This window comes from Hetaerina americana, unplaced genomic scaffold (assembly GCF_022747635.1).
Source record: "Hetaerina americana unplaced genomic scaffold, ioHetAmer1.1.p SCAF_11, whole genome shotgun sequence".
Classification (NCBI taxonomy): Eukaryota; Metazoa; Arthropoda; class Insecta; order Odonata; family Calopterygidae; genus Hetaerina; species Hetaerina americana.
This window is the reverse complement of record NW_027286181.1, coordinates 10,769,531-10,905,787: the sequence shown is the minus strand read 5'-3', so window position 1 is coordinate 10,905,787 and position 136,257 is coordinate 10,769,531. Positions and strand designations below refer to the sequence as shown.

General features: G+C 40.4%; 2 protein-coding genes across 2 annotated transcripts; both read right to left on the bottom strand.

Moving 5' to 3' along the window:
• Window positions 1-12,125: 12,125 nt before the first annotated feature.
• Window positions 12,126-16,539, bottom strand: LOC139700797 (carbonic anhydrase 7-like). The gene is made up of 4 exons (XM_071599220.1): window positions 16,400-16,539; window positions 15,130-15,235; window positions 14,578-14,799; window positions 12,126-12,305 (listed from the first exon to the last, which is right to left on the bottom strand). Exons 1-4 carry the CDS (start codon window positions 16,471-16,473, stop codon window positions 12,201-12,203), a joined length of 507 nt encoding a protein of 168 aa, XP_071455321.1. The 5' UTR covers window positions 16,474-16,539; the 3' UTR covers window positions 12,126-12,200.
• Window positions 16,540-24,930: 8,391 nt separating this feature from the next.
• On the bottom strand, window positions 24,931-122,067 carry lin-28 (protein lin-28 homolog). The gene is made up of 4 exons (XM_071599658.1): window positions 121,869-122,067; window positions 29,603-29,709; window positions 28,664-28,836; window positions 24,931-25,355 (listed from the first exon to the last, which is right to left on the bottom strand). The coding sequence occupies exons 1-4, from the start codon at window positions 122,065-122,067 to the stop codon at window positions 24,983-24,985; spliced, it is 852 nt and encodes a 283-aa protein (XP_071455759.1). The 3' UTR covers window positions 24,931-24,982.
• Between the last annotated feature and the right edge of the window lie 14,190 nt (window positions 122,068-136,257).

Genomic DNA, 136,257 nt, shown 5'->3' with positions numbered 1-136,257 from the left:
TTAGTGCCTTTCAGACTTCGTACAGGCGGATAATAATCCTAGTGCAACCTGACCTAACATTAGCAGTTTTGATCACTACACATTCATCTATAATGAGTGTAGATAATCTAAGAGACAATTTAAGGTCTTCAAAGGATATTAATGGTGCAATAAAACCTTCATCTCTGTACACTTCCTTCCTTCATTGCGCCCAATATACCTATCCAATTCCTACCCCTCCCTCAATTACCTGAAATTCTTCTGTCTATCACAGTCTTTATTGTCCCACAGCCAATCAAAATACTCTGCATTCCTCTTTTCTGTCTCCTTTTGGTCACCCTCAACAATTCGTTCTCTTCCCCGCATAGTACTTCCTCGTTTGTTTTCATTTCTTAATCCGCACCTTACAAAACCACTCTTCATTTAAAAGTTTTAGCTCTACATCCATCTTTCCTGCATCCTTTATGTATCTCCAAACAATCCTCTTTCCTCCCCGTACATGCCTAGCACTTCTTCTTTGTTTTTATTTCTATCTACTTCACTTTTTCCATTGTTTTCCACACCCGTATATCAAAAGACTCCAATCCATGCCCATCTTCCTGCTTCAATGACCATTTTTCTATGCCATACAAAACCAGGCTCCATATAAAAGATTAAACGAACTGTTTCTTAACATCCTTGTTCAAAGTCTCTGTCATCAACTCCCTCCTAATTTTGAAAGGTTGTTTGCCTAATGAATTTATTATCCCCATATCTCTACTAAGATTGGGACTGTGTAAGAGGAGTCAAATTTTGAAATCCTCTAATTTATATTTTGATTTAACTGAATCATTGCATCAATATGTGTTACATCATACAACTGCATATTTAGTTGATAGGTTAAATTAAGAAATGCAATGTTTGTATCTGCATTAAGATGATGGCCATTATTCATACCTTGCCAAATTGTTTTTTTTATCAATGGTAAGATATACAGTTGCTGGAAAACATTTAAGATGGGCCCAAAAAATAACCTACAAAGAGTGTATTTGTCCACACCACTTTTTGTACATTTGAACGTCAGATTCCATTTTCTGATTTCACGGAATAATTTAGTTATAATTAATCATATCTTAAATAAATTATTGTATATCAGCCAAGGGTTACCCACAAATAATGGCCTCTTTATTTTCAAGGAGCTATTTATGAATTAACTAACATAACTTAAAGATATCATTCCCTTTGCGAATGAAGCTATTGATAGATTGTTAAGGAAATTGATAATTATGTAATCAATTTGTTTTCATTCCTCAACTCCATGAAAAATATAAAATATTTAAACCATCTTTCCAAAATATTCGATGTATTTTTCATAGCTTCCAGTACAAATAATCGGGCGTAGTTTTGTAGTGGGAAGGAAGACAACTGTTACATTCAAGGTAATTTTCATAGTTTAATGGTAATCTATGAATGGAATTGGCTAACTTAAAACTAATTTTTAAAAGAGGACTCAGCAAGTAATGGAGTAAAAGCAGATATTTTTTTTATTTTTATGCATTTAACAATTACAGTTTTTGGTTGCGGGCACAATCCTCATAGAAATATTATGCAGCATATCCACTTTGTTCTACACCACATCCTTTTCACCTCACTTACCTTATTCCAATAATGTAAATTCTGTGTTTATCCATATTTCCCTTTGTTTATCGAGCTTTTTATTACTCTGGAGGGTCCAAAGATTTATGATTTACTCATATGAATATATTGTCTATAACACTCCCTTTTCTTTCTTCTTAAATATTATTCTCATATACAATTCTTCCTTGAAAACCCAAAGATTACCTATTTTACTTCCCAAAAATTGCAAACATGAAGATTTCATGTTATCACCTGTATTGGTCTAGTTGAGGCTACTATTGTCTGATGAATCTCCAGTAGTCTGTAATGTGGTAGTTTCCCATTGCTTTCTGACTCTACTTCCTGAATTTGTTGACTGTAGTCTAATTCATATCTCTTATGGAGGGATATAAGCTGCTCACAGAAAGAGTTCTCCTTTGAACACCATGAACACCAGCCTCGGTGGCAGTGGGGTAACGTCCTCGCCTACCAACCCAAAGGTCGTGGGTTCCATTCCCGCCTAGGTGGATTTCCCTCCATCTAGGGGTTGGTTGTATGTGATTGTCTTCAATATAATGTCTGTAATGTAGGGTTAGGTTGAAGAAGGGACTATTAGTCTCAACCCTGCCCAATTAAGTCGATAAATAAATAAATAAAACGTTTAACCACCTCGCAAAAACACTGTGGAAACTCTGTGGGGTGTCTGCATGAGTAAAATACATGCCCTTACAACGCAAAATCATTTTTGACAAATTCTCGTGGCAAAAATATTTACAGGGCAATCGAAAATCAGGTAATTAATCATTGAATTTGATTCTCTGAGTCTTCAAAAAAATTAGTTTCAGTTTGTGTTGCTTTCAACATGTCATTTAATCACAACAGCAATTAGAAGAGGCTATATAGTCATGCTTGATGCATGTGTTAACCAATGAAATAAGAGCTATTATATGTTTCCACCATTGTTAAATATTATTGTTTAAATGGAAAGTTCCCAATGCATGCCATTTGTTTTAACAACGAAAAGTTCAGAGCAAGGGTAGTCCTGAATGCTGAGGATAGTCTCATTGGGCTTTCCATAATGATAACTCTTTGTTTTCAATTACTAAAAAATTAAAGCATTGAGCTGATAGAAATTCTTGCTTTTGTTGTCTCATTGCTGTATGTATACAGATGAATCAATATGAACTTGAATGTTGGAAGACAGGAGATGATAATGGTGCACATTGGTTGAATGAAAGGAGTAACTCAGTTAGACATCAACCTCTGGTGCTGAATTAATTTTCTTGTAAGTTGCAGGCCTCTTGATGGCCCCTCAACCTATGGCAATTAGTGTAAGATTGTTTTATTCGGGAAGTCATCATAATGAGTGGAATTTTCAAATACATGATTCATCATATTTTGTCAATAAGGGGTGTAGTATTTAGAATTAATTGGTGGAATTATTATATCAAGTGCTGAGACAAAGTACTTCTTTATTAATCGACAGCATGGCTACTAAGATTTTCCAAGTGGGTTCATTTTCAACCTAAAGGGACATCGAGTTTTCATTGCTGGAATTATTTTGAGATGATTAATAAGAGAATTCACATATAGTTAGTACTATGGAATACTCAGTTTCCCTTTGTGCTATAGTTTGAGGAAATATTTTATCAAGTATAAGTTTCCATATGAATTCATAAATCTAAAGGTTGACTGTCTTAAACAAAATTGGTGCAAAATATTGTTATTTGATTCCATTACATGCTAAAGGTGATTTTTTAACACGAGAAGAAACTGTCATTATTGGCAGCTTTATTTAGATTATTTTAAACATTGTTTTTGCTGCTTTCAAGAGAACTCTATGAAAATATATTTTAATGTTTTTCTTTATATCTGGCGGAGTTTCAAGGGATATGGGAAAATAAATAATTTCATTCATATTTTAATAATAATATTGTATATATTTGGAGGATCCTTCTTTAGTCTAAAACACCAAAAGAAATCATTCCCTTATTTCAGATCCATTGACTGCAACACTTTGAAGCCTTCAATCTATTTTGTGTCTTTCCTTAGGTTCAAATAAGGAGCTGAGAATATGCAAAACTAGGGTCATGAATTTGTCTGTGTGCTTCACAAATACAGCAGTGTATAGCTTTCAAGAGGCATCTATACACTGAGGTAATTCCTCATATAGTTGTTCTGCAGGGGTACAAATGGGAGAACTTTGTCAATGATGTACAGTTTCTTTTTCAAATAAGGGAACATATAATCATTCTCTCTACCATGCTGGCATCTTGGTGCAAGTAGGAAATCACACAGTCTGAGGTGATGATTGATGAATGCATCACATCAGGCCATTCGTAAGTTTTATGGTGGTGTTGGTGATGGAAGAGTAACTGGCTTGGTAGTATGTTTCTTAATCATTGGGGCAATAATGTCAAGATGAACAACATGAATAACTTTGTTTACCCATTAAATTCTGCACAAAGTGAGACATGTTAGGCTAATATCTGGATTGTAAACCACTCACCCACTTAATCATTTAGTGAGCAATGAGATCTTGCTTCTTTTCACCATGTCGGATAATAGATTCAAGTAGGATATTCCATCTATCACCATACACAAATCACTTAATACCTGTAATTAGATTGAACCCATGATTAATATCTTAGGGAGTGTTGGCAAGGGTAAAACATGGAGAATCCAGATAGATGTTGATTGTGAACAGCTTTGGTGGTGAAAAGGCAGGTATGAGAGAAATTTAGCATTTTTGGAATTTTGTTTATTCTTGATTTTTAGAATTATGGAGTGGAGGTTTTCTAGACAAGTTTTCTGTATTATATCTTTTGACAGTATTTTTAATTTCCTCCCCTCCTTCCTGCAGGCTTTGATCCTACCTCTTCCTACCAGTTTTGTGAAGTAATGCTCCAAAATTGCATTTCCATTAATGTTTTACAGACTGAAAACATTGTCATTCAATGATATCTTATGGCCAAACACAATTAAATTTTGAGCGTTCTAGTTTTCATGGTAGTCCCAGGACTGATATAACATATCACCACAATTATTACTTCAAAGTGATATTATAGTGTCACACTATTGCTAGGGTTTCCACAAAGTTACTATTGGCTGGCATTCAAATAATTGCCATAGGCATTGTTTACGCTGGTTAGCCTTTTATGTATCATGAAAAAATCCAGAATTTCTAATAGCAGTTTGTTTTATTGAAGCAATTTGTGATGGGTTACAGTGCCATATATTGGTAAAATATTCAAACTATGTGCAAACATTTATTTAGCTGTATTACATGGGAAGGTCCAGAAGCACCCGGCCTGACCTAGAGATGGCTGTAGTTGTTTGAAAAATATCACTGCGTTAGAAAGTATGCAATCTATAAAGCATATGTTTCAAGTTTGAAGATGCCATGTTGTTTAGTATATGTTTGGCAGCCATCGATAGTAGATCCTGCAAAATATCATTGTGTGTATGGATTGCATTATCACCAATATTCTGCCATCTTAAGCAAAGAATTCACCGGCCATGAAGTCTATCTTGGTGTGGTAGTGTTGTGCACCACATCATCTTTGTGATGGAGTAATTAGCTTTGTGTATAAATGCTAACATCCCTCTTTCAATCACAATCAGAGTTGCTCATTAAGTGAATGAAATGAAAAGAGGGATAAACCTTCTAATCAAAGATACATCAATCAACCCCATCAAGCACTGGGTGAGGAGCATAAAACCTTCAAAGGATTTGGCCAAAAATGTATCAACTATAATGAAAGATAATATTTTTACAATTAATTTACAAACATATATTTAAGGCAAGGAATGAGAAATGTTAAAATAGCACATACCAGATGTAGAAACACAAATATAATACTAAGAAATTAATATTTCGAAATGACCATACTTTTAAATTTTTAAATAAAACAAAAACGTTTTCCTTGTCGGGCAGAATACCTCTGGCATTACCCTCGTATACATATGGTCATTGCACTCCATTCCATTAGCAACCAAAGATGCATTCTCAATCCAGACGTCGCGGAAGTGCCGCCGGGCAAAACCCAAAACCAGCGACATGATATGAGGTAGGCGCCAGCCAGCGCTATCAAACATTAGTCACCCGGCCTTCCCAATCAACTCCTGCCGCCCTGGCCTACTCCGTCGTTCGGGCGATGACCGAGGCTGCCCTTTGAACCCGGGCCAGACCTAATAAGCTCGCGGGTCTTAGTGTCGGTACCTTGTCCTTCCCCCGTCTTGCCCGTGCTCTCTCCGGTCTCCCTCGTAGGAGACCAGAAGCGCCCCCCAGTCCTTACCCTTGCCTTCCCCGCGCTCTCTCCGGTCTTTTCCGCAGGAGACCAGAAGCGCTAAACATCCTGGTTCTCCCCTTATCTTCCCTGCGTCCTCGCCGGTCTCTCTGGAATGAATCCAGGTTGCGTGCCTATCCTACCTGCGCTCTGACCTCACCGGCACAGACCCGCTCGATTTGTAAGTTACCCTTGTGAAGCCATAGATAGTAATAAATGATTGACCACTCAACCACTGGTTTATTCACTCAGGTGCACTGAACTGTGTGTCGCCCACCCCCACGACAGAAGCCATCACATCTAATTTTAATATTAGTTTGTAGTTGTCTTGTATTTGTATTGGAGCTGTTTTGAGCCCTAAGCAATGGCGCCTTCGATGCATACCAGCTCTGCGTCAGAGTTCGGACCCGAGATTTAGTATTTCAGCTATTTTTCGCAGAAATGGCGAAACCTTCAACATGTGACGACCGCGCACAAAGTTCGACTCAAGTTTTAAAATGGGAGACCGAATCACCTGAAGAGGCTGAGCGGAGCTCCCTCTCGTGGAAGTCATACGTCTAAGAACCTTCAGCTGCCCTCCACCTGTCAACGTTACCAAAGGCACCGAGGGCACCCAGGGTGGCGTAGGACACCGCTAAGGCGACCGCCCTCGGCAGGAGGATCATGTCGGCGCTCGCCATAGCGTCGGCGGCGTTCGCTCGTGTCGACTTCTTTGGGTGTGCATGCATGCCTACGTGGTCCCTTCCTCTTTAAAGTCACCAGCGCTAAGGAAGACTCCAGGGTGGTTTGGTGTCGGATATGATTCCGGGCTTATTTTTATGCCCTCTGATTGATAGCCAGGAGCAGTTGAACAATATGAACTGATAAAAAGGTATAAAAGCTTTTAGGGACCGGTCACGTCACATCACCAATCAAGAGATTACCTGCATTAGGACCGGAAAAAATTTGCAAACCTATCTCTCCATTCCTCCACGCCTAATTGCTCTCGGGCTGGCCACGTTAGGCTGCTCTAAATGTCAAAAAGTTAAATATATTCCTGTTATCATGAAGTGCTCGTGCCGAACCACCCCTCCTCAATGAGTTTACGTCACTGCTGAGATTGTGTGCTGAACCGAACTATTTCCAGTTCAACAATGAATACTACAGACAAGTGAAAGGATTAGCAATGGGGACTCCTTAATCACCACTCCTAGTTGACCTTTACATGAACAACTTTGAAGGAAAACTATTCAGCAGTCCATCATTTTTTACAAAGAAACTTCACTGTTAGTTTCGTTACGCAGACGATATCTTTGCAATATGGACAGGCACTGAAAGACAATTAGACAGTTTTGTGAACACCTTAAATTCCCAATGCAAAGAAATCAATTTCACATGTGAGAAAGAACACAATGGAAAACTTAATTTTCTAGATATCACAGTGTCGAAAAAGGGACGGGGTTTTAAATTTGCAATTTTCATAAAAGTACCGCCACATACCACATCATCCCCTTCAACTCCCGCCTCAAAAGTTTTCCACTTTTCATTTCCTGCTAAATAGACTAACAGGCATGCCTCTCTCTAAAAGTAATTTTTTTCAAGAACTAAAGAATATAAAAGAGATTGCAATGAAAAATGGGCACAAAGAAGGTTGAATAGACAAAATATTGCATAGACAGATTATACCCAACTTTTCAACAAGAATGCATTGATTTTCCCTTGACTTTTCACTTCACTTGCACAAAAATCCAGCTCATGCCAAGAGTCATTAGAACGAAGGATATTTTACTGAAACAAACGGCTCTGAAATTATGCAATAAGTTAAATGTAGCGTTCACAGGTCTCGTCAATTAATCTTAACCACTCACATTTGTAATTGACGAGACGTATCAGTGTATTGTAAAATTTGAGAAATAAATTCCAGAATTAACAGACTCAAGGACACATTACAGCGCTTAATATAGGATACATATTGTACGTAGGTTTGCGAGCGACAAGAATGCCCCTTGCGTCCCGCAACGTCTAAGGAATAAATATTTTCACTGGTTATGCATATATTATCAAATGATATCATTTGCTTTGCATGCATATGCCTTCCTACATGACCGAGCAGTACTCAAACAATATCTAAATTTGTGCATGTTAAATTACTTTCCGACCGTTTTCCGTCGTACCGTCAAGCTCCTCCCTTTCACCCTTCGTCCCTCTCCGCGGTGTGACGCCTCATACTCACTCTATGACCGTAACTTGTGTGCACTTGAGGACTATTGTGGAGTGAGCTCTCCCTGTGATTACCACCTTTCACGTCCTTTTCTAGGATTTAAAGTGGATTTTTTTATTTTAGATTTCACTGTAGAACACCCTGATCCGATGGGGCAAGGGGTCGCCGACTCCCAGGGGAGACAGACTCATAACATGGCTCTGGAGGTTCACCTGTGCTGTTATGTTTTCTGCTCTCCTCTTCAATTTGGATTTGATTGGGAAAGTAGTGACAGCAAACATTCTACTTTCTGTCAGTACGGGTCTTATTGCCCAGATGACGTCTTTAACTATCTCCTCCATTTCCGCATGTGCGCACCTTCCTTGTGGCGACAATCGCAAAAAACGAGATAAACCGGAAATTCCGGAATTTGCGCAGCGTTGATCACTTGTATTAATCTTAATATCAGGTATATGTACAACAGCGAATTCTTTAACGATAACTGAAAATCGTTTTGCGGTTTTCCAAAAGAAAGTCTAAGCTAAAAGTCAAAATATGAGGGCAAAAACTAGAGCAGGGGGAACAGTTTACGTATCCCGGAAGTGTTTCGGAACCAAATGGCCAAAGTAGTAGGGAAACAAGGATAAGAATTGCCATGAGCAAAGAAGCTTTCCGAGAAATAGGAAGTTTACGTTAAATATTATAATCATCATCATCAGTACTTCAATCCTACGATTGGTTACTGCAACCACCCATTCTTCCCTATTTAGTGTCAATTCCCTGATTTGGCTCTCTGTTTTACGTCCTTCTTAATTTGCTCTATATACTTGTCTATTGGCCTTCCTCGCGGAATCTTTCCTTCAGTTTTTCCTTCTATTATGTTACTAACTAAATCCATTGTGCCTCATTGTGTGCCCAATCCATCTATTTCTTCTTCGTCATAGAGTTCTCCATATGGTCCTTTCCTCTTCTACTCTTCTATATAATTCCTCGTTCCTTACTTTGTCCGTCCATATAATCTTCAGCATTCTCATCCAGCACCATGTTTAAAATTCTTATAGTATATTCTTCGTTGGTCCACTTTTCCAATATTGAATGTCTCCGATCCGTGACCATGACCACCAGGTTGTGATCGCTATTTAGTATATCTGCGCCGGGGTAGCTCTTGCATTGCTTAACTTAGTTTCTGTATCTCGTTCTCACGAGGATGTTGTCAATTTGGTATCTTGCCCTGTCCCTTGGCATCTTCCAGGTGTATCTTCTTCTCCGATGTCGGTCGAAGAGGGTGTTTGCCATTACCATGTTCTCCTCGTTGCAGAAATCTATCAGTCTTTCTCCCGCGGGGTTCGGTTTTCCCAATCCGAGCTGTCCCGCGCTCCTTTCATCTCGGCCCTCTCCAAACACAGCGTTCCTGTCCCCCATCTAGATTAGGTTCTTCTTCCCTTTTGCTGCTCCTATAACTTCTTCCAGTTGTTCGTATACTTCTTCTATTTCCTCTTCTGCATGGCTGGATGTTGGAATCACCTGCCTTATCACTGTGCCTGTAGACTCTCCCTCTAACCTTATAATCAGAGTCCTCTCACTGTATTGCCAGCACGATTTGAACCTTCTTACCCACTCCTTCTTGAATACGATGCCCACTCCTGCAATTCTCTGTTCGTCTCCTGATTACATCACTCTGTATCGCTCCGGAAGTCGTCGGCCCCGGCCCACTTAGTCTCGCCCACTCCTAGGATGTCGATTGACATTCTGTTCATCTCCATCTTAGCTTTTTCCAACTTCTCGCACACTCCCAATGATAACACGTTCCATATACCTATCCTGCATTTGTCTACCTTGACTGATGTTCCCCTCCCAGTAGTCCCCACGCGGATATCCGATCAGGGGACTCTTTTATCTCTGTAAGATTTTACTCTATTTTTTCTATTCTTTTTTTATTTCTATCTATTTTTCTCGTTGCCTCATTCCGAAATACCATTATTGTATTTTTTCTGTTAATGTGTAGTTGCCTCGTTCCGAAAAATCACCCACAAATATTTTTCTATCCTGATAAATAAATAGTAAAATATGAGAGCGAAAAAAGCAGGTGAAGCAATTTGCGCATATTTGGAATTTAATTGGAATAATTTTGGACGAGGATAATGAAAATACGATGCTTGTTGAAGGAAGCCTTTAGGGTTTTGTTAGGCCAGGCTTAGGCTGAACACCGCTACAATTTCTTTGTCCAAGCAAAACATACCTTAAACGATAGACTACCAATTAGTAATAAAAATGAACTTTTAATATTTTGGTCCGATCTCTTCACCCTAATATCAATCAAGGTGAGCTGTTGCAAAAGTGTGTACTAGTACAAAATCCATCATTCTCAAAATGTATGATATTGTCTCAGAGTACTCACTGAATAAATACACCTAGAAGTTAATGTTATTAGTTCCAAGCTGTAATCATCTGATAAACTGATTGTATAATTTTAACGCCCAAGAAATTGTCATCCGTTGAACGTCATTCAAAACGAGACTCGGACGCAACTATCGCCTTCTTCGTAGACTCAATCTGAAATAGGCTTGCTATCGGGCGAACGCAATGTGTAAACATGGAACTTCTTCCTACTGGATACTTGTTTACTAAGGTTATGCGAAGCGTTGAGAGATATTTTTAAGTACAGCAATGAAACTGGTTAAATGGGGGTAATTCAGTCATGACTTAAATGTATGTCATAGATTTACCATAAGGTTTCCGATACTGAAAAAATGGAATGTTTCTTCAGTATTTTTTAGAGCTGTGATTATTTCCGGAGGTGGGCTAACTTTACGAATTGCAAAAACCATGGGGATCGAGATGGTGCGGGGGCTAACGTACTGGCTTCCCACCCTGAGGGCACGGGTTCAAATCCCGGCGGATATTTTTCAGAGGTATCTCGATCCCTACTTGAGGTGCTTTGTGGAGGGCACTTTGAGTGAGTACGCCGTCCGTCGGATGGGACGTTAAGCCGCGGACCCCTTGGCGCCTTTCGTAAAGAGTAGGCTAATGCCGACGCCGGGTTTCTCTCCACCCTTCATCCTTTCCTGTCCTTCCCCTATGGCGCAAATGACCTTAGCTGTCGGTCGCCTCCCCTCAAAACTACTACTACTGCAAAAACCATGCGCGCTTTTCTATGGGATTTCTGTGGCGTGGCCTTTTTTGAATTATCACATCTAGTGAAATTTCTCATTTGGCCACCTTAAAAAGCACCTAAGTTTTAATATTTTTTCAATCATAATAATATATAAATCTGAAAATTAATTTGTTTGTTTGTTGACGTATTCGTTTTTATTTGTTAAACTAATCACGACAAGAGGGTATGGAGTAAGGGATTCTAATTTTTTTGCATAATTAGAATGAAAATTAACAAAGAAGCATAGGCTAGGTCCAATTTGGATTTACTTTTCTGGAAAGTTTTGAGACTGACATAACCAGTTTTATATTTTCTTCTTTTCACACTTCATTAGGAGCACAAATTTCACTCAGAGTTAAGATTTCAATACATTCACTTCAATGAGGAGCGACAATAAAATATGTTTCATTTATCTAGCTATTATGTCTTTTACAAACGTGTGTTACGATTTACACCGACAGCTGGGAAGACGCTTCGCACATTATAAACACCTGCCGAAAAATTCGATAGTCTTGGATTATTTCTTTAAAAGTTAACTTTAAAGGCATCCCGGTATCAACAAGACGAGCCGAAATCTATCAATAAGGCAAACCAAGAGCTTTGATAGATTTCCCACCAACTTTATTCCTACTTCCAGGTTTTTCCATGCATTTTCACTATTTCCTCCACATAAAAGTGAACATCACAGGTGATAATGGGCACCCATCTTCCTATCACTGCTCATCCCGACTCTATCCGCTTCGCGCATGTGACCAGTCTGAGTTGTGGAAACCACCGATAAGTCATATATGTAAAGCTAATTTATTTCATAAGATATCATCATTATAAAAGTGTATATTGACATGCTTTATCATAACAATGACGAATATAAACTTCATTTACGATGGTAGAACAAAGAGGTCAACAGAAATAAATTAACACAGTGAAATATTTTACAATAACTTCCTTTATTATCGTCATTACAAAAGTTTCTGATGTAATTTCATCGACTTCCATTCCTCAATCAATCCTTGTAGGATACGATTCTGCCATGAAGAGGCTGTGTTGGGCGGAAATTCATGGTAATGGGTTTTCCGTCTTCATATTCTAAAAGTCGGAATTGCTTAAGCTAGAAAGGAAACACATGAATGAATGTTGCATGAACGCGGGATCAGAGGAGAAAAGGCTGAGGATACATTAATAATAATAAAAAAATAATAACACTTTTTTATTGGGGCAAGATTATGAGAGATAGTCCCTTCTTTCACCCATCCCTAGTGTCGATGAGATTTTTTTGTGCGTATCGGTACCAAATATCGGAAACATTTGAATCTCCGCCATTTTAATTTAATACTCGCCCATTTTTATCGGATCATCGTGTTTTTAAAAATTATGGCTTTTAATCATAACATATATTAGTCATTCTTTCATAGAAAAGCATTATGTAGGAATCAATCAACACTGCCGTGTAGAATACTGAACACAAACTAAATCTCTACCGAAGTCCATCGGATATAGCATTCGACATATACGCTAGCAGTTATAATACTACGTAATGCTTCTTAAGAGTTCAATTTCACCCGGAATAAAGTTATATCCAACATTAATTTGGCATTAGGGCAATACGAACTAATTACATTGTGTTATTGATATTCCAATAGGTTCTGTGTTTTTGAAGCAAAGCACTCACCACGCGCGCTGGTATTTTTCAGGGATGGCAATATATTACGAGTAAAAATTACTTACTGGAGTAAAAAGTACCAGATGTCAATCGAATTTAAAGGATTTCAAAAGTCTCAAATTTATATACTCCGAACGGACGCCAAGGTCCAACTTCCGGTAGTACTTTTAATGTTTGTAAGGTGTCCAGTGATTGACATCTCGTGAACGAGCACTTTGCAATCTTCATATGTCAGTAATGTGGCCCTTTTAAAACGTATAAAACCGTAAACGTCCTTATATTAGATGAAAACCTTCTTAAAAAAGTTTAAGGAAGTGAGATCAAACAAGGGTCATCGAAATGGAAGAGTAAGAGAAATCTACATGGAACATTTTTACATAATTTGCTACAATCTCTACTCATACGCACGCCTTGGCAACATGCCGTGAGAAATAAAATTAGACTTGTAATTCTGAAATATTTAACACTTTATTAATTGAGAATAAAGATACGGAAAAATGTGACGAACGGCGATCTATTTGTGATTTTAATGGAGTTATATATTTTGGCTGTATATATGTTACGCATGTGCCATTATAATACCGGCAGGACTCTTTGAAATCTGTATTTATATCTGGAAAACTAAAGAATACAAATATACCTCGAATGTCTCACTGTTTGCGATTGTGATGGCTGTAAAATTACTGTGTCTAGTTAAAGATGAGGCGCTTAAATGTTAATACTTATCCACTTTTCAACAAAAACAATGCATTATCTTACAGGCCCACCGAAAATACAATTATCTAAATGTGACATAACTCTAGCCATTGGATAACTATTGCTATTGCAAGGAGGATGACGAGTGCCTTAAATTTCTATACATGTTAGTAGTCTACACTGAAAAATCAAGAAATATCTTAGCCAAGCGCCGATAATGCAGTGGCATGCATGCACGGCATGTATGTTGGTGGGGTCAAGCCATTGTACAGTTTTGAACATTAAAGTTGGTTTTTCCACATTTTTACTGTACCTTATTCTTTACTACTTCTGTACTAAAGTACAGAAGTAGTAAAGAATAAAGTAGTAGTAAGGTATATATCTTCTAATATGTAGTAGTATAAAGTTGGAAAAAGGCTGGGAAAAGACTAAGGACTTAATCAACGACCTCGTTATATTTCTATTCAATTCCATTAAATCCAATAAGTTGCTTTTAAGAGTGAAGAGGCGTATAACCCACCTTTTGTCTTACCCTGCAATTATTCTTCTTTCATTAAAAGAAGAGTAGTTTCAAGCTCACTCAGATTAGAGCACTCAATTGCCAGTAGCTTGCAGGAAGAAAGGTTTCAATGCTCAGGCGTGCAGTGCAATTAGAGTTGAAGTTTTAATTTACGTAGTTCTCGGAATGAGTGTCTTTTCACAATGAGGTTTTTTTTACATATGTACTTATATGTGATATGTAAAGAGTAAAAAATTAACATTTGCATTTGAGTTAGCTTCGTTAATTGCTGCCCAAAGGTAAGAGCAAAAATGGTTTAGCGGACATGAGGGAAGAATCGCCCAGCGCGTAGAGTTAAAGGTGAACGTTTATATTTTGAACTGATACTTTTCATTTCTGAATATCCTTAATTTCGGTCAAGTACCAATGGTAAACGCGAAACACAAAAATGCTTTCAGAGGTGAGCTATTTCTCAAATATATCTTAAGTTATAATTATTCGCGAATAAAATCCAAATGTTGTTACCTGTTCCAAGGAGATATGTAGAGGCTTCAGTCGTACGAACCATGTGACGACCTGTAGGCAGGGGGGTATCGACATAGAGCCTTCGTATGTCACGTATTTCCTCCGAAAGGGAGGAGTTAATTTTTCGAGCATGAATGGCGATATCTGCACTGGATTATTGGGTACAATCACGTCCTCGATTTTATCAAGCAGCCTCTGCAGAGCAGGGTTCTCATCTTTCACCTGAAAAATATTGCAAGAAATTTGTGCTTTCCAAAGTTCACCTCGATTGCAAAAGAATAAAAATATGGGCAGTCTTAAAATGGGCGGATTCGACGTCCTGCCGCACTTATACGTTTGGAGGGATTTTGAGTTACCTTGGATTACCAAAATTTAAAAGCTTTTCTCAGAATTCAATGTATCTCATTGTTATACCTTTTGTAAGGAATCATCCATGGTTATCTTGATTAAAGATTTAATGTTAGGAGCTCTATATTTTTACCAAAATTTCAAGCAGTATAATGGAATTTTTAAAATTAATATTACTTTTTTTGCCAATTTTTAATACTTCACCTCGAGGAAATAAGCCACAAGGGCCAACCCGTCTCTATACTTTAGAGCTTCTTTTTTGGACCCATATTCCTTCTTCCAGAAAACCGCATGCATCTCGGCCGAATAGCTGTAAGAGAATTTTTATTTTGGAATAAGTTAAATACTCTTGAGCTATGTATCATCAAATTTTTATTTATTGTTTCGCTAAATAAACTGTTATTTGTTTTACAGTGATAATTATTTTCCATTTTAAATTATAATGAATCAATAATGATCCATAAACGCACTTTTTTAATTATCACAACAGGCCTCACCCGTTTTTTTCAAATTATATGAAATATAATCAAGTATGTTTTTAAATAGCATGAAAATCGACGAATTATATACGTTCTGTTAATCGATTGTGGAGTTTTTCGCTGGCATGACTGTCACCCACCGCCGTGAATAATGACAATTAAGAAACGATATAAGTGGCATTTCACAAGCATCAGAAAGATTACAGCAAATATTCGACATTTCTTTGTTCTATCTTCGACTTGACTGGACTTGTTAGAGCATTGTAAGATTTTAGTCAAATTACCTTAAAACTAGTGTGTGAGTGATTCCCCATTCTTACAAGGGAGCCAGAAAGTTTCTTACTCCGACATTTTTTGACGAGTTTTTTTCGATTGAAAGTTGTGTCTATCCAACCGATCTAGATCATTCTCTAATTGAAACCTTCTTAAAAGTACTTAGCCTCCTTTTCTACCCCGCCCCCATCCTCTGGGTCTGATGCTCTTGAAACGCCCACGGCTATGTGACATTTAACCCGGTGGCTATACGGAGAAGTATTCTCGTGTGAAGTATTTAGTAAGATGGATTTGAAGTATTTACGGTAAAGTATAAAGTGAAGTTTGCAACTTTGAAAGAAATATATTAGGTACGGGCCCTCACTAACCCATGTTGACAAGGATATGGATCCCGTACTGGCTAGGTGTGCTATTCACTGTGTATGGCTACAGAAAGGAGATGAGGAGACATACTCTTACATCATGTTGTCTCATGTCATGCTCAGCTGAATTTGACAACAAGTGATATTTTGTAATGTTATTCACTTTTGTAATGGTTAAACTATTAATATTGCTAAGAGAGCATGAATCAAGATCATGGCACAGAATTTTATTTTTTGGCCAATCTAATGTTGTATGTTCTTTACTCCCCGAAAATGTTAAAGCATAGGATTTTCCGAAAAATGTACTATTTTCGGTAAGAACACGTTGTAAGTGTCAACTATATTTAGCAAGGTGCTTACCTGCATCCATCCACCAAACTTTCGCTGCCCTCTCCAGTTTTTTTACCCCAGTGGAAATGAACCTCGGAAAACATGTAGTCGCCTTTCAAACCAGACCCTGTAATCCTGGGCGTTCCCTTTCTGCTCCAGTTTCCATTCAGGACAACTAAAAACAAAATCGTAGAAATTGAATTAAATGTAGCAGGGATATATTTGTGAAGTTGAAAGATCTCATACTTTTTCGTGCTCAAGTGCTCAATTTGATTTCGGGTGGAGATCACGAGTTCACCAGATGTGCATTTTGTCAGAGTATTGTAAGTTTGCAGCCAGATTATCGTAAAACGAGTGTTTTAGAAAGTCTCCGTTCTTTTAAGCGCGTCAGAAAGTTGGTATTTCCGAGAATGGACCATCTTCAGCTAGACTCCGCGCATGGTGGGAAACCCTGAACCGCGCCCTCAGATCCTTGTCTTGCTCGGATGCCACACGGGGGAAAGAAAATGAAAAAGGCACTGCAGAAAAAGCGGGTTTACTCACAAGCCTGTATACACCTATCTTTTACAAGAAAATATCTATCTATATATTTACATGGAACCCTTCAAGTCACCGATAGGGTGTGTCGCAGGAGGTGATTTCACACCAGCTATGGAGCATCAAAAATGAGGTTTTCTTAATTTGTATTTTAAAGTAGAGATGGGAGGATTTTTAGATGTGATTGTGCATGCATGGATTATTATATGCATGTGATTTTGTTGATTATGACCTGTATTCTAACGTTTTAGGTTGGCTTTGGATACGGATACAGATTAGACAACGGTGTACGAAAATATTTCTTTGACTCTTTTCACAAAACAAATTATTAATACGTACGTACGTAATGCCCCCGAGTTACCGCTAGGGTGTGTGGCAAAGAGTGACTACAAACCAGACTACTTTTGACACAAACACCTTTCCCCCCGCCAAGCGGGGTGGTAGAACGTTATTCTAAGCCCTTACCGTCCTTGCGAAAAATTACGCCTTAAAATTAGAGAGGTTCTGTGCGGAAGAGATAGATGCTTCACGACTTTCGTCGCTGAGCGAACGGAGACCATGATGGAATTCGTTATACCAGCGTTTCACCGTGACGAAGGATGGGGTTTCACCACCAAAAGTGGAAGTAAGTTAATCGATGCACTCCTGTCTTGATAATCCACGTCGAAAGTCGTAAAAAATCAACGCACGAAAGTGTTCACGAGTGAACTCCTCTTTTTCGCTTAGACAAAATTTTCAAGGCACTGTAAACAGCAATAGTTATAATCAAACGACAAAATGATCAAGGAAATTTAGCGTTAAAAGGGTCAAGATTTCAGATGGAAATGTCAAATGGTGCCAAAAGCACTTAGTGTTGTCAAGGCTCAAAATATAAATAGGAACCTTCTATCGTTTCTCTTTGTATTCCTTCACTCCCTTTTGAGTCGTTTTTATGGTACAATTAATAATTTTCCTGATACATATTCAATAGTTTTTCAAAAATTTTGCAGTCTTACTTCGTGATAATGCTTTCGCCTTGCTGTGCAGAGCACCCATTTCACGCCTTCTTTCTTAACTTTCCATATCCTCGCACTGCGCCTTCAATCATGCTTCTTTCGCTCTATTTCTTTCTCAATTCAGTTCATTATTCAAATCTTTACACTTCCTTTTACAGACCTCTCTGTTTCTTTATCTCATTTCCTTCTCTCACCTATCTTGGACTGGTATAGATCAACAAAAGGTATGGGGGATGAAAAGAAAATTTGGTAATATACCCGGGCAGATAGGGAAGGGTTGGATAAGCAACACTTTGTGAGATCAATATTGTTACCAATCCCAAAATAGGGAAAAGCAGCAGTATGCTAGGGCAATAGGACTTCGATAATACTATGGGTCTAAGTTTGATTTCACACTCAACAAAGGTAATACTTAGGATAAGCAACACAAATATGGAGAAGAGAGCAACTGAATACTTAGGTGTAGATCAGTTTGAGCTAAGAATGGGGTACCCTTAATGCCATAGCAATAATGAGATGACTGGTAAAAGGTTTCACATAGTACATCGAGGATGCCTTTGTATGCTTTGGGAATTTTAAAAGCCAATTGGCCGAGTAAACTGGATAGAGTAAATGAACACTTGGCAGAAGATGGGAATAGACTGGAGGGATAGAAAACTTATCTGGAACCTGTCCATGTATCCGATTACACATGTGAGGATTGCAAATGTTATTCACATGGGCTGTGCTAGGTAGGAGAGCCAAAGGGATCTCCATTATTGCCTTTTATTTGCAATAAAAATGAATAGGAAACACTAAGAATTTCATGGGAAAGGCTGTAGGTTGGGGTGAAAGTGGGTATTAACTCTAAATTAGTTAGATTTGCAGATAATCAAGTGTTAGCCATTCAGTCTAAGGATTACATTTAATACTTAGCACACTGCAGGAACATCATGATAGGTGTGGGAGTAGCATTAATCATAAGAATACAAAGGTAATGAGATTCCAAAGAAGTCGGAAGAGTAAGATATACATTAAAGTTGGGGGACATGTAACTAGAACAGATGGAACAGTCTAGCAATGTAGGAAGTGTTTTGAAGGAGAGTGGGCAGCGGGCATTATTAGGGGAAAAAAAGAATTATTTTAGATAACAAAGCATTTAAGGAAAGTTGGGAGTTGATGACAGGTACCTTAAGTAGAGACACAAAGAACACTTTAAAATGGACTGTAGTTTTCTATGAATTCGAAAATTGGTCTGGGAAAAAATAATGCAAAACTGAAGAATGAGTTCTTGCAATATGCAAGAGTATGTGCACTTGAACAAGTAGAATATTTTTACAACATAAGCCATAGAATAACTAACATTGACAAAAGAAATAGTAAAATAATGATACTCATAAAGGTTTGTGAGTTTATATTTATATGCCTGTGAGCCACTGACGATAAAAGCAAGAGGGCTAAGAAAAGTGGAAGCAATTTATAATGTGGTGTAATATAAGCATAATAGAATAAACCCTCTGGTTGAGTAATCAGTTAAGAACCTCTTAGAAGGTCAGAAAAGAGAGAAGTTGAGAAGAGAAAGCTTGTACTGACAAATTCCAAGAAACTGCAGGAGATACCGCAAGAGTAACTTGACAGAGCCATCCAGGTCAAGGCGAATGATTTTTACACTCTGAAATTGTTGCATTATGTTGTACTGACAATATGAGTTACAGCAATTAGATGCATCATGAACATTATTACCTAAATGATTTTTTTTACCAGAGGGCTAAATGGAGAGAACTATAGAAGCATTCTGAAAGTACATAGAATTATGGAACGCAAGGATTTTAAGACATCTTTGCAAAAATACTATGAATTAACAAAGGGTCAGCCCCTCCCATGGATTACAACCTTGTGGTGGAAGGGCTTATGCATTCCAACCCCTAGAGCTGGCAGTAGCAATAATAATTCCTCCTGCTAGGATCACCCAGGCCAGATAGGCCAAAGGTTAGGAGCCATACTAAATCCAGTTCGTACAGCATCTTTTCCTCAGTGACGTGGCTGAAAAGGTGCCAGAAGGGCGGAAATCGAATGATGGTGCCACGTTAAAAAAACCATTGTGGAAGGCAATGGGAAACCACCTCAATTATTACTCCCAAGATTTATATAATGGACAGTATGGAGAAAATAAGTAGCCGCAACTATGGGGCTAGGCCGAAACAGCTGTTGTTGAGCCTCGCAGCAGAATAGAAAAGGCTTCTGCGATCATCATATCACAAAACCCTTACAAAGCAAAGCCAACAGCAGCAGCACAGACCAATCAGAAGAATAATACCAAATTAGTTAAAATAGGAACTAGGAATGTTACGACAATATTGAGGACGGAAATTAGAGAATAGAGAGCAAGAGATGGAAAGCTGATTAAAGGGTACTTTATATGAAAATATCATATAAAGATCTGTTATCATGGAATATAGCAATAATTCATACCTAACCAAAGTCACAGAGACACTCACCAACCTTTCCTCCTAGCCCCTAGTCTTTGAAAACAAATCAATCAACTTAAACTAGACTAATTGAAATTTCTTTACTATTTTCACCTCATCATTAAAAAGCCAAATATCAATTGCACTATTCCCTTCCATGACTTGACATCTAGCCAGCCAATGCTCTCATACTGTCCTCAGCATTTGATCACATCCATTGTTTCTATGATAATGTGTTACTACTTCACAAACTTTGCAACTATTGTTTGACAAATGTTTACCCTATTGCATCTTCTGTTACAGAAAAAGTATCAACTTAGAAGTGACTCAGAAGGTGGTATCACATTTGTTAAGACTATTCCAAAAACAGTCACTGGGAAAATATTACGATGAGAGCTCAAGACTTTGATAAAAAATATAGTTTAAGGCATGGAATTTCCTGATACCCATTGGTGATTGTCCTCAGTATTTCAGTCATAAAACTGGTGTACAGCAGTCCTCAATTCTTCTCTATTCTCTCTCACCCCCTAATACCTATGCTTATGTAATTATGTGGTTATGTTATTTGTAATCACATTTTATTCATGAGCATATGTACGTAGATTCTCAGGCTACCATGTCATAGTGTTGCAGACCCAATAATTTTAAAGCATCATCATATTGGATGCGTGGGAAAAAGAAGCATGTTTACATGTTAAAAAACCATAAACACAGTAAACAACCAGAAGGTTGGTTTGTTAAGTGATGGTAGAGTTCACCCAGGACTAAGCCCAACGGCACGTGAAATTCACACATCAGGGTAGGGGGGCCAGTTCCATTCCCTGTGCCGGTTATGGTTGTTGGTACCTGAAAAATCACATTGCTTGGGTGGAGCTGCAGGTGCCCAGAGAGGCTTGCCCGGGAATCAAAGTCGAGCCCTCCAGTCAGTAGTCCAACACTCTACCCCCTCGACTACCACAACCTACATGTTTACATGTATCATTACATTTTCCACTGGCTTGGTCCACAAAGTAATTAATAATATTTAATCAAACGAATTTTTAAGGATTTTGATTACATTCAGAAGGAAATTACTACTTACAAAGTGAGTTTTATATTTGATTGAGAAAGTTAACTCATGAGATATTTCTTGTTTTCCTTTATCTTTAAAATATTAAGAGAACAAATAAAGTTAACACATGGCAAATATTCTGCTTTATGCGTAACCCTACTGGATCATAAAGATGATAAGTTCAGAAATCATTATCAAGGTTACCACAGGGCTCAAAAATTTTGAAATGCAGGGATACAAGTGTATATTCACAACAGCTATAACATCATACACTATACAGCATTCATTATATCCAACGGTGATTTCATAATCACTCAGGGGCTTCTTTCCAAAGCTTCAAGGATAATATTACCCACTGTGGGTATTGTGTGATATGTCAGTGAGTATCAACCTGCAAAAAAGAGTGCCTCGTATTCATCTTTTCTGGCCTGCAATCATTTTCATGAAATGAAGAGTGGAATTGCCATTTTAAGGTGAGGGAAATAAGACTAATCTCCATCTTGATTTTGGGGAAACTCATTGAAGACCATTGTATCAATCTATAAAATACTCATTATAATTAGCTTGTGTTAAATAACAAAGTAGGGCAAACATATAATACTAGTTACTTTACTCACATACATTCGAAGTTGGAAATGAATACTCACTTTCAGACTTAGGTACCTATTAATCTCACCAGCCCTGCATCTGGGTACTCACTACTAAACTCAAGGAAGTACTCATTGATGCAAAATGCTATCATTGTTTAGGCATATGTTTTCTATGGCTATTGTTGAGACCACAATTAAATTTTTTCATGTCAAAATTATACACCGGTTCCAAGAAATTTTGTCTTATGCCAATAATTAATTCTATTCCATTTACTTAGAGGCACTTGGTAAAATACGACTCAATATCACACCCAATATTCATTTAACATATCACCTTTTGGCATAACAATAACTCACAAGTAAGCTAAACCCCCAAATTATGCAAAGACACATACCTTCCGACTGATTATAATATCACAAATGTTGTTTTTATATAATATTGCATATTACAATATTGCATTACTTGTTATCATAATTTGCACCTCAACAATTTTCTTCACTAGACAAAAGAAACATGTAAATTTAATGAGTAGGTAGGCATATTATTTTAACTAATATAACATATTATGTATGTGCTTCAACAAAGGCCAACATTTAAGTGGCCTGCATACATACCTTTAAATGAACACCAGTATCAGCATATTTTTTTAAATGTTTAGATGCTTCAATATGTTGTTTTATTTTTTCATGCTTCAAGGTGACCAAGTTCATAATGATGAGCTTAATTAATTCCTCAAATGTTTTCATAATTGATTGAAAAAGCTGGCATTATGTAGTAGATAGGTATCTGTGCATGCGCACTTCAGTAGATTATACAATATTTGTCTACAAATTTTGTAAAAAAAAACAAATATTTTTTGCAAAGAGCAAATTCAACATGAAAATGTGGAATAAAGTTGTCATTTAAACACTACATAAAATGATAATTGAAAAAAGTGCTTAGCAAAACTCTGACCATATAAGTGAGAAATGTTGAACTGGTCAAAATTCAATTGTAATTTCAGTTGTAAAGGATTGCAAACTAATTTTCATCAATAAGTTGAATTTGCCACTGCCAGGTAAAAATTATTATTATGTAGTCCAGTGTTTAAAGTAAGTTTTGGATGAACCCAGTTTGACCAAAGATACATTTCTTAGGTAAAAAATAGCATCATAAAACTATTAAGGGAGAACGAAAAATAGAGATAATTATTGAAAATTTAAATGACCTTAGATTTATTTATAAATGTGCCATTAAGAGCACAAGTGTTTCACTAGGTCCCTCCAAAAACAGAAAACCATCCATTGAACGCAGGAGCAACATTTGTTTCCAATTCCAAAGAGTCTCCTCCATCATTCATAGTTTTGGGATAAATAATCCAGATGTAGTATAATTTTTAAAGTAAGCTTTACTAAATATACATGTCTGCATGAAAAATGCCTTGTAATCAGTCTCATCAAAATAGACACAAAGATCTAATTGGCATCATTATTAGTGAAAACATTGTTTATCAAAATAAACTCTGGAGTTTCACACTGAGAAAATACTTGTAGTGACTTGTAATACTGTTATCACAATTTCATTCATGAATAATGAATTTTAGTATTGAGTAAGTAACTGAAATGCATTACAAATAGGAGTTATTCCTTACAGCCTCTCCTGTGAACTCAGGTACAACTCAAATGATCTGCAAGTATGCTATATAACCTATGTCTTATCGATACAAAATTTGGCAGTTAACCCTGTTTTGGTATGCACAACAATTTGTTGCTTTATAATTATGTCAATTTGCCAAAGCTCATGACTTGACAATGTAATTTTCTTGATTCTAGTGGTATACAATTTATCATGTTAACATTTTATCTTACAGTGGATGAAATAATTTAACAAGATAAAATTATTGAATCATAAAGGAACAGAAACAATTAATTATGCTTGCAATTATACTGACAAATAGGGTTGACTGCCCAAAATATGAACATTGGTAACCAAATGAGGTAATTAATGCAATGAATGACTGCACGTATTAATGCAAGAAAAACTGCTTTAACGATATTGAATGCTCAAAAATATTAAATTTGACAACATAGAAGGACCCAAAAAAAAAAATTACCATACATATTTCCCTCAAACTTACGTGCCAGAAGGTATCACTGAACTGAAATTTAAGTCTCAATCTGGGGTGAAGAAATATGCACTTTCTTACTAACTAACCATACACAGCCGATGATGCTGGCCTGCCCGCCATAAGCATTGATATGTTCCTGCTTAAATTACTTGCCAATACTCTTGGCAGAGATGTAATTTTATTGCCTCTTTATTTAATTTCTCATTTTATGTTTTCCACTTCAGAAGGAAAAAATTTATTTTTTAATTAATTTATGATATCAAGAATAAAATAATTTTAGTATAAATTAAAAAATAATTTGGCAAAATATATGATAATTTAGTTTTAATTTTACCAAACTTTTCTCTCGCGCTGACGTTTCCTGAAGTTTTAAGTGAAAATGACTGCTGCTCATACCAGCTGATTTAAATGAATTGGAAAAGCATAATCCGCTCATCAAAGAGCTTTGCCGAACTAAATATTTCCCTTAACTTGGCAAAGGCTTAGGACTAGAGGTTTTGTCTCTTGCAACGAGAGATGCTACCTCATCATAATGTAATTTGATCCCATACAATTTGGCTGCATCACGGCATACAGGCTCATCAATGGAGCATCCCTCGTACCTACATATCAACCACACATTAACTGTCAACAAAGTAAATAATTATACACACACAGTATCTTTTACATTGCAATCATCACCTCCTTCTCACAAGAAAGGAAAAAAAAACATCCAATTGGCATTCATGAGGAAACAACCCGTTTCTGAAGACATGTACAAAGGAATCATTGGCAGGTGGTCCATTGAGTGCTCAAGAACACACGTGCGACTCATTTATTTTCATATTCAGTCAGTGGGAGGTCCAGAATAATTTATTCCTGATGAATATCCCCAATTGGGGACCCCTAGGACTCTCCCTCTGCCATCGGAACGCTCTCACTCGTGGGGGAAGGGTCTAAGGCAGGCTCAGGAGCTGAAGGGGACATCTCACTGTCTGAGTCTTTGACTGTTTTTGGTTCATCTGAGTTCTTTGGCACTTGATGGTTTCCCTCCGTGAGCTCCCCATTGCCCTCGGAGGCCACACCATTTCCTTCCATAGGGATGTCATTGCCATCATCATCCTCACCACCTTCAGAGTTCCTCTTTGTCCTCTCCCTCCTGAGTGTGCACTCGGCTATCAGGTGATTCTCAGACTTACAGTGATGGCACCTCTTTGGTTGTGGTCCCATGGTACACTTGGCAGCGACATGATTTGCAAATTCACCACAGTTATAACACCTATTCATGTGATGGAGATAAAATATTCAGTTTGAAAATGCTTCTTTAGGCTTTTTAATGGAAAGTTTGGTAGTGACTTATGCTAATAGAAAAGGACAACTAACTAGTCAACTGCAAACTAGTCAAAGCGAAAAATAGTGGAAGGATATTGCAGTGTTTTGAGTTGGCTAATCAAGTGCCATGTAACATTTTTAATTTAGATTTTAGCATCAAAACTATAGTTTGAACTTTTTATAACATATAAAATATAGCTCCAATTTAATAGCAAAATTGAATACAAGAGCAACAGGAATTAATGAACACCAAATTGTCATTCTCAAGTAGGGAAAAATGTATTCATGGAATCATGCATTGAAAAGTAAATTTTTGGCTGAACATTTAAATAATAGTTAGAAAATGGAATCAAACATACAAGAATAGACAAAATAATTCTATACGAGAATAAATATTTGGGGAACCAATCAAGTAATACACATACAAATACATAATTCTAGGAGTTATGAATTAAGAAAAGAATGAATGTGGAATGAGAAAGAACGATTCGAAAAAATGACAGGGCAAATCCTCATTAAAATAAATCAATTAGCACACTTCAAAACTCAAATTAAAAATGTTCTCAATTTCACAATAAATCTCCACCCATCTCCTTTACAATTGAACGTGAAAGAAACAATTATCTTACTTTTTATACATTCTGATCAAAAGAATGCCAGAAATATGCTTGAATCTGAAATGTTCACACATATACTGAATGCCTAACATCCTTCAGGTCTGTTGTGCCTCAATTTTTCTAAGGAGTCCTGATATTTAATAGTTTACAGTTTCCTTATTAATGCATTGACAACGTCTTCCGGCCAGCTTCCTTTCTCATAGATGCTATGAATCAGTCCACATAGCCTCTTTCTCCCACAATTTCCTAAACCTTTGAGCAGTAGGAGGAGTAGTCGGTAGGAGTGTTATCTACCACCACGGCCTTGTTTGATTTCATCTCCCTTAATGCCCTTTGTATCTCATTGTCAAGTATGCCTGTCTTCCTCTATGTTCATTTCCTTTTCTACAGAATGTCCAATCATGTTGACCAAAGTTCTTTTCCATACAGTTCTATATATTCCTTTCAACTCTCTAGGATCTTTTCTGCATCAACTATTATCTTACCTGACTTATCCCCAAATGCTAGTTCAGATCTTTCCTTATTACTTCCCGATAAATATTTAACTTTGCTTTACAGCGTGCCAATTTCACCCATCCTCTGCAAACTTTCCATATCCTTGCACTGCGTCTTCCACCATGCTTCTTCTGCTTTATATGTTGCCCATCTTGATTTATTATTTAACTCTTTCTACTTGCTTCTGCCGAGCTCTGTGTTTACATATTTCCATTTTCTTCTCTCATTTATCTTTGTAATCATCTCAACCATGATCATGGTTTTCTTGTCCTTTTCCCATTAACGGATCCTATAGTGTCTTTTGTGGCTTTTGATATCCCTTTCTTGACACATTCTCATTTTCCTTCGATAGTACTCAGATCTTTACCGCCATCCATGATTTTCTCTACAGCCTGCTGATACTCCTTCCTTGTCAATCCATTTAATGCTTCTACATTCCATTTCCTAACCCACCACCCCTTCTTTATCTTTTTGAAACACCTCATCACCATCTCTTCGTTCGACAACCATCGCACTCCAATCCCTTATCTCTATCAATGTTTCCCTGCAGGAAAACTTGCGATTATGCCCTCCAACTGATCGTATATCCTATCAACATCTTCCTCCTTATGATTGCTTGGTGGCATTTATTCCTGAAGAAGGACCAAGTTCGTTGTTTCTGCTTTTATCTCAACTAGTAATATTCTATCTGCTGCTGGTAATATGTTGACTAAACTACTTCCTACCTCTTTATTCAATATTATAGCAACCCCTTGGTGGCTCTCGCCCCTGCCGCTTTATAATATTCTGTAACTATCACTTTAGTAACCCCCGCTATCATTCCATCTCACCTCGCATAACCTACAATATCTCTATCTCTCGCTTAATATTCTCTAATTTCCTTTTCCTCAAAATATTCCTATCATTCCACGTTCCGATTCTAACTAATTTTGTCATCTTCTTCTGCGTCTTCTGTCCTGTTGCTGTCAGTTTCCCTTTGCAAGGGTTTCATGAGATGATGACCACGGAAGCCTTGCCTCTAATGCTTCCAGGCACAACACACAACTGATAGGGCTGAGCCCAGTAGTTTCCAGGACTCATATTCTCTATTTTGTCAATCATTATAGTTTCCGTTGCCTTCCTCAATAGTGTTTTCAATGTGACACTATCACTCAATGGCCACCCAACTGGGGTCAGACACCTTTGCAGCAGCCTCACTGAGGAAGATGCTGCGTGGACTACCTCTTGCCTGGCTCCTAAAATTCGACCAAATTGGCATGGGTGACCCTACCAGGAGCAATTATCAATGCTTCCGCCAGCACAGCTATAGGGGTCAACAGAACACACGATCCCTTTCACTACGTCAAGGTTGTAGTCCATGGGAGGGGGTAAAGGAAATATATCCTAAAGCTGTGACGATGATAAGAAACACAATCACAATGTTTCTTGCGAGATGATCACACTTTCATGGACCAGTACAAACATGAATGCTGGTCCATGGAATGGTAAGAAATATGAAATTTTTCTGTGACTGACACCCAATGAAATTAGAAATATTCTGTTAGTTCTCTATTGTTTGTTCGACTATCTTCTCTCACAATGTCAGCAGCAACCTTAATGTTTATTTCCATTATAACAGTAGCTGGTGCTTGGTGTCCACCTTCCTTTGAAATTGATTGTCTCCTCTTTAAACATTTTTAACTACCTTCTATCAGTTCTCTGGGGAAGAACTGACTTTTCATAGGTTTCTGTAGCAATATATAGGACTAAGCTGAAGATTTGTTTAGACGAAATTAAAATTTCAATGCAGCATTGCATGCTACCTCGATCATTTCCATAGGCAAACTGAACAAGTTTCAACTTGCAATGGCTGCTCCTGATGCAATACTGGAGTCAAATTAATGAAACTTGTACCACATATACATTATACACTGAGCAAACAAAATAACTGAAATGAAATTTTTCCACAGTTAAAGTATGCAGATAACAAAAAATATGATCACTCTTAATTGAAAATTCCTTGTTCCTTTTGCCAAAGTGGTTACTTTTTGGCCTTAATTTGATTTAAATCCAAAAAAATACCACATATTCACCTGTTTTTATGACACAAACACAGCCATAATTGTTCCTCTAATCTATACTTCCTTTGTGTTATTGTACAAACCTTATTTTCCTGAATCTTTTCTTAGTCATTGGTCTCCTGTGAGAACCATGACAGTCCGCTCCCCCTGGACCAGTCACGACGGTTGCCTCCAGTCCTTTCTCGGAAGTCTTGCAAGCAAACTCCACCTCCTCCTCATCACCTAAACTTCTAAAGCCACTCATCTGGATTACACTCTGAAATTCAATTTTTTAAAATTACAATATGTTTAAAAACTGATAAAATTTAAAAAAAATGCATTTGACATGAATGACACATACTGATCAAATATTTTTCATGAAATACTTAAACTTTACTGGCCAAGACTGAAAATTATGAAAGTTATTCTTAGTGGCCTTCATGTCTAACAAGACATATTCATTACTGTTGATCCTTATGGGGTGTTCTGGATCCCCAATACATCTATACCATAATTAAAATGGACAATGCCAGATGTATTTTTTTCCAGTCTCCAGGCTCTGTAAACCATTTGGTAATTCATTTATTTTCAGATGGAGATCTTACAGAACCCAAAATAAGGCACCAAAGCATTATTAGATTGGCATATAAAAGGATAGTTGCCCACCAATCCAAAAATATATTACCTATAATGATGATGAATTATGAGAAATATCAATACTAATATTTGATAAAATATATAATTAATAGTTTTATAGGTTCCATACTAAAAATTACATTATATACTGTAATGCACCTTAAACTCCTTGATTTTTTATTTTATGCGGAATATAAACTTATAAAAAATTCTAATTTAACAAAAGATCTGCTAGAAGGCATACAAGTAATACTTAAAATTGTCGCAATACAATAGTATACATGACCAATACTTATATTAAAACATTCAATGCAATTTTTCGATACATTTACTATGAGAAGATTTAAGCATGTAACTTGATAGCATTAAGTAAACTAAGTTAGAAATAAAAATTTCAGAATGCTCACTTGATGCACAAAAACGTCTTGACCACCGTCGTCTGGAGTGATAAATCCCCAGCCCTTGGCAACGTTGAACCACTTGCACTTGCCTCTGCGCCTCCCACTACTCACACCTAGAACAGCAAAGAAGGCAAATGGAAAAAATAAGTTGGAGTAAGGTGTCATGCAATCAACTCAATTATCAATTTGAATCATTAAAAAAATGTCAATTTCAACCCAAGCAGGGGAACGGCTACTTCAGCATGGAAACCCTGCAACTTAAATATAGGTGGAGAAATATAGGAGGGACAGCATTAAGGGTCCAAGGTCACCTTTAGGGGGAAGGGAGACCATAATGTTGAGCAGAGGTGAGAGATGGCTGGATTTGGTATGAATTCAAATACATTTTTCGTTAAAATCAAGTGTATCCGGTTTTCAAATGCTTTAAATGGTAATTACAACAATTAATTGAAGTAATGGCTGGGTCCCCCTCACCACCCTGAATCTACCCCTGGATAGGATTAAAAAGGGTCCCTCTCAGTAAAATTAACTTGGGTTTCAATAAATCAAATTGTAGCAATTGAAAAAAATCCATATTTCTGAGCAAACACTTAAATGTTTAATTAGGTACAAGGAAAAGAGGAGCACCCAAAGTCAATCAATTCACATGTTCTAAACAACTGCTTTTAAATTGGTCACATTTTCTTACCTGCAGAACAGTATTACTTCTGCCACCAACATTATTTATTTTATAGGAATAAAATAACAGCAAACAGATAGAGATTTGGGGGGCTACTTTGGAGCAGTACTAAGATTTTTACTTGTTGGGCCAATAAAACCACAACCTTTGGACTGAAGCTATATAGTCCAGTAGTAATATATTTACAATCAAGGAGTACCAACATTTTCATTTAGTCGAAAAAATTTTTCATCGTGTATTTTGAATGAAGTTATAACAATTTCCAATAAGTTAGGCATTCCAACTACGCAAGAAAAGGGACTACGCAAAGAAAAGCATTAATGAGAAGGGAATTACAGTGCTAGTCAGGAATAATTGGGAAGTAGAGGGGTAGTTAAAACATTCAGCGACCGCAAAGGAAAATCTGAAGGAGAAGACGAGGTATTGGGTTGCAAATATTCGAATTTATTGAAGGTAAAAAGTGCTCATGTCAAAGAGGGTTGGCATCACGTTGATGGATTTTTTAACTTTGTCTTTTACGTATTTCAACCAAATTATGAGTTTGTTAGTATACATGTATCATGCTTATTGCATTGGTGGTATCTCCTACACCAATGATACTTCCCTTATCTAAAAACTTTCTGAACAATAGTATCCCTTGATTATAATACAAAGGCCGCTACTATTCAACCTTTCCACCGAGCTACTTTAGCGATCCTGCCCATGTGGGACACAGGGCTAATGGCATATGCAATAGGCAATGCAATACGTTGAAACCTGTCAATGGCGAATTTTGCGTTGGGTGGTTATTTGACAAAGCTGAAAATATTGGAAATGGTATCATTACGCCTCAGAGAGAGACGGAACACGAGAATGGTGGACGGAAAGCATTCTCTGCGACATTTCTTGAATGAATGCCATCACATTTAGGTCTGCGAGAGGCGAAGATAGAAAATTTCATTAAATTTATCATTGGGCAGTCTGGTGGAGACAGATAAATATTTAACTGCCTTCCATTGAAAATGTTATGCAGTTCCAAGCTCTATGTCATTGACATTCTTTCCATTTTTGGATTTAAGTTATGTCAGGAAAACGGCTTCATAAATGAAATATGACTTAATAAATTAAATTTTATCTATATGTGTATCCTTATTATCAGCATAAAATACTCATGTCTATTGCCTTAATCTACGTCAAAAAAACTGACAATAAGAAATATCCTGTGGTTCCTTGCGATCCCACTTCTAGCACGTTTTACTTCCCCAAGAATTAAGGGAAACGTAAATGTACTATTCTTGCGTGAATAAAAGTCTGACCTAGTCTCGGATGGAAGAGGTAACAGAAACAACCTGTAACGTGTAAAATATATTCCAAGAATTCTTCCTTCAGGGCAAACTTCGACTTGCACATATTTCTTTTCTTGATTATATGTTCTAATCTATTCGAAAAATCTCTCTTGGCCCATAGGTATGAAAGTAATAGTATCAAATCTATCGGGGATGACCTACTTAGTCTAGGCGACACGATATCGGCCGATTACCAACGAAAATACTAGTTATGAGAAAAACAAAATTTGCACTTTTCCACAGATTTACATCTGCATTTACACTCTACAAATTTTAATCTGTGGAAAAGTGCAATTTTGCTTTCCTCATAATGATAAACTTCCACAACATCTCGCCTGAATCTATTGAATATATTCGAAAATACTCGTGTTCACCGAAAAGAATCCAGGTGGAGTTGAACTGCAAATGATATGTATAGGTACACCACGAACGGGATTTTAACAGGAGGTATTTTAGTGGAAAATCAGTTATCTACTACTACATTTATACAATCTCCTTACCCACCCAGATCGAAGAAACGACAGGTCTAGGTCAGCATTTGGCCAACCGAGCGTTGAATTTCGGGATACGCAACAGCAAAAGTCGTCTGCTCATGAAATGACTGAATAATAAGGTAGTTGTGGATTTTCCCCAAATATGCCGATATACTAAGCTCTAAACAGAACTTGCAAGATTATGCGCAAAACGTAGGCCTTATGCAAAGTTCTTTCGTAAAACATACTTGCATGGCACTTAGCTCATATGATAATAAAAGTAGACCCAGATGATACCTGTGCCATATATTTTCCGCTCTAACGCTCTGCCTTAGTCGATATATATGCGTTAATTTGTATTCCAAGATACAAGTGATGGGCGTGCTCCGACGACAATTTTTATTACATGTTGTGACGCGCCCATTGTCGAGGGCGTGGGGCAGTGTGGGAATCAATGTTTCCGGCTGCCGCACCTGACGGCATCCCTGGATGGTGGATCTCGCTTTGACTTCAGAGACGCGGGTGAAAAGGGAAAGAAAAACCAGTCGAGAAATGCAGTCGTGGCGCCTGGAATGGAATGAATGGATTCCTGCTCTCTTTTCATCTCCGACCGCGAACGTTATAAACATCCATTCATCCACTTCATCTCGACAACCGGTTTCTGCTTTCGACACCTCAGCCTAAAGACTCCGAGAACGAGATGCAAAAGAGCTAACGGGATCTGGATACGCACGGCATTGCGCAACAGGTACTGGCGTGACCCTGCGACCACTAAAGTGAACACATAATGGTCCTCGCCTCCTCCCGACAAAATCTGCGCCCATGCGAGTCAGGTGCGCTCTATATTTTCCTTTATCAATGGGAGGGGGGGTCCAAATGGGCCATTTAACCAAACTGCAAACCACACTGCAACAGATCTCTAATGTGAAGTAGTGACCATGAATTGATGGTATCGAAGCACATTTGATGCATGTACGGATTTGGTTTTCCGTGATCTGACGATCATAGTATGCAATTCAAATCCGAAAACTAAATTCTAGGGTATGACTAATGAGATTGGCACGATGATTGCTACAATTAGTGATAATAAGGTGAGAATCCTACTTTCTACGCTAAAAGCTGTGATCCTACATTTGTCTCACGTACCTTATCACCACGCTACTGCGTGTAAATGTCTACCAATTGCGTTAAGTTCATCTATTAAAGAAGCGTAATACATAGCCTAAATAATAGTTAACTCATGAAATTTACGTATAAGAACAATGAGAAGAGACCAGCATTGGATGGAGACGAAGTGAACATGCTGGCCTACACTCACAAGCGAGATCCTCATTGTATACATAGAATGCTTGAACGCAAGTTTTTATGGTACCCCACCCCGTTAACAAAATGTTCAACCGGAAAATATTAAAGCTGTCAAACCTTAAGAAAATTGATGTAAATATCTATCCATCTAGGTCTGTCAGAGGAATTAGGCTGGCCGCCACTTGAGAAGCGAAGCGAGCAAGCGAGACTTTAGGCATGGTTCAGAACACACGAGTTTAACAATGACACAAAGAGATTCATTATGGCCCCACACTATATAGTATACCTGTGGGTAGGCTAAACCAAAAAAGATAAGACAAGAGAGATACTCAGGTAAAGATACATACAAATATTCGTTCTTTCCTCGGACAACCAGGAATTATAACAGTTAGAAATCAGAGTCATTATAGAAATATTAAAGACATTCGATTTACATGTGAGGACAAGATTAAACGCTACGTAGAAATGCGGTTTATTCGTGGGTGCATGCGAACTCGTATGTTAGTTGCTAGCATATGTACAGGGTGAAGCAAACTGGACTTCCTATTTTCAAAAGATTACTGAAGAGCGTGCAGGAAAATTAGTGGAGGGAGACTAGTGGCGTTAGCTGGGGTAAACGACGCTATTTTTAGTAATTCCCATGCAGTGGTCTGGTGAGCATCGAGGCTTTGTCGCAGAAACGTTCTTTAAGAACAATCATAGTGAGGTGGCGACGCAGAGGGCGTTGAGGTCTAGCGATGAAGCGCACTTTCATCTCTCCGTCTCAGTAAATAAGAAAAATTTTCGTTGCTGGACGACGGACAAACCTCGCAAACTTCACCCAAGACCTCTTCATAGCCCCAAAGAGAGTTCGGTGCGCTGTGTCCTCCATAGGCATTACTGGGCCTTACTTATTTAATCTCGAGGTTCAACTGTTACAGTGGACTCGGAGCACTATTGGGAGATGCTGGAAAACTTCCAAGATGGAAGTGTATGGTGAGGAATATGGCACAAAGCCTTTTAATTTCAATAGGATGGTGATGGCTCATGCCGCCCGTCCTTAACGCCAAATCCTGCAAGAGAAATTTCCCAGCCGCCTGGTCTCCTTACGTTCATTGGCTCCCCGAATTTGAGCCCATGTGATTTTTTTCTTTGGGAATATCTCAAAGCTGAGGTTTACTAAGTTCGACCACGGACCTACCCATTGCCTAAGGAGGCAATTACACATGTCATCGCTGGAATAACGCAAGATATGCTGAGAAGAGTTTTGGAAAACTTTTTTGAATGACTCAACACGTGCATCGCTCACCAAGGTCGTCACCTGGATGAAATAACATTTAAAACCAAATGAAAATAAAAAGACATTAAGTGTAGTTTTCAGAAATAGAAACCTATTTTAATTATCCTGGTTGGATTTATACAATTCACCCGTCAAATCAGGAGGCCCATTCTTATCCACCCTGTATTTGCAAGTGTGCAAGTAAAAATGGGTTTTGCATGAAATATGACTCTGTGGGTAAAACTTGACATGACTTTTTTAGTTTGGCATGGTGTTATAGTTTTTTACGGATGGTGACCTAGCACCCCCGTCACACGCCCTTGCCGCGGTTTGCGGGATATTGTGTAGATGTAGATCTCATCGACAGGTGTGCTAGGGAGATAAAGCTCCGTAAACCTACCCTATTAAGTAAATAATGTTTTTTAATTACTCATTACTATGAATACTCATTTATTTATTGCATAATAATTCATTTCATGTGGCACAAAGGAACACTTAATCCTCTTCTCGCTCCAATAGAGAATAATGACTTTTGTCACAATATAATATCAATTTAAAAAGACTCACAATTAAGCCACCCAATATCCGGAGGGTCATACCAAAAACGCGGACTCTTTTTACTCAAATGTTTCGTCTAAAATTGTTTATGTTCATCTCATCTCCAAATTTTTACCCTAAGCGAACGAAAATTATAGGTGGCTGAAGTTAACCGTGAGCATTCTCAAAACGCGTTCCCACTTCAGATTTTTCATGAATTCATTGTCCATCTATGTTATGAATACTCTCAAGTAATAGCAATCTATTCGTCCAGTTGTCTTTCACAGTTCAGAAATTAAACTAATTCATTCAGCTTCCTCCTTGATTCTTGAAGGCCTACATGAATATATAATGCCACGTTATATGGAACTGTGTTTTCACCTTATGGGAGATATTTACTAAACTGAATTAAATGCCAGCTGGTCTGTGAGACGTCGCGTCCACCTGCTAACTTAAATTAAAAGTTTCCCGAGGATGGCTGTCGTAAAATCGTGGTAGTTCAATCCCTGGGAAACCAGACGACAAGGCAAAAGGGATTTCGAATTCGGAATCTCTGAAGCAAACAGGTTTAGCCCAAGCGCCACCAATTGGAGTATATTATAGTTTTGGGTATAGTTTTGCAAGTGGTTTTGTTCCTTTTTACAGGTGGTGACCTAACACCTCCCGCCACACGTCCATGTGGCGGCTTGCGGGGTATTATGTAGATGTAGATTGGAGCGCCCGGAAATAAAAAAATCCTGCAAAAATTCGAAGAGGATCTTATCTGTTACGAAAAGTGATAATAATTAATGCTGACATAATGGCCACTCTTATTTTACTGCATGGTAGCAAAAAATAAACGCTAAATGGAATCTTTTAAAATCCAAAAATATTTCAATCAAGAAAAAAATGTTAAAAAATTATGCATTAGTGTTAGGTGATTACAAAGAGGTAAGACGAACGACGAAGTTTTAAATGCGATGAGATACAACAGGAAGTTGCCAGGGAAAACCCGAAGAAGGTAGAAAATAGTGGGTGTGGATATGTTGAGAGTCAGTGAGGTGTTTGAGGCCACGATAGAAGGGAGAATGCAGTTGGGCAATTGGGGAAGAGGAGAAAATTAGTTTATTTGACAGCGTGGAGGTAGATGGAACGTAAGAACACCCGAAGAAAGAAATAACGTAGGACGAAGAAGAGGAATCTCGCACGATTTGTAAAAGATAATAGTTATTAATAGAAGGACAATCCAAAACCTACCTCAAATAGGTGGAATCTTGAATGAATGTAACACGATATTTTTTCATTCAAAATTTCTTCACATGGCATAGTAAATTTATAAATTGTTGAAATATGCAAGATATTTGCAATAACTGAGATGAAAAATGAAAAAAATAAAACTAAAAATAAAACAGGGCCAAAAATCCTTAGCCTAGTTAAGCGCAAAGGATGAACTGGCTACACCAATCGCTAATGAATAATCCCAACCTTCTGCAACCCTAGTGAGTGGGTTTTCCATTATGATCTCTTGACTACATCTTTAGTTTCCGACGAGCACGTGTGAATGACGGCACAGCACTAATGTTCAGCCATTCATTGTGTCTAGGGAATCAAGTTCACACGTGCAAAACTAAATTTGATTAACTGTCTCCAAAATTTACACCACTGATATATACAATCTAGAACTAATTATGAGTTAGAATTAATCGTTAATTTTGTTAACTAGAACTACGATAACTTAGGCATGGTCAACTTCTTTCACCATATGGCTCAACGCAGACATATATGTACTAATAATTTCAGCCTCAGCAGTATTAGCAAATAGAGTGATTTATAAAGTGCCGCTCTTAACATTTTCAGCCGAGGAGTCCTATTGCACAATCATGAGCGGAACGTTAAATGCAACTTAATAAAAACTTGCTGAGAGGTAAAATCGAATTCATTGAATCGTTCAGCTTCTTTTTCTAAAAATATGGTCCACGATAAGCGATTATCAGCGAAAACCGACCTGTTTCTTGCTATAGATTGACACCTGGACTAATCAACCACTGCGTTCCATGAATTCGCGACGCAATTTTACAATGAGGTGCAGTAAGAGTGTTGGGGGCGGGTTTGGAGAGAGAGGGAGAGTCATAGGAACCCTTTTCGCTGGAAATGAGTCATGACCTGCTTTAGGAGCGTGAGTATCTCCATCCGATGAATCCTATGCTTCCCTAAATAAGCGTCCTTCCGTCACCATACCGATTACAAAACCTCCATACTCCCATACGCCGATTAATGAAACGGGGGAGCTTCCTGGAGACGCACGCGTCTCCCGAACACGCCCACTGCCCATCTACATGTACATGCTGCGATCAGCTGCGGTTTGACACTTCCACGGACACTTTCGATCTACGAAATGTTAAGGCCACCCGGGTTTTAGCTTTCGGGAGCAAACGACTTCAAGGCGATGCCGAGAGGGGTGGGAACGGCCATGAGGAAGATGGTCACGGAAAATGCACCCACCGCAAACACAAAATCACACACAGCCTTCTCTCTCCCCTGGCCGCGTGAACGCCCCGCATTCTGTCTTCCTCGAGGTGGAGGAGTGAGGGGCAAACTTAGCTCCCTCGCCTCCGCCCTTCTTACCGTCTTCCTGTACTCTGATCAATCCAATGCTCATCGGAGACACGAGAAGGGAGTCTGGAGGAAGGCATGCCCACGCGAGCGGGAGAGGTCACTGAGCGGCGACAGGAGTCGTACAAGCCCCGAGGAATATTTGACGGCCCGCATGATTCCGCGTTCTTCACCGACAACACACGCGAAAAGTACACACAGGAACACAGCCACACACCCCCCACTAACCAACCGAAAGCCACCGTCCGCGGGAGAATGAGCGAGTGGCGAATTCCGTGAGGCGTAGTAAAGGAAGGACGGGGGCGGGTGAAGGTCCTACTCGGGTTTTACGAGGGAGGCGCATTGATATTTCCTTTCACCACCGATTCTCGGGTCCCGTCGCCGGGTTGGGGGAGGAAAGACGACGGATAGGGACGGGGCGGGGAACCTACTCTCCCGCGTCGCGAAATAGCGCCCCGGGTAGAACGTCAAGGTAATCCCACCGTGAGTCGAGCATAAACAACCAAAACAATTGTTTCCTGTATGGCGGAATAACTTTGTTCGTTTTCCCTCGGCCTTTCTTCAGTCACTATTTCTTTTTCTGGTAAAAATGCGTGCGCACTCGATTTTCGCGTGGTTCGCCGGCGCGATAGAGACGCGACGGTCTCGTCGGCACAAAAAGAGCTATCGATTCCCAAACTTATAAGAGAAGCCTTCCTCCAACATCAATATATACGATATATTAAGACGTTCCCAAACTCCTAGCCAGCCCCTACTTTCACATGCCCTACCCCAACACATTCTCTCCCTGATCAAAGACAAAAACAGACTCAGAAAGTTATATCAGAAGACCAGATCACCTCACCTAAAAACACAATTCAACGCAATATCCAACATTGTTAAACTAGAACTTCAAAACCACAGATCCCAGGAGTGGAATGAGAAAATAGCCAACCTTTCCAGAAACGACAACTCGTTGTGGAAAATGGCCCGGACACTCAGAAATCCAACAAAAACCGTACCTCCTTTAAAAATAAATGGTTGTATATTAAACTCAGACAAGGAACGTGGAAAAGCCTTCCTCAATAGAATGACCAATACATTTGCACCTCATACTATGCCAACCAAAAACACTGACATCATCACCTTTTCTTCCTCCATTCTCTATTCCCCTACACCAGAACCCATAACTTGCTCCCCTAGGGAGGTTGCCAATGCTATTGCATCATTTCCCAATAAATGCTCCTCTGGTCCTGACTGTATACCAACAAAAGCTGTTAAATTACTCCCATCACCATACATAGACTTCCTCACTGACATTATAAACTCCTGTTTTGCAACCTCGTACTTCCCAAAAGCTTGGAAGGCCTCAGACATTATCCTTCTCCCCAAACCAGGCAAGGACCTATCCGACGTGGACAGCTACAGACCTATCTCTCTCACCTGCACCCTTGGTAAGCTCTTAGAGAAACTCATTCTGAACCGCCTCAAACAACTTTCTCATCCACTATACAGAAACGAACAATTTGGGTTCACAGCCAAAACATCCACTGTTCACCAAATTAACCGACTTACGGAATTGATTACCTCCGGTTTTAATACTAAACTTGTAACCTCTGCAGTATTCCTTGACATTAGCCAAGCATTTGACAAAGTGTGGCATGAAGGTTTGCTTTACAAGCTGAGCCAAAAGAACATCCCGTTATACCTCCTAAAATTGATTCAATCCTTCTTATCTAACCGCACCTTTTCCATTTCCCACCATTCCTACAAATCGAGATACCATAATATCTACACAGGTGTACCCCAAGGTGCCGTCCTAAGTCCATTACTGTCCAACATTTATATAGATGACATTCCCATCCACCCTGATACTCACCTATTCCTCTACGCCGATGACACAGCCATTGCAGCTCAGAGCTGGTGGCCTTACAAAACCACTGACGCTCTGCAAGCACACCTTGATCTAATCGAGTCCTGGCTTGCTGAGTGGAGATTATCTGTAAATCCCTCTAAATGCACCAAAGTATGCTTCACTCGACACCCGACAAAATATAACAATACCTATCTTACCTTAAATCAACAAATTCTCCCACAGAAACCAACCCACACATTTTTAGGTGTAGTAATGGACTCTAAATTATCCTTCGTTCCTCATATCAACCATAAAATTTCCAAAATCCGCTCCACCGCATTTTCCTTACATCCTCTTCTTACTCAAACCTCAAAAACCTCTCTTTCGAATAAATTGAATATCCTAAAGTCAGTATTACTTCCTCAAATTCTGTATGCATCTCCAATATGGGCCACAGCCCCTGCATTTGCGTTAAAGAAAGTACAGACTTGGCAAAACAAGATTGCTCGCCGGCTTGGAGGAGCACGCTGGTTTATTCCAACAGTGAATGTTTTCAGAGAACTTAACCTTCCAACAATAAATGAAGCCATTTATGCCGCCCTAATAAGTTACAGGAAGTCGCTTGAACAGTCAAAAAATCCTCTCATCGCAAACCTTTGGTCCTCGTCACTACCTTCTGGAATTTACCCCTACCCACACCAACTGGTAAAATCTAAAACGTGCATCCCTAAAAAGAAGAGACGCCTAAACCTGCCGGCAAATATAACCTTTCATCCTACCCTTAACCAACCTCATCGTAATTTCCCCCCACCGAAGGAAACTCCTCAGCAGAAAAAGACTAAAACGAGACAAGGGCCTGGCTCTCCTGATATCCCTAACCTACTCCCACCTGATCCTACCTGAGAAATGTATCCCTCACTTCACCCTTACTACCAAATAAATGAGCTTTCACCAAAGTTAAAAAAAAAAAAAAAATTGATAAATAAATAAAAAAAAATTATAACAATGAACTCTACGAAAAAAAAATAAAAAAAACCATTAAAAACAATAATAATAATAATAAAAAAAATAAAAAAAAAGAAAGAAAAAAAAAGTAATTGAAATACAACAAGACAACTGAACTATCCTGTCACCCTACCAACCTTATTAAAAATTACCACAGCACAAATACCAACTGCCTCTAAAGGATGTGAATCCGAAGGAGTAGTTATAGGTTTACTTCAAATGGTCTGGTCTGGTAAATCAGAAATTGCTTTAATCCATCCTCAGATCAAGTGGCACAGGTAAATTATTACGGGGATGATTTTCAGTTTAACGTTTTAATTCATCTAGATGCCAAATTTAGTATGAAAGGGCTAGGTACCTTTTTAATAAAATTCTTGTTTCTATTCCCAGGGGATAAAAAGTTCTCAACTTCATCTCCTCCAACCGGAATTTGTTTGGGTATCTGAAAAACGCAAACACATTTTCGTTTTGCAAACCATGGTTCGCACATGACCTAAGGTGACAATTTTAACATCTATGCCCCAGAAACATCTCTTAGGTGCATCAATTACTGATGTTTTGGTTTAAGTTTCACTTTAAATTCTTTTTAATAACCCAAGTTTATGACCAATGATATTTTATACGATGAAAAAAATGAAAAAAATACGTTGAAATAATTGCGATGAGTTTCGTACGGCCTATTCTAAAATAATTGATAATTATAATTTTTGCAGAGCTAATATCTCTAAATGTGCAAAATATTATTTGACAGGGATAGTACTTTGCTTCATAAAAAAGGAAGTTATGTTGCTGCACCCTGAACATACGACGGCGTCTTGGCGTGCAATTCGTCATATGGGTGTGTACGGCACAGCAATCGTATCTACATAGTATTTTACCTACCTTCTTACGTAAGACGCGCTTCTTCACTGCGTAATAGTGTCGAAAAACAAGATATTGATCGCATTTCTTATCCAAATACGAATAAAAAGGCTATCCCATTCTTTAAATCAATAGGGCAATAAAAATCAATGTCTTGTGAGTATAAAAATCGCGTAGTCATCGCAAAAATTCATCAAAAAATCAAACTATATTTCGTTTTACTATCGTGCCTTCAAAGCAAAGAATCGATTACAATTGATATACATTGCTTCCCTAAAGATTGTGAAACATTTGAAATTCTATTATTAGTTTTATAATAGTTTTTCCCGTTGATTATCTTAATGAACATTCTCCTTCAAATCATCCACCATCATTTCTCACGTGTCACAAGCAGACAAATTTGACGATAAATAATGCTTGAGAATCATGTTTATTTAGGATCGTGGATCCGTGTTCAGAGGAATTCCGGGGAATCAATATTGGATTTGTTGACTCTCCCATTTGAAAACCTCGAAATTAAATCGGACAAAAATCTATAACCCCGGCAGGACGCTTTGGGGCCACTCTTCCCCTTTGAAATAACGAATGCTGCGTTGCTCTCTAACGGACAGAGGGGGAACTACGAAGCCGTGAGAAATTTCCCGCCTAAAGACACCCACATGTCCATTCTCTAGTCAGTTACAGAAAGTGGTCCATGAGCTAGCTGCCATTCTCAGATAGCATGTCTACCCGGGATGAAAATGTAGTCAGGTAGCCATGGAGAGTAGCACTAATTATGAAAGATAGAACGCCAATTTCAGTTTTCTTGAACTCGGATATAAAAATGACTTTTTCACAATCAGCGAAATAGAGCGCCGTCACAAAGGAATAGCATAACAGTTTGGCTATAATCAAACTGTAAATGAAATTGCATTCATTTTATAAATTAGAGGGATTATAAAACTGGATAAACAGCGGTGATTAAAAAATTTGTCAGTGACCAATTGGAAGCGGGACAAAGTTCATCAGAAAAGCTATGGGTCCACTTTAACCATTTACAAGTAGGCGAATGTTATTATCGAAGTGGGAAAATCTCAAATGCTTTTCCCGCTATCTTTCCATCTTGCGCATCATTCACTATTCCCCACTTGGCATTTCTAGTCTCTGTATAGATGCTAGCAATAGAGGGAGGAAATGATACCACATATCAACTTCCATTAGTTAGATACATTTTCCTAGTTATTATATTTCCTAGCCAACTATATAAATTAGGTTAAATATGAAACAACAAATATTTATCGAGATATTCACTTCAAATTATTATTATTATTAATCTTAATCATAATTCCCCGTAACTTATGCTTTGAAGGTATATCAATTGAGTTTCGAGCCTGATTTCCTCAACACAGACACTGATACTGTAGCAGAATAATTCCATTTTCACTTGAAAGGAAAAGCTAAATCATACAAGGCTCTCAAAATTTCTGTCAATAACTCTCGAAGAAAAACCTTTTCACCAATTAGTCGACACTGAGAAAGGAATACTTATCGTTGAAATTTCTACATCAATTCATCACCCTCAATAAATGTGTTAATTAAATTCGGCTCGGTGCACTGAAATAACATAGCATATAATTTATAATCGACTGAGCCTCAAATTCACTGTCACGAGTCTTTATTCAAATGATGAATACAAACAATTTTACAAGCAGGCTTTCGAGTTACAAAATGTGTTAATAATACTTAAATCGAAACAAAAGATTTTAAAAAAAATTGCTTCCCCCACAGCATGGAAGCTCATCCCATCCTTTTGGAGACTGATGGAATTGCCGTTGGTGGAATGATAAAAGAGAAGACAACATTTACCCAAGGTTTGGGGGAGAGAGAGAGAAATGTGTATAGGGGAAGGAAAAGGGTGGGCTTTGTTGAATTTCATGGGTTGGGCAATGCACGTGGAAGTAGGGTTGAAAGAAATGGTAGAGGAGGTGGCTATGGAGAATGCAGGGAGGGAGCGAGAAGAAGAGTCAGGTCGGCAGAGTGCATTCCACTGGTCGCACGGATTGGGAGAGTGACGGAGTCGAGTGGAGCGAGAGAGGGAGAGAGAGAGAGAGAAAGAGAGGGGGAGGGGCCGCAGGAATTCGGGCGATCGTTCGCGGCGGGGGAGGGAGGAGAGGGGGGAGGTTGACTCCCCGGGTGCGGCCACGTTTCCGACAGCCACCCCGCTGCTGATTGGGTTCGAATCTGTTTGCGGGGGAAGGAGGTGATTAACCTGCGGGACCGCTCTCCCCCCTCCCGAGGGGAGTGGTACATACCTAGTGGCCGAGCGAAGAATTTGGATCGTTCCCGCACGATAACCTCGGCCTGATTAACACTGTTAAGTGGGAATCTCAGGCGGAGACGTGATAATCGTTGTCTCCTCCTTGTGAGACCCAGCCCAGGAGTAGACGCTTACTCTCTCTGCAGACATAAAAACTGTACCTGTTGGCAATTTAACGACCCATCGAGAAGTAAACCTGGATTTCTAGGTGACAGGGAGGAAATCAATTCATTAAAATTGAAAATAGCAAGTATCACCTAATCTTTTTATCCGAATAAACGCCGTAGTAGCAGAAAGTGGGAGTGAACGACAACTGGGTGGCAGGTTCTGGGTTTAAACTCAGGTGATGCCACTGGACACATCTCCTAAAAACAAGGGCGCCTGAATCAACTAATTTGAGGCAAAATGTGAACTGTCGCCAATTAATACGAAGTTGATCAACGAAGGTTTGGTGGAAAAGATTTTGATGGCTTTAAATTAAAGTAACTAAGTAACTTAATCTAATAAATAAATAAATGATTAACGGTAGAAGAATGAGCATCAAAAGTAATTATTAAATGTATACTCCATAACCCCAAAATTGGTACATGCTACAATTCAGCATCTTTAAGGAATTTATTTGACTAACATTTACGATTTAATACTATAATCACATAGTTTTTTCAAATTAAATCATAGAGCATCTTAGTACTTCTACAGATACCTTCGAAACACCTCCACATGAATGAAGACAAACACAGCAAACCATGCCGGAAAACCGTGAATCTCTAAAGCAACGTTACAAAACCGTCGATGGGAGGTTCCTTAATCAAAGATTATCTACCAATAGCACGATTTACGCATCGAAATAATTGAATAGCTATAGAATATTCATGAGAAGAGTTAATGTCGGTGCGGTCAAGGTAGGTCCTGTTTCGGTACAAGTCTCATGCCAGTTTACGTCATAGCACCCAGATATTTAAATGTAAAATCGGGCGCGTAGAGCGATTGGTCTGATGCTTTAACGACCAATCCGCTAACTGTTACGGCTGACGCGCCTTGGAATGCTGCTAGCATCCGACTTTATTCCACGTTACGTAAATTTTCCGTCGGGCAGCCGTAGGTATACCTACTGTGACTAACGCCTAATTTTAAATGTCCAATCATGGCGTAACTTCCAATCATTATCGTGGGCTGAATTCAGATTCCACAAATCACGTCAAATTTTACCAATGCCACTTAATGACGATTTAATTGTGAAATATCAACGAGGACCGACACGCGCCCCGTTTCTCAAGGCCCACAGTCAACGTTCTCTAGGCCCTCTATCAATCCCTTTCATTCACAATCAATAGAATTTAGACATGTAAAACATACTGCAGCAGATTTACTGCATTAAAGGACTCCTTATGATTATTTTTCCCGGGTTTGTAAACAGGCTTGGAGCTTTGAGAACAGAGACGTTGCCAAGATATGTTAACAGAGTTGAGGAAAATAGCGGATGCTGCAATGAATTCGGGGACGAGGTCCAGAGGCAAATAGAGCATAATGACTTCTGTATTCCTCTCTTGTAAATATATTATTACATAAGCATTTGTATTACTAAATAGAGCGATGCTTTTCTACTTATCTTTGAGGGAATTAAGTATTAAACAAGTTTAAACGGCTACCCCAACCCCTGTCCTCGACGGACTCCATTTCAGCACATTCCTCTACTTGTCAAAACATTGACCATCGTTGAGGTCACCTTTCTCTCTTTTGAGGCGCTTAGGAGATGCGTATATCACAACGCATGCATCACTTTGTTTCCACAACGCAATGTAGCGTGAATTGGTGGCTATTATGAATTGTCTAAAACATGTTCGAAAACATTGAGTCATTGGGCTTTCGCTCAACTAAACTTTCTAGGTTGGTATAATAAAACCAACATTATATCAGAAGTGAGGTTAATATCATATCAACTGGATTAATAAGCTGATCCTGTTACCAGAACGCATTGCTACTCAGAGAGGCGAGAGACAGAGGAGATTTTCCTCCCCGTGACGGCATGAGCCTCTGAAGTTGCTCAGGGTAGAACAGTTGATATCAACTAACATGGGTTAACGGTTCATGTGGATATATTACCCCTTATCTTCTTTCCTTATTCGAAAGTAGAAATGTTTAGCAAGTGCTAAACGGGTGCTGTGCTGCTTTTAATGGTAAAGTACACGTAGTGTGTTGTCAATCAAACACACCTCATTTTTTTCATATTTCTGAAGTGTATGTTAAATTTTCACATAGCTCATGACGACATGTCCATACTATCCACCGTACGATTGCATGAAAGTGCTTCCGGCTTTTCTTGGTGAAATTCTTCCGCCTTGACGAATATAACACATAAAAATGTAGTTTTATTGTGCACTATTCGACCTTATAATTGGTTTACCATTTACTTGCCACAAGGCCGTCAGTTAACCAGAAATAACCTCTGAATGAACAAGTTGGACCATTATTGAGACCTATGACCCCCTCCCCTCCAAAGCGACCCCTGCTACATATGGTACAGCAGGTCGTGTAGCCAGCAGCAAGTCACAGAATCGGTTTCGGTGAACGCCAGGCTTTGGGATGAGGGAACATGAGATTGGGGAGGGGGGGCGATTTTTATGCGAGTAGGGGTGAATAAACGGAGTGGAATGGGATGCGGATGAATGGGAAGGGACACGGGGTCCTCAGAGGTGGGCCAAGTCCCCCGTGGAGGGCGGGAGAAGGGCACGGAGGCGGCGGGGGAGTGGGAGAAGGGGTGCAATTCCGAGAACGGAGGGATCCTGAGCATCCCAGGTGGACCTCGAGGAAGAAGAACCGGTGGTGTGATGAACCTTCCGTCGGCACTTTAGTTGCCCGTAAGGGAAAACAAAGAAACAAACAACAGAAGATTCTTACAATGCCCCGACACGAGATGAGGTCGTTTAGCCTGCATCACAAATTTGTCCGAACCAGTACTTCGTAACGTATTATCTGCGGATATCTACTTGATTTACCACATTTGCATGAAGAATATGCGAATCCGTCGTATTATAGAATTCAAGGAAGATAGAAAATAGAATTCTAGGAAGTGAAATAAGTTTGGAAAGAAGGGAAGAAGAGGAGGGCTTTTATTTCACACTAGTTATGCATTGCCACGCACTGAATAAGTTCAAATTCATGAGAGGCATCAGCGAGATATGCTCGATACTCTCCCAAAACTTATGACAAGGACTTATAAAAATACAGGATAAAATTACTCCAAAAGCCTCATAACATATGGAACAGTGAAGCTCATCTCTAAAACAGAGGGAATAGTTAGAACTTCGCAACGTGAGGCAACATAATTAGGTACTATATTGATGATATTAAGTTTAATTAAAAACATATATGTTTAGGTATGCGTGTACTAGTAGGACTCCTTGGAATATTATCAGGGGATTATTACGTCACACAAGTGTTTTGCAGGCCGTTAGTTCTTCCGAAGAAAGAATATTTCTTAAACATCTTAATTATTATCGATATACAGATGTCCGTATCAAATAATTTACCGCCACCAAAAATCACCATCCCAGGGTGAGAGACTATCTTAACTAACTGTAGCTACTTAAGTTCCAGTTTTTTTACCGCAAGTCAGGCTCACCACATTTTCCACGCTTAATGAGATAAAAATGGGATCTAATTAAGAAATTAGAGCTGGAATCTGATAACACTAGGGAACTGATGATGGAATTAGTTTAAGTCTCTAACAAAGTGTTTATTATAGAATATAAAATTATGCGCACCATGGACCCGATCCTACTTATGCCATAGTTGGCACTCTCAAACCAGACAGGAAATGAAATCCAAAAACGCCAATTTTTCTTAATCCAGCCACGCGAACCTCTTTTAATGATGAAAAAACAGCTAACCGACAAACGCTCACGTAGGGAGAAACATTCAATCTAACCACTGTCTGTTTCGTGGAAACCTCAGCCTTTTCATCCATCGCTTCCAAAGTTCCACTGCCAACATCATCAGAAGCAAACTACCTGGGAACATGGCTCGTGCGATTACTTTAAAAGCTCCGATTCACGAGATGCCAACCCGAAGGGGCGGAATCTTGGAGATTAAAAAAGAAATGGGAAAGAAAAAAAACAAGGCAAGGTCGCTGGAAGGAGGAACGAGGAGAAGGGAGAAGGAAGAGGAAGGGGAGGAAATGCGGGGCTTCAGAAATTTTCTTTTATTCTAGGAAGCTCCGAGGATATATCTGAAATGTCAGAGTCCTCCCGTTTGCCTCCGACCCATCTCACTCCCTCCCCCACCATCCCTCTCCAGGTCAGCCTTATACGGCTCCCACACCCCCAAAGGGACTTCAGAAAGCCTCCTCCCCCTCTTCGAGACCCCCACCCACTCCTTCAGCGATCGCCCCAACTCCCATACTTTTCGCCCGCCCCCGCTTTGCCCCTTTCCTTTCGGAACGGTCTCCGGCCCCATCCTCATCCTCCCACCTTTCCCCTCTGAAACCCAGGGGAATCCTTTCCGCTTTTTCGGTGGCTCAGCACCTGGGAGGGGGGGGAGGTAGGCAGGGAGGGAGGGACGCGGCCCTTCTCCTTCCCTCTTGCCGCCTCATAACGTCTTTCCCCATGCTGGCGTTGAAATCTTCGGCGGCCAGAGCCGATGGAGGCAGCCAGGCTCATTGATTTGACGACCTTTGGACCTTTGCTGTTGTGGTCTGCCTAATAATGTATAAAATATATGCTATCTGTGCGAATTAAGCGACATCCCTAATGCCAACCCTGGAAAAATTAAGTCTCGTCACACCCTTAATGCCGTTTTAAACAAGTAGAGAAGCTGGCACAATTATTGGCTACACGAAAAACATTGAAATAGTTTCTGTCGAATAGTGGTAAATGTAAAATTAAGTACCCAAAGAGTTTTCTCTTTTTAATTGTAAGATTAGAAAGGTATTTTCTTCTTCCACTAATAACTACACGTTCTAATGCGCTAACCATATGCATCCTAATAAAATGTGTTAATACTTAATTAGCTTACGCCCTATTATGATAACCTAAACCTAGCCCACGCCAAAACAGATCGGTTAGGATATAGTATAATTTCACCTTTAAGTAAATGCATGACTACTCTTTAATATTATTTCCTGAAAATTAGCAATACTAATTAAAACTTCACGCTCTCGGTAGAGCACACTCAATTAAGGATCTAATTTTGATTCGGAGATAGAAATGATACGTAGATCTACAATTGAGCTTTATATCACTGGAATCACTTAAACTAAAATACTTCGTTTGAAAACTACACATCTCTAGTGAAACTAACTTACACAAAATACGATTATTCAAAGTATTGAATAATTATTTTTCCAGGACTAAAATAAAATGCATATTCCAAAGCATTATTTTCTACGGATTCAAAAGGCTTCACCTGGGGTATTAAATAAAGTCGGTAGTTATTTTAGGTATTTGATCCCATGCGAGCTCTCTTGAAGAGCCGGATTTATCTCACGCCTCTTGCCCCTTGATACCGTAGGAGGGAATGAGTGAGGAAACTCTCTGGCTCTAAGATCGCATTGTATACGCATTGTACAAGCCATGGTTGCCTAGCGAACTACCTGTAGAAGCATATATCTGTAAGGAGGGTTCTAAAAATGTATCGTTAATCAAATGGGAAATCCTATGATACCTTCGTTGGCCGAAACAAAGTTATGGGTGGTCCCCAACTTCACCATAATATCCAGTGCCACCAAGCATGACTCCGCTTCTTTCTGTCTCATTTCTGATTGCCCTCCATGAAATCCTATATTGAGTCCTACAATTGGGCACAATCAATGAACCTCCATACACACATGGGGCCACAGAAATCACGCAACTACCACTATAATTTTGCTATTTTCCTCTAGTTAGACCTCATTTGGAATATACCGCAAGTATTTGGGATCCGTGGGAGAAAATTTGGCAAAAAGAATTAGATAAGGTCCAGAGAAAATCCGCTTGATTCTTTAAAAATTGTTATGATAAGTACACAAGTGTGACAGATCTCTTAGGGGATTTAGGCTGGGAACCACTTGAAGTGCGGAGAGAACAAGCGAGGCTTAGACTTTTAGAAAGGTTCAGAACAAACGAGTTTAACTATGACACTGAAGGAATTATAATGGCCCCACACTACTTAGGTAGATCAGACCACAAAGATAAACTAAGGGAGATAGATTCCAGGACAGATAGGTACAAATACTCATTCTTTCCCCGAACAATCAGAAATCATAATAGTAAGAAACCGAAGTCACTTTAGAAATATTGAAAACCTTGAATTTGCAAGCCGGAGCAAAGTTCAACACTGCAAAGCTGTTAGGTATACTTTCAGGTGCATGTGTATGTAAGATGTAGATTGAGTGTTAGCATGTGTGTGGGGTGTAAGTGTTCATGCATGAATGTATGCCATGTTTTTTTTGTGTGGATATATGATTTTGTGGTTATTGCATGCGGTTTTTTTTTCTTTTTCTTTTCTAAATTACGGGTGGTGACCTAACAGCCCCCGCCACACGCCCTTGCGGCGGCTTGGGGGGTGTTATGTAGATGTAGATAATTACCACTAACATTTGAAAGTACTAATGACAATATGTAATAATATTAATTATGAGTCATTGATAGCATCTTTGAAAGCTCTTCCTATTCTTTAGGTTACGTATTGTTTATTATACGTATACGCTTCCGAGGATTCTTGCTATGCTATCAGTTGACTTAATTTCTGGTTGAGAGCCTTATTTACCTGGGGTATTTCACAAATTAACTTCTTCTAACCCCCTTCAGGATTGACAACGTGGAGCTACAGAAATCCATCACTTTGAGACATCAAATGAACGATTACAATAACTAAAGAAGAGGTTATAGGCAGAGAAGGAACGGAGAGAATTCTAAGGAAATTGGAGTTAGAGGTGGAACATCTTTTGAGACAGAATGGTCTAATGAAAATAGTTACCGAGAGAAAAACGACATTGACGAACTACAGGTATAAAGGGAAACTCGAAATGAGATATAAGAAGCAAGCCTACTACTATGTAGAAGACTACTACATTGTAGTGAAACTTTCGATGCTCAGAAAATTTGAGGAATTATTACAAAGTTCATTTTGATTTGTAAATGAATAACTTGAACGAGGTCACGCACAGTCTGGAAGTCTGACACCTTTACGGTTACGTTACTTAGTTTATGCAGTCAACAGTTCACCTCTATTCCAGAAGGGGTCTTCAGGTCAGAGTGAAGACTCTCCCTCGAACGATGTCAACCTAAGCCTTGAATGGAATGTTACCAGTTGTGCTGATGATTGAAATACACGCAATAATAGCTTTTCTTCAGTAATCATATGGACAGGCTTCATTGCCCTACGCCCGGCAGGTTTATAATACATCCTCGTTAATATTATTCATTATCTTCAGGATCCCTGTTGGAAAACCTCCGCCAGGCAGCTTACGCGCTAACGGCCGCCGCCGCGTACGCTTGCCGATCGAAGGTGGCGCATCTCCGGTCAGGCTTCTCCGGAGATGGCCTGAATCAAAACCAGAGATTTCACACTGTGGTGGCGAAGGATGCGACGACGAGGACTGTGACGACCCGGGACGACCCATGGACCGCCATCCGGTACCCTCCTCCCCTTGGGAGTCCTTTGACCCCGCGCCAGTCCGGCAGCCTCGGGAACACCCACAGCCACATATCGGAGGACGGGGATGGATGGGAGGCGGGCGGCGCGCGAGGCGCAGGGGCGGTTGGTCAAAAGATGGGTGGTCCCCTGTCACCTTTCTCTCCTCAAAACATTCAGGCCCGCCGCCCTAGTCTGCCATTCGCTTGGATTCGGACTCCCTTGGGAGAAATTTTCGGGAGCAGGAAAACGTATTTTTTTACCCTGAATAAATTCCGGGCGTGGATGGAGAAAGGGAGTTAGATAGCTAGGAAGGGGAATTTTAGATTTACAGATAGGAAAAGTAAAGAAAATTTTTGGAGGAAAAGGGAGAAATTTAAAGGCGGAATAACATTTGGTGAAAATAACCTATATTATAATAAGTTAACGGTATAATTAGGATAGAATGAGAATGACGGAGGAGGATATTAAAAATATCAAGCACAGTTCACGTAATTATTAGGAGCTGGAGAAGGTAATCTAAGGAGGAGTATTTATTTGTATGGTTTATTTGACGACTTTTATTGAAGCGAGAATGTGACTTGATAGCCCCTCTTTCCATCCAACCCATATTCATACAAAGACAATCACTGACACCTTGGATAAGGAAGAAAACCCACCTATTCGAGAATCGAACCCGAGACCTCTGAGTTGGCAGGCGAGGGCGTTCCCCGCCGCCACTGGGGCCGGCAGAGTAATGATTGAAGAAACGAGGAGGGCAAGGAGAAGTACAAACTCTGGATTTACATTTTGGGCTTGTTGAATATGCTTGGCCATTATCAGTTTTGGCGGCGTGGCAGCCTAGCCAACAGAACCCGCTGGGCTAGTGATCGGAGGGCCTGGATTCAAGTCACTTTAAACACGCATCTGGACATTCAGATCCCTCCCAAGCTGTGTGATTTTTTTTCAGTTACAGATTTTCCTGGGAAACCACAGGAGGCACAATGGCCCGGCCTCCTTACACTGATATGTGATTTTCACACGTCGTATAGAGTTTTAAATCAGATGAGATTTTCAGTTTGTGGGGCTAATCAATATTCAACCTAATTCGTACCCTTAATAAAAAGTTATGTGGGCGAAATTGCAAAGTATTTATTTTCATACGGAAGAAATTCTGATCACTTTAGGATTATATTCGAGGAAAGTATCTTGTTGTGATTACAAGTAAAACAATAATATCTATTTTCATGAGGGCGAATTTCTCGGGATGGAACCATAATTGAAGGAAATGTAGATTCAATGAACAACTCAGGCGTCAAGAGAAATTAAAATGCGCACATAAGATCGATAAGACGCTTGGACGCATGGAAAGATAGAAGGTCAGGGGCTTAGCCTGGCCATGTATACACACTCAATCTGGAAAACTAAGCAAGGATATATAAATGTTCTTTAAAACTTCATTCTCGTTATCAGGGTGAATGAAAGCGTTTCATTTCACCCGGACCAGACCAGACCAGATCCCCTAATGACTGGGCATTTGCCCTCAGTTTAAGCGCTGCTTCGGTGTGACAACGTCCACCCCTTCAGCGGTAGTGTTTGTGCAGTTTGCACAGGGAAATAAATGGCGATCGAATGTGTAAATGACGAACGTGTACCTTTCCAGTGTTAGTGAAGGAGAAATTGAAAGAAAGACCTCTAGTGGGTTGGCAATTGGCCTTATCTTAAATGAAGGACTAAAATTAGCTTAATTCTAAGGGCCGAGACATTTTGCCCAAAAACACGTCAACAGGACGGAAAAACATTTATCAATCTAAAAACTAAAATTAACATTAGATTCTGGTCTAATTATTGTCTATATAAGATATTTATTTTATTTTTTTCTCTTTTGTTCTGTTTTTTTATATATATATATATATATATTTTTTTTTTCATTGGATATATATATAATTTTCTTTTTGTCCTTTTTTTTTTTAATATAATTTTTTTTTTATAAATTTCTTAACTTTTCTTTTCAAAGTCCTTTTTTTTACATACAATGAAAACAAATTGGCAGTTACACAATGCCTTGAACATAAAACCTTAACTCTAGCTGAAATACATTTATAATTTTTGACACATCTATAGAAAAAGAAAGTCATAGAAAAGAATTCGGTAATGTTACCGAAATAGAATTTCTTTTGGCAGTCTGTAGCTCGGATGGCGTTTTCTATGAAGGGAGTAATCCCATATGTTCTTTGTAAGCGTGTTTTGTGGAAGGGACCTCTCGAGTCGTTCAGCTTGCGCTCGAATGAAGTCGTGTATTTTAGGTATTTTGTGTGCGTTTCTGATCTCATGTATTGGGACGAGTTTACTCTGGTTTGTGAGGTAGCGAAGTATTCTATTCTGGAGTGTTTCTAAGCGTATTCTGTCTGTTTTTGTCGCGTTCCCGAAAATTTCGCAGCCGTACAGCATCCTGGGACGGATATATGAAAGGTACAGTCTTATTTTGGTTTGGTGCGTGAGGCGCGATTTGGAGCACAAGAGTGGAGACAGAAGTGCTCTTGTGCCCTGAGCGATATGTAAGGCATGCTGTACGTGCGTGGCCCATGTCAGTCTGTAGTCGAAGTGTATCCCTAAGAATTTGTGTGAAGATTTCGTCGGAATACGCACGGATTGAAAGGTTAGAGGTTTTTTTGGGAAATAGCTTCGTCTCCTACGAAAGTCGACAACAACACCTTTCTCAGCGTTAATTGTTACTTTCGAGTCGACGGTCCACTTTTCAAGTAAAGAGAGGTGGTTTTGTATCTTTCGGAAGGCACATGTGCCGCTCCAAGATCTTGCCGCGATAGCAGTATCGTCGGCGAACATGAAAGTTTGAGTTTGTGGACATTTCACCCGGAGTTACTTTAATACGAATAAATACTTATACGTAAATGCTACTTATATTTATCATTACGTAGATAGAAAGGTTTACTGTTTCCATCTGAAATGAAAGACCTAACTCGGCGTCAGCTATTCACCACTCTGATTGTTGCCCTTGAATGAGCGCACATTTATATGCAATTGAAAAACATCAGCCACTTCTGTAAAATCGAAAGATATTATTTTTTCCCAAATCCTTATTTAGACCAAAATAATAAACCAGAGCAGAAACAATTTTGAACTCAATTCTGAAACGTGACATCCTGCGAAGTCATTGGCCCCTTACGAGAGAACAATCATGATGGTTTTATCGCCAATATCGAAATGGTGCCGAGAGATCATCTGGGCACGGAGCCATATTATTCCTGGCCCATTCTTCAACAAGCATTCGAGTTACACCTTTCTCGGAGTGACTCGTCTAAATGTATCATCATCCTCACGGATAATTCTTAAAGTGACAGTATTAAGCGGCGTATTCTTCCCGTTTGCCTCACCGTCGGTGCCAAAGAAAGAGCAAACACACCATTTGTTCGTCAGATCCATTTTGGCGGAATTTCCGGTCGCGCATGGGCTGACCGTCGAACTGAAGGCACCAGAGGAAGAAAGGCCGTCCGTCTATTAAAGGAGCAGAGTTTCCGAGTAGTGGCGCGCGAAATTCACGCTAACACTTAAAATCGACGCCCAACTGTTGCGAATAATAATATGCGGAGGTCATCGATCATCACGCAACTGCTATCATGAGCGGGAGCCATGTATATTCCAGGAAGGTTGAAAAGAGTATCCGGAGTGTATTTAATTGAGGAACTTGCGGACTTAAAAGCCCCAAAAGGAAATGATTCGCAAAAGAACGCTCGTTCCCAAAATATTAGCGTGTGTAAGAAGATTTTCGTATTCGTAATTTCACAGCTTATCGAGGATCATCATTAATTTTCATCATCGGTCACTCATTTTAAAAAGCATCGAAAATTAAGTGTATCTTTCATTAAACTCGTACAGGTATTGCAAGCATATATAGGAGCTTTAAAACATTCCCCAATTGGAAACAGTTTTGTTGAACCTAAAATAAATATTAATTTAATTAAAGCGGGAAAAGCTGTTGCGTACAATGAATAATAAAAAAACAACAGTCATTAGAGTAACAAGTCAAGTGATTATTAATTTCCTATGCCTATTTCCTATGTTGTGGACATAAAGTTACATACCTAATTATTGATTTACCCCAACTGATAATGCGGCTCTTATATTTACATATAACTAAATGCATTCACTGGATTTACGTTACTATAATATGCGTGTATTTGATTCGAAATCTATATTGTTCCTTTTTACGGGTGGCGGTGACCCCCCGCCACACGCCCTTGCATCGGCCTGCGGGGTATTATGTAGATGTAATGCATTAACAGTGGTACTATCAGTTTTAATTACAGCGCCTGTCGTCCTATACACGCGTCATGGACGAAAATAAGTCGCCGTTTACGCCATTTAGATACGGATCGACATTAGGGAAAATTGGATCATTTAGGCAAAGAAACTTGTGCAAGGTAAGTTTTATGTTGATCTTGGATATTTTTGAAAAACTGGAAATTATCTCAATCACAGTTGCTGATGGATTCAGTATGCCAAGCATCAAATACGACGGGCCGCATTCGGTTCTCAGACCCATTACTTTAACAACAGAAGGTTAAAGGTCTATGATTCAGCCACGTGGCGATGTATATACTAGTGCTCGACCGTATCCTTTAATATTCAAACAAGAAAATTACTGTTTGCTTTTAATCGTGTTTCACACATTGGAGTATCGACAAACTCAAATGGTCAACAGTGACTTGCACGAAGTCCTTCCTTGTCACATCACCTTTGAAAAAACAATTGAGACAAAAAATATTAATCGTGGAAGATATGTAGTATTGATGAGTATTGTGCACATTTCTATACTGCATAATTTCCATTGCTTGCACGCGCAATTTGAACCGTTCGGTCAAATTAACCATACAGTCATATCCTCTTAAATCTGATGTCGAACACGCAGATTGCTAAGATTTGGGACCCGTGTCTCAAAACTAAATCGACTTACAAACCCTTATAATTTCGCCATACAGTATTTCGCCAGAGTATTCTTTTAGGAATATGGTTTACAACTCATCTACATCTACATAATACCCCGCAAGCCGCCGCAAGGGCGTGTGGCGGGGGGTGTTAGGTCACCAACCGTAAAAAGGAAAAATACCACATGCAAAAAAACAACACGGAAAATTACACCCACAGCAGCGCGCACACTCATGCAAAAATCCTTTCATCCAATACTCATGCAAACACATATACCGCAAAACAACTTAAAAAACTGCACCCCGTGATGCAGCACGAAAGCCATCCTACAACACGGAAGCCAGGACACAACAAGCAAGAAATTGAAACATCACTACCACATGAAAATGCACCACGAAACACTCTGCCCCCAAAGAGTCTGTAAAAGGCGACCCACACCCAACTCACATCTGCATGGTAGCGACTGGGTTTGAAAATGCCTTACGCTACACATACGATTATTCCATAGGATTGGAAATTGAACTGTAGCTTTGAAAAACGGATCACCGGCACGCCCTCACCAGCGGCAAGAGACGAAATTCTCTCCGAACCCAACAGGACGACGCTCATCTCCAGGAGTCGTCGCGGACAGCGAAGATGCCCAGCCACAAGCTCCGGCAACAAGGGCGACTCGGCTCCTGTAAGCCCTTCTTCACTTTAACCCACCTCCAGTTTTTTGCAAGCCCTTTCCCTAGCGAGGGAGGGTGGAAAGAAACCCTTTTTCTACCTGACGAGGGGCATAAAGTTCCAATGGCCACCGGGAAAAGAAGTTGGGGTAGGGTATGGCGCGAAGGGTGAGGGCATTCGCCCCTTTTTTAAAGCTATCCGAGGATAGCGGGGTCGCGGTGCAGCCAGGTAGTCACTCTACTCATCAGCCCGTTTCCAATATGCCCCGCACTGTTCCCCACCCATTCACCCGTCCTCTGTCAAAGGATTAGGAAGGGACTGGGAAAAAGGAAAGGCTTTTCACTGGAAAAGGGGCTCATGCTGCCACCTCCACCTCTCTTAAATCTCTCTGCTGTTGTCTCCAAGAGAGTGAGAGGGGCAGGAGACGTAGTTGCCAACCGAATGGTTGTATGCACCTTTTGGCCGCGGGAGGCTTCCCCATCGTGGAGCAATGCGAGATAATGTTATATCAACACTATCGGCATTTATCTCACATCAAACGGACCGGTAGATGGAATAGGAAGAAATCAATATTTATGAGTACTGAGGCTCTTAGTAACAGAAAAATCATGGATTAAAATATAGCGGTACCCTCGCTATAGTCGGTATATGTTGTAGGTATTTTCCAGAAACATTTGTTCGTACATTTTACTCTCCAAATCCTTTTACGTACTCGCAATAAATCGGAATGAAGATGTGTATGTTATCATGAACACGTTATTTTATTTAAAGGAGGATAGATATTAGAGCTTTAATACCGCATATCTCCTCATTCCGCTTTGGGGTTTACATACGCCATCTTTGAAGGCTTCCAATTCGTCCTTCGCGGTATTGCCAACCACCAGAAAAATTTTATTGGGTGGACTTTTATGCCATTAATGAAACAAAAAATTAATAGACAACCAATTCATACCAGGGTATGCCAATGTATCCACCTTAATACGAGTTACGCAACTAACAAATGCCTAATTTTCCAAACGGCTGCCTACGAATCGCGAAGGAATTTTTGTCAAGGAAAGGAGAGCCAGACGAGAAATATTAAGCATAGATTATTTTAATTGGCTTTAATGTATTAATAAAAGGTTATCTATGGATTTTTTTGTATTGAACGTTATATTATTATAATTAAAAGTCGAAAATAGGAAGTAATTAGCAATTTGCCATATTATTAAATGTCCACCACACGGTTTCAAAAACAGACATATCTACCACAAACATAAACTCAAAAAACTCCAAACGATAAACAAACCCAACATTAGTATACAGAGCTGCCTTTTACCACACCTTATATATAATTGAAGACGAAGTGATGCAATAATTTTTAGTTAATTTTCATCGAGCGAAATACAATAAAATTCTTCACCGAAAGGATCTCTTTTTAAGACACCACATGACAACTTCCGTTGTTAAATTCGTTTGGCATGTTGTTATATGTCCAAGACGCATGATTTGGGGCATAATTATATTACCAAATCCATAAAATGTTTCGATTTGGAAAAAATATTTCGTTGAACTAATGGGCATGTTAGTCGAAATATTCAAAATTAATGGTACATGTTCTAATTTCCGTGAATGGTGGTAAAACACATCCTACCGGAAGAATTTTACAAACGGCTGACGGAAATAATTCCGAAACTCTTAGAAACGAATATACGCACGTGAAGATGACATATCATCAAAAATGCCATTGACATCGGAGAATACCCTTACAGTTTTGCGTGACATCATAGTTATAAGGATGAAATTTTTCCATTAGAAAGTACGATATCACTTCCGGTGGATGGAATGAAAGTAATAGCGCAGAGTAATTAAGAGGATTTTCGTTGACCATTCAGTGTCGAGACCACACAAATAGAATTCAAAGATAAGCCTCAGTATAAAGAGTTTATTGATTCTAATACTAATATTGATCAAACTTGTTTAGCTGGCAATTGCTACCACAAGGGTGAGTGGATTTAAAGGCGATACGAAGAACAAATATCCGTTACGTCAAGGCTTCCTCGCGACGGAGGGCAAATAGGAAATGGAGAAATCTACCGAATTTTCAACTACGGTGATCATTTATAAGAACTGGCAACGCCGCCGCCGGGTACACTATGAGCGGGGCCCATCTTTGAGAGAGAGTGTCGGGAGTCCCAGGCGACCGATCGACCCTTTTCCCCTTCATCCCCTTCTGGTTCGGGAGTTCTTCCCCGGGCCAACCACCCTCCTCTTCCCGACCCCCACAATAAAGCGCGCAATCCTTTTCGCCGCCTTCTCCATTTCCCTCCCCCCGCCTCAAAGAGGGCTCCCCCGTCTGTACCTAACTCAACGCATTGCCTCGTACGATCTCGAGATCGGAAAATTATGTCTTCTTAGGATGTCTCAGCATTGTGTAGTTAACACCGAGGAAATATACCCCGGCGTGGGCGGGATCGCCCGCAGTGGGTGCATCCATTTATTCATTAGGATGGGAAAACGAGGGTCAATCGAGACGATCGAAGTTCCGAGGCCGTCGTATGCCATAGGAGCATCAAGATCAGTGAAACCGAATAAAAACGTGATACAAAGCGTGTCTTTGGATATGTGATGAAAATAATGCATTAGCAAATGTCCTGGTGTATTTCCTGCGTTCTACTAATTTTAAAAAAATCAGTTAATATTCACATCGAAGAAGTGGGCACAAAAATCACAGCAGAGAAATATTTCCTTTTGAAGACATGGGTTTAATTTGACAAATGCCAACGAAGATTTGGCATTTCGTCAAGAGTACTGCTCATCAATGGAATATTACTACAGGCGATAGAAAACCTTCCCTTTCTAACTTAATGAATTTTTTTAACTAAGGTTTCTATTGCGGATGTGATACTCTGGGTCATAGGACCAGAAGAATGAGGGTAATTCCATTTAAATTGTAGTATTTTCAGCTTATTCGAAATTCACCCAAAAACTTTCTATACTCTTCATTCGTTATCACTTTTTGTCTTGTTTCTTCTGAAACTCATATATATTTAGAAAAATATAAGAAGATACGCGGAGCTCCAGGTTTCACTGGAGTCAGTATGGTAGAAAAGTTTCGCTTCTGTGATCTTTTGATCCTGTGATTCTATAATGATATTTTCTTTCGCCGGTAAGAGACAATTTGATTTCTCTAGGGTTCCAACGCTACACTTGGGCGACTGGTGCTGCAGACACTTCTGTGGGATGCTGATTTGGAAGTTTGTTTAACTTGGACTCCACCATTCAAGATAAAACTAGCGACCCCGTCGGATTAGAATGGGTAAATCGTCTCAGTGATGAGGATCGGTGAAAAAAATGTTAATATGGAGATTTTAATAAGTGCTAATGAAGAGCTACTCTTAGATTACGTATTAATGAATGAAAGAATTACTATTAGTCATCTACATCTACATGTGTCATGAACTACAAATTTCTAATTTAAATTCAAGATTAGTAGGAGTCAAGATTTTTTTTGTCTACCTTACAAGAGCCACAACAACTTCGCGGTGTAAATATATGACGGCATCGTTAATAATTACGACTTAATAGTTTCGGCTCTTTTCATTCATCGCACTTATAATGCCGTGGCCTCTGAATCATGGACTAAGTGGTTTACCTCTCCCATCAGTCAATGCAACATACCTCGGGTTCAAATCCTTCAATTAGATTCTATCACTCATTCGGATATGACTGTGTTTACTAGCTTTGTGAACAAGTCCCATTCCTTTCGAAAAGTGCTGGCGATCCTGTTTTTGGGTGTTATTGAGATAACTACTGTATAAGCCAAAAGAATAATCACGCCTTTGAAAAGGTGTTCAGGCCTCAAATGAAAATTCACTTCAAAAACAGGAATTAGTCAGACCACGACATCAAAGCATCAAGTGTACGTATTACAGGATTTTGTAATTTCACGGTCAATTTCCATACCCCTTTATGTCCCGAAACGCTTCTTTACCGTCCGATATCTTTTAAAATCCTCCCTTTTGTACCTTCCCTAGCGTAATAATGCCTTCGGAATCAGCTCTCGACCAAGATGAGTAGTTCCTCCGCCGACCCGCAGAGGCGCTACACATGGCGGTGCAATTTATATCATTAACGCTGCCCTTAGAAACACATCATTGTGCTGAAATCCTCTTGCTCTCACCTCGATGAGAGACGGAAATCGATCAAAGAAAATACACTTCATCTAAAAACAGATTAATTCCTTAGATTACATCAACAACCAACTCGGAGATATAATGTGACGCAAGGGAATGAAGGACTCCATTAATTAAAATTATGGCAATTAGAAAAAAATAATTTTTATGAACTCATGGACGTTAGTCCACACTTTTCATTATAACGCCGGGCCAATTTCCGATTGGATCAACTATTTTCTAAGCGAAAGGTCCTAATCTCATGAATTGATGTTGATGAGGATGGTACGGGTGGAGAAATTAGGTGGCGGTGGAGTTGGGGTTTGGGGGGGGGAGAAATAAGCGGGCAGTTTACAGAGGCAGACGTCTTGCAGGGAAGTCAGGGAGAAGTTATGAATAGTATGCCACAAAATCAACTGTGAGATCATCTTTCGAGAGGTGTGAGCGAAGAGGAATGAGAAAAAAAGAAGCATGATAGGGGAGAATATGTTAGTACGACAGAGATAATTTAACAATTCATTTTCCGGAATAAAATTCCCATTATTGATTTGGCACTGTTCCAGCAATTTTTTAAACTTTCCCTCGGCTAGAACAGGAAATGATTTATACACAAAATTAATTAAAATACAACAAATATAAAAATAACGAATATTGCAAAAAGATCACAGTATGCGTTGATATAGTATTGTTTTTTGAGTTGAAAATCTCGTTTTCTTAAGTAATATCATAAGATATAAATGAACGATACATTTTTGCCTTTATTTTAATCCAGGGAACGCCACAGTTACGCTAGAGCAGGCAAATAGGAGATGGATGGATGCTTTTGTAATTATCCCAAAAACATGAAATAGAAAAGTTGAGTTCCATCATGGTTCGTATAAAATATCTTCTCGTCACTGAATGACGTCGCATTCACACCAAACTGCCTATTTATAGATAATTTCCATCATTTAACCCATAAAATGTTAAGCAATGTAGTTGGAAAAAATATTTTTGGCCCAACAAATGTCCCTCGAAAGGAAAAAAAATACCTACAGGGTGTCAAATCGGCAGAGGTGGCTGCCCTACAAGGCAGGTAGGTACTCCTTTTCAGAACAAGGGTCGGTTTGAAAGATGCGAGGTCAGAGTAAAAGGCGGGAGGGGGCCTGGGAGTGCAGGGGGAGGGGAGGATGGAAGAAGAGGATTAGGGGAAACAGTCACCACTTCCAGGGGCATTTCGGATTCCGATCCCATCCGGAGGTGTCGATCCATCCCCTAAGGGATCGCGTGTCGCCGAACTACTTTCCGTACCCTCTTGGACATAAAAAAATGGGGAGGATGGATTAACCTAACTTTTTCATGCAAGTGAAGACGTCTTTCCGATATTTTAATGAAGGTACATCACCAAATACTTTAGCCCTTTCGCTACCACTCCGATTGGCGGTACGTTGGTGACGATTTCATATGCGTTCGAAGAAGCGGACATCGTTATCCTATCGTTCGTCAAGTGGCCACGTTATTTTCCATCGAACGGTGCGTTTTCTTACACCTAACTACTATATGGCGTTGAGAAGTTTGAAAACTGAATCTCATCGGCATTAAAATAATTTATTGCAGGTGGCTTTTACTTGGAGATATATTTAGAGCAAAATAAAATTCAGCAAAATTGATCTCGTGAACTTTCATTTGGGACACGACAGATTGACCGTGCAGAATAACGAATTTTAGGACCCAGAAAGGTGGATAAATCTACTGACATTAATACAGTAGAATAACACCTAAAGGTTGTTAAGTACATGATCTGATCGAGCTTAATGCCGATAAAGAATTGAAAAAAAGTATTTCGGATTCCTTGAGCAAAGATTCAAGCCAATTTTTGCGTCATATTATCAATAGGAAAATATGATGACGAGATACCTATTCTGTTCTTACAGAACATTTATGAACTACGTTTATTTCATGAAACAGTATTAAGGTGCAAGAAATATAAATGTAATTGCGAAATCGGTGCCATTTTTTGTTAAATTTAATTATTCTGCTACAATGGCAACACTGGACCGCCACATGTCCTGTTAATCTGACATCCTAAATATCGAAAGACCGCCAGGTTCTCACAATGTGTATTCTACATACACTCTTCACTCTAGATTATGTTGGCAGCTGACTGCTCTTCCTTTGAGACTCGCGAAATTATTTCGCTTCATAAAATATTCAAGAACTTCCCCTTTTAGACGTCGAAGATTTTAGATTGAAGAAGGGCTAATTTTCATCGCGCCTACTTTACATAATCTGTGTGGATATCTATTATATTCGAGGGAAAGATGCCAAATTTCGCCGAAGAGCTCGTGGTCCGCAAAAGGCCGGACGGACATGTGGTCTTCCACACAGCTACGTCGGCCATCTTGCTTCCGCTGTCGCCTCCTCCCAGCCGGCGGCGTGAGGGACGCGGCATTCTCCTCCCCACCCTCTCCCTCGGGCGGCCAGGGTTGCTGCGAGCAATGAAGTGCACTCGGCCAGGGGGAGGGAAAGGGAACGAAAGAGAGAGATAGATTCCGCTAGAGAGAGATAGATGCTCGCAATTCCAACCACTTACGTAAATAATAATTCTCTTGACTATATTCGTAGGTATTCGCAACACGAGGCCACTTTGCATTTAATATGCGACACTTGGCCATATATTCAAGATGGTGGAACGTGCGTACCGAAAATTCATCATATACTATTGATTACAAAGCAAAAAACATGTTCGTGATCATTGTCCACCAATCCGCGATTTACTTGCCACGTATTCATTTTAAATAGTTAGCCACCCTCACGTTATTTTAACTCGGGAGTGTTCAACGACGTGTTGTGTGGGGCTCAAGTCTCCATATCTATGAGAAAACCTACTCTGAACCGCAACTAATACATAATAATAATTATACTTTTGAGGAATTATTTTTAATTTTTAATCGTTACCATACTCTGAGCGAAATGTACAACTGTACCTCGGGAAGCAAAGTAACTCACCCGTGGTGGAAACTTCAGCCGTAGTCAGCGCAAACCACAGTTCGAATTACTAAATTTGACGAATACAACGGATAACACGCCGCAAGCCAGTAGTGCGAACAAGGTAGCAGAGGGTAGTTTAAGTTAAGAGCAAGAGAGGGGGGATAGGAACGGCTGCCATCGCTTTATCGAGAGAAATATAGAGAAAGGGAGAGAGAGAGAGGAAGTGAAGAAGAAAAAAACCTATCTTCTCCCATCACCGCTCGAAAACCTTTAACCCCTCCTCGCTCCGGGTAGGTATATTTTTTCTCCTGTCTTCCGAACGAAGACACCCTCGGAGGAGAGTGCATAGGCAGGCGGGCACAGGAAGCGACGGAACCCACCCCCTTCCCATCCCTCTCTCTTCGCCCCGGGTCTCACTCCCTTTTTTCAACCCCCTAACCCAAAATACGGCTGGCTCCCTTCTTCACGAGGGGGAGGTGGATGAGAAGAGGGGTGGCAGGCGGCCTAAAATCACCCCTCCTCCAACGCGGAGGCAAAACCTTCCCTCCCGGCACTTTCCCGCCCTCGGCTCCGTCTCTGGAAATGCCGAAGGTGGGCAACGTGGAAAACGCCGCCGCGAAACTATACCGACCGATTCCCAGCGCGCCGTCGGCTTAAAAATGGACCCACGAACCTCCCTCCTCCTCCTTTTCACTCACTTAAAACTTTCCACCCCGTTGTCTGAGGGTGAGGGGGGGAGGAGGGTAAGGGAGGGGAGAGGAAAGGAACGACCCTCATCCACACCGAACGTGAGTGCCGGCCCATGCCGCCGCTGGTGCTGTTACTACGACCGCCGTCTACTACGGATTGGCACACTCGTTCCTCACTCAGCGTTTCCGTTGAGGCTGGGGTCGTAATAGAGAACTCAACATCACATTGACTCAATTTGATTGATTATTCCAGTGGTTTGGCACCAATAGAGATTCATATTAACTTTAACACCGAGCAAAGTAATGTTAAAATATTGAGCGGATTGAATTTGTGTTAATTGGAAGTTAAATGAAAAGTAACATAAACAAAGCAAGCAATAATGCATTTCGCACTTCATTGAATGTCGCATGTTCGATTGTGTTTTCGCGTACATATTGAGCATGAAGTTTAGATTAAAAAGGCGAAAGAGGAAACACTGATTTCATTTCAACTTATATTTCCAGTGACCCCAAGATTCATCTACATTTTAGAGAAACGAATTGTACGGTTGCACCGATATACGTTTAACTGAAGAAGAACATGAACTCGCAAGACTTATAAACGTGAGCATCATTTTTGCTTTTTTTTCATGCAGTTTGGTTTTTTACTTCAAGTTGATTTCTAGTACTGCCATACACCGAGTATACAGGTCGACAGCCGCAATTTTAATTAAAATTTCATTTTTTTTCATTTCTCGGGTTTAAGACGACCTTAGTTTTTCTCTTACCTAATGAATGCTCCTAATTTAATTCCAGGAAATAAATCATAATTATAGATTGTGAACTTCGTTAAAAAGCATGTTTTCAGGTAATAAGGACTAAGAAAAATATAATTTTACTATTTTAACGGTAGTTACAATGTCGATATTTAATTAGATTATTTCATAGCATTGACAGTATGGGCCACAATATTATTATCGATAGGGAGATTTGGAGTATAGATGTACTGTAACAAGCAGGCAGCATTAGGCTGTGTTTTTTGCAGCTAGAAATGACATAAATGTGACGCTGTTATTAAATGGTGTTAATGGCAGTGAATTCTAGAATGTGACGAGAAGTTTAACTCACATCTAAAATAAAATCTTCCAGTTAAATTACTATGAATACCTTGTGTTCACGCCAACCTTTGATTTTTTTAATTGAAATGTTGTTTGTAAAGGTGTCGACCTATGCACAAACATATGCGGAGATGTTTTTCACAAGCCGAGCTTTATAGCTATCTTTTAATATTCGAATATGCGAATCACACAACAGTATCTATTTCGCATCGTGTTCAGAAAGCATCAAGTATGCACATTGTGAGGGGTTGATCAAATGCATTTCCTGTTTGTTCTGTATCGCACATTTGAGGCGACACGCCGTAATATCGCACCTCCCCCCTCCGGATCGTCCCCCATGGCGATAGGGACGTCCAACGGATCATGCATGCGTGGTTTCGTGATTCCAGGGATTTCGCACCTTAAAAAAATAAAATTCCGTCGACTTGGATCTGCAAAAGTGGAACTTTTGGAAGTAAATAGATTCCAGGACAGGTGCTTTACTTTCGGGTGCAGGTGTATGTAAGATGTAGATTGAGTGTTTGCATGTGTGTGGGGTGTAAGTGTTCATGCATGAATGCATGCCATGTTTTTTTTTGTGGATGTATGATTTTGCGGTTATTGCATGCGGTTTTTTTTCTTCTCTAAATTACGGGTGGTGTCCTAACACCCCCCGCCACACGCCCCTGCGGCGGCTTGCGGGGTATGATGTAGATGTAGAAGGCATGCCTGCTTTGCGTGCCTATGATGAATAGAAGGTGGGTTGGTGGACCAGAAAAAAGACGAGGAAAAAACAATTTGGTTTATCAAAACTACCCCAATGGAATGTCGTAGGAAGCAATGCATTTCCTCCTATTTAATCAGAGTACATCTGCAGTGGGTATAATAAATAGGTGTTTAAAAACTAAGTTGCCCGCTAGCACAACTACACATGCCCCGCAAGCCGCAGCAAGGGCGTGTGGCGGGGGGCACATATGTACATGTGCACCATCATGCACATCTATTCTAGTATTTTGATCGGGTGCTTTTTCCCTTTTTCTATCCCTTCGAACAGACTTTCTCTCCCTTATCCCTTACCTCTTTCACCACCTTCCACACACCTTTTTGATGGATCGCGAGGTATTTGGGTACATGTAATTCACCTTCATTTAGTGATAAGTAACAATTACGAAAGTGGCAGGTGCCCACTGTTATAACTATTAATCAATATTTGTTGACACCAACGTGCACGTATCGTGCTGCGAAGGAAACTAGGGATAGCAACCTGAAGGATGTTTTGATAGGTGAGGCTAGGGCTCACCTATTGCTAAACCCCATCAAGAGTGTGGAATTCACCCATTAGGGCAAAGTCGGTCAGTTCCTTTCCTTGTGCCCCATGAAAGATCCTCTCAAATATCTTCACACGAAAAATCACACAGCTCTTGAGTGTTCAGTACTGTCATTCAGAATCAAACCCGAGCCGTTACACTCACGTTTCCCAGCGCTCTACTAACTGGAATGGACCTCCCTCATGAGATGTAAGCTACTGGAATGGTTTATTAACAAACATACAATGATAAACAAGATACATAAAATACACCAAGGCCCTAGTTTCTACTAAGAGTATCATGAGCTAATGAATTACATTTATACTCGACTCACCACGGCTATACAAAACAAAGAGGATTAGAAAAATCTGGAACCCTTAATTCGGTCGACATATTTCTTCGCAGCATGTGAATTTATCCAAAAAAAAGTTTCATAGGTTTATTATTTAAGTGATTTAGATACCTTTAGGTTTTACCTGTATATGGGTTACGACGGAATATTGATTAGGGTGTAAAATAAAAATAAAGGTTTTACCTACGACCTCCGAACGTGGAACAATTTGATCAATCATTAAATAATGTGATATTGTTATTTCTGCATCGAATTCTTCCTGCGGCCATCGAGTATTCATCTACATGTATAAAGAATGGACCACGGGTAGAAATATAATTCAAATTACGCTACTTAACTATATTTTAAATACAAGCCTGAACGTTTCAGTTACCCTAAAGCCAAAAAAATACTAGCATGACAGCATGATAAAATGAAACCCAATCTAAGGCGAGACGAAATTAATGAAAACGCAAATTTAAAATATAAGAAAATGAAATTACATGGCATTGCTTTCTTTTTCTGACACAGTAAGGAGCTACACATTTTGGCGCCTATTCCTCCGAATACGCTCGAGTGTAATCAAAACGATTAAAATGGTATATTTCAATTTGAAGCGAGGAAATGCTAATGCTTAGGTAGCAGTAAGTCTTGTTCACACCCTGTTTCTTTTTACCAGGGGTTTGTCTCTAAAAAACGATCACTAATTTGATTACCCTTAAGAATGACAGTTTGTTTTATTGCTTGCTATCATAATACCATGGTTACTTAAATTAGATTACGTCCGTCGCTTTTTCCGGCCCATTTTCATATCCCGTCCGCCTGAAAAACTTCCTCCATGAACGGAAATAGCCCTTCATCCATATGAGACCGAAATTCCCGGAAACAAAAACTGCGCGGCGACCATGGTGGCTTACGATCGGCGGTGGGGGGACGCGATTGTGTTTTTTTTCATCATCCACACGCAATTATCCGCTTTTAATGAAAAGAAGCCACAACCCTCACTTTTCTAATCATCTCGTTCACACTATCCCAGTCAAGTGGAGGGAGGGAAGGAAGAAAAAAATATGTATACAAGCACACGGGTATTTTGCGCCTTTCTTCACGCTTGGATGCACCCTGGGGCAATGGGCGCGAGGCATGGGTGCTGGCAGACACCGCTGTGATCATTCCACTCATTAGTTTTTATATGGATGACAATATATGACTCCAATCTGCATTCCCGGGCCCAAGTGATCTAAACGAACCGTTGGCTCATTCGTTCTGAAAGGGTGCCCTCCCCTCAGCTCGGCGAAATAAAAATCACCGAAGGAGTAATTTGCAGCAATATCGTGATAAACCATAAGCAATAAACATCGTCGCGATAATAAGTCATATCCAAATCAAGTGAAATACTTGTACGATTATTTTTCATCGTATGCCATTCAGCGGGTCGACCCGAGGCTATGAGTCACGATCCTATGACCAGAACTATGCTATGGGGTATCGAAACTCATTGAGACCTTAAAATGAAATATTGTTGCAAACAAACAACGACGACTGTTTAATCCGATCAAGACTTCCGCGAACTCACGGTGACACACTCATTTTGTAATGGATGTAAGTGAAATTAATAACTATTTTCAATCATAAACCACTCGATTCTGAAATAAACAAAAATATCTGATCGTCATATTATCCAAAATAGTCATTAGCCAATCACCCACCAAGGAAATTTTAATTGTCAGGGAGAAAATTGGATGCAATAAGAACAGTTTTTGATAAGAGCACGTTTCTTTTTAAGAAAACTAATTGTATGACAGTTAATGATAGTTACCGTGTTTGTTTTCTTATGCTCCTGATCAGTGGATCTGATTCAGTTTCGGAAATAAATGCGATTTTATTTTCATGGTTTATTCGTTGTGCATTCGATTATATTCGCATAAAACTCTCCCGGAAAATGAAGAAAATAGCTCGCAGCCGATGTAATTACCGTAGTTTCTGCACATGCTCTTCTACGAATTAACGCGTAATGGGAGATTTGTGAATGTACTGCAATTTATCTCAAAGAATAGTAGACCGTATTATTTTGTCCCGTAGCGCGTAATTTCGTTGTATTTCCTCTCATGCCTGCCAACTTGCAGGTACAAACTTCTGAGAAAGCGATCGACCATATGCTTCGTGTTGACGGAAATTTCATACCACCCAGGTTTCCACCTTCACTTCACGGCCCAATTCATGCCTGCTGTCTTCAATCGATCACGCGAAAAGTTGTGAAGAGCGATGGGACAGGACGGCCGCATACTTTTTCTTTCACTCAATCGCCTACGAATTAGCCATGTGAGAGGAAATGATAGAGAACGAGATACGCTGGATAGATGAGGTAGATACGCTATATACCAGATACGCTATGACGTCAAGAACTTTGGGGGGGCTAAGTATTGGGAATTCGTGTGGCAATTATTTTAAGTTGATTCTTTCTAGTAATACCGTAAAAAGAAAGGGTTGAGTTGATACGTTTTCATTATTTTCGTTTAAACGACGAATAAGCAGGAACATATTTCATTATAACTAGGGAAAATGAATTGGCTCCAGCTGTATTGATAAACGCGGTAAATACAAACTCGTATTTCTCGTCTCGTACTCGTTTTTCTAACCTTTATAACTATATATTTTCTAAAGTTTCACGACAACTTGGCAAGTATCCTAGTTTACACCGTATTGTACCTGAAAGTGTAAACGGCTATGGTCTGGGGCAATCTCCCCGCGTCAAAAGTCCGTATTTCTTTGATTGAAAAGTCACATGATCAGAGGACAAACGGAAATCAAGGTGGGCCGTTAACTTAACGAATTCGTACGTGATGACCGCGGCGTTCGAAGTGTCCCTTTCCTGGAAGATGGCCCTCCGCCGCCACCCTTTGAATGCATTTTGGAATTGCGGAACAGGAAGCGACGGCAGTCGACCCAGATGCTCCCGCTGGGCCTCCCGCTCAAAGACCGTCTGCATCGCTCCCACCGATCGCGAAAGGTGCGCGATGGCGAGATGATTCACCGCGGGCGCGTTTTCCCTTCAAGGTGTTCGCGGCTGCTGCCTCACCGGCTACCCGGAGACCGGAAACAAATGACTCCAGTTCCGCGGAAATGACTCATTTCCAAAAGTCATCTTACAATGCCACTGCCGATTCATTAGGGCCAAGTGGTACCAAGATCCTAATTCATCCTAAACATTGTTTAAGCCGCTCGCTTCTTTCCATTTTCTCCTAACAGGAATGGGATTGTGCATGCATGACTGGTGGCCTAACAGCCCCCGCCATAAACCCTTATGGCGGCTAGCGGGGTAGTGTGTAGATGAAGATAAAATGTGCTGTGCGGGATATTCGAAGATGATTCCCAAGGTTAGTCCAAATAATCCATCAACATTAGCTCATCGAGCTGGTTCAAAATGAACGATTTCCTACATAGCGATCCGCGCGCATTTTATTTCACTAATAAAATAATAAACCTGTAAAATAATAACAATTGAATGCTAAATATCTTTAGTTTATTCAACTGTTTATCCCAAAGTTGCTGCAATTGAGCGTGGATGGAGAAAAGAGGTGAAGCTATCCTCATGGCTCATGCCTTGTCAAATTATTATTCTTGGTATCCTCCCAGTTAAGTTAGGTTTTCGATGGAAACAGTACACAACGATTCATTTACTTGCCTCTCCTAACAAAGCAACATGATATCCGCCACTGAAATTCACGCCAATGAGAATGCCCTGCATCCATCTTCACTACTTCCTTTAGATTGCTTCCAACAGCCTTCTCTCCTCCTCCAGCATGCCAACACTTCGTTTGATTCCGCTTCATATCATTCTCCATATTAAAGTTTTGACGATTCGTTTATTTACGCCCTTTTAACTCTTCTAGTTAAATGCATACTTTCATTTTATTTCCATCTTCCTTATATTTCTTTGTGAACTGAACGATCACTCTGACAAAATGAGATTGCCAAGACGTTACAGACATCTTTAGGTTACACTGCATCGCATAATCAGAAAATTTTGATTTTTACGAAGCATATTCAGTCGTTGGTAACTGATCGTTCATTAGTAACAGGTACCAGCCAAATAGGTTTCAATTTCCAATCCAATACCTTTCAGTGAAAAACAACGCAGTTAGGGTGCAAAATATCACAGTCCTATATTTTTCGCGACCAAAGGCGAGAAAAGAGGGACCGGTGGAATCTACATCAGCTACAACTACACAAATACCCCGCGATCCACCAAAAATGTGTGTGGCAGAGGGTGCACACACCAGGCGGAGTGGGGTTGAGAGAGAACAAGGATAGGAAGGGAAAAAATATTCAAATAACAAAATAAAAAAGTACACAGTTATATACATGTTGACGGAAAACCAAAATAAAGTTTGTTCAAAACAAGTGCTAATGTCACCCACTAAAATGGGTGGTGAAGGAGGGTAGGTGGGATTTTGGGATTGAATCTAGATGAAGTTTCGGAATGCATTTAAGGAGAGCTGGACATTTTTTAATTAAACCAACAACAATGAGAATAAAGAGGGATACGGCGGTTGGAACTCTTCATGGGACAAAGGAAGTTGGTTGGAAGGAAAAAGAAAAGAGACCGGAGCTATGCAATGCTGAGAAGAGAGGGTTTCGGAATCAATTTTTTTCGCAAATAGGAACATTAAATTAAATCAATACTTATCAAAGAATAATATTAATGAACTACAAGTAGATATAGGAACCCAGACTTACGGAACGTCCTTTAGTCTCTCTCTTCTTGAGAGCAGTGAAAGAAATGTATGTAGATAATGTTATAACCATTTTTCATATTTGTACAATAATAAGCGCATACTTGAATTCGCACAGCCAAAGGAAAAAAAGTTCAATAGTTCAGAGCCAGGTGAACTGAAATTCAATTAACGGTTCCGTATTGTGAGCAGTTATTTCCATCGCTGGCTCGCAGTTCAATGCCGTCTTCTATGGACGAAGGAATTTTTCACTCGTGGTGAAATGCACAAAAGACGTATTAACGCCTAGTGAAATAAATTAACCTTTTGAATGCTCCGAACATGTACGAGGGTCATCCGGAAAGTAGTACCCGTTCGTGAAATAAAGACACAAAAGTAAATATTAACAAACATAAAAAATTTTATTTGAAAGAGGATACTTTAAACTACTTCTCAACATAATCTCCAAGCAAATTAAGGCATTTGTCATAACGTGTGACAAGTTTCTGTATTCCTGCTGCATAGTCCTTCGCCGCCAGCTCATTGAGATACGCGAGGGACCCATCTTGCACAAATTTTTGCATAATGCAGATGGTGTTTAACAATTTCATGAACAATTGTTCGAGAAACATTGGGAAAATGCTCACAGATGTCATCAATTGTGACGCGCCGATCGTTCCTCACGAATTCGTCAACTGAGCTCACCAGTTGGTCTGTAATGACAGACGGTCTCCCCGAACGCTCATCGTCGTGTGTGTTCCCCCTCCCCATGTTGAAGTTGCGACACCACCGCCGAACAGACGACTCGTCCATTACATTGTCTCCATACACCTCCTTTAATTGGCGATGAATATCACATGGGCGAACGTTTCTTGCATTGAGGAATTTAATCACTGCCCTCACTTCACAACTGGCGGCGTTCTCAATTTTTTTAAACATTGTAAGCAATCACAGAAACAACACAGGCAATGCTAGCGTCACGCAACTTGGCTCAGAGAAGGCAGACAAGCCACTGAAGCTATCTGACCTCGTCCAGCGGCTACTCGCGTCGTCAGCACTTCATGCGGCACGAACGGGTACTACTTTCCGGATGACCCTCGTAATTGAAGTTACTCCAGCTATACAATGGAAAACACCCTTCCAAGAATTGAACCTGGTCTCTTGGTGAGGGAATACAAGAAAGAGGCTTCACATCAATCCATTCCCGTGAGACAATTCTTAAGCTTAAACTTTTGAAAATAATTCACATAATACTATTTACCGTCAGTGCTACTTTATTCAAGCACCAACCGTCGCCAGCAAAATATATCCCTTCTATCCACGTCTTTAACATTTAGCTAAATATTTTCTCCCTCGTATCGTAATTTTCCAGCTTTATTTAAACATGTGTTGTCTTTCTTTTTTTAACTGAGTTTTCACATAAGAAAAAATGGGCATCGAATTATCGCAGGAGTTTTTAAGAAATAAATCTCTCAAAAAAAGCAAAAATATATTCATCGGTTACTGGAAAAGCAATTAACTTCAACTGAAAAAAAGACGCTCAATCATTCGAGGAACAATTTTAGAGTTAACAGAATTGAAATGGATCCTCATATGCCGTTGCACTCTAGCGACGGAAGATGCCCTTGTGAGCTTTCTTGGAACGCACTTACCTCGTAAAAACCCGGGAAGGGGAATGAAAATGATGCAAAACACATAAGCCTATAAAATTCGTTCCGTACCACCGCAAAGGCTAACGCCCCTAACGGTTGGGGAAATGTTTTGGCCAAATGTGAAATCAATGCAAACTTACACCTTATTAAACGTATTAAATTTAAACTTATCGATTCAGATCTTTGTCGCAGAAGTTGCTTTCTAATAGGGACAAATGAATGAAGGACAGTGTCAGGTTGTAAAATATTCGCAAAAAAAGTCTTTGAAAAGCAATATGATATAGGGAAACTAAAAGCAATATGATATAGGGAAACTGGACAAAATTGCCCCGATGGCCAAACAAGGATTTAGTTACGTGTCTGAGCACACGTGCTATAGGAGCTGGTGGGCTTCTTTAGGACGGGGTAGTTTTGTTTTTAGTATTTCGACGGTATCTTTTCTGAAGAATAAGGCCAAGAAATAGAACCGCTCTGAATACTCTGTGAAAAGAGTTCAAGCCTCTTTCATTCGTGGCATTGGAGTAACGATGACAAATTAATTATTAAAAGAGCCAATCTCAAGTTTTCAACGTATTTTTCAAATGACATTGAAAGTCAGATACAATCATATAGAGTGAGAACTTCGAAATATTTAATATACGAAAACACATTCGAAAATATATTGTCAGGAACTGATCAGTAAGCTATTTTAATAATAGTCTGGCTCGACTCCCTCTTCTTCGAACAAGGTCAAACAATGCTTTAGACAGCGGGAATTACAGAAAATGACAAATTTCATTCTGGTTTCTGGAAAGATTTAACAGAGATTTTCTTTCAGCTAGATTCTAGTCTTGGCAGCTCATTGGGAATATTTAAAAATTTATAACACAGCTACATTGAACTGACTGCATAAATTTGACCACAGATTAAATCCAAACTTACTACGATATTTTATCAAACAATGGTAGATATTATTATCATGGCGATACTTCTTATGCTGTGATTTAAGCTGATTATCAACGAGTTCCATTATAAATAGATGATATTTCATTACTAAGATTATCATCACCCTTTCTCCGCCGACAAACCAATTAGCAACCACTGTTCCAAAAATGAAATTTTCTGTGCTAAAGAGTTTTAATTAGCGAAATGGGTTTTAACAATTCATAAACCCATCTGAAGCACGAGGAAACAATTTTGGGAGTACTTTTGGTGAGAACACGATGTTTTTCATGATAGGAAAATTGAAAAAAACGCAATAATTTTATTGTTTTTCCCTTTCCATTTTCAAATCACTGTGTGTATCCCGTCATGTAAAAATATTTTCATCCCCCAAATGATGTTGTTGATGATGCCTAAGACCACAACCTCACTGACGCTCTGGGAGGGAACCTAATACGCTGACGTAGATACTTGGAAAAGCAGGAATTCGCCAACTCTGAATAGGAAATACTGCGCCCAAGTATTTATGACATGGGTGGGGAAAGCAATCCATCAAAAAAACTTCCGAATCCATGTAATAAAAACTCGGGAGGGAAAACAGGAGGCGGCAAACACATTTAAGCAACCCTTTACACTCAGCAGACCAACATACACACATACATACGCAATTGCGTGAACGCGGATAGTCATAGTAGCCCGCCGGCTGGGGGTACCTACAATGTAAGACATCGTCACATTCCGAGAAGTGGTGCGGGGTGGTAAGCCGGCCGAACTCCCTCTTTTTGAAAGCTCAACACCCAACCCGTCCCCGCCATTCCGATCGGAAATACCTCCTCCCCTCCCCCCAAATGCGGGAAACTCGGCCCTTACCTTTCCAGGAAGGAGGCCGGCGCTCTCTTCTGTGGGCAACCCATCCTCCTCCGCCCCCGTCCACCGCGACCTCATCCGGGCGGACGGCCGACCACGGAGGGCTGTTCCCTTCTCGAGGGAAATGAGGAGACGACTGATACTGCTGCTGCTACTCTGTATCTCTCTCTTTCTCCTCCCGTAACAATTAGAAACTAAGTAGAGGATGAAGGGGGCGAACACCACGAAGGGCGCCCACCGCTTTCTTTCTCCCCCGCCTTGGACTTTTATTTACCGCTCCCGCCCCTTTCCCCAGTCCGTCCCATCTCTCCTTGATTCCGGTCACGGCACGGGTCGTGACGCAGGTGAGCAGATATCGGCAGTATATTTCAACACCCAAACGCCGACTGAGCTGGAGTACGCGGTGGCCGGAGGACGCTTTCCATACTACTCTTATTTTAACACATCCCTGAGAAGCACCCAAAGTTACCCGAAGAGAGACGTACCAGAAGTTGGTGTGGCACGGAACACCGGCATATTTCTTGGTAGTAAGAATCATGAGAACACCGTGAAAAAAGGGCTTCTGTTCCTAAATAGATTTGGCATGTTTTATTGTACATTTACATCTTTTTACCTACTGCAAAGCGGATGTATACTCACCAAAATTAATTAATTTACCCTTACAATAATGAGTCATGCGAGGTGATTCGAGGATTTGAGATATGAGGCTTTCGCATTTTGTTATTCAAACCCAAGACACAACTAATTAATTTTTTAAATTGCTAATTTTCGAGAAATGAAAATTAAATTTAAGGAAAACAGGAATACTCCTTCGGGAAACTCATGCGAGCACTCCAAAAACCCATTCACAAGTTCAAACTTCTTTGGAGCTGAAATACCGCGGAAGAGTCAACCAGCCAGTCTCTCAGGTGAATCCGAAGTACCCTGAGTCTCAAATACGTTGATCCAAAGAAACTTCAATATTTACTCGTAAGCACTCAACATATTTCATGAAATGTAGTTCCAAACGTTTTATGAATAAGAAGATATTTTCAGTACATTCACCGAAATATATTCTCCTTTTTAAAGTGTATTCATAATGCAACTGAGAGTTTAAAAAATTCAGCTTTATGGTAAACTATGATATGAGATAAAAAGTAAATTAGAAAAAGGCTCAGTAACTCACAGTGACAATTATCATGAAACCCTTGGCAGATGACAGTAATACTGTCAGAAAGGATGGAAAAGCTGACAATGGTGTTGATTTTTATGACAAAGATAACGAAGAAATGAAACAGTAACATAAATAAAATAAAGATGTTTATCGGAAGAATACAAGTCAAAATGAGACAAGAGCAGGAAACACTGGGAAAATTGGAAAAATGCTTCATCAACGAGTTACTTAAGAAGTCCGCTGTAGACCATATAAATTAAATATTAAACCTTTGGGGAAGAAGAAAGATATAGAAATCAGAATAGGGTAAACAATAATATCAAACGGTGCCCATGCAAAAAGAAGCTTACGGTAAAAGCTTACAGCAAAAACGGTACCACAAGCTTGGAAGAAAGGACGCTCCAGTTAAACAAATAGGGTTCTGGGAAAGTTCTCATTCATCCCTCACGTAAATAATCATTTTTCGGAAATCTTGAGGCTTAGTTTCGAAATTATGGGTTTTGATCCAGCATTAGTCGTTTAACGATTGACAAAAGCAGACAAACTAGCTGTTTCTTTCTTAAAGGTTTATGCTTAAACCTTAAATATCATGCATGAAAATTGTAAACTCCATGGAAATCTCCAAAATGAATCAACAATTTTTATTTCTTTTCAAAATATTATCCCGTTTATATTATCTCTATATTATATCATCCATGAGACTCTCCACGGACAAGTATACTTAGAACATTGCACTCTAATTGCGCGATCATGCAGGATATTCAATTGTGTCCCTTTCTTTGAGCAATGCAATAATGTAAATCCGTGGTACTAGTGAACAGTAAAGCGTTCAAGATGCATTAAAACGGTGGTCATTCAACTTTCGAAACGTTATAAGTATGCGTATAGAGATGAGAAACCCTGCATTGTTAATTCTTGGACGCAGTCTTTCGTAGAAGTTTGGGGATATTTATTGCAAGAAAGCTCCATGACTTCATTATAAATATTTGTTCAAAAAACTACTAAGAGCTACTACCCCTGGGATAAAATTACTTGATCTTTCACATTAAATAACATGAAATCGATCACATAAAAATTATTATGGTATTACCTTAACCTATATTTTTCGGCTCTAACTAGATTTCTCCATGAAGCTATTATTCTTGCATGGTAAAGACTGACATCCCGATTTAAAAACTGGTATATTGAATTATTGTCCGTGTTAATACTACATTTAATATTCTTTTCGCAGGAATTGATACACGAATTTAAAAAAAATGACCCGTATCTATTTCATAGTCTTTGATCACTCACAACACAGCAGCGATTTCGTTTAAAAAATATTAAGCTCTTACTCTTGAATCCTTGTTGAGCAATTGATAATGTTAAAAAAGAAAGGTTGGCTATCTAACTTTGCCTGTGACACATGTAGCAATAAACCAAGAGCTTGGAAGATCTGGTTAATAAGACGCAACTCTGACATTCATGTGATGAATCGCCATCATCTGCTGTAGAAGAGAGAAAGGATAAAAAAATATATTCCTAGCACGCACCTTCTGCCTCTCGCACACCTTTGCCTCATCCCACCATCATTCATAGTCCCGACTATTAGGCTCCCGGGCGACTTGCCTAGAAAAATTGCTCAATTTCCTATCATATCGCTGTTAAGAAAATCCACAGGAGGTGTAATAAACTAAGCGCCTTTGTCACCATTATCTCTTACAGGCTAATATCTAAAATTAAAAAAATCCTAACATTCTATTAAGAGCAAAATCTGCCAATCAAATTCGATTAATCATGCCCTCTTCCAATGGAAAAACCCGTAATCGACGGACGGCGTAGTCAGTCAAAAGCCGCTTGTACTCATACCATTTAAATATTTGTAAAAAAATGTTTGTAGTCACAACTATTACGCCGTAATTCTTAAATCATTAGAACTGTATGCAATTACTTCGCAATCTAGTGTCTTTCTTAGTATTTTCGATATTACATTTATAAAGAATTATAATTGACCATACTTGACCTTACTTGAAGGTGTTTTACTAACTGCCCTTGTAGACATTCAAAGTAGCCGTTAGAAACAGCATAGGAATAAAAATATTACTTCGAAATGAACGAGGGTGTGTGTGGAATTAAAACTTGAGAACAAAATTTAAGGATATTCTTCTGCGAGATTAACTTCTCTTCCCCGTGATTTTTCCTGGTTATTTTTTATTTTATTCAATGGTATTTGGCCACTTTCTGCCGATTTCTTCAAATGCCCAGTTGTTTTAACGCCCGGTGATATCCACATGGGATAGAAAAAAATCGCAGAGACAAGAGAAGACTTGGCACACCAATATTTGAAGCCATAGAATGATCATCCCAATAATGACAACTAAATTTGGCTTTGCCTACATTGCGAGGCCAAATAATAGCGCATGGGAATGGTGGAATAGTAAAATGAACTCATTAATTAGTAGCCTAAGTAATTTCTACATTTATCAAAGCAAAGGCTGCAAAGTGAAAATTTTACAAGCATTTTTAATAGAGCTGTCAATTTTTGATTGGCGGGATAGACACTTCTGCTCCATTTCGATGAAACTATCCATCCATCGAGGAATCCAAGAGTGATAATGAGTGAGCACGTGCTATTACGACCACGGCTGGTAGAGGAATCGGCGGAGGGCAGGTCCTTCAAAGGGAGCACGCACCCTACAGACACACTATCATTTTCCTCCTCCTTCCTCCCTCTCTCTGGAATATCCTCCCGTCGATTTCTTCGATCCCTCCTCCCTCCATTGCCCCAACCTTCCTTATTACTGTTTACCTTTCATTTATTTTTCACTCCCACCATTTTCGCCTTCCCATCAAAACTCCGTGGCCACCACGCCCATCCCACGCCCCCCCCCCCCCCCCCCCCGTCTCCAGCGATGCACCCAAACGCCCTCTTCACCGTAAAGTAAGGTGATTTACGGGTCGGCACCCCGCTCACACGGAATGAGAAAGCGTTCATCTCCGCAGCTACTTTTTGTTTCGTTTTTGGTCTCTTTTGAGGAGCACCAAAACCACCCTCTGGAAGGGCCACCACCGAGGTCGTTCCCCGTCAGTTGTTTCCGAGGAGGCCGGTCGGTCCCGGGTGCTTCACAAGGAAACGAACTGGGATATAAAAGCACACTATTCCGTGCCCAGCACATGGGCGGAGAGTTGAGAATGCGATTGGTATGATTTCTCATGTTTTGCCCAGAAGAGAAAAGATAGATAGAGATAAGATTACAGTTCAAATCCAGCCGATTACTACTAAGTTGTTGTTTTGGGGACCATAAGTTTCTGGGAACTCGCAGGAGACTCCAGGAGATAGCTGTAGTGTGCAAATTTGAATGTGTAAAAGTTTACTCGCCGTAGAGTGCAGGTGAGTTCTACACTCACCCACGAAACGTCTACTGATATCAGGAGACATTTGGAAATTCAACCCAATTGGTTGGAATATTTTTCCCCACAGAATTTCGATCAAAAGCTACAGCAGAGCCTAAAAATTGTGGCCAGTAGGAATTTCATGGTTCTGCAGTGTTTTGTACAAAATAAGTATCAATGCTGGACTGGAAGATAAGTAACATAGCCGCGCAAAAGAACATACTTTTCCAAACTACCTACAAATGACAATAATTTGTCCACAATACCGCAAACACATTACAGCCATGGGTTAACGGTTGATTTTTGAAACCAAAACATCACGACCTTTTGTGAGTCATCAACCAGTAACGAGATACAACGTTTATTCTTTTATATTCTTTAAATCTACATGCCTAATAAATATGGTCTTCATATAATTACAGAAATTGGTTTGATGTTATTTTTAATTGACAAATCATACGACTGAAGGCGGGAAAAGTAGAGGCAGAGAGCCTTTGAAAGGTGATGCATTGTTGGGATAGAGGGGAGAGCGTTAGGCAAACCAGGAGGGAGGGGGTTGGGAGCACAGGTATGGAATGAAGGCAGGTAGAATGTAAACGGCATGGAATAACAATGTAATGCAGTGTGGGGTGTTAGGTTGTGTGGTGCAAGGCGAGGCAAAGAAATGAATCGTCTTTCGGCCTTTGCTCACCTAACGTCTGCCTTAAACGATGGAGAACAAAACAAGTAGAAATATGACTGGAATTAATAACAGATGAACTAATAAAACCCTTTCATTTAAAAGTTCAGGGAGATCAATTACAAATACCACAGTAACCACTGTTTCCCAAGCTTTAACAAGCTTCACAACATAAATTATTTTAATTAAACAACAAAAAACAACAACAAAAATTAGTTTGTTCTTACGAAACATTCGTATCCAGAATCATACTTAAATAATTTTGTTTGCAACATTTGTGCATGTAAAAATCTTAAGTAACGAACAAGGTTTTGTCACTGTAAACATTTCATCAGGAAAATTTTTAGATCCTAAACTACTAATACGTCTTCATCGCACTGAATATGCACAACCCCAAATAATCCTTAAAGTCTAACAAGATATTTCTTCGATAGGCTCTGGTTTTTATCATTATCAAGGTCATTTGGGGTCCATACCGTAAAATGTATGTTATAATGCAATTTTATTTTGCGAAAGAATATAGAGAAACCGCCCAATAAATAGAAATTAGTCATACGTCATATACTAATGTGAAATCAAATCTTGTCTAGTGTATATGAAGATGAACCATAAAATCTTTAAAACACAGACACTCTTTTATGCCACAAAAAGTGTAACATGGGTTAAAAAGAGGGATAAAAGAATACAGAGGTAAGTCAATTTTTATAGTTAGTTTATAAATCAGTCAATTACTGTTCCTATGTAATTAATAAATTAAGGTTTTTACAAAGTTGTGTCCAAAATTACGCGGAGTATCGCACTATTCCTTGGGATAAATTACTATATGTTGAGGTAAGCTAGGGCACAGACGCTCTATAAATTTTGAGTTATATAAGTGCATAATTTCACGATTTACAACCACAGAAGGTACCCACTATATTTCCCATAAGCACAGACTCATACTCGACTGCCTGAATACCTTGTAAAATTCTGGAAGAATACCAACCACCTGGGAATCTTCCGTAAAGCTTGGGAGAATGCGTGCAGAAGGGAATGGTGTGATTTAAACAAGGAGTTTGAGGTCTATGCATAACTACAAAATATTCTTTAAAGTTGAGTTAGGAGGGCACGCAGGTCAAGTGCTGATTCCCTCTACTTTCATACCACTCGCTTATCAGGCACCTGGTGAAAAATAATATAGCGAGCATGCCTACTAAAAGGATTAAAAATGTTGCGTATACGTAGTTAGTTCTTGAGGAGGACTAGCTGTTTCTCTAGCTCTGTTTTGAATCATTCTGAACCAAGATCAATGTGTAAAGCACAAAATAGGCGCTCACGACTTTTCTTTTTGATGTTTCGGTGGCAAAACCACATTTTTCAACGGCATAAAGAAGACTCAAGTGTGCAAAAAATTAATACGTATAAACTTGTATAAAAGCATCAAAGTTTCGCCGTATATTTAAGGGACATCGTGCTGTCCAAATAGATTTGGAGAGGGTATGTTAGTTTTTGTACCCAGACAGTGAAAACGGTACGTTAGAGAGAATCTTCCACGTAATTCATAGCATGTGATAAGTATTATAGAAAAAATTTCGAACGAACATACAGTATGTTTGCATACTGATAAAATGAGACGTTCTATTGACCTCTCTCTATCTGTTTCCCTCAACCTCGCGGTTGGTTAAATGCATCTCACCAATTCTCTCTTTCCCGAACTTGTCTCTTTTCAATGGATTTACAATCTACTCTCCACTATTTGGTTCATGTAATGCCACCTTAAACAACCTCCACGATTTTTCCCTTGTACTCATCTCTCAATTTTCGTCAGACCTAATAAATATTTATAATAGTCTTGTATTTGTATTTATATTAGTCTGATAGAGATTCTGATTATTTTTCTAAGATGCGATATATCCGCAGAATATATTTAAGAGTAAGTACCCTTGTCTATTCTTCCTGAATGTGAAGCCTACAAAGAAGAGTTCACCATAGATTCTTATTATAAAAGTTGGGAGCACTTCTAATGAAATATCACATTTCACGTCACTAATACCTCAACGCTCCTTTTACAATCTTTTTGCTCTTTTAAGTTTCTAATTTGTGGAATAGAATTTTGTTTTACCAATAAATCCATATTTCAAGAATATAAACTTAAATGAAGCAACCTAGATCCTCTTCCGAGGAATAACTGATAGGATTATTATTTATCTATAGCAGATTAAAGCCGATTTATCCAAAGTAAATAAAAGAAGTGCAGTAAATATTCATCAAGCCAATTGGAGGAGATTTAGTGATGAGTAAAAAGAAGAACCAACTTCTTGAATCAGATTTCATTTTAGAAGTAGTAAAACCTTACTGCTTTCGAGTATTGAGAGAAATGTTGTCTTGGATTAAAAGTCCACTGATGAATCTATAAAACCTAGCTATTAATCAAATGATAATAAGGAAACGGCAACTATCAAGTAGTTTACTAGTAAGTACTCGAGGGAGCAAATTAAAATCATAAGTTGATTTGAACAAATTTCGCGCCTGATTAAAGCTCGCTTGAAGATGACAATATTTGGTAGGTGTTGACATTTTTTTTCATATAAACAAGCGAGTTTGTCTGTTCGCAAGTTTATTTCAGAAATGAACATTTTTGAAAATTAAGGCTGCCAGTCATATTATGCCTTATTTGTTGATAATTGTTTCCACACTCGCTGTACCAACACATGGCCATTCTAACTGCCCATGATTCTATCTCAGCTCATTGCAAAATTATTTCTGTCAAGGTATAGTACTTTATTCGCGGAGGATGCAAACTCGCTCCATAAGGAATGAAAGCCGAACATACTTCGGATGCAGGAAATAGACACGAGAATCATCCTTCTAAGCATCTAGATATCCTGAAGAAAACTTGGGGGAAAATAATGCCAACCTATGGTGATTAAGTTAATCTATGAAATATGGAAAAAAAACTTGGATATATTCCACAGATTGATGCAGTCACGAACTAAGCTCCCATTGTTATCAATTCGCGTGAAAAGAGGTACCAAGTAGCTGTAATTTTAGAGGCAATTTGTTAAGCATACCGGATGGTCGTGATTTTTTTTCCTCGCGGTTGGCTTTCGGACACATAAATGAAAAAAATAAAATCCCGCGGGACTTTGATCCAGAAGCCACAGAAAGAAAAAAAAAGAAAGGTCCGACCCGCATCCGAGGTTTCGGTCGAGGGCCCCTCTTACACCGTCTTATAAGATCTTCCCTCCCTCCCGAAACTTTCCTTCCCTCCATCAGAATATTTGGGTGCGCCACATCCCTCGTGAGCCGGGTCACTATTTATAACGTGTCACCGCCGGGGCAGGGGGAAGGATAGGCGAGCGTATAGTACACATATAGTGGCTGGACGCGGCCATTGAGCGTCGCCATCCATTATCATTTGACCGGGGCTTGTTAAATCGCTCAGTCAGTCGAGGCACACGAATGCTGGGGTGGGGGAGTGAGTGGCCGGCGGGGTGAGCACGCGGGCCGCGTCGCGTCGCTCGCTTGGCGGCCGCGGAGGATGCTTTTGGGATATTTTACAAGCACGGGGTCGAAGGAATGTATCCAGCACCGCCGTCGTGGGCGGGAGGGAGCCCTGGTGGGTGCTTAGCAGCGCGCGAGGTGTTACGCGAAAAGGGAATAAGAAAAAAAGGTGCGGCCCATCCATTCCACCGAAGGTCGCATCATCTTATAATGGTCCATTCACCCTGTTTTCCACTTTTTCTTACCTTGGTGTTTACAACGTGACAACCCCCTCCGTATGGCACCGAGCGAAATAAGAATGCCCACGCCCCCAATCCCTTGGGGTGGTTTCTCAAGGCTATATTGTTAAGTACGCCGTTCCATTATTTCACGGAGCGTTCCTCACCCGTCCACGTCGAAAACGTCTCAATGAATGTGGGAGCCACTACGCCGGATCGACTGGTAGCTATCCTTGACTGTAGTGACCGTGCGCCTCACGGCTCTAACTTAGTGTTGCCAAAGTCACGCTCAATTTCAATTCAACTAAGCAAGAGCCGGTGATACATCTGTTTTCGCCAATCATGCGTCATGGAAGTGACCGAAGCGACAGTGAGAATATCGCCAAGGGCGAGGGATGGAGAGGGCAGGAGTGGGTTTCGAAAGAGAAACAAGCGTCCATTAATGCTTGCCAACTTTTCCCAAAAGAAAACCAATCCGATACATATACAGGGGGAAAATTACACACATCACAAAAAAATTCATTGTCCTCACCGTGAACTGTGCTGACTATTAAATTACCAACTCACCATTTACATCTTCCTGATTTCAAGTCGTGATTCAGCGAAAATCTGGTATATTTGATCACCTTTTCAGTACCAACTACCAGACTACTTCTTGCCAGCAACCGAAGTAGTTAAACAGTAAAGAAACGGTAAGCAGTAACTATAAGTATCTACTTCGATTGCCGAACACACTCTTTAAGGTAATATCTAGGTGGGAAAACTCTAACCTGTCATCAAGAAGCGGACAATATCTCCATAACGATGCGAGCACAAAATGAAGGCGAGAATTTAAAGCACGAGCGGCTGGCTTGCCAACTTGACCCATAAATTTCTCATACGCGCGCCACCACGCCTGCGCGCCAGAAGCTGGATCGGGCGGGAAAGTGGGCTCGGAGGAAGGGAAGGGACGTATTTCCTGCTTCTTTTTTCTTCTTTTTAATAGCCGAACGTGGCGAGATACCGAGCGTGGTCGCTTTTAAGACGTTAAAGAGCACACATGACGATATCGAGGGATTCGTGTGCTCGGCATCATCCGCTCTCCCTTCCACATTCTGCCCTTTTCCCCATCGAAAGATAAGTATTCTTACAAACGTAATCGATGCCGCAAGCACGGAACGGAAACGAGCCTTATCTCACGTAAATGAAACGCTATGATTGTCGGACTTAATGAACAGGCAATACTCGGGAATATCTTAAGGTAAACATACTTAGCAGAAAAAAATCTCGAATTCGCCGCCGTCACAGTCTTATTTCAGGCCAGTGAGGAATCATGGGAAGGACTCACTCGCGCACGTGAGATCACCCTCGCTTCGTCAACATTGAATTCAAGCCCCAGCGAAAGGCTGTGCGTCACATTCCAAGTATCCGAAACGCTTATGGAAAATGCTGGGCGGTAGCATTCCTATTAATCTCACGGCGAGGTGCTGACTGGAGCGAGTTTCATGGATCGACTGAAGGAAGGGTTGTTCACCTACTCTCCAAGGACACGTGATATGCATGAGGCTTCACTACAGTCCATTTAAAACGGCCGAATATACTCGATGCCGTCGATTGCGCTGGGGAATAAGAAACCAGTGCGAATCGCATTCTCTGAGAAAAATCAATATCCTTACGAGATCTTCGGGAGGGGCGATGCTAATGACAAAAGAAAAGCTAGCAGCGAAATAGCTTCGAAAACACGGAAACAAAAATCAATGAGGTTTATAAAGAAATCAGAAGCGGTAAATGTCAACGATGAAAATAACTAATCATGGATATTGTAAAAAATTAACGAAATTTTCATACCTAACAAGAATTGAAATGACTTCTTGCGTTATTTTAAGGGACACTCAGTTCGGATTCGGATAGTTTACGTCGATGGAAATACGTTTTAGCAATATAACTCGTTGAATTGTACACGATTAGAAAATGGACGTAAAAAAATGACGAATCAAAGGAATTGTGACGTTACCTAGAACGAATAATTTTATTCCGAACATTTCCCTTTCGACTCATAGCATTAAATAATAGAGGAGAATAGTCTCACAGAAAGCCAAAACAAAAACAAGTTGAGTATATAGTAATAGCAGAGGATTACTGTAAGAGAACAACATCAGGAAATATATTGGATCTCTTATGAGAGGAGGTGATACAATTGGGAAATTTTTACGCGGCGCCTTGCAAATATAATAGGAAGAAAGGACAAAGTGATCCTCTGGAAACCTTGGTGGATATTGAAAGGGAAACCTAACATCAAACCACTTCGATTGAGGAGCCAATACATTGCCAGGTATGAACTGGACTTAGTCCTCGTGGAATCTTTTTTAATAAACGAATATGGCCTTTTATGGAAGCATTTGTTCACCCATGCCTTGATGATAAATAGAACTTAATTCATGAAGGTCGTCGTGTTCGCAGGGAGCATGGATATGTGAGCGAGATTGATAGAGAGATGGGAAGAAAGCTATGGAAATGGTAAAGAAAATTTTGTGAAGATCGAAAGAGGAGTGAACAAAAAAATATGAACAACAATCCTTCCCAGCGGACGACATCCCAACAGAAATGTGCACGTCCTCGGAACAGGTGGTCCATCTCACGGAAAAATATCACATCCTCTCTCCCCACAACACCCACTCTTCCGCCCCCTTATGGAATGTCCAGTATCATCGGAAGCGGCTATAAAACTTAAGAACTCGTCCATTCATCCATTCATGGGGCCAAGGGCGCCGAGGTTCGTGGAAGCGTCCCGGAAGCCGGTCTCTCCCACACCTCACACGCCGGGAGGGGAGAAAAAAAAATGACGCCTCCCAAACCAAGAAGCCGCTCTTCTGCCGCCGCCGTTGCTGCCGCGCCTGCTGCTCGATTTTTTCCTCTCGAGTTTTTATTTTTCTTTATTTATTCCTTCTCTTCGTTTCCCTCCCCGCCCCTCTTCCTCTCCTCTCCCTCGTCCTCCCTTCGCCTAATGGGAATGCCGGGGGGGACAAGCTTACGAGTGAGTGAGAATGAGGATAGGGAAGGGGGTGCGGATCAATACGAAAGTGACCAAAAGCTCGACGGGACGACGGGGGAGGGAGAAGAGTAAACCACTCCCCCTCCTCTTGAACCACACTAAAAAGAGCTGTGAATGCCGGAAAAAACGATGAGACCCGTCGCGGAGAGCGTGTTTAGATATCACTTAGTCCGGAGGAATTCGGAAAATGCTGACACGGGTCTTTTAAAACGGGAAATACCGTAAAATACAAAGAGATGGCGGATGATGTGGAAGAAACTTGGGGAACTGGATTGTGCGGCGGGCCCCACTTTCAGTGCTTGGAAAGATTCTCACACAGAGCTCACTGTTCACTCGCTGGCGCCATCATTATTCCCAGGGTAATTATCACTAGGGACGATGACCTCTAGTTGCCCAGTAAAAGGTAAAACACTTCTGACCTCAACCCAAATTGCATTGAGGGAACGAAACAATCGAGTTTCTTTCTAGCGATGAGACTTAAGTTTACATAGGTAAGCTTAGAACAAGATCCACAGGGCATACAAAACAATGTTACATAGACACTTGCTACACTTATGGGAGAGAGAGGATTGCAAGCCATTTCCAACATAGAGATAAGATGCAAAAATATCAACAAACTAAGGTTGAAATAAAAGAGTATTGGATAGAAAACCAACAACCGGATTTCGCGAATAATTAGTAAATCAATTGTTTTATAACGAGGTTTAACCCTATATTTAACCTTGGAACATCTTCTGGTCGAAAATCCGGGAAAGTGGTTGCATAAACCCCCCGCAGATTTCAGTGTCAGTTACATTTCCTCGATAGCTCAATGGCTAGAGCATCCGAGGTGAGTAGGCAAGTCCGTGGTTCGAGTCGCGGTCACGGAAACGTTTTTACGCTAGTGATCTACTCGATTCCACCTTCACCACCCTTCCTGTGTTTGTCATTTGTGCGTACCGAGCCCTTTTCCTTATATCTCTTTCCATAGTAAAAGCTGATGAAAATGAGTAAAACTTGTCATTAATCGCATCATACTCTAACGTTTTGCTCATTAATAGCATTATACTTAGTATAAGGGCAAGTCTCCTACTCATATGTTCTGTCATCTCCTGATTCGCTCAATTTAAATTGAATGTGTCTCAGGTGAGACTCCTAATGTGAAATTTTACCATGTTTTTTGAAGAGAGAAAAATCAAATAATTAGGAAGTAGAATAAAAAGAATTTGAAATTTTTATACAAATAACGTTTTTCCTATAGTGAACTGAGAATAAAAGAATACTTGGTGTTTTTTTATAAGAGACTTTTATTCTCTTAGGAATAAAGTTGACTTGAATAGAATTTATCTCAAGAATTAATCATGCGGACGGAATGTCTTCTACAAAGTAATATGAATTAAGTTCTTAGGTATTTTAATACTCCTTCCCTCGGAGAACATTTAACGGGAGTCAGGTCAATGCTCGACACAGGTCAAAGCAGACGGTTATAAAAGGCATTGATATGCCATACCTTGTTGGTCCTCAAACACGTTGATAATGCCACCACATTTATTCAACCCTCCACCCTCACCAACATGCCCTAAACTATTGACTGTCCCCTCTATAACGTGCCCGCGGCACCATATTAGGTCGTCTTTTGCACATTAAAAACACTGCTATCCGCTACTCTTATGAAGTGCAATCATACTGCATATTTTGAATGTGGTATATCGTGTATGTTTATTGTTCTTAGAGTGGTATCGAAACAGCACCTACTTCATTACATAATGTGATGCAACTACACAGTACAAGGTACAAAACTCAAAAAAGACCGATTTATTAAAATCATCTTACTCCAAGAATTATTTTATTAAGAAAGCATTACACATAGAATGCTATTAACAAGCATATCAGACGTCTGTAAAATACAACTTCACCTCCTATTTCTTTTTTGAGTAACCGTATGGAGGCATAAAATGATTCAATGCTTGTCTTCATAATTTTCGCGCTCTGAGAAGAAAATTATCTCGGTACTAAAGCAACCTGGAATGGTAACAGCTTCAGATTTATCTTTAAGTAATTCATCATGCGAATTTTAGAGATGAAATTTGAAATCTTTGTATTAAGAGCAGATAATGTAAGGCAGGCGCTTCACGAGGAACGAAATTAGACAAATAGAATCTTCCACCTACCTCAGAAGCAGAGATGAGAGAAGTATGAAGGAGTGACGAATGCCTCAAACAAGACATTAATCCAAAGAAACTGCGGGAGATGCCGCAACAGTAACTTTTAACGGAGTCATCCGCTAATGTGCATTTCAATGCAACAAGGAAGGGAAGACATTAATCATTGAAGAGGAAGCTACTGTTCTCAAATTCGGTATTTTTACATAAATGAAGGGTGTCAGTGAAGATATTCAATTGCTGCGGTACTCGATGGATGAAAGGCATGGGCATTTAGAATATTAAACCGCATGAAGAAGAGACATCACCAAAATTTGATGCCGAGGGCGGTGCTGCGTTTCAAATGCACAGTTAACGTGAGAAACTAGGAAATAAGTACACGAAAGGGTAGAAGAAGACTTGTCATATCAAACGGATACACACGAATGGGTCACACCTTGAGACAAAATAGATATGCGAGTAATGGTGAAATAAGAAAGTATGACGCTCATTAGGAAAAATAATTTGGAATAACAGGAAAGGTGTATACATATATGTAGATCAAATAATGAACTTATGAGAAAGAGGATATATTATTATTAATGCCAACCTACAAGTTACAGTAGGTTTTGGATGGATATAGTAACTAATCACCGTTATGTTTCTAAGCTTCATCCACCTAGACTAATAAAAATGGAAAACGTATAACGGGGGATGCAAGAAAAAAAGAGATTAATAGAGGGTTAGGATAATTAGCACTGGAGAACGAAGACAGGAGAGCTGCAATCAATCATCTTCGTTTGAAAAGTATGATAAAATCTTATCTTTTCCCCTTATGGATTGCTAAAAATTGACATAAGTTATTTTATTAACGATGATTCATCCGGTTCAGCTGCCATCTTATGCCGAGCGGAGCACGAGGTAAACCTTTAGATGTGAGGGAAATGCCGGATTTGCGGGTCACCTGAGAGCTACAGGGGGGTCAACGTGGGGAGAGCGAGGTGAGGAAGGGATATGGCTCACGTTCGGGAGGAAGGGAAAGAGGAATGGAGGAGGAGGTGGTCGGCTCCTCGACATTCCCGCCCTTAGGATGGGCTGGCTGCAAGCTGCGGATTTGACCGTTGAGCAGACTGGGGAATTCTCAAAAAGGGGAAAATGAAACGTTGTGCAGTCATAGAGGGGAAAAGGCAGAGGAAGGAACCCTTGGAGTGGGCGTGGAGAAAGGGGGGGGGGGAGCCGCGACCCTCTCAAATCCCAGTTTGCTCCCCCTTCCCTTCCACGACCCAAAGATACCCAGCAATTCCTAGGGCCAGAGGTTCTCGACCTCTAAGCCGAACATTTTGCCGCGAAGCACTGTTAGCGATGAGTAAAAAAATGTATAAACATAACACTGGATCCTCAACTCTTTTCATTCAAAAGGAGAGATACGTTTGTGTTAACGCTGCAAGAGACGATGCAGGCGACCCTATCTTAAAGAGGCCAAACAGCTACACATTTCAACGACTCTTTCGCTTCCGCTTATTCAATCGACTTCAGAGTAACGTAAATGCTGCTTGTTAAGTGCCACAAATACTCCTAATTATATACATTTAGAGATTTCGGAGAGAGAGAGGAAAAAATGGGACTTGGGACTAGGATAGGGAGGAGCGGACTCGGATGGAAAGGCTTGCCATGATGAACCTTGGTCTGATTCCTTATTAATGGGTAGGGTGGGAAAATATGTCTTAAGTGAAGTGAGGTCAACTCACATTAGCAATACCGAATAGAAATGCAAGGACGAGGAGTTGTGATAATACATTCTGGAATACACACATTCATGATAGTTCCGGAAGCTTTGTGAAAATAAATTGATTTGGTTTGACGACTTTAACTCGAATAATGTCCATCGGCGGCATTAAAATACAATAGAATGGGTCTCAGTTGCGGTGTCATCATCATTTATGATATTTCATGTTTACACTTCATTCCTGTGCCAGATAAATAGAAACTTGCAGAGTTCTTTCGACGTTAAGAACGCAAAATGTTAATGCATTCGATCACGCATGTCCCGCATCTAACAAGGTTCAATCAATTTTGGGGAAATGTCAATGCATTTGGTAGCTTGGAAATGTAGAAATGAACGTTCCTGCCGTTACCGCCGAAGAAGCGGCAGCAGAGTATTGAAAAATGAACCCCAGGTTATTTAATGCGAAGAACTTGGACTTGGGCTCATTAAAATTGATGACTCGGTGTTTTTGAGTATCAACGAGAGAGCGCCAACTAAAGAATGCCTTCTTCTCGGCCCGTGTTTTCCTTTGATTTGTGGTTCCACCCTTAGCGGTTCCCCCGTATCACAGTGGCACCTTCTCACCGTCTTTGTTTTTAAATTACGGGCTCTACCGCCACGGACAGGACCATAGATATCTGCCCTTCGATTACAAAAACAAATGGACTACGGCACCAGGTGTACTCGTACGTTTATTGCGGCAGAATTATTCGACATGAAGAAGTCGAAGAAAGAAGTCAGTCACTCACGATCCGATGACGCATCGGCATTAGGCCTACCAAAATTACCACTCACTGCACACAAGTTCCCTTGCCGGTCACGCTAGTGGCTTATTTTTTCTCCTTGCAAACAAATTGGTTCACCTATGTATGTACATATTAATGTAATAAAAACTTAAAGAAAAGATTTTACCATATATATTTGCAATAGTGTTGGATATAGACAATACTTATTTGACGGTTGGTATTTCTTTTGTGGAAGATATCTTTCTCTCCCATATAACTCCTCTTCACAAAGGAGAAACATTCCTTATTTTTTGTATTTTTAACTATATTTTTTGACTAGTTATCTAGAAAGCGTTGGTACACTACACCAGATAAGGCCTTTGTGCTTTGTCAGGCCTACTAACCTGAGACCTGGGCAATGTGGAAACGGAAGCAGACAGTCCTCTGGCCAAAGCCCGCGCTCCGACAGGGAGGAGGCGGCGTCCCTGGTTCGTATAAAGCGAAGCTCTTCCGTCGGACGGGAAGCCCGCGTTTTGTCAGCCCTACGCCTTACACATGCATTATGCATTACATCTACCACTCTTTGCATACATAAGTACATACAAGACCCCTAAGTTATTCCTGCACCGGGGGTCACGAGAAGTAACACGACGCCGAAGCTCATGCTCCAAGAGTAACAAAGCCGCGCCGAACTTAGTGTGAGCTCGAAAGCCTGCGTGAGAATTACTTCGAGCGTGGAAAACCCAAGTCGTAAATGAGAGCATGCTGTAAGGAGAAGTTAACGATTCCCACAAGTATATTCGTTAAGCCAACGAAAGAATTAACCCTAAATATCTGGAGCGTTTGGTTACGAATTGAATTCTAATTCCGAATACAAATTTTTCTTCAATAACTACGCAAGACGATGAGATTTAGGTTTTCTTTAACAGTATCACTGGATTATGCGCGGAAAATAGGTGACGAATTACAGAGATGTCAGATTCAATGTTTCACGTTGTTCGTCCATCACAGGACAAGATCCCAAGCACAAGAAGTTTCAATGGCGATTTCTGCTGTTCCTCCATTGAACGACAACGTAATAGAAATCATTCACTGATATAGCAGTAAATCTTTGGAACACCCTACCCAATAACCTAAGACACGCATCAAATGTAGATCGATTTAAACCTGTACATTTCGAGCATCTACGCTCAAGCTTATATCTAGATTATATCTTTTTTCCATTATTTTCCTAGAATTGATAATATATATATTGCCCATGTACTCTGCTGATTTCTTACGTTCTAACTACATGTATTATTGCATGCCTATCTTGTCTTATATTAAGACCATCGGGATATTAAGATACCTTTTCATACATGAAGCATACTTTGTAATACATGTGTTTCTCTGCGACGAAACGTGTTATTTTGTATTAAATACTATGCTTTTGTAATTAGTACATCCACCATCGACAAATAAAAACTAATATTATTAATAACTATTAAAACATGACAGTAATTACAATAATCATCCATGCTACAATTCTAACAAAATACAAAACTCCTGGAGAATTAAACTCATAGTACTACGCATACATATAACAAGTGAACAGCTATTTTTTTCAATTTCACCATTTTCCAGATTATTCAGAGATGGAAATGTTTATTTATATTTTAGAAAGGCATGCCCGCATTGATAATTTTGAGTTCAAACCAAAAGAATTGATGATTTCCGGCGTAAATTTATGGAATCGATTCATATTCGAAATGAAAAAATAGTAACTTTGTGATTCCACAGAAAATTTAATACGATACGACCCGGGTTTCGATGCTCAACGTCATCTTCAGGTGCACGTTACCTGGGTGGTATTGTAAAAAATGTTCTGTAGTATCACAAAGTACCTATTTTTTCATTTCCAAAACCAAAAGAAGTCAATCATTCGAATCCACAAGTATCCAGAGTGTACGAATTGGATTAATATCATATTCCTACCCAAGTGCGACAAAGAATATTAAATTGTAATGGTAAAATTTGGTCTAGGTTAAAAAAGTGCATGATTCAAACCGGATGTCCTAACAACTCTTTACTTCTCATAAGATTTTACCTTTTCATATTCATGTCATCCCCCTTTTTGTAGTAGATAGAGAAAAACCTATTCCTCGACTGTGCCCTTTATTTCTGGTAGGACTATCCTTCTGTTTTTTCTGAGGCCTCCCTAGCTCCTTAAATTATTCTGCATTTCCCCTGGTTCATTCTCTCGGGTTTTACGTTTCCTCCCTACATTTTGCAAATTGTGACTTCTTTTAAATATTTAGCAATTTAAATATGGTAAGTGTAGCCATTACCCAAATAAATAGTGAATGAGACAAAACTTAAAAATAAAAGGTAATTCTAATCGACACAGGCCTATCTTCTAGAACGTTTGCTTCATGAATATGCAGGCAATGATAATTCAAACATCTGCATTTTAAAATGAAGTTAAGATGTATGATAACGATAACCAACCACGTGATGTGCAACATTCATTAAATAAAAGTACGCTAAAGTTATGTCCTTACTTCTTATTAATATAAAGTACGCCCTTACAAACGTTTAATAAACCAGCGGAAATATTAAAGGTCCAATAACTTAGGTTAAAACGTGAAAACTTGATATATGCATTTTTGTCAACTGATCAGCGCATGAATAGGTGTTTTCTTGCACTGAGCCCTTCAAATGCAATAACTTTTTGTTACAAAAAGTAATGCCCTACAAAATATAGAAATTTCGTTAATTCCTCAGTCTCATTGTACTTCAAGCCAAAAGGCTTGCGACCTTTTAACGTTGAAATAATTTCAATTAGTCGTAAACATATATTCATTTTGTCGGAAAGAAAACTCGAGGAGACGAAAGATCAGAACATCCGTGAATCGGCCATCACTCTCACTCCGCCGCTCTCTATGCTAAGTGGCCCTTTCCCGTGCATCTCCGGCGGGAGTCCCCACCCCACCGAAAGCCAGCACCGCCGTGCGCCCCATGCGAGTGTGTCACCCACCTCCGGCGGCCTCCTCTTCCTCCGCCATACAAACGGCGGATTCTCCCTCCGCACTCGCCTCCCCTTCCAGCTTCTCCCTCGCGCACTCGCTTCGTCTTCGTAGGACGCCCGCCGCGCCCTTAACGCTCCTGAGGACCCTAGTCCCTTCTCGACGACGCCGACCTCCACTGGACGTCGGCGATCCTCCGCTTCCCTTCCCTCCCGACTGGTGAGCCAAGGGATGGACGATCCCCGGATGGACGATCCCCCGATGGACGCAACAGCGGCGACCCGCGCGCCCGACGATGACTGCCTCCCCGCAACAAGAGTCGAATCCGCCCCCGCTTCCCAACCGGACACATGCGTCGAGGCGAGGAGAAAACAAAACACTCTCCCGAGTGTGGGCGGGTCACAGGCTCTCTCACTTCACTAGTCCCTCGACGGTCGGGTGCGGGGGAGGGAGGGTAGGTGGCGTCGCGGGAAGAGAAGGAGGGAGGCTCTCGGGAGCGAGCGCCGCCCGTGGGGAATTGGTACGGTCCTTCTACGGCCGCGCCGGTTCGTCCATCGCCCGCTACGCGCCCAGTCACCGCAGAACCTGTAGGACGCTGAGTGCTTCCCACCCCGACGACCGAGGAAATTCGACTGAGGGACCGGGAGGAAGACTCGCGGCCGGCCCGGGACCTCTTGGGAGGAGGAGGAAGGAGGCACGGGAGGGGTGGGGCGGGGAGGAAGGCTGAGTGTGTGGAGGAACGAAGAGAGGGAGGGAGAGGAGGACGTGGAGCGGTGGCCCGGGAGGGGAGGAAGGACGCTCACGGAAAAGGGTGCGAAGGGCCGTAGGAGGAGGGGGGAGTTTGGAGGATACGGAAGAGGGAGATAGAGGGGGGGATGTATATATAAAAGGACCGCGGAGTGAAAAGGGAGGGATGGAGGAAGAAGGGATTCGGGATTCAGAATGGTAAGGGTAGTTCTTCGGTGGTGGTTTTTTTTCTTTTTGGAGAGATGGTAGGATAGGAGTTGGTGGATTTATGGGCACGATCGCCACCCCGACCCCCATCCCCCCCACACTCCATTCCGTAAGAGTGCGACGATCTCGTGGAAAGACCGCCGTTTTAAGTGGTTTTGTATCAACATGAGCATTATGCGCGTTCTGGGACTCGAGGGTGCTTTCCCGACGTTTTAAAATACGGCGCGAGCTGATAAGCATCCCGCGGGTCCCTTGAGGATGGAGTGGTGGAGACTTTCTCTGCGCCGAGCCTCCTCTCTTGATGCCGGCGTCGAAACGAAAATCAGGTTGCTCCCCGACTGACACGGTCACCACGGACTGCATTTTTTTCTGATCGGTAATTTTTTTATTTATTACGCCGCAACCAGAGCAGCGGTCTATTGGGTTGAGTACTCGGCTGCTTTCCTGCCGGTCCGTTCCCGTGTTCAGATCTCGGAGGTGCCTTTGGACGCTCTCACTGGAGGCTACGTGGGTAGCCATTACATTTACTAGGAAAAAATATGAAAGCAGGACGATGTGATCGCTTCTTTCTTGATTACGTGCCATTTATCACGAGTGAGTTCCACGTCCTAATCTATTCATCAGAATATTTCTCGCGGCTATGACAAAGTTAACTAAGGAGATAATAAGAGAGATTATAATGATGATGATTGTTGAGGAGATAATGGAAGTGCACAACTCAAGGATGCTCCAGAAGATTAAATGCGACCGTGGAGGAGAAGAGGAGGCGCTTTGGGCAATCTCACAGAGGATAATAGATGTCTAGGAGAAGCCGAAGAAAACAGTAGCATTTGAGGAAACATGGTGGTGGTGACCAACGACTGAGTGGTGAACCAATTTCCAGGCACAATACTGAGCCTAGTTCTAGGAGGTTATACATGTACATTAAGGGAGACATTGAAATGGAGGATTGCTATGTAATTCGGACAACGACATAAACGCGGAAGATTAAAGGTATAGAGAAATACAAGGTGTACTAAGATAGTTATCAAACATTATCAGATACTTGTATTATAGCCAACAGAAGTTGTATTATTGATGAAAGTATACACTACACTCAGGTAAGAAACATAATTGGCAAAATCCAATCTCCTCCAATACTCGCAACCAGATTTAGAAGCCAAGAGATATGCATTTGTGATCACATAATCCCCTTGGCCTGCCCACAGAGGCGTGCAGTAAACGGTTTGCGATCATAACCATTGTGATCTGTAACACTTTGAAATCTCAATACAAAATCGCTAACGTAATGACATGCTTATCAATTCTAAATGTGTGCACAGTACGATTGAATTTTTGAGATTTCTCTTCGAAGAGGTAAATCCATCCGTAAGAGGTATTACTGCAGCGGTATTGGAATAATCATGTTAGTGGCAAATATTTTTGACATCAATATCGCTGAAACACTACAATTGATATCAATCTAAGGAGTATTGGATCTCACCTACCTGACACAATCACTATTCTATGAATATAATTCTTAACTATTAGCATAACTTCCATTCTTATTTGTTGACATACCTTAATACACACCAACATAGTACCAGTTTTTTATCAGTTAGGTAAGCGGCCACGAAATTGCCGGTACGAATGCACTTCATCCAGTTTTGATCCCGCAGTTATAAATGTTAAGATTTATTACATCCATGGCACGAAGCCGCGACCTTTTCCCAACAAATAAGCGGCATAACTTCGGTGATTTTTAAAGTGTACTTGAATTGAAGGAATCGATGCAAGGAATTAACATGCCAGAGATTAAAAAACATTTCTAGACACAAATCCCTAAGGTTATTTGAAATGCTTTTTTTTCGACTAGATTTTGGAATTGTTGCATTTTGATTATTATTTTTTGACAAATCATGATAAGGCAGACTTTGGATGGACAGAGCCTATATATTGCCACAGTTCTTTAGAGTCTCCAACCATGAAACAACCTAACACCGCCCACTATTATAAACACCTCTTCAATTACGCATACTTCCATCATTCCGTTCAACGTGCCTAACCTATTGCTACTCCTTCCCCTCCTCCCCAACATTTAGCTGTCCATCACTATTAAAATGTTCTTCATACACGTCTTTACCACCTTTGGGTTTCTTCCAACATCACCTCCCCAAAAATACGAGTACATAGTACTTCTTTGTTTTTTTCCTTTCTGCTCACTTCAATCTTTCCATATTCCATACCCACATCCCAAACTACTAAAATCCACGCCTATCATCTTGCTTCAACGATCAAGTTTCCTCGCGATACATAACCACGCTACATTCCAAGTTTTCACTAATTTATTTTAAAATTCTCAGTCAACGTTTCTGTCATCAAATCCTGCCTCTTTGTGAAATATTTAAAAAAATGTATTCTTCTTTACATACCCCCACTACTTGTACCATCTTGGTCCAAAATACTTTCAGGAAGGAAAACCATTCTAGCTGCTAGTGTTTATGCCTTCCAATTTCAACATTTAACTTAGCCTTAACCTTTCTCGAAAACCTTATCACCTTTATCATTCATGCATTGATTCTCATCCCATATCTATCGCGCTGATTTCATTTTTCGATCATCAATGATTGTAACATCTTGGCTGACTGTTCAGCTTAAGCTTGATCATTCGCAAATCGAACTGATTTAATTTCCCAACGACTTCCATTCCCATCTCCAGTTCTTCCCATGCCCATGTTACCATTTTCTTCAAGTATAAATTGAAAAAACTGGTCATAAAGAACACCCATATTTTGGAATGAGAAATCACTCAGCTCTGGTGAAATCTTCCGGCCAAATTCCTCCCTCATTAATGCTATGAATTAGCGCATACGAACTTTTCATTTAACCTTTTGCTGAGCCTTTACGTAGTTCCGCAGGGATCTTATCCATCCCTACGGCATTATTTGATTTTATTTTCCATATAATTCTTCAACTCAAAATCTTTATATCTACCCTTATCACGATTTAAAATAAATTGATAGTAACAAACGACCTCATTCAGTGATGCATCACTTCTTTTCGTAATGACTCGTGATACTTCAAGGTACGAAATTCAAGCCAGAGATGTGTTCCTCCCTCTTTCACACTGCCTCTCAATCGATCCAGGCAGCGCTCGATTATTTAAATACTCAAATGCTCAAGGCTTTCTCAGCATTGCTGTCTATTCAATGGGCTAACTATAGAGGAAACACGAGAAACCAATCTCTCATATTAAATATTCAAAATAATGGTAACCTTGATATAAATTTTCGAACCGACCAAATTCTCAGGTCGAATTAAATAGGAAAATAATGAAAACGCCAGCCTATTTCTTGACGATATGCCAATTAACATTTACTTTCCCTATCCTGTTTCCTACCCGTGGAATTCTATCTCCTTAGAATGATGAATTTTCAAACGATTTAATAGAAAGACTGGTCCGCCGTAGATTGAATAATTACAAGTTTAAAGGGAAGAGAGGAACCTATATTACGGGGAAAACTCCAGGTGATATACCTAAGAAATCATTCGGAAAAATCAAATATATGCAAATAAATGTCTGTAGATAAGAATAGAGGACGGAGGAATAAAATTTAGGGCAAGCCATTATAGATTGTAAATAAGGGTATTTAAGTACTTTAAAAGTTGGGTTGAGTTGAGTCGGGTTTACTATGCCATCCAAACGTTTAAGTGACGTGTATATAACTCGAGATTACGAAAAAGTAATGTTGCAATGATATTACTGGATTACCAACAAACTGGCTAATACTCCAGTATTTTGAACAAAAGAGACTAGAAAAAAACTATATAAAATGATACTTTTCCTGATATTCCCATGCCAATTAAGGAGTATAGATTGGAAATATCTAAGCGTAAATGTTTAATTAGGTATATCAGCAGGTACTGAAATGCATGTTAGAACGCTGGTTCATTATTTCGTTCACAGAATACCGGAAAAAATCGCAACCATAATTTCCAATCATTTTAGGTACAATGATGATTCTATAGCATAATTACTAGGTTAACACCAGGTGAGCAGAATAACTCGATCGCAATCTTGAATTTCGAAGAAATGAGTGCCCTCTTCGAAGTCAAAATTGTGATTTCGCCAATTTCTACGTCATTATTGAACTTAGGGACATCTGACGCAAACTTTCGCAAGATTATTATTACAGTTTCGCATTATAGCAATCTTAGAGTGGTATAAATTCACATCACTTACTTCCGTCAAAAAGGAAATCATCTATTCGCCTAGCAAGCTCAAAAGTCAACAAACTCGGCGAGAAGAAATAAATGACATCAAAAAGATTAAACTGTAAAATTTTCTTTCGGTAAGTACCCACGCAATCATAAAATAAAAGACATTACACACGCCAAAGTAGGGGTGCGAGACGGCTGATGAAGCTACTAGAATTGAAATGAAATGACTAGAATACTTTTCAATGCCTCTTTTTCCTCGACGGAACTTAAAATGATTGCCACAATCAATTAATAATTGATCTACACTCTCGCATTGCTTTATCCCCGAACATTCCTTACCAGTTAATTTTTATTTTTAGCTATTAATTATTTGGATATGTCCTCGAGGAAAATAAGTGATAGGTTTATAAAATGTTAACGAAGTCATATAAATTCAAATCAGATATATTATCATGCATAATAGTCTAAGGAAACGTGGGCGAACCTCGCACACTTTACGGTGCGATTAATAAAAGTATTTTTTCAATACCAACTTGACTAACTCTATCGCTGTGAATGTCAGTCAATAGCTCATCGAAATCGTATTTCATAAAGATTTTACGCTGGAATGCGGTTTATTAACACAATTTAATGATGCATGAGTGTTGAATAGATAACTGAATATGTTAGGAACACCTTTTTGCTGATGCATTGGAGAAACAAATACTTTTTAAAAATTAAGTGCACGCATGTTTGGACAACCATACTTAAGAAGAATAAGTCTTTCATATCACCGATCATCCTATGTTTCCGGTAGCATCCTCAGGCATATGAGAATGGAAGGCGCCCTTGCCTTCCACACTCGCGCGAGAGTCACCATCACTTTCTGAGGGCGTCCGGAATCCAAATGCCTGCACGAATCATCCCGTGGAAATCTTAACCCGCTTCTCCCCCCCATTCTCCCGCCTCCCTCTCTTCCTCCCCCTCTCGCTCGCTGACACCTCCCAATCCTTGCTCCCTTCCCTCCCCTCCCCCCAATCGTCCAACAATAGATGTTCCTCCACCTGGCACACGTCCACCGCCTCCTCGGCGATAAGGAATAATCCCCGACGGTTCTCAACCACGATCATTATCTTTCACAACCCCTGAATCTACAGTTGGTGAAAACCGCTTATTTATTCAAATCCCCCTGTTCTCGCCGACGTAGAGATCCATTTTCGCACGAGCCTCGAGAAAACACCGACGAAATAAAAACCGCAGCGGGGCGCAGTATTATAGGCATAAGGAAAGCGCCAGGCAGCTGGAGTCATTTTTGCGCCTATTATTTTTGATACGCAGGCGGTCGATAAAAACAGGTTAGGTGGCATGGAAGACAGATGAATTGAGGTTGGGAGAATTTATGCGAGTTCATGGGAATGCCTTATTCACCCGGGAAAAAATTCCCAATTTCAATAAAAGGTTTTTGGTGTATTTAAAATCAATCCTTCGATTTATGAAAAAAACAAAACAATTCGGAGGCACACCTAAATTATGAGGTTACATTCTAAAAAAAAAGAAACAGAAAACACTAGAAGACTTCAAAGCGTGGGATTTGTCACGGTGTTCAAAATATTTCTCCTAAACCTTCCGGAACGTACAAGTTATTTGATTGAAGGTTCACATAAAATCTCTAGCATCCAAAAGCATATACGTGTATTAACTCGGTGAATGGTTCCATAGAAAGGCTATCACAGGCCAAGGACTACAAGGGCCCGCATTATATTGATAGAGTATGACGAAATAAAACATTATCTGTTTGTCCACCACATTAAACTTTATATAAACAAAGGTATAGTGAATCACAACTCACGTAGAACAACGTAAAATTAAGATCCTTTATGAAAATGAATTGGGATTAGAAACAGATTTGAGTTCATTTACTATTAGATTGTTGTCTAAATCCAATAGAGAAGTAAGATATAAATATAATTTCCACCACATAAGCCATAATTATTATTGCTACTTATTTGCGAATCCAGTTTGATGACTAAACCAGATCTTATCCATTTGCCTTCAACTACCTCGAAGATCGCACATGTTAATGAAGCCAGTTTTAGGTCATAATCATCCTATGGCATTGAGCGTAAGCATGTAAAAATCTAAGTAGCATTATTATATTTGAGTCATATAATTAAACTGCAGTCTAAAATCATTGCTTATCCTTTTTCAAGAAATAAATTGGTAGGTAACTGCGATCAACACAAGTAAAGAGTCCAGACAGCAGACTCTGCTATCGGAATATTTTTCTAGTATAACCCTCAATCAAGTTAATAACTAATAATGCATTTTTCCCTATGGTATGAGTTATTTGATTTTTTATCAACTATACCAAACGAAATCGATTTTTTTGAATTTGCGATAGCCAATAATACCTAAACAAATTCGAAATTCTGGTATGTATCAACTAATTCTGTATTCGATAATGCGAATAACATTTTGATTCACATTAGATGAAATGGAACGATTAACTTTTTCCCATGATAAGAAAAAACTGTTTCCCGCCAGCCTACCTCGTGGCGGCAATTTATTCCGAAGCGCCCCTGACACCGTCACAACGCCGTTCCGCGCCTGCTCCGAGTAGCTTCATGAGCCACCCCCTGCAACGTTATGCCGCCCCCTTCAGCAGGAATGAGACGAAGGGACGGCGAAGGTGGTGGATCGGCGAGTAGGGGGCAGCACCCAGCGCGTGAGAGAGCACCACAATGCAGTTTGCAATCGCCCCGTAAGGGTTTGTACTTAAACTTCCGACTCACACTCCACAAACAACGAGATTGATGGAATGGATGCAGTTGCTAAAAAAAGGCGGCATCATCTACACAAACAGATTCTCCATCAAGTACTACGAAAAACTGCACTCTAGAAGTTAACACAACATATTGCAAGTTGTCGCAAAGTACAAGACTAGAAAGCGTCGCAGAATTACTGGGCTCCCATCCATTTCATTCCTTCATCGAAAAAAAGAAGTAATTACTCATATATTTAAAAATAGATTTTTTAATGACACGCGTTTGTCGGAAGACAACATTTTGCTTAAGAAATCAGCACATTAAGATTGAAAATGGAAATGAACTTGCTTTTGAATGCTTTGTAAAATGCATGAAAATGAATACCCGTCTAAATCAACTGTTATAACAAATTCAAGTAGGTGTAATAAATCACCATAATGAAGGGTTACTTATTGCGACACACCTATGAATTTGTAAACAATCCTGGTTATACAAAAATTATGAAATACTGCGTAAGAGAGAATTTGGAACCACTTGTTTCTGGGTTAGTCATATTAAAAAAACAACAATCGATTATTTTAACAACAACTTACTATTCTTCCTCGTCCATTAAACTACGCCTATTTGTATTCACTGATCTTTTTTCTTGGAAAGGGCTATCAAGTGTAACCTGAAATCCCATCTCGTATTTTGATTAAGCGTCCAAACTGACACCTTTCAATGGAAGACCTACCTCGTACAATGAAAAAAAAACTCATACATCTTAATCAAGCAACAGAATTATGGGTTATTAGTTATGGTTTAAGAATAATGCCAGTATACAGATGCTCCCAGATGCACTAAAATCCATTATAATGAATGAATTTCCAAATTTGGGAGACAAACTGCGTTTTTGCCAAGATATAATCAAATATTATTAAAATATCATAATTTCCAGCAGGAATAATGAGCTAAATTTTAACACGATAAATTAAATCCCATAAAAATACTAAAAATCAAAGAAAATTTGAAAATAATCTTAGCACAAAGCACATTAAGCAAAATGATGCAACATACATTCCTTGATATGAATTTGTTAAATATACGTATAAACATAACTATATTGTACGTACGTAAAGTTAAGAATTTTTCCGATGGGTGGCAGGGTACCCATAACTCCTGAGCGAATATGAAGTTTATGCTAACCTCTCACATTCATATTAATACTGTCGACAATTGGACAATTACCGTATTTTTGAGGAAAATAAAGATGAAGTTGCTATTTTCCAAAAATGAAACCTTCTGGGCCTGGAAGTAATACGCACTTATAATTTCGTATTTATTTCGAAGACGTGTCCACGCAGAAGTTCAAAGGATATAAATTGTGAATATAAATCGACATTACGACTTTATTAAAATCTAATGCAAATAGAAAGTAAACACATTTTTAAAGGGCCAAGAAATTTGGGCGAAGTGTTCTTAACCAGAAATCAAATATGAAATTCACATAATCTTAATCTAACAAGTTGAATTTTCTCATTTACCGAATTATTCAGTTGATATAAACTTAAGGCATACGAATGAGAAGAGAAAACAAAGTAGAAAGTTGGCGAGAGAATCTGATGTAATTTTCCTTCAAAGGAGTCCCCTAAGATCTGATTGAATTTTATATTAATCAATATAAGTTATAAACGCGCAATGCTTTACAGCATTGAGTGACGCATTTTGTTTTATTTTCTGCAGATTCCTTTAATTGTCCAATTACCAGAAAGGCGGCTTCGATTTTTTGGGGCGTGAATCATTGACGGCCGATTCCCGAAGCACACTCGAAATCCTATTCGCAGAATTAATCCTCCGCTTACGAAAGCGGAAGTGACAGAAAAAACTCACCACATTCATTCTCAAAGAATCCGAAAACCGGCTCCTACAATTCGCAGAAATTATCTCCCACCCCACACTTGCCGCCGCCTACCCCCCCGGAAGTCCCCTTCCACTCTCCCCGCCCCTCCCTCGCGCCCCGATGCCTCACGCCATTGGCTCCCGCTCATCTGCATGCCGCGCCCGGCGATCGAACCGCAAGTGGGCTTACAAATCTCGTTGTAAAAAAAGATCGGCGCGAAGGGGGTAGAATCCGGATTCGGTTGTGGTTGGTTTTGTCTTCCCTCCGGGTGGCACTGGGGAAGGAGACATCCTTTCCCCGCCCCTGCTGACACAACCTTTGGAAAAAAACGCGTCCAACCCCGCTGGGTTAGGTGCGTATGCAGAGAATCCGCCCCTCCTATAACATAAAAAAATTGCTTCTCGCTCAGAGGGAGGGGGAAAGGATGTTGTCGTCGTATTGGCCGGGCGTGTTTTGCGAGACCGAGGCGGGGCGAGCCATTCGTGTAGGGAGGGGGCGGCGAGCGGCCAATCGCACGGCGGGGTATGCGGCCTCAAAGTAAAAAAAGCGATTTCGCGGGAGCGGGCGGTGGGGAGGAGTCGGCATCGTGAGGGGATGGAGGTGTGGCTTGAAACCGCACACGCACTGAGGCGGGGGGGAGCGAGAAGGGGAGGGGCCTTGGGCGGATGGATTAGCGAAATTCACCGTGAGCGTGCCAAGTGGGTGGGGATACAATATGGCGGGAACTCGCCGTGAATTTTGAATGTCGACGGAAGGAGCCGTTAAATTGACCAATGCCGAGCGACGAAATAGGTTCTAAACCCGATGATTTCCTCGCAGCATCCATCAAAGCTATCCGCCTCCAATCACTCCATGGTTCCCAGCGATTATACCATCAAATCACTTGGCGTTTCGAAGGCCTTCAGTACTTCCCTTTTCCCTTCCCTTCATCAGCAGTTCCTTTCAATAAGGTTTTCGGCAAACCACTTTGCCGGCCGCAGGTTGTGCGTCTTGGGCTTCCCATTCTTCTCGATCCAGTTGTCTTGCATAGGCTTCCTTCCCTCTGCAGACATTTTTGGAGTTTTTCCTCATAGGTAACTTAATCTAACCATCTGAGCATTTAATCAATATTCTGCAGTGCTGTAAAACCTATTGCTTTTCTTCTTTTCAACCCTTTTTTCTGTTTAATAAAGGTCTTCCACAAGTCGCCTGATATATGTAGATGAAACCCAAAAACGGCTGATATAGATGAAAGCCAAAATAGCTTCTCTGCCTTCGCCTAGAGCTCACATCGCAAACGTTCACACTCGGGCATCGGTAACATTTTTTAACGCAAGGGAAGACATTGAGAAATAGCGAAAAGTGAAGAGATGTAAGTATTAAAAATTATTTTCTCAAGCTTACAGATTTTATCCAAGATTTCATATGGCGAGATAGCTTATGAGTGATGATCTTGAATTAATTTTTAAACTTTTCAATTTCCGCGCAAATTTTAATTCATAAGGAACATTCTTCAAGGCACCTGAAATACATAATCGGAAAGATCATTGAAATGATACGCATTATGAGTTCTCTCATCACTGTTCTACTAAATAATTAAACGATCTGCTCACTCCTTTGTATTTCCAAAATGATCATATCTTTTGGAACAAAGAGGATAATGCTTTGGATTGAATTATACGACACTTTTATTTACTCAATTACCAACAAGTTTCTCCTCAATCCATTTATTTCCAATAATGATTTTTCAAATCTCTTCACAAACTGCTGCAAAAATCCGTTTTGTGACAGATAAATCATAAAATCAAACTTGTCGAACGCCTTGCAATTGGGCATCGCTGAGCCGGCCGGACCTTGCTCACGAGAAAAATAGGTTTCACGTTCACCACACGATCGGCAAACCCGGCCCCTGGTTCGGTTTACTCTTAAAAGCAGATAACAGCCCCCCCCCCCCCTTCTGAGGTGGCTGGATTTGCTGGGTGAGATGCCCGCGCAGATGCAGGGCAAACGAGCACCCGTCCGTCCGAAACAGGCGCACGCCGACCAAAACACGACACGGAGAAGAACGAGGTGGGGTTGGGGTGGGCGGGAGGGGACGTCTCCATTTTCTGGGCGAGGGTGGGAAAAATACACCACCCTGTCCGTGGCCGTCAGACGCCCGCCCATCCAATCCATCTCCTTCTCACCCCCCTCACCCATTGCCTCTGAAATCCCCCTCTCAAAACCCACGCTCCGCGTCCCACACGAACGCCCCCCCCCCCTCGCCCCCCCACGACGACCCGCCACCCACCCCTACGCATCCCTTTGAGGGCGAGAAAGAATGGGGGGCGAAGGGCGCGCTGTCGCAGCGGCTTTCAGACTAATGCGCGACTCTCTACTGCGCTCGCTGTCCTCTTTCACACACACGCACCCACGTACGAAGCGTTCGCCTCAAAATCCACCCCCGCATGACGTCACCACCCACCCCTTCCCTCTCTCTACCCCTTGGATGATCAATAGGACACCCCGAGGCACGCTGGGATCTCTTATGCCCTGCCTCCCCCGCCGTGCTCCATCTTTTCCACTACACCACCCCCCTCCCCACTCATATCTCTCCAATATCTCAGGGAGCACACCACGCGCTGCTCGGCAACCAATCCTCACTCCCCGACGTTGCCCTGACACCCCTGACGCCCCCCCGTTCCATTGTGTCTATTCCGTCCGGAGAATGCGTCTCCTCCGCCCGCATTATCCCACCCCCCCAACGGCCTACAACATCCATCCCTCCCCCATGATTTTCGTCACCATGGTGACGAACAGAGACGCCATATTTTGCAACTCCCCCTCTTTCCCGAAAACGGCTTTCCGAAACGCGATTTCGCTCCCTCTACACCCTTTCGGCATCCGCCCTCGCCGCCGGTCTTCCTCTCGCCTCTCGGCCCCCCGCCAGTCCCCAGGGGGAGGGTCTCCTCACTCCCCCGGACGGAAGTCGACTGGCCATGGAGATGCGGTTAGTGGACGAGGACGAAAAAGAAGTAAGACGTCCTTCATCAAATTTATGGAATAACCTATCACAACTGTGTAGATTTTGACGCAACATTAAGTGCGATTTGATTCGCTCTCTTGCTAAACTCTTTAAATTTTAAACCAAGTCTCACGACTTGTCGTAAATAACGTGATTAGCGTAGTTGCAATGTGCTTCGAATTCCATTATTAACCAGAAAATGATCTAAATAAATTGACATGATTATAACAATGCATAAAACGAGGCGTAAGGGGAACTTAAACTCGGCGTAATTCTGGCAAAAGACACATATTACAAGAGTTAAAAACGGCTGGACAAAATAATGGATTAAGTCACTGAGTTAAAAGCTACATGCCAAAGGACACTCTTTCAGCTACTTCGTTGATAGGATGACTTCTTTTCAATAGTAATTGTATATATCTACCTAGCCTTTGTAGCCTACCACTAGTGTTAACTATTCTTCTTGCGTAATTGTCACGGCAAAATAAACCATTTAATGACAATTTTAATCTATACAAATGCAAACATCAATTAATTAAAATATTAATTCTCCGTATTTAAATCAGCCTGCATAAGGTTTGGCATGTAAGATATTTAACGAGAAGAATCCTGCACAGCATACAGCCAACGGGGATGGTTTATTTTCTTGGTTATCAAATTCTCTAGGGTACCTGGCCGCTTCTTCGCGGATAATAACCTTTGTTCCATGGGCCTATATTGACTTGAGTTCACTAAAAACAAATTCCATGACTGGCTCATAGCCTACCTTTGTCCAGCCCCGGGGCTGACCCCTCCCCGTTGTGGCTCATATCGGGTCCCAATTGGGCAGTTACCGATGATGCCCTCGGGGAAGGTGGTGGTGGGGGGGGGGGGGAAGCACCCTTTTCAGACTAGGTTTCGAACCTATAAATATGAATTAGGTGTCGGATATTTTCCAAATTGGTGTTACCTATTCTGCCCCTTCAAACCGTGGATACCTTAATACAACACATTTATTTTTCATTATCGGTGAATGAGCAGAACCGTGACAGGGGCTAATGAGGTTTAAGTCAATTTCATCTCAGGTCAATCTCATGTGACTCTGCGGATTCTTCCGAATTACTTTCGTTTCATTTATATCAAATTAAAACAAACAGAGATCTTTCATGTTCTTGGAGGTTAAAAGATTACCCACGAGGTTTCAGGGAAATTAGGCTTGTATTTATATTTTTTTATGAGCGTAACGGCAGGCGAGACAAAAATGACACCAATTAGCGCGCCAATCACTGTGCTCGTACACAAGAACACAGGTTTCTAAAGTTTTCCTCCATGTTGTACATGCATCATTCAATTTATACCACCAGATAAAATACCAACAAGGCGGCTTAGTTGGCTTCGTAACGGGGGAAAGTGGCAAACCACATATGTATAACATGCCCGGTCGTCAGTTGTCGACGTCGCCGACCCAAATTGGTACGGAAAGCCTTCGCCTGGGAGGAGCACGGCGGCGAAGATCAATAAGATGAGAAAGAGACGGAAGGAACCTTAGACGAGGGAATGGATTTGAAAGGGGGAGGGAACTTTCTCGCTCAGTGCGCGTCGGAGATCTGTCGCGAGTGGAGTGTTCTCGATACACGTGTCGGCGAAACACGACACCTAATCCGAGGTCATTCGTTCCAGGTGGGGGTGGAAAAGGGGGGGGGGTGGCAAATATGATCAAGAGTCACTGTTGAGAAATATGAAAGAAGGCAACAAGCCACGTGGACACTTGGAATATCTCACAATTCACCGCCTATCGATGAACAGTTCATCCGAAAGGAAAGGAATCACGGGAGATGCCCCACAGTTTGGTTCTTTCCATATATAAATGGAGGATGGGAAGACACGTGGTAATTATTGCGTACACAGTTGGGTTACTGGCCGGAGGGCTGTTTAACTTTCGGTTGACGCCTCTGGCTACTCACCTAAGCAGTGTGATTTTTCGGTAATCATTTGGATGTTGCTGTTATCTCCAGCATACGTGCATCTCTGACGGTAAATCATTTACTGCAAAAGGTAAGTCCTGCCTCCCCGACCATGAAAATAAAACTTTCTACACTTCATGGCTTTTAACGAGAGATGATCTTTGTGTTCCACTACAAAACTAACCATCGGATTGATTACCGCGGCTTATAGAGGAGATGGGCTACTTCACCGAAAAAGATTTAATTCCTGTTTATCAAACTAATTGGGTAAAATTAACCTGAAACTAAAATTGAATTTAACTTAACAATTAATCATTTCATAAACAAAACTTGAAGAGAACCAACCCAACTTTCTGATATTAGTTCTAACGGTGTGATAACTTACAGAATAGCCATTCATCATACGCTTTGTTTTCTAAAAAAAACTACGATTCAAGTCTAAATGTTTTAATTGCAATTCAAATTGCAGCTACGAGCGATTAAAACTAATTTTAACGATGCAACGAAAATATTAAACTACCGCGTGACACATGTCTAAATAATGACGTAATCACGGGATATGAAGAGTTGAATACCGAGGTAGCAGAGGGCTAAAACATTACAGCGTGACGTTATTGTGACGACGGAATTAAATTCAATGGCGATGTCAGCGAAGACCTCCCTCCACTGGGAAACAAAAGACATTCTTTTGGATCAGCTCTCACTTTAAAAATTCAATCGGGCATGAAAATTTGGGAACTGGACAATAAGGAAGTATGAAAAATGGAAAATACCACCTGGAGATGGGATTGGGCAACATATATTCCTCGGCTGCCTAGATGCAGAGTTAACGCCCTTAGAACTTGATCTCGAACCAAAAGTCAAGAACGGAAGAGAACCGCCTCCTTTGAAAATGGCCGTGGGAACCCATGTTTTATTTGACCCTTGCAGCCTTGGACAAAGAATTCTCGTTCAACCAATCACATTTCACCATCGGAATATTCGAAAGGGCTTCAGGCCTTCACTCTCGAAACAATTCTTTCATCCCTTGCGGCATGGAAATAATGAAATTTAGCCTCCAAGAGGCCAGTGCATTCAACCAATTACGTCAAAGGACCTAAATGTTACTGTACCATTAAGGAATTTTCTTAAGTATCGGAGGACGGAAAGAAATTTTATCAAAATACCATTACATCATTGTTTTCCAATCATTTTGTTTATTTTTGAATTTAACGGTCACCTATTAGCAAAATCAAATGTGTACTCAGGGGGAAATGACGAAAGAAACTGCTTTGGTGACAAAAGAATTTGCAAGAAGGGAATTGATAAGATATACGATAAGTAAATACGTAAAAGATTAGTTAAAACTTGGAATGTACTGCATGGATCCGAAACCTGGTCTTTGAGGCAATAGGATGAGCGAAAATTCGAGAACTTGTAGATGATGAGGGCTGAGGATTAGGAGGAATGCTACAAACCAATCCTCGAAATGGGACTATCCGGAGATGATAACAGAAGAAGACTAACATGTATGTTTTGATGAGAATGGGATCGCAGAGGAAGTTGCTAGGCAAAAATCTCAGAGAGATGAGTAAATTCATGGTAGAGAAACTGAGACGCAGTGGTATGTTGACAACACTTACCACAAGTGAGAAGAGTTTGGGGAATCAGGAAAGTGTAAGGAAAGAATTGCCTTTTGGAGGGCATTAAGGCGGATAGAAGAAGACACGAGGAACTTCTATAGAGCAAGGCAAAGAGGAAGTGCAAGCGAATGCGTGTATTTGTTGCGGAACCTTCCAAAACTTAATTTTGGTACGTTGATTACTCATGACGATGAGCGACATGGGACATTTTTATCATGTGTGAAATCATGCCTACTTCATTCATAATTGAGTCGTAAAATTTATTTTATGATTGCTGCAATCCCTCCGGGAGACGACCAATGAAACGCCATTCTCACAAACGCGGCTGAACAGGATCTTCCTCGAGATCCTTTCCGGTCCCTCTCAAAGCAAACACGCATAATACCCCACCTGCTCACATACAAAAGCGGGCGCCGTGGACACGTGGGCCGCACTCGATCCCCATCTCGGCTTACACAACCCCCAAAGCACGCAATTAGCGGTGCAAAGCTCACAATCACACCTTGCCCTTACGACCCCACACGGACTTCGAGCACATGATGTGAACGAGAGAATAGAAGGGGAACCAGGGGTCGGGGGAAAAGGGTGCGCTCACGAGGGCTCTCGGGGAGGAGGGGGTGTTTGCTCCCCCTGTCTCCTACCCTTCCCTCAATCACTCGAGACCCTCTTATCTGTTTTCATGGGATCGGAACGAGTGCGCAGTGTCCGATTTGCGATGCAAGTGTGACACTGCGATATGGGTTGCGATGCACCAATTTAAATGAAGCCATCGATGTGGAGAAGGCAAAGTTTATGTGGATGTCGGGCGGATATTTCAGTATGGGTGGTATCATCAATGTTTCAATACCTATATCTATATCGAGCAAGAAAAGATAAAAATCAACGTATCGCAATATTTATTTAAGAAAAATGTTCAACTTTCAATGGTATTCCGTCATTTAAACAACAAATTAGACGAGTCAACACTCGAAACACAATTTATTTTAATCGCACGGATCTGATCGGAAATTGCAGTACGCCCTCAATCCCTGCTTCGGGTATTTCAAGAGACAGCTGTTTTCGGAGACAAGGGCCGATCCTTTGCAGGATGATCCGGATGGGAGCGAGAGGGAAGGAAGGGATGAACCCAGGAGATGGATGGACTACAGGAGGCGACAAATTGCTGAGTGTATGCTGAAGGGTCTCTCTCATGCTATTTGGGACAAGAACGGATGAGGGAGGAGAGTGAGTGCTTCTCCCAACATCGAGCCGCGTTTCCAAAGCAATTATAAATAAGGGGGGCACACATGATATATGTCACTTCCGAGCAAATGTTTTGAACAAATGACAATGACATCGTCGCCGAGAGGGCAAAAAATAGTAAGGGAAAAACATCAATAAAGCCGATGAATTGTTGAATCATATTCATTTGATATTTAAACGCCTTATGTTCATACGTTTCTCATGCATACCTATGGTTTCCAGCGGCGTTAAAGAACGAATCCGTTAAATCTCTTGTGTATGTAACCCAATTCTCAAACTACGACATTGAATGGGAGTAAAAAATCAGATGAATACCATTCAAATGGTGGAAAATATCATACGAAATAAAACTCCTCGCACACATACATACGAGCTCGTATGTGCCTTTAAAATATTTTCAATCGTAATTTGAAGAATTTTTCGTTTGGCCACGAGGTCATTCTCAAATAACAGAAAGAGCACACCCAACGGTGTCAAAAGATTAGTGAATATTAGATCGCTTAGTCCTCATAGACATAGTCATAATCTATGAGGCATAGTCTACAGACATAAGCATAGCCCACATAGTCATTGCTCTCTACGAAAAACAATAGAGAGTGGAACGCACCTAAAACACGTTTCATTCCAGACTCTATTCCAATATTTTAAAAATAGTATGACACGTGCTCTCCGTAGGTTCTCATTTGCTTTAATCAACCTTAAACAAATCCAAAGATTAAAGTAATGGTCCTCGTTGCATTTTCTTTTATTACACTTTTAGACACAAAAATGGAAACCTCTTTTGGATAATCAAAGTCGTACTTCTGCGCTTATCTTCCCCACAGCACTACGTTATCGGGGAACTCAACTGATGCCATGGCAACGCAGGTGACATTCCAAAGAAGTCGTTGGACACTGGAGGATGTGAGAAACGAGCGTCGTGAATCGCGAATGGATCCCACAAGCGAGAGGCCAAAAAGGGGGCCGGGATTCTTCCAACTATTCCTCCTTTATCTGATACCGAGGAAAATTTGATTTTCATTTAAAAGCCATTACCTATCAAATGATGTTTCCTAATAGCAATAACGGATTAGGCATCGGGTGGAATTCATATTGTTTGCCCTATATTAATAACTTTTCCAGTTCCTTATTCCTCCTGATTTCCTTCGTCCCACCGTAAAATCCTTTTCTATTCTGTGTCAACCCCGTTTCCTAACCTTCTCCATTACATTGGGGCTTTTATCGTCCCGCTACATTTTCATATTTCTCCACCCATTTTTTCAGCCTTCTTCGAATTTCGCTTCCTGTCTTTACCCTACATATTTAAACTACGTAGTTAGTTAGCTACTCTGTCGAAATCCTTTTCTCAATCCTTCTCCAAACCCAAAAACCCTACAATCTCCGCTCATCCTCTTACCTCAAGGACCAGGATACGAGTATGTAGTATGCTTCATATGTATTTAATTCTTCACCAACTTTCTCCGTGTCATTACTTATCCATGCGAATTTCTTTCTCCTTGGAAGGACTTATTTGACAAAGCAACAATTCTTCCCGTGTCCCGACTGCTTCGCTTATATTCTTCCAATGCCCTCCGCAACTGCATCAAGCGCTACACCTGCTCTAGTTCATTCCTTCCCACCTAACTGTTTAACGAAGAATACCGAAGGAGAAAATTGATTCTATATATTATTTAATTAAAGAGTACCACGAGTTTAATTCATATACGTCTGTTCGTGGAGCCATTCTTCATTAAGTAATAGGTTAATTTATTCCTACAACCAGGAAAAAAATAAATTTAAAAATGAAATCATCCCCGGAATAGTCCACCTACAATTAAAGGCACTCCATAAGATATATCAAAGGCATATCAGTTATATCTTGTGAATATTAATACGACACGTTTCAATTATTTCCCCCATCTAATATATAAAAAGGGAACTCCAAGACCACTATAATTTAACAAGGACGAGGAACGAAACACGTCAACTCCAAACATTTGTGAAGCGCTTTACGGCCTTCCACCGAATCTTGGATGGAGGGAGAGCTCGCACGCTTCGTCCCGAGTTTACACCTCACGATTGTTTTTTTTATCCCTTCCCCTATCCTCTACCGTCGCTGTTGATGACCGTCACGCCTTTCTTTACGCCCTCCCCCCCCCCCCGGATTGCTTCCGCCTCCTCCGCGCACCTAAAAAGCCGTCGTCGAAATGAAACACGGGAGTGGGAGCATTCTTGGGCTCATGAGTCACGTGGCCCAGTTGAGCCACCGTACTCAAAACCAAAATGAGCGAGGGCGAGATGGGGTGGGGTAAGAAGGGGCGAAGGAGGGATGGGGGTTGGGAGGGGGGAGGGAGAGAAAGCCGGGAGGGTGGGCAAGGGTGGAAGGAGGTTGGTCGGATTATGAATTATTACTCGCCGGGCAGTGTTCCCGCCTCCGCCGGGCGAACTACTCTCCCCCTCTCTGTCCCTCTCGAGGAAGGGAAAAACAATGCAGAGAAGCCAAGCGCCCCACTCTCCGAGAAAAAAAAGAAGAGTGCGGTCCGAGCGGTGTTATGGTTCCTATCGCCTTCACGCCATTTATACGCGATTACCGCCCTATACTTTCCGGATAAAGACACGACAGCGCGAGGCATTATCGGAGCGGACGCCGAAGTCCGCAGCGAAAATGTTATGCATGGTCGAACGAGTTGATCGCTGTTAAACATTCTGATATGTATTCTCGCAAAAGGTGTACGTTTATATGGCCGCAAAATTTGCACGCCTCTAATTTGCTCGAGTGAAATATTATAAATACTTTTATGGTCAAATTAAACTGTACCCATAAATGGTAAAATGATGTGCTAAAAATCATCGCTAACATTGATATACAGCTGGTCCAATAACCACAGACAATGCGGATACGGGTGCAAATTATAGCATCCGGAAAATGCGGAAGTCATATTGTTCATGGGAGCACGAATAAATCTACCAGGGGTAAGAATATCATTTATGGATGCAGTATGTTCGTCCAATTATATATATATATATATATATATATATATATACTCATATATACAGAAACAGATATAAGGAAAAGGGATAGGAACACATATAAAGGACGAACACAATAGAGGTGGGGAAGGCGGAATCGAACGGATCACAAGAGTAAAAATATTTCCTCAACCGGGACTCGAACACCGGATCTTTCCACTTGCCGGGCGGATGCTCTTAACCACTTGAGCTATCGAGGATAGTCAATTTACCCTGAGATCCGTGGGTCTAATATGTCGCCAAGCGCCCCGATTCTTTCAGCCAAGAGATGGCGTCAGGGGGCTTTTTCACCCACCAAAGGAGAAATAGACAATACACAAGGAAAGGAAAGGACAGTGGGTTAGAATTCATACAACATCATACAGGAAAGGAACAGTGCGTTTCGTGGCACGCATAGCCAGAAGAAAGAGATGAGCCACATTGGCCAAATACACATTCAAACACGAAATCCCGCCAAACGGCGAATAAATACTCATATATACAGAAACAGATATAAGGAAAAGGGATAGGAACACATATAAAGGACGAACACAATAGAGGTGGGGAAGGCGGAATCGAACGGATCACAAGAGTAAAAATATTTCCTTCCTTCCGTTGAGAAAGGTGGTTGTGCCTCCGAAATGGTCAAAGTAGTAGTGACATAAGACGAATACTTGCGTTAGGCAAAGAAGCTTTCATAAGGAGGGAAGTGTCGACAGGGGCCTTGAGTAAGGATGTTAAGTAAAGGCTCGTAAAACCTTGATATGGAGCGTGGTTGTGTGCGGCGTGGTAACATGTTCATTGAAGCACGATGATGAGGCATATATTGGAGGCTTTTGAAATCAAGGTATAGAGAAGGATGAGTTGGATGAAGTGTATACAAAGGAAAAAAAATGAAGTGTTGAGTATGGTGTGGGAGATGAGGGAATTATTGGGAGAAATCCAATAGAGACAGGAAAAATGGATGAAAAGCATTTTGATTGGCAATGGGATGTTGAAGACTGTGATATAGGGGAGAACATTCGGCAACCGAGGAAGGGGCAGGATAATTAGACGGAATGAAAGGAGGAAGGAAATATGCGGAAGAGGGGTTTATTTTAGTGTTGGGTGTCATTTTTTTGTTAGGAGAGGCGAGGGAATTATTGTACCGTTGTGAAGGTTGGGTCCATCCAAAACCTACCTAAACCAATTGATTAACAAAAATAATAATTTAAATAATTATATGAGATTAACTACTCTATTCTAACAGCTTCGTCTAACTAAAAGCTATCAGTTATAACCACTGACCATAAACTCACGCGTGATTCCTTCATACCTAAGCATGTGACGCAGATTCGTACCTATGCCTACATTGTAAAAGAAAACAAAATTGCATACACCTAAATATTCAAAGAATGCTTGAAACGAATCAAAGAATACCCTAAAATAAACAACAATGCACTTGAGTGGTGATGTAGAATATAATCCCTATCCATATTCCCTATCTACTAAAATGTCTACATTTCAAGTGCATAGTTGATAGTTCAGAAATAAAAGTGTATTGCAATGAATGCCAAGCGTTGCAATAAAGCCATCAAAAGAGTAATGAGGGATAAAATGCAGCACTAAGCAAGTAATTCAACATACAAACATTCGAAACTGCCCTTATACTGCATGAAAATTTAATGCCTGGACCTGGGCCGATTTCAATTGTTCATATGATTTGTCAGATAAACCGTGGCGTTTCTAATCACTTTAAAAAGATTCACCCCTGCTCACGATAGCGACTAACCCCGTTCTTAGCATCTCATTAGATATCTCATTGGGAAGAGATGAAAAGTGGAGAAAGGAATGCCTTACCCTCGGGGAGATCCGCATCTCGAGTCAGAAGGATCCCAAATGGGAATGGAAAAAGATGGAGGGGGGGGGGAGCCGCCGCGGGTGCTGTCCACATTTTTTCTGAAAGCAATTATTAGGCGGCGGGAAGAAGGTCGAAACCCTTAAATCCAGAAGGAATACAAGAATTCCCCATTTTATTTTACGTAAACGTCTATGTAAATTGATCTTTTACTCACCGAATGGTGTTCTCTTCACTCAAATGTGTATTTAAGAGTCATCATAATCCGGGAACACAATGTAAAAGCCTCTCAAGCGAATCGGCTATTTAAAAAAAAATCCATTCAGGGATTCACATCAAAAGTGATGAATGCCTTAACTATTCAAAGTAATGATATCCATGTAATACTGAATATTGCCAATCGTCCCAGAGTGCTTGCAATTGATGTGTACAAAGTCACAATATCATGAATAACCGTTTATGTAAAACATATTCCGTTGGAAATGGACGCCTAAGCTACACGATAGTGCCAACTCAACTACCATATTAACTATGATAATACGCAGTTACTTCCGATAATATTCTCTTCCGGGGCTCGGAAAATACCTGCATGAAAGTAAAGGGATATCAGCAACTCCAATCGGGCCCTTGTCGTCACTCTTCCAATCCTCAAGTAAGGATTCGCTCAATAATGGCGTAGAAGGGATGAAAGTCTGAGCACCCGCAGAAGTTTTATTACGTATCAAAGATTTGGGTTTCACTCCTAATCCCCAAGTGAAAAAAGGTGCGAAAAATACCAAGCACCTGAATTATGCTAACAACGGAAACTAACAACACCTCGCTCGAGCTCAGCAAAAAGTTGACAGCGCAAGACGTCAGAGAATACAAGGGATAAAAAAAAGAAGAAAGCGTGACCCACACGCTAGTCGCGTGCCGGAACGTCGACCTGGGTGTCCTCCGTCATTGGTTCTCAATTCAGAGTTCGAATGGTATACCCAAGGGGGGAGGGGTGCAGGATAGAAGGAAAGAAGGAAAAAACGGACGAAAATGCTCCCTCCTCACACAATATCTCGCCTCACTTCGACTCCGGCGTAACTTTTTTTTTCTTGAACTGTACGGACTCCAGGACAAAACACCGAGGAGATCCACTGCCGAGCGGACAATGCGGGGACGTTGTGCAACGACAAAAAAAACGCAGGTCGAGTGCATCAGGAATGGGTGGTAAAGGGGAAGCATACATTACACCGATCCCTCATCTCTGAATCAACTGAGGGGGAAATGAGTTAATTGACGCTTTGAAAAGAATTGCCACCTTTGGTCAGGACACAATATTATGTACCACCGCGTAAATAAGAACATTCTGCAGAGCCTTGGAGACCGGCTGTTGGAAGAAATTGCGGTGTTTTCTGCGTATTTTTCCGCATCTTTACATTATTTTCAAGTATACTGAGGTTATATGATAACCCATGCACAGCCTGATTGTACATATATACTTATCTTCCAATTAAATTATATCCTTGCTAGGAAAGATCTTTGGTTTGCTAAATTCCAAGAAACTGCGGGAGATGTTCCAACAGTAACTTTTCACGGATTCATCCGCAAATACTGTGCATTACAATGCGACCATTCCAGAGCGTATAAATCATTCACCTCGACCGGGATTCGAACCACGGCCCTTCCATGTCCGGCCGAGTGCTTTAACCAGTTAAGCTATCGAGGCGTCCTCGTAACTCCGAAATTGTGGGGGCTTTAAAGTAACGAGATGTTGTGACGAAATACCGCACATACAATGTCACAGATATTCGTAGTCGGGCGCGATGCGCCACAGTCCACGAGGTTTAAGCCAACTTTTAAACACTACGGGTGTTTTATCTTTGAAAAATTCCAAGAAACTGCGGGAGATGTCACAACAGTAACTTTTAACAGAGTCATCCGCTAAGCTTACATTACAATGCAATCTTTGGTTTGGTTATGCGCACTAATTATTTTAAGAATATATTGATAATAAAGATAGGTGGCATACATTATGATTCTTATGAAGGAGTGTTTATTTTACTTACAATAAAATAATCAGAAAAGATTTGCGTAATTCTTACAAGTAAAAATGAAGAGCCCATTCTTGTCCATTTTACCTGCGCGGAAAGAAATGCGAGCGACGAGAAGATTTTGATCAATCACATTCATTTTTAAAACATCTTGGAGGCCATGATACAATGTAAGTATACATTGATACAGTTTACGGTCTCGGCTATCCGATTTTCATTGCTTCAAGACCGTAGGCACGTTCATTTTATACTTATAAAAGTTTAAGGTATCAACTATCCCGTCTTCCTATCTTGGAGACCGAAGACAAAGATGATGCACAACTCCAATTAAAAAAAATATTTTTAACATAAAAAACACAACCAATTAATATTTTTATCTTTCACTTTTGCTTGACTAGTGCTCCCCAAAACAAATTTCTACACGAGGGTTTTTAAATGGTAAAATTAAAGAAATTGAACTTTGACGTGTCCTATAATTCTGCTTAATTTGTAAGAAAGATAAGTTTTGACAGGTGGGTTACCTAGACGATATACTCAGGTAATTATGGAAAAATTTCGATGCCTAAAATATTGTACGAATGATTGGCTCCATTCATAGGTAACTTATTCCGGTGCGTGTTGCTAATGATATAGAAGTCTAATCTCCAATTCTTGACATAAGCAACGCAAATTCAATTCAATGCATCCGACATGGCAATCACGAGTCGATGGCTTCATCAAAAAAATTTAACGAGTTAAAAAAAATATTCCTCTTTCTTGGAAACAGATTATGGAATAACTTCGAGGTAAATGGAAAGAGGAAAACGAGGAATGTAAATATGCATTTACTGAAATAGGCAGAGCTGACCAAGTCTACACTCGAGGTTATAACCTCTCGCAAGAATTCCCCAAAGAGTGTAACCCATAAAACTGCGGGGATATCGGAAAAATTAATTGGTACATGCATGATTATTGGATAATTAGCAAGGAAGAAGAAACCCCCCTTGGCAAACAATGCATTGAAGCAATTATCTCAATTACTAAGCGAGCCCCATTTTCCGAAGATGCCAGGTAATTTTGTGAATTTGTTCCATTATAAAAATTGAAATTCTTTGAAGCCGTTGCTTCCCCATTTTTGTGCATCGAAAATGGCAAAATATTCATTAGCGTGTGGGACCTTTGGCAATACACTAAATAAGAATTAATTTTTCGTCTTCAGCCAAATTTTCACGACTAAACAACATAATGGAATACGCCCGGGATAGTGTTGCGTACGATGCAAGTTGTTGAAGATATTCAAAGAATCATGAGAATGTAGGAACATTGAAAGGCTTGGATGACTTCTACAAGACAATACTAGAAATGCTCACATGCGACAATACTGAAGACGCCATTAGCTCACACTATGGGAATAATGAAGTATATTTAAGAGAAGACTGATTGAAAAAGAATTTTTTATTGAAAAACACGCAAAGCAATCATGACTTATTTACCGAAACTTTTCGTGATATATTACGCTCAATTCTACAATTAAGGGAGCAAAAAATACGATATACCTTAAACAAAAAATGAAATAATCTGATGCCTTCGTTATTCTTTAAGACTTACATGTTTTATGGAAGCATTATATGCTGATTTATGAAATCATTATGCATACCAAAATCTACAATTAAAAATATTAAAGCAAACATTCACAATGGAAAAATTACGACCAGTTCAACCACATCAAACTTGAAACTCGTGCAGATTTAAATTTCCAATGAATTTGGAATGATGTTAAATATTAACCATACACAGAATCAATACCACTAAGGCCGTCGAAACAATTAGTGCCAATAACTCTACCAAAAACAGATAACTTCACAATCGGACCTTATTTTTACGTGGTTCGAGGGAAATAAGTCTCCGGGCACTCGCTTGCCATAAACTTTCAGCTAACTCTATAATTGAAACATTTGGCGATACAAGTGGTTATAATTTTACTTTTGAGCTACAATCTTACTTTTTAATTAAAACGTGACTACGGGGTTTCTTCTCGAGACCTATTAGTGGAAATACCATCGTGAGAACAAAAAATGCTTTGCTAAAAATATTTTTCGAACGGAAACTAAAAAATAATTTGCAGACGATATAGGAAATGGTATTATTATTAGCACAGCCTATTGCTCTTATTTTATCCGGATGCTCCTAGAGGGGACTAAGGATTATGGCAAGCAGACTGACTGGGTTTTCAAGCGCCACTAACTTCCCGCCTCGGCCCTGTGGGCAGACAAACGCACCTTCCTGCCTGTCTTCCCCGGCAACGGCCTCCTCCTGCCCCTCCGTACCGTTGTTAGCGGCTGGCGAGGCGCCCTCCTCCGCTCCCTCCGCCATTAGCCCGTTGGTGGACACCGTCTTGGCCACGCCGTTCTCCACGCCTTCGTCTCCGCCGCCTGGCGATCCCTCCTCCGCCGTCCCCCCGGATCCCCCTAAGCACATGCAGGACGGAACCTTACGCCTCCCCCCAGTCGAAACGCCCAACTTCGGAGAGAGGGAAAAGAATTGCAGGCCGACTCCTCTCTTCCTCCCCGATGAAGAATATACCGCGCGAACGTGGGGCGAAGTGAGAATGTGCCCTCCGACCGCTAGAGGACTCTGCTCGCGGAGACGCCGGGTGTCCGTAGGATGGGGCCACGCGCTCCGGACGGCCGGGAATTATGGGTAGGAATGCGCACTCGTGCTCCGATGCCGGCAGGTTCGATCTCCAAAGGGAAAGGAAGTCCTCGAGGTGGAGGGAAACCTTGCTATGTCCTCGTGGTCACAGGGTATCGGGCACAACGAGGGTTCGGCAGGGGTCTATGAGCGCTCTCACCGGATGATATGGGTGCACGATACTCGAAATATCACTGGCGAGGGTGTACTTCACGGGGTTGCTGAGCTGCGCCTTGAGCAGTCCTGGGTCCTCACCTCTAACGAGAATTCACCGCGTTAAGCACCGTACACGAACCACTGATCTCGCGAGGTTCGGTCCCGAACGTACTCCCTTTTCCTCCACCTCCCTCGGATGAAGCGTCGCTGATCTATTTCTTCCTTTTGTGCTCGTGGCTCTGGACCTCTGTAACGTGCGTTTACGCGAACGTAAGCAAAGCGGACCTCGTGCTCTACACGTATCACTCACTCTCAGCCGCACTCCTTGCCGAGCACAGACTGACAACGGACTAAGTGTAGAGGAGGGAAAAAGGATCCGAAATTTCTGGGCGGTGGTTAGGGAGTGGGAAGAAGGAAGGGATTTCCTCTCTCTCTCCCTCTCTCTAGCTGTGGGGGGAAAAGGAAGGGAAGCAGCTCACGAACCCATTCGGGCGAACGGGAAAAATAAGGAGGTGGAGGCGGATGGGAAAAGAAAAAGGAAAGGCAAGCGGGTGTGGGTGCGGCTTTCTATTGGGGTGGGTGGGAGAGTATTTGGGAGCGGTTGTCTGAGGGGGTGGGAGATGCTGTGGGGCGGGAGGGGAAGGTGGTGTTGGTGGAAAGGATGAATACAGGAGAGAGGTGAGGGGAGGGATCGGAGAAATGGCGGGAAAGACCAGGATTGCCGCGCGAGGGAAGGGATGGGAAAAAGGTTAGTGGGGGCGTGGGACGGGGCCGAAGGTGTGGGAGTACGGTTTAGGGAGAGGTGGAGCTGGAGGCCAGGGGTTTACGGGCGCGGGACGAGAGGGCGCCGTGGTGGAAAAAGGGGATGGAGGCCTGGGTCTCCAGTGAAAAACTCCTCTGAATAGGCCGAAAGGAAATTCCAGGAATGGCTTTTAGGCTGAATCCCTGCGGAATTTACTATCGGGAGAGTGTATTCTAGTGTTCCCAAGTTCTTTATTATTTTTTAATGATCTGTTTGGAAGGGAACGCACTGGTTTTCTTGCTGAAGGGCAAAAATGCATTTAGAAGCGCCGTAGAAAGTTATTAAGTATCGCAACATTCTTACCAAATATTTCTGATCCTACTTTGTGGAAGGATTGCATAATAATTAAGTCCATTTGAAATTTAATATTTTTAAGGCATCTTGCTGGGGTATTTCTTTTCATTATAAGAATGAAATCATCTTAGTAAAGACCACAAAAACGTTCTTTCTCTCAGATCCATGCTTTGACTTGTACCTACATTAAAAATGATTTATGCACATACGTCAAACCCGGAGGGAATCAAAAAATATTTTTGTGAAATTCAATTAACTTCTGTAAAAGTATATCCATTAAATGTTTGCTCATTTACACTGATAATATTCACCAGTTTATATAGTTTCAGAGCAATCACCAAAGCGGTTAATAGCTAATATTTTTCTTCAAGTGAAATTATTTGTACGGATTGAACACTATAAATGAGTAAAATACTACAGAAAAATTCTTTATGTTTCAATTAATGATATAGTAATTTAGATACAAAAAATAATAACGGTCCAAGGGGGAGACACACCGGGGGTACGATCACTCTCCTGAATGATTTTATACATCAAAACTAGTAATAATTTCGCATGTAAATATGTACGCCCTTGTTGATTGTTCCAGCGGGATTTATTAATTTTTTTAAGAACCCTGAAAGCCACCGTTAGGGAGTGTGGCAGGGGGTGAATACACACCAAACTAATTTTGACCCGAATATGATCCTACCGTGGACGGACAATGTTATTCGGATCCCTTATCGTTCGTGGAAAAAACGCATCTTAAATCTATCTGTTCTACACTTAATATCTCTAATTTTTTTAACGTGATCTTTCCTGCAGTAGTACGATGGGGGTAGTATTACATTTTCATCATTACTGCTAAACAGACATCCTTCCAATTTAGCCAATCTCGCAAGAAATGAATGTGAGGGAAATAGGTCTGTAATTGCTCGGTTCCTCCTCATCTCCGTTTATAAATATTATTGTTACGTCAGCCGTTTTCCAATTTCTGGAAATCTTCGCGATCTGCAAGCGATTTCTTAAATATTATTAGTATCTTAATTATTTTGAACGCGAGGTCCTCAAATATATGAGCGGGTATTTCATCAGGTCCGGAGGATTTATTAGGGTTTATCTTTTTCAGCAAACATTCGATGAGATATTGGTGAAGACGCTTTGAAAGAAGGAATTTAATAAGTTAGCCTTATCGAAAATGCCGGTTACTCTTTCGCCTTAATCATTTTTGAGTGAATTAATAATTGACTAATTTCCCTGAACCTCTCTGACGTATGACCAAAATGCTTTCGGATTCTCTTTCAAACTTTTCGCTAATCTTTTCCTTTTTTATTCGCTTAACGCTTTTATAAATTCATTTTTGGCATTCACCCTAGATATCTTGTCGCTCTTACGAGTATTAAGAAACAAAGTATCAGAATATCATCACCTTATTCAAAGCACAGGCGCAGATATAATTATTGCTACAGAGAGCTGGTTATCCACTGATATTGCCGACGGTGAAATTTTCCCAAACTCCTTTACCATTTACAGAAATGACAGAACAAATAGAATCGAGGGCGGTGTCTCTTTTGCAGTTAGAAATTGTTGCGCTAGCAGGACGGAGGTCATTCCGGGTAATGGTTTTGAAAGCGTTTGGGGCTCATTTAAAAGCCCACAATCCAAGAGAATGTATGTGTGAGCATTTGCCAGTAGACAGAGACAATTCAATACTAGAATTAGATCAGCAAATCAAAAGTTTCTTATACCAACACAATGATCGCGACATTGTAATCGGTCTCTCTCTCATCTCACTCACGATCTCTCCTGGGTCAAACATATACGGGGAATATGTTGACAAGCTAGTTACATAAAATGTAAGGGAGTCTCTTTAGCAGTGATGTTGAAAATGTACGAGGGTCATCCGGAAAGTAGTACCCGTTCGTGCCGCATGAAGTGCTGACGACGCGAGTAGCCGCTGGACGAGGTCAGATAGCTTCAGTGGCTTGTCTGCCTTCTCTTAGCCAAGTTGCGTGACGCTAGCATTGCCTGTGTTGTTTCTGTGATTGTTTACAATGTTTAAAAAAATTGAGAACGCCGCCAGTTGTGAAGTGAGGGCAGTGATTAAATTCCTCAATGCAAGAAACGTTCGCCCATGTGATATTCATCGCCAATTAAAGGAGGTGTATGGAGACAATGTAATGGACGAGTCGTCTGTTCGGCGGTGGTGTCGCAACTTCAACATGGGAGGGGGAACACACACGACGATGAGCGTTCGGGGAGACCGTCTGTCATTACAGACCAACTGGTGAGCTCAGTTGACGAATTCGTGAGGAACGATCGGCGCGTCACAATTGATGACACTGTGAGCATTTTCCCAATGTTTCTCGAACAATTGTTCATGAAATTGTTAAACACCATCTGCATTATGCAAAAATTTGTGCAAGATGGGTCCCTCGCGTATCTCAATGAGCTGGCGGCGAAGGACTATGCAGCAGGAATACAGAAACTTGTCACACGTTATGACAAATGCCTTAATTTGCTTGGAGATTATGTTGAGAAGTAGTTTAAAGTATCCTCTTTCAAATAAAATTTTTTATGTTTGTTAATATTTACTTTTGTGTCTTTATTTCACGAACGGGTACTACTTTCCGGATGACCCTCGTATCATTACTCCCATCGTAATACAGTAGGCGAGATCATGTCAGTGGAATTAGAGATATTAAGTGTAGAGCGTATAGATTTAAGATGCCATTTTTTCCACGAACGATAAGGAATCCGAATGACATCGACCGACTGCGGTAGGTTCATGTTCGGGTAACCATCACTCTGTGAGGTAGTCATCCCCTACCACACACCACATCGATGGCTTTCAGGGTACATAAATATAAATAAAATATTTCTAATTTTATTGACATGATCTCTCCAACCGTAGTGCGATGAGGGTGTTCAGTGCGTGTAAAGCTGTAAGTAACCCCTTGTTTCTTACAGCATTTAAATTATAGCAATTCCATCTTCACCAATTCCCAATTATATATTTTTTCTAATAAATATTTTTCATTAATACATTTACATTTGAAAAAATACACTGAACGTTCCCGAAATTTGAGAAAGGCATGAACTGATCATAACTTCACTACTTTGATCTTCGTAATTATAAAACGGTTCTACCGTGGATCCTAAAACATCTTATTTCACCTTTTAATGGCTTTTATATAATTTTCTATGCGATAATTATTAATGTATGTATGTACTCTGCAAGCCACCGCTAGGGCGTGTGGCTAAAGTGTCTTGTAAACATGAGAAGTGCATAACGTGGAATAAAACGAACATGAGCAAAGTTCAAAATGATATACTATATTTCTGTCACCCTATTTTTACTGGGATCTAAACTCGTAACTTCGCCGTCACCGAAATTTGTGATTCTGTAAAATAAATATATTCTCACCTTACATATAATGTTCAGGTCTATATTATTTTTCTGGATTGCCTATAATTTGTCCTTTGACTATAGCCAAAAACCGTCGGGCGAATTGCTTGAAGTTTGGTGGCATCACGGACGCATGCAAATAGCCTATTTTCCCACCACAGTGAACTAATGAGGGATGAGGAAAACATTCGGAGCTATTTAGGAATGCAAAGGCGTGGAAGGAGCAGGAAGGGCACGCGATGTGGAGAGGCAGTTAGGGGAGAGGGGGGAGATGAAGGAAAGGGGGAGGGCGAGGCGAGGGGGGTCGGAGGTGTGCCACCTGGACTAGATATGAGGGGGAATGGGAGGGATAGGAAAATAAGTGCGGGGGGAATAGGAAAAATCTGACCAGCGAAGCAGTGACCACTAGAAAGTGGGACCTTATTTCCTATTTTCACTGATCCTTCCGTCGCTTTATTGCCACCCCTTGGAGCGCGGTTTCTCAGGTGAGAGGAAGGGGAGAGGAGATATGCCACTCACTAGGAAATCCCGGACCTCAGAAAGACATCGATAATAAGCAAATGTACAGCTCTGTGATGGCCAAATAGAAAAATTATAATACTTACCGACGATTTTTCTTGATCATCTTCTTGTGATGAAAACAGTGAGCATATTTCCTTTTACATCTGAACTTACTCATCACGGGTCATGAGTATTTGTGATAGCATGGAAGGTAGCTGCACCCACTCCATGCACAGGCGAAACTATTGGAAGTCCCCACGTTGTGTTTCAAGGAACGTTCCTTAAATTTGATAATAACATTATTACTACCACTTAAATTACTTTTTTCACAATTACTGCCATATGCGTTTCTACATTTACATACATCACGATAAAGGAGGTTAAAAACTACCTGGTTCAACACGAAACAATCAAAAACACGTCTCGCAGACTTCAAGAGACAAAAACAGAATCATAGTGTATTTAACAGTTTATTGAATGCCAGTATTTTAAAACTCGATGCATCGGTTTTTCTATGAATACGTACCAAAAGGTTACTTGATAAGTGATTGAAGCTAAAATATTTATCTGGTTAAAATTTTTTATTTCACTGATATAAATGTGTTTGCGTTCCCATTAAGATGGCTTTGTGATCACTTATTTAAATGTATTTGGGTACCTTGAGAGAAAGTGTTGCGAAAAGAATTAGACTAAGTCCAGAGAAAATTCACTCGATTCGTCAAAAATTGTCATGATAAAAAAACGAGAGCCTTTAGTAGGAATTAGGTTGAGAGCCGTGCTTTAGACTTTTAGAAGGTTCAGGACAAACGAGTTTAACAATGACACAAAAGGAATTATGATGGCCCCACACTACTTAGGTAGATCAGACCACAAAGATAAAATAAGGGAGATAGACTCCAGTACAGTTAGATACAAACATTTGTTCTTTCCGTGGACATTCAGGAATCATAATAGTAAGGAATCAAAATCATTATAGAAACAGTAAAGACATTCTAGTTAGGACAAGATCAAACGATGCGTAGGCATTAGGTATATCCGTAGGTGCATGTGCATGTTAGTTGATAGCATATGCATTTGCATAAATGAAAGGTAAAAAGGTTTTTGCATTAACATGCGTGGTCTGTTCAATAAATACGCGAACTGAGGCCATTTAAACACTTTATTTTGCTAACTTTAGTCTACATCAATTTTTCCCCTTCAAAGTATTCTCCATTCGTTGCTATGCACTTATTCCATCTTCTTTTCCACTGTTTAAATCACCCCTATAAGTCCTCAGCAGTTAGGGTTTTTAGTTTTTTCGTCGTTTCTTGCTTTACTGCGTCCACATCTCCCCAGTGATGTCCCCTCATCACATTTTTGCTCCATGGGGATAGGAAAAAGTCACGGGGGGCAAGATCTGGCGAATAAGGAGGATGATCAAGGATGGTGATTGAATATTTTGCCAGAAACTCGCGATTAATCAGTGCTGAATGTGCAGATGCATTGTCATGTTGAAGGATCCATCCATCGCCTTGAGTTAAAATTTGGTCGCACACGACACCCGCAATCTCTTAAATGCTTGAGAATGGTAAGGCATAACTCAGTATTTACTGTTTGTCCTTCAGGAGGAAATTCATGATGAACAACACCTTTTGATTGATTGACCACGACTTTGATTTCCGATCGGCTTTTTCTGGATATTTTGGTTCGAGGTTAATCTTTTGCTTTCCACTCCTTGCTCTGCGATTTTTGTTCAATGTCATACTCGTAAAACCACAATTCGTCTCCAGTGATTACCCTATTGAGAAATCCAGCATCGTTTTCAAGTGAATTTTTTCAGCCAGTAACACATTCAACTCTTTTCAATTTTCCATCTGTCATCAGCAGCAGCTAGGCCACGATTTTGCGCACAATTTTTTAAAACCCAAATTTTCGGGTTAAATGGTATGCATTGTTGATTTTCCTAAATTCAGTTCATCAGCTATCATTCAGACAGTTTTTCGACAATCGGTAAGGACAAGGGACCGCTCACGATAAATGCTGTCGTCAACACAGGTGGTTGAAGGTCGTCCCGGCCTTGCATCGTCTTGTCGCCCATCTTTAAAACGCTTAATCCTCTTGAAAACGGATGTTTTCTTCAGAGCATTGTCACCGCAAACAGCTGTCAACTTTTCAGTAATTTCTTGATAAATTTTACCGCACTTAACCAAAAAACTTGATGTTGATTCGTTGCTCTGTGATTTTGTCAATTCCCATTTTCGACAAACAGTGAAAACAAAGACAACAGAAACTAACATAACTGGCACCATACGCACACGATCCGCCAAGCACAGACGGCTCATTGGGTCTCAGGCAACTAGCGCCGCCAGTGGGTGGGGCTATCTATAGTCCGGGTCATGGCCGCCAAATTGCACAAGTGCGCGTATTTATTGAATATACCTCGTAAAAGACTCTGTGGGCATAGGTTGACATGAATTTGTTTGGTTTTGCATGTGGTTTTATTCTCTTTCACGGGTGGTGACCTGACACCCTCCGCCATACGCCCCAGGAGCGGCTTGCGGAGGATGATGTGGAGGTGGATGTATTTCATAATTTTTATCGATATGCGTAAATATTTTATGATTATATCGCTAAAATAACCTAAATTTTATTCCTTCTCATTAATTTGCTTACGACTCAATGAAAAGGACAGAATGAGAAAAGGTCCGCTATTGCATCCAAAGACACCACGTCACGAGGATTTATGACAACACTGTGGGTGTTTCTAATAATTAATGTATGGCAAAAGTCCCCTCCGATGAAAATTATACTCTTTTTTTTTCAGAAAAAATCCAACCTTTACATCACAAGCCGACCCAAGGGCGTGTGGTGGGGGATAACTGAAGGCTAAAACAACTCAATATGCACATTAAATATTAAAGTTATTGAGCATGGTTTCAACAGAATGAATTTTTATCAAATTAATGACACAATTCATTGAACTATTGGCAGTATACTAAGCTGATTGCGGATATTGATATTTTTACCCTTTCATTATAATAGAAATAAAACCTTTTCACAAATGAAGACAAACTATCTTATATATTTTTGCTGTCTGGAAGAGTGTGAGTTCCTAGATGATAATTGCTTCTATGATAGAACCGGTTGATTTGTTCATAGAATGAACATACATATATACTTCTTTGCTTTTTTCCGTATATGATACAACAGACTTTCCAATTCCAAATAATGACCCAACTACGACCCAGCAAAGCTAATTAGTTGAGACTTAAACACCGATATAAAAAACTTCGCCACCGGTATTGTTGGGTCTATCTCGTCGGTAGATGTTGGGTGTAAAGATCTCTACGGATATGTCCTTGGGAAAAATATTCATGAAATTTACGGAATAGCTAATAAAAAGTTGGGATGCATAAAATGGATACTTGGGAATCGTAATTAAAGGGTCAAGGAGCTTTGTTATTTCACGTTAAGTAGGTCCCATCTTGAGTATGCTGCAAGTGTTTGGGATCCTCATGAAGGAAGCCTAATTTTGGAACTAGATCGAGTGCGACGAAGAGCAGCTAGGTTTGTGAAAAGTTCGTATGAACAATGTAGCAGTATCATGACACTATTGGAGGAATAAGGATGGGAGCCACTAGTTGATAGTATGTTTAAATGCAGATTAAATGAGCTGCGTAAATTTGAGGCAGGTTACTCAAAGGAGGATACTAAAGACATTTTATAGTCCCCGGCTTACTGCGGTAGATTATGTCGCTTACGTAAAATCAGGGAGATAGATAGTAGAAAGAATAGACTTAAATTGTAGTTTTTTCCTCGTACCATTAGAGATCAAAATAGACAGCAATCGCATTGGAGATAATAAGGATTGGCAGTGTACATATTTTTTGCATTTCCTCCTTTTTTATATTTAAGAGACCCATTTTTTAAAGTTCTACGGTATGATTCGAATATACGTACTCTGTAATTGAAGATCGTTGCATGTAAGTACTTCCTGCGTATGATCAAACTAATATTTGTGAAGAGATGACATGATTAGTATTGAGCATGCATGTTAGGTGAACTAACACCCCCCGCCACACGCCCTTGTGGCGGCTTCGGGGTGTTTTGTAGATGTAGATCTCATAGCCCGTAGGTGGAACAAAGACTCATCGATATAACCAGATGAATACCCGAGACGCACCGATGCATCCGCAGCTGATGAGATACTTTAGGCCCAGGGTAATTTTAAACCAAGAAAAACACGTCATGTGCTGTCATTTCATTCATGGGAGCGCGGTCAGGTAATTATCCCTCAACGGCCTTGGCAGGATAAGACTAAAAATAAAACACGCCGGGGCACGCATACGGCGGATCTCAAAGCTAACTTTCACTCGAGTCGAGTTCAGTTGAGCCGTGAACCTTTCGAAAAACGTCAACCCAGGTACGTAAACGTATTCGGGGGACGCGAGAAATGAAGAGCGCACGGCTACCTCCCCATGGCGGGCACGGGCAGAGTGCACCCGCCCCTGCATACCTACACAACGTTTTCGACTCTCCCTTCCCCACCTAGACTCCCCTCCAGGGGCGTGCACGAAAGCCCATCTTTGCCAAAAGTCCTAGGCGAGCCCTCCGCCCGCGGACGGGGGGGGGGGGGGCTTGTTACCTTCGGGGTCCCGCCCGGACCTCACATAAAAGAGGAAGTCCCGTTATTTGGAGTAGGTAGGAAAGCTCGAAAGGGCTGTAGTAACAACCCACGCGTCCAAATCTCGAGGGTGGCACTTCAGGAGCAGAGGTTTTCGTCGGTAGAGGTAGGGAGACCTGCAACAGACGAACGTTTAATGTCTATATCTAATTCATTCTTTCCCCGAACAATCAGAAATCATAATATAAAGAAACCGAAGTCACTTTAGAAATATTAAAAACATTGACTTTACAAGTCGGAACAAAATTAAACATTGCAAAGATGTTAGGTATACTTGTAGGCGCATGTGTATGTTAGTTGGTAGTTTGAGTGTTTGCATGTGTGTGGGGTGTAAGTGTTCCTGCATGAATGTATGCCCTGTATTTTTTTTGGCTGTATGAATTTGTGGTTTTTGCATGCGGCTTTTTTCTTTTCTAAATTACGGGTGGTGTCCTAACACCCCCTGCTACACGCCCTTGCGGCGGCTTGTGGGGTGTTAAGTAGATGTAGATGTAGGTATAATGCGGCGCTGCATTTTGTAAAAAGAGCATCAGGAGCCGTAAACAGATATTTGTCATTTGCCTTCTTTTCTATTGTTTTTGATTACGCCTGCCGTTCATTTCATGCCGAGCCATTCCTGCATATATACTGAACCACATGAGCCGTCGCAGAGGCGTGCTCACTCGTAAATCAGATTAAAATCAAATGCAAAACTAATAAAATTATGCCAACCCAATGCATATCCACAGAGACATATTATCATAGTTCTTATTTTAACTTATACGCATTAAAATACATACGTATGCACCAGCGAATATGCCTGATTTTTTACGCAGTGTTTAACTTTGTTCACTTTCTCTCAAGGATCCCAAACACTTGCAGCGTATTCAAAATGTGGCCTAACTAGAGCGAAATAGCACTTCTATTTAACTTTCTCATTACATTTCCCCACCACCAGTTTAAGCTGAGTTTCTTCAAGGCGGATCCGTATATTCTACGGATATGTGCAACCCATGAAAGGCGTGGCGTTAGAAATACCCACAAAGATTTATCTTGATCTTCCCTAGTTAGCAATGACCCCTCTATTTCATAATCTATGTCCTGATCATGACTTACTTTGTTCCAAAATTTCAAAAATGCATATTTGCATATGTTAATTACTAATTATCGAGTGCTTTCTGAGTGAGTAACGGACTACATGGCCAGGCACAGCGTGGCAAACCTGCCTCAGCCACCCAACAACTCTGACGTTGCCCCACCAGCATTTTTACTCTTCCCCCGCCTCAACTCCGTGCGGAGAGGACGCCACCACGGCCCGGTGGAAGCGTTACAACATGTAGTGATGAGGTAGCTTTGAAGCATTCCGGGCGCCACCTTCCAGAAAGCGTACGAGGTATAAAAACCCGCTGGCTGCGGTGTGGGGACGCACAAGGATGCTACTTCGAAGACCTTTGAGTGAATGTATCAATTTAGGCAATATTAAAAAAAATTAACTCAGCCCTACTACTTTTGGGACCGACCTTGTATGCCACCTTGTCGCCTGCTACTAATCTGAGGTTGCTACTAACGTATGAGCCTATGTCATTAATGTATGATAGGAATATAAGCGGCCCTATTACGTTTCCCTGGGGGACGCCTTAAGCAATATCTACCTCCATTGAGAACAACCAATCGATATCTGCAATTTACTTGCAATATGACAAGAAGTCTCTCATCCAATTTATTATTTTATCATTGATACAATAGCGTTTAATTTAATGTAACAATTCACTGTGATAGATTTTATCGAGACCTTTCTGGACATCCAAAAATATTGAAACGATTGCGTGTTGTTTTCTCTCAACCTAAGTATACCGTGAATAAAAAGGTCCAATCGGGTTTCACAAGATCTACTCTTCCTAAATCCTTGCTAGTTGTGGCTCAGTATCTCCCTGCTATCGAGAAATCTGATAATTTTACTTACAACAATGTGTTCTAGTATTTCTTATGAGATCGATTTTAAATACATGGGTCGGTAAATGGTTGGTTTTTCCTCTTCCGCCGCCTTTATAGGCTAGCTTCCAATCGTGAAGTATTGAGCCGTCCTCTATCGATTTAAGAAAAATACATTTTAAAAACTCCGCTAATCTTCAGCCGATTCCTTCAATATCTCTCTAAACTTGAATGTTGAATTTGCCTTTCATTATAATTTGGGATTTAAAAATAGCGCTGAACGTCCTCGGAAAACTGATCTGTCTAAAATTTACTCAAGAGATTCAGTCTAAAAAAAGTAACCTTCTGTTTTTTGATGGGAGCCAACCCCAAATGTCAAACATTTTGTCATACTGCCGTCTGTGTCATCGCCCTCTGGCACAAACACGAAACGTATGTCTATAGGTACCATTTAGATGCGACGGGGCTAATAGCATGGCGGTAAAGAACAGAGTAAGTTGTGAAAACATTGACTTGAAGCATGTCGTAGCTGCCCATGTTGAGGCAAAAGAAGGCCTGATGAAGATAAAAGTTTGCTCTGCGATGAAGATGAAAGAGTGTTATTTAGTTTTGCATATGATTTTATTCTGTTTTACGGGTAGTGGCCTAATTCCCGCCACAGGCTCTTGCGGCGGCTTGCGGGATATTATGTAAGTGTAGGTGAAATAACAATAAACCGAGCCGGGAAACAAAATAGGCAAAAGAAGCTTGGTGGTAAAACTCAATGCGAGGAAATGGTATTTACAAGGAAAGGGTGAAATGGGTTTTGGTTAAAAATTGTGAAAGCAATATCGGAAAAAAGGAGGTAAAATCCACGCATGGCATCCAAGAAACGAATGAAAATTTTTAACAGATTATAAATAAATTCAATAGAAACGGAAATGAAACACTGAGGATCTGTATGGCAGAGATATTAGGGCAGCAAACTTAGACAGGGAAAGAGAATAAGAAGTAGATAAGAATAGCTATATTTCAGGCACATGCTGATTGCGTGATAGTAAGGGCAATGGGAGAAATTAAATTAAATAATACGGGGAAAAACTACGTAGGAAAAATGCATACAGAGCGTTTTGTATGTCTACAGTATGATAAATACTGAAAAAGGGGAGAACGTAAGACAAGTAAGGAAGGGATAGACAAAGAATATGCATTTTGGATGGAAAGAGGGGAGGAAGGAAGAATGCGGAATTGAAGAATGGTTTATTTTAGTGAAGAGGGTGTCAGTACTTCTCTTGTTAGGAGAAGCTTGGAAGTGAACTGGTGATCAATCTTTATTATCCAACATTTAAGTTAAATGGTATACTACCCGAAAAATTGATACTGTGGGTGGCAAATAATAACGCTTACGAATTCTGAATTGTCCAATTTTAAAGAGTAAGTAACAATGAATAAATATTGGATTTACGAATAGTAAATGGGATGTGTAAGAATCAATGATACACACTATAATTTCAAAAATTATTATAATGTAAATGCTACCACACGCGCTACCACTGTAAACAACCGCTGAAGGACACACGTCCAGATGAAGGTTTTCCTTCATTTTGCTAAGATGAAAATACTACTGAACTTTTCACGTTAAATTCACTGGAGATGATGCACGCTGAGAGAAAGTTTTGACTGAGAACGGATTCGGATGGAAAATGAGCATATAATTGCATTAATTGAAGTAGCATTGCGAAAAAGTTTTTCAGTACCCACTATCATCGAATGGGTGTATCTACATGTTACAAGGAAACCGCTACCAAGATTTCAATATCATAATGCTTTCAATTATCCCATGATTCCGTATTTATCCTGGGTTATGTTCATTAATTGAAATTAGTAGAAAATTAGTCTATCGTTCCTTCCACTTTTGTCATGCATTAAACGAGAGTTTAGGACAGTAGATTCCCAGAAATTATTAATATACAAACAAAAAAGTAAGATTTTGAATTCTGGCCACTCTCCTGATTGCCTACGACCCTAAATTTAATGATAATCAAACGTTTTTGACCCTGAGTATTTGATTGGCCTCAAAGAAAAATACATAAATCTATATGAATAAAACGCCATTTGAGTTTGAATTATTCACGATAACTTCAGCTCCCCGGTGTCACCAGACAATTCCCTCAAAATAATGAATTTTCAAAGGCTTTCCAAATTCTAAATCACATCGGCATGGGTAATATTAAAAAAATTAATACTTATTTTGAACTAAGTCTTTCGCCAATATGAATATAA

Bases quoted from the DNA above. Each gene is read 5' to 3' on its own strand.
- lin-28 (XM_071599658.1), bottom strand. From the start codon at position 122,067: ATGTGCTTAGGGGGATCCGGGGGGACGGCGGAGGAGGGATCGCCAGGC. The intron at 29,710-121,868 runs GTGCGTTTGTCT...TTGCTGTTCTAG, and splicing joins CGGGGAAGACAGGCAGGAAG to GTGTGAGTAGTGGGAGGCGC. The intron at 25,356-28,663 runs GTTTGTACAATA...TCACATGAATAG, and splicing joins AAAAGATTCAGGAAAATAAG to GTGTTATAACTGTGGTGAAT.
- LOC139700797 (XM_071599220.1), bottom strand. From the start codon at position 16,473: ATGTTTTCCGAGGTTCATTTCCACTGGGGTAAAAAAACTGGAGAGGGC. The intron at 15,236-16,399 runs GTAAGCACCTTG...ATTCTCTTACAG, and splicing joins AGTTTGGTGGATGGATGCAG to CTATTCGGCCGAGATGCATG. The intron at 14,800-15,129 runs GTGAAGTATTAA...AATATTTTTCAG, and splicing joins TTGTGGCTTATTTCCTCGAG to GTGAAAGATGAGAACCCTGC.